Genomic DNA, 118,361 nt, shown 5'->3' on the forward strand with positions numbered 1-118,361 from the left:
ACAAACCTTTAAGCCCTTCAGTAGCTACACGTGAGATCTAAGTCCGAAGCAATCGTGGTTGAGCATATTGAGAGAAATGCAGTCCTAACATTCCTGGTGAGGTATGAGTGACTGAGTGAACCTAGTGTTTGGCCGAGAGGTGTGGGCGATCCTGACAAGCGGATATACTGACTGGGAGAGAAAAGGGGGGCGGCGGAAGTTCAAGGTTGTCTAAGGCCGGATTGCACCTGATCCCGAGGGGAGGGATGGTTGAAAATATAGCCCAATTACTGTGTTAATGTGTCTAAGTGTTTTAGTTTTCTTTTATGTGTTTGTCTTTGTTATGTGTTTTTCTTTGCGTTATAGTTAGAGTCTAGGGTAGGATAGAGTCGGTCAGGGGAGTAACCAGGCTAGAATTCGACTTACTTCTTTTTGTTTGTTCTTCACGCTTGAGGACAAACATGTGGTAAGTGTGAGCAGTTTGATAAGTCGTATTCTAGGCCTTGGTTACTGGTCAGTATGATGTGCATAATTGATTATATCTGCAAAACAGTTGCTCAAAGTGTGCAGGTTGAGTGTTCTAACCAGTAGACAAAGCTTCAGATACTTTAGGTGAAAAGGGCGTCAGAACGATTACGTACTGACCAGTATACATGCAAAAATGGCTCGAGATGGAGAAGAATGATAGCTGAGACTGATCAACCACAATTAAGGGCAACGAAGTCATCTCGCCACGAGGTTTTACCCTAAAATCAAGGGTAAGTCTCCCTATAAAAGGAAGCCACTTGGAGAGAGGGGGGGGACGCATTCATCATCATCACTCTTAGGTAGAATTCTCTCGGTAGTTCAGTCCTTCAGCCCAGTCCAGAGTCTCGTTCCTCGCCAGTTGCCCTGGTCACTTGAAGATCATCAGTTCACCGGAGTTCCATTCTCTCGTTCCAGCCAGTTTATTCCGTATTCGTAGCAGTTCCATCGCCCGGAGTGGCAAAACAATCTTTATTCGCTTTCTTAGTTAACATTTACTTGTTTTCTATCGTTCGATCTGCTGCATTTTCAGTACTTATCATCCTTTGAAGTGTTTTGTTGAGATCCAAACGTTTTATGCAATGAAGTTGTTTTTATGCATCTCTTTCTGTTCAAATCTGTTTCATTCTGCCTAGGTAGCTTAGATCTAGTTGTTGCAGTAATTTCTAAGTGTTGGAAGCATGATTTCATTTGGAGTTGTTCGATCTGTGATTAGTTAGTTCAGTGGTTTTTTTTAGATTTATTTTACAGAAGTGTCTTAGTGTGAAATCCGCATTTACGTTATTCTGCCACCTTGCATGTTGACCAGTAAGCATAATTGCAGTTTCAGTATTCGATCTTTTGATTCGAAGTTTTAATTATAGATATGTGTTCTTGAAGTTGTTAATCTGTGTTTTTATGGTGATGAATCCTGAGTTGTTGATTTGTGTTCAGACTCGTTGAAAAAGATAACATCCACATCCAAGTTTGGGACCACTTTTACCTTTTAGTTACTTGTGCTTTTGTCCTTTACTTTTTTCTACCTTTTCAGCTGGTACCCTACAGATCTGTCAGCCTAGTCACCTAACTACCTCTTTTCCTCTGATATTCTGTTTAACCTTTTATAGTAAACTAGTACTCTCCATATACTTCCTGAAAACCATGTTCCCCACTTTCCACGTACACATCCGCCTGTCCAACACCTTTCCCACCTCCTAGTCAGTAGAGTACCACCTTAAATTCCAGTCTAGATAAGTCTCAACCCAAAGCGTGGTAGCTAACCAAACCTTTCCAGAATATCACCGCAATCACTCCAACCGTCACCATCTCTGTGGGATTCGACCCCTACCTTCACTATACTACCCAGTAGAAGAGGGTTGAGGAATTATTGATACCAGGTTTTAGGCTTAGCAGGGGATTGTTTCATCCTGATCAGTAGGATACTTCCTTGCTTTAACGACACATGCGCTAACCTGCTCTTTCACAAACCCAAATGACCTATTTGTATGGGACAGATGGAGTAAATATTGTAACTGAAATCATAAATAAAATGGAACAAAACTTTGACCACTTCAACGGTAAGTTTCACTATTTTTCAACATAATTTGTTAGTGTTTGAAAAAGATGAAGAATTTAGGAGTTCCGTAGTTGCTGCATTACCATAAAAAACTAATCTTCACTGCTTATTAAGGGTAGTAACAGTGTGTGTTATTAAATTTACTATTACTGCTTCATTCATGCATGCGTTTCTATTTTAATTTTATTGCATTTTGAGTGAGTATAAAAAGTACTACTACTACATTACATATACACGTCGAGGTGTGATCAATTGCTAACTTTCTTAATTTGCTAACTCAGTTAACCCATCAACGCAGTATATTAAAAATATCAATACATAATTTTGTTGACATTTCAAATCAATATAATGTGTTGACATAATATATTGACATTTTAATGTCATCGTGCTGACATTTTTAATACAATGCGTTGATGAGTTAGTAACTTAAAAAGTTAGCATAACGCACCCCTACACATGTGTATGTGTATTAGGGGTGTGCATTCAGGTTTCGGTTCGGTTTTTCGCCCAAACCGAATCGAACCCGAAAAACCGAATTTAGGCTAAAACTGAATCCAAACTGAAAACTGAAAAATCAAAAACCGAACTTAAAAAATCAAATTAAACCGAAAAATCAAAATTATATAAAAAATCGAAAAACTTAAAACCGAAAAACCGAATAATATAAACCGAAGATCTGAAAAAAAAAATACAGAACAAAAAGTCAGAAAGTTTCAACAATTACAAACCATACATTAATAATATCCATAATTCATCAAGGCATTAACCAACAAATACAAATATGTAATTGAAGGTGTAATTAGAGTTTTACCTGGAGTCGGAGCTGTGGAGACGACGACGTGAAGCTGTGGAGGGGCGTCGGCGTGTTGCGACGGTGTGAAGCTGTGGAGGGGCTTCAGCGTGGTGCGTGAGACAAACCTTCTGAGCTCTCTCCCTGATGACGTGGAGGGGGTCGGGCCGGAGCTGGCCGATGGTGGGGCGACAGGCGACGGGCGACGGCTTGGTGGTGGATTGGTGGAGGGATTTAGGGTTAGAGAGTGGAGAGGAGACGGCGGACTGATTCACAGCGTGATGTAACAATTTAGGGATTAAGGGCTTTAATTTTGAGTACAATTAAATAATAGCATATATATATATAGAGTCGTGATCATATGATAACCCCTAAATATCGTAATAACCCTATAACCAAATCTGGACCACACATATTTCTAATCATGCGGTTGAGATTCAAACTTAGATTTACTTCATAAAAAAAAAGCGCGGGGGTAAAACTGTCATTTCTCTCATTTAATTTCTGAATTTTGCCAAATATCACGTAAAATGATAAAATGATAAAATGATAGGTTTATTGCATAGAATGATAGTTTTGAGATTCAAACTTAGATTTACTTCATAAAAAAAAGCGCGGGGGTAAAACTGTCATTTCCCTCATTTAATTTATGAATTTTGCCAAATATCACGTAAAATGATAAAATGATAAAATGATAGGTTTATTGCATAGAATGATAGTTTTGCCGGATAGAATGATACTCTGAGTTGATAAAATGATACTTTTGACTGACTGATAAAATGATAAAATGATAGGTTTATTGCATAGAATGATAGGTTTGACGGATAGAATGATACACTGGGTTGATAAAATGATACTTTTGACTGACTGATAAAATGATAAAATGATAGGTTTATTGCATAGAATGATAGTTTTGCCGGATATAATGATACTCTGAGTTGATAAAATGATACTTTTGACTGACTGATAAAATGATAAAATGATAAAATGATAGGTTTATTGCATAGAATGATAGTTTTGCCGGATAGAATGATACTCTGAGTTGATAAAATGATACTTTTAGCGTATAAATGTTAGGTTTACTGCATAAAATGATAGTTTTGCCGGATAGAATGATACTTTCAGCCGATAGAATGATAGTTTTGCCGGGTAGAATGATACTTTCAGCCGATAGAATGATAGGTATTTTTGGTGTATAAAATGACATTTTTGTTTAATAAAATGATACTTTTACCTGATAAAATGATAATCTAAGCGGATAAAGTAACCTTATAAAAATGATACTCTGAGTTGATAAAATGATACGTTTACTGCTTTGTAGGTTTGTATATTATGTATTGTGCCGATTATATTAGGTTTATTGCATAGAATGATAGTTTTGCCGGATAGAATGATACTCTGAGTTGATAAAATGATACTTTTGACTGACTGATAAAATGATAAAATGATATATGTTAGGTTTATTGCATAGAATGATAGTTTTGCCGGATAGAATGATACTCTGAGTTGATAAAATGATACTTTTGACTGGCTGATAAAATGATAAAATGAGCGAAATTCAGAAACTAAATGAGCGAAATTTGGATACGTAAATTTTATCATGAGCGAAATGACATATTTACCCCCGCATTTATAATATTGAATCTAGACCACGTGATTTTAAAAATGTGTGGTCCAGATTTAGTTATAGGGTTATTACGGAAATTGGGGTTATCATTATAATGCACCCCTATATATATATATATATGTATTGTACCATTAAAAAATATCAACAGATAACAAAATAGCAGCAACAGAAAATGTTTACACAATGTCAACACAATATCAACACAACATCAACCGTTGTGTTGACATTTCTGTTGCTACTATTTTGTCATCTGTTGACATTTTCTAACGATCCAGATCATAGTTTGAAGTTTGTACAATATTTAGAGTTTGCATTTGATCACGTTCCTATAGGGGTACGTTAAAATGACAACACCTCTTAAAGTGACACTATGACACCACGTAGCCTGCAATATTATAAACGCTACACTGCAATAGTATAAACGCTACACTGCAATCTATAGATTGCAGTCTAGCGTATTGTATATTGCAGACCGAGAAAATTTACCCTTGAGCGTTTTTTATGACTGCCACATGGCAGCTGATTATTCGTCCATGTGTATAAATGATTGGCTAGGATTGGTGGTATGGTGTCATTTTAAGAGATGTTGTCGTTTTAACACAAATCCGTTCATATACATATATATAAAATTAAATATAATTTAGTTTTTCGGTTATTCGGTTTTCGAATTTTTTGCTCACCCCTAATGTGTATATGTATGTTGAAAGGACCTAGGTGCGTAGGTGTCGTTCAAGCAAGGATATATCCTACTGATCAGGATGGAGATCCTAACTAACCTAGACCTTGGTTTCAAAGATTCCTCAACCCACTTCTACTGATCAGTATAGTGGTGGTAAGGGTCGAATCCCACAGAGATGGTGCGTTCTTAAACTACCGCGGTGACAATTGGAAGATTTGGTTAGCTACCACGCTTGGGTTGAGTTTCTACCTAGGCTGGAACTTAAAGGAGGTGTTCTACTGGTCAGACGGTAAGGAAAACATTTGGAATGTAACTGTGTACGTGGAATGGGGAGACAATTTTGTAACAGAAAATATTTGGAAGGTACGGGTTTCTATTTTGGGCTAAACAGAATATTCAGAGTGTAGTGGAAGTTTGATGACTAGGCTGACAGGGCTTAACTAAAAGTGAAGGACAAAAGCAAAAGCATCTCGAAAAGTAAGTGGTCCCCTCCAATTGAAATAGACATCATCTTCTTCAACAAACACTTCCAAAATTCAGATAACAATTCCAGATTCAACACGGAAAACTCAGATTGACAACTCACAAACACAGATCCAAAACTAAGAAATCAAACCTGAAATCAAACATTGAAACTGGACTTCTGCATACTGGTCAACATGAAAGAACGATTCAGAAATTAAAACTAAGCTTTGCATGCAACGATCTACTTTCCGATCAAACAGTACTTGTTTATCTATCCTAAAGAAATTAGTTACGTAAACGGAATTGAGAGATTCAGCACTTTAAACACCGAGAAACTTTAGATCTAAGCTAACTAGGCAAGGGAATTAAGAAACACCACAATAAACGAAACGGAAATCAACTTCATAGCATAAACACGTTCGGATCTTCAACAAAGTACTTCAAAAGCAGAAAATATCCAAAGGCAAACAAGATCCAACGTAAGAAAAGCGAGAAATTTAAAACTACGAAAGCAATGTAAAAGTGTTTTGCCACTCCGGGCGATGAGACTCTAAACTACGATCTTGCTGGCTGGAATGGACGATGACTGGAATTCTGGGAACATCTGAACGTCAAGTGATCATGGCTACGGCGAGGCAAGAAGCGGGACACGGCTGAAAGACTGAAACTACCGAGAAAACTTTCTACCTAAAGATGGTGGTGAATGAGTGAAATTGTCTATATGTATCTGTCTCTCTCCAATTTGGCTTCCTTTTATAGGGAGGCTACCCTTGATTTTAGGGTAAATCCTCGTTGCAATTTGACTTCTTTGCCCTTAATTGTGGGTAATCCGTCCCAGCTATCCGTCTTCTCCATCTCAAGCCGTTTTAGCACGAATACTGATCAGTATGAGATCATGCTGGCGCCTCCTTCACCTGAACATTCCGAAACTTCCCTACTGGCTAGAATGCTTAATCTGCACACTTTAAACAACTGTTTTGCAAATATAATCAATTAAGCACATCATACTGACCCGTAACCAAGGCCTAGAATACGACTTATCATATATGTATGCGTATGTTCTGTTAAGCATATGAAATGGGCACATTTGTATAAAGTGATTTTAGTGTGAAATATGATGCAAGGGGAGGATCCCTGCTGTGCCAATTAAACGGCAGCGTTTGGAGTCAATCACTACAGCCCTTTTCATTGTCAATTTATTTACAGTGCTTACTTTTTTTAATTACTCAATTTAATTACAATAGATGTTTAATTGCAGTCTTATTTCGTATTGTTCCAACTTCCAAATGGTTTGAAAAAAAAACCTGCTGTAAATCAATAGAATATATAAAAGGGGAGTTTTGGAGAAATTTACAAGATTGTCATTTAATTTATGGGAAGATCATTAATAACCAAAACGATGTCGTTTCTCAAAATGACCCATGGTTGATCAACCACAACCAGTCGAGAACAACGCCCGAAAATATACCGCCGATGAGAAACACAACCAACAGATTGCCCAACGCATTCTGCTCCGGTGCCTACATACAAAAATAGCTCATCCACATTACCCAAGACGGTCACGCTTGCTACCAAGTGTTCGACAAAAGCAATTTGTGAAACTCACCTTATACACCTTAGGCGCGACTAAGGCACATACCGTGAGATAGCCGTTTGTCAGCCCTAGAAACGACACCAGCATGATCATCCACCCTTGGTCTCCATACTTGGCCGTGAAGTAGAAGCACGGAATGAGTGCCAAACGAGACAAACACGCGACCATGAGACCCTTTCGCGACTTCAATCGGATGCAGTCAATGAGAGGAACATACCTTCCGACGAGATCCCAAAAGTTGTAGAGTGCCATGAGCACAACTGCATACCTACGAAGCACAAAGACAACTCAATTTCATGTTTATTTGCTAGAGAAAGAGTGATTACTATATACGCTAACTCACCAAGATCCTAGCCTGTGTTGGCCGGTGTTTTCGCATAAGAAACCGGGAAAAATTGATAATGTGATTGCATAGATCAACCAAAGGTCAAAGCCAAGATCACGATTCTCCCAAATCAATGCCTTGTTGCTTAACCTTTCACTATCCTAAAATACTAAAATGTAAGTAATGTTGTAAACTCAAATATGAAATGGACTTGTCATAATACAAATACTTACAACTTGATCATCTGTGGTATGGATCCCGGCATCAGCAAGATCTGATGCAACGGTTTTGGAGCCCTCCGAGGCTGCCTTCTTGCGGTAGTGCTTGACAATTGGTATTCTACCAAAGACGAATGCATATAGGAATACAGAACTGAACTCTAACAAGGTTGAAATGGACAGGAACAGAACTGGAAAAACACAGAAGAAAATGTCATTTTGTTAAAGTAAACCTTGCTATGTATTATAACATGAGTGAGTGAGAGTGACTCACTAACACCCTTGCGAAGGCCGTCATCAGTTTTGTCAAAAGCCCACTTTGTAATGAGCCTCAAGCCGGAAGTGAGGGCTCCGGATGCAGCCAAACCAGCAAAGAAGGACTGCAGGAAGGTAGGATCCATGAAGGATAAGTCTCCAACAATCCCTCCTTGGGTGAAAGCATCTGCTAGTCCAAAACCAGCAACGAGAAGACAGATACCGACGTAATTTGCAGCCCCTCCTTTCCCTGATGTTCCCACATCCAGCTGCAACAGAGTAGGGGATTAAAAAGGGTGCGCGGTTGTGAAAACAAACGAGATGTGATCGGTCAACTCACGAGTACAAGTGCGAGTGTGCATAAAGAGAAGAGGATGTATCCGAACAAGATTCGTCTCCTTGTATTGATCTTGGCTTCGTAGTAAGCTAGTAACATCATAGTTCCAAATGCAAAGGGTTGATACACTAGGGTAAGTACCCTTGATGGATGGTACTTCTGCAAAGCAAACAAACATAGGACTTCATTTTATCACATTATACAATGTTGTCGACTGCACATCAGTTTGATACTGTTCGCTTTGGGACATGCCTGCACAAAATTTGTTTGCAAGCCGACAGGCTCAACAAAACATAGCAAAAACTATAAAACGTATAAAACAGTTACCGGGAAGACTTGATAGTAATAATCGGAGATAGTTAGCATGCTATTCCACGCGACGAGATTGCCTAAGCCGAAAAACCAACATATGATAATGGCCTTAAGTCTCCCCTAAATTTAATCACATATAATTATGATCAAGACAAAAACAAGAATGTAACAACAACACAAACAATTGACAGAATTTAGGCAAACCTCAATCTTAGTGGGAACTGAGACATCGGTATGGTTAGTCATGATGGCTCCACTCTATAAGAACAGAGATAAATCATAAATACAATGTGCATGTAATTAAATTGAAGACTTTTATTGGGTTTTGTATCATATAAAACATGGGATACTTTTCACTAACAAGGTAGAAAAATTTCATTTAAAATAAGTAAAGCACAAGGGGAAGATGAAAGAGAGAAATCTCACGATTAATGAAGGCGTTTGATTTTGACTGTGTTAGCAAATAAATTGTAGCTTGATATATATATATATATATATATGGAGAGAGTTTGAGTCGAATTGAATCTTTTTAGATTTACAGTCAAAGTGAAGCTCAATCTGTTTTCAAATAAAGGATAAGAAAAAAAATCTACTGTATAAATCTTTTCGTTAAAAATCAGATCATGTGCACCGGAAAACAAGAATTGGACATGAAGGTTTTAAATAATCATAAAAGATATACATTATTGATTTCTTTCGCATTAATTTACAATTGTTTTAGGGTTTTATATAAGTCTATGTTTTAATAATAAATGATTCACAACTCCATTAAGTAAATCAGGAAACCGCCTTTCGTAACGTGTGAATGTTATTTTGATAATAGGTTAGTAAAATTCATTGGTATGTATCAATAATAAATAAATAAATAGATCATGTAAAGTTACTCATATTTAAAAATCCATTATTAGATAAAATAATAAATAGAATCACTGAAAAAACTGGTAAGGATATTTTTTAATATAATTAATGACGTGTTTCTAACTATATTATCAATGTTTCATAAAGTATTCTTAGGGCTCGTTTGGTTGCACTGACAGTGTTATATGAGATAGTCTCCTCACATTGATTTTACATGATAGTGTAGTAAGATATGTATCTCACTTTGATGTTTGGTTGTACCGACAGCAACCCCATGATAGCTTATATTATGTTTGGTTTGGACTGCAGAAACTGCTGATACAAAAATACATGGACAAATTTGTCCTTCTAAGATTATTGTAGTGACATTTTTATCCTTGCAAACCCTATTTCTAATTTTGGCACAGTAGAATCGCCCGCCTGCTGTCTATTGATTTCGCGCTTCTCTCCAACATTCCACTTTGCCGATTGCAGCTACTGTGTCGGGCAAGATTGACAGCCATCCGCCGTTTCGTCGTGACCTACTCAGGTACGTCTTGTGTTGTTCTCCTTCCCTCGGCCCTCCTTCCCGAAGGTTCATATAAAATATGGTTGTGCCTCTTTCGATTTCGTCGCAGAAACGCTGTTAAATGTTTCATATAAAATTAGGTTGTTCCTCTTTTTGGTATCGTGACACATTTGTGAAACATCGATTTAATTGTTGTCGACTTTCCTTCATTTTGGTGTGATAGTTTGTTCAACTAATGTATTGTATTGTGTTTGTTGGGGGTTTAAGCGGGCGTAATCGGGAAATTAGCTCATTGCATACTTGTTATACATAATCTATTTCACAATCTGCGTTAAGTTTGTTTGGATCTTCCTGATTTATTTATGATTCAAGTTCTTATTCACAATTAGCTCATCGCATAGTTGCTATACATAATACATAGATCGTTTTCTTCTGTATTCATTGCCGTATTCGTTTTCGTCCTAATTCATTCTTTGGTGCAATATTAGTCCCCCTTCAACGAGCCTTCCATTTGTGTAAAATGGCATCCCAACAGATGGGAGGTAGTGATGATGAAGGTATCCCCATACCAGAGGGTACGATTACATCACATGAGTGGCATATGTTTTTTGTTGTTGTGCTGACTATGAGTTGCAGGTAGCAATGAGTTGGGTAGGAACAAAACCATAAAATCGGACAGGTCGAGGCGCGTTTGATCCGTGCGCGAGGAGGAGATCCTCATGGCAACATTGAAGGAGTTGACAGCGAATGGATGGAGGTGCGATAATGGATATCGAGCTGGGTATTTAACTCGTATCAAAGAGGCGATCAAGCGTGAATTCCCAAATACTGATATCTGCCCTCACCCCCACATCTATTCGAAGATGACTACTTGGAAGCGAAACTATGGCTCCCTCAAGATGATGCTTAATCATAGTGGTATTGGCTTTAATTCGGATGGTCAGTACAAGATAGAATGTGACGATGAGCAATGGGCACAATTCGTTAAGGTTGGTGCTAGTTTAGTTTACATAATAATGCATCTCTGATTAGGTTGAAAATGTGTCCTGTTGATTGAATGTAATTGTTTGTCAAGAGGTAGTTGATAGATATGTTTATAATAGTTGTGACGATTACTTTGTGCAGAAAGACTCAAGTGCAAGGTACATGAGTAACAAGGATTGGCCTCAAGTAGAAGACTGGAAAGAGGAGTATTTGGTAATGATCGTGCTGAGGGTGTGAAGGTTGTAGATCTAGGAGATGCAGTTCAAAAAAATCTTTGGAAATAAAGTTGACATTCCCGATGAGGCTGGTATATCCCATCTCATGACCTTTGAGGAGATATTCCCCGACGAAGCCTTCCCCCCTGGTGTTCTCCCAGAGATGATAGACGAGAGCCAGTCCACTACTGAGGGAGCTGCGGCTGGGGCTGGTTCGAACTCAGGAGCTGGGGCTGGTTCAGGATCCGGTGCTGGGGTTGGGGCAGGTTCTGGGTCAGGGGCTGTTACTGGCGCTGGCTCGGGTTTAGGGGCTGTTGCTAGCTCAGGGTCAGGGGCACGTGCTGCTAATGTGGCAGCTCCAAAGGTGCGGAAGAAAGTTGTTGGAAAAAGGAAGACGGAGGATAAGATTGATGGAGTCATTTCACTGATGAGTCAGATCCACACTGACACAAATGACAGCTTGAAAGAAATTTCAACTAGGATTGGTTATGACTTTGATCTTAATACTAAGCGGACGCTTAAAATTAGAAGACACAAATGAAGGTGTCCTAAAAAAAGCAAAAAATTACGATAATTTAACTTTAACTTAGTTATTAATTATTGTGGTTTTATTTTAAAATTTTCTAGTAATGTACTATGTGATTGTGTTTCAATAATTTAGAGTAAAGGTCAATTTTGATCATAAACATATGACCAAAATACGAATTTGGTCCACAGTATTTACTTTTGAAAAACGGGTCTATACCAATTGAAAATGTCGCTGAAGTAGTCCTTTTTATGACGGTTCCATAAAAAAACTAACAGTCAACGCTAATTGCACATTGGCATAACCGTTAGTTTTTTGACGCCCCCGTCAAAAAAGAACTACTCCGACAAAGATTTCATTTGTTATGGACATATTTTTCAAAAAGTGAATGTTTTGGACCAAATTTGTAGTTTGGTGATATGTTTAGGATCGAAATTGACATTTACTCTTTTTATATGTAGCGGTTGTTGGTTAAAGATGCTAGCATTGTTGTTATTTATGTAGCGGTTGTTGGTTAAAGATGCTAGCATTGTTGTTATTGCACTAAATCATGTCATGATCAAGGTAAGGTAGATTTGTCCCTTTGAGGTGTTTAAGGCCGAGGTTTTATTGTATCTAAACTCCGGCCATTTTGAAATTAATTATAGTACTCCATATAATAAATAGTTGTCTTTAATTATACTAGGAGTATAACTTTTGGTAGACTAAGTTACTCAAATTAAACCTACAACTAAGTCAAATTTTTCATTCTGAAATATTGAAATGTTCCACAATAGTAAAGGTATTTCCCATTTAGAAAATATTACATGTTCCTTTTTTTTCTTTATTCTCTTTCCTTCCTACATTATTATATTTCCACTTAACACACTAAACATCTACTCCCTCTGTCACCCATTAATGTCATATTTTGCCATTTTCGTATATCCCCAATTAAGAGTTATATTTCACTTTTACCATAAATGATATGTAAACCTGATATTCTACGAAGTACTAACTTATTCCACTATAAAACTAATATATATATAAGTGAGACTAATATTCCAATAACTTATTTATCCACTTTTATTTACATTTCTTAAAACTCATTCTGAAACCTAAGAGGACACTTAATAGGGGACATAGGGAGTATTTCTTCATCTTTATGCATAAGAGAAATGCTTCTATTACCGCAGAACGAATGGAGTACATTTTTAGTCTCTAGACATTGCACTAATATTATCCGTTGTCACTATTCTTTATAAATATCACCAATGTTCCTGAACATTGATATAATATTGGTAGAATGACTTTTGCACTTTTTTTTATACTTTTTGGAGTAGGATGAAGTCCACTCCTCTGGCTTTGAAAAATGAGAATTTTTTGAAAAATTCTTTTTGCATTTTTCTCTTCTTTAACTGTCTCTCCATCTTTATGGCCATATGAACCATGTCCTCCAGCTCTATATGGTATTGAAGGTCCACGAAATTTGCGATTTCCTTATTCAGCTGATAAGACACGTTTTGTGCATTGATCTTAAAATCTCCTCTGTTATGGAGATAATGCACACAATTCCGTTAATGTGCATGAAAAGGGGTAAAAATCACGCAGGAGAGCCAAATTGCTTATGAAGAGTGAATGTCATATCACCAACGGATCGTAGCGCAGTGCAGAGCGAAGTTGTGGTTACCTTGACGTCACAGATTCAAAAATCGTAATCCGCTAGGAGAATTTTGGCCTTAATTTGCAAATTCGATTGAGCAGAATTAGTCGAATTCTGCCAAACATAGGTTCAATACACCTATGGTCAAACCAAAAAAAAAGAGTGAATGTCTTATTCCAAATTATTATAGTTTATGGATTCCTGAGATTCCATTTCTATGTAAACTTTGTAAATATGCAATTTAAATTAGTGTTGTTTATTCTCCTAAAATTCCCTTTTATATACTCTCTTCATCAATCTAATTGGAACTTTTATAATTCAATACAAGATTTGGTGTAGTATTTTTGTGAGTCTAAGTGTAGAAAAAATAATGTAAGAAATAGAAAAAATAGAGATAGTAATATTTCTATTTTACGAATATGTCATTTAGAATGAATCTCAAAAGAGAAAATGTGTCACTTAAAATGGAACACAAATAGTATGTATAGATTCAATAGTAGAAAGACAATAACTAAAATTCTGAAATGTTTTATACGTACTACATAAATTTAAAATATTCAAAATTAAATGATTTGTAACAACCACATAAATCAAACTTTATTTTTAAAAAATAGGTACTCCCTCCGTCCGCGAATAAGAGTCATGTTTTTCTATTTTAGTCTGTCAATGAATATGAGTCCCGGTTCACTTTTATCATATATATTAACTCATTTCACTCACATTTCATTTAAAACTAATAAATATAAGTGAGATCCATATTCCACTAACTTTTTTCCACTCACTTTTCTTAACATTTTTAAAACTCGTGCCCTCTAATAAATGGGACTCCTAATGGCGGACGGAGGGAGTATCAAAATTCGCCGCAGTAATATATTAGTATCAAATATATGTGAATTGGCATAAAATCTTGCATAATTCACAAGGATAATTACACCATACATACAAAATGTTTCACTACTGAATTTAATACTCCCTCCGTCTCATAATAGATGTTACACTTTCCTTTTTAGTTTGTTCCACAAAAGATGTCACATTTCCATTTTTAGAAAAAGTTCTCTCTCACATGTATATCAAAATTAAATTTTCTCTCTCCATTTAACACACAAAGCAAAACCTCCTAAAATCTCGTGTCGTCCCACAAGTATGACATCTTTTGTGGAACGGAGGGAGTACAATTTTTTTTAAAAATTAATATATATCATACAAAAAATTTGATTAGTATATCAAATTAGTACATTCCATCTAGAATCACTAACACCATTATTTTTTCTTATTTTTCATTCTATTCACTCCAAAAGCTACAAATATTACCTGAAAATTACATGCGAATTCGTTGCTTGATAAAATGCCTATATGACGAATTACGATACATGGGGTATTATTTAAAGAAATAGCATCATGTTTTTCAAGGCATATGAAAAGGATGCAAAATAAGAAAAAAAATGATATTAGTACTAGTAAAAAGGATGTAAAATAAGAAAACAAAATGGTATTAGTACTAGTAATTTTAGATGGAATGCACCAATTTGAAACATTAAACAAACTTTTTGTATGATACTACCGCGCTAACTTAAAATTTTTAGTATTAAATTGAAATATTAGTAAAATATTAGTGTTGTTCATGAGTTAAGTGTAGAAAATAAAGTAGGACAAAGAGAAAAAGTAGAAAAAGTGATGCTTTTTTAGAAATGTATTATTTAGGACGGGACATCTCAAAACATGATTAATTTAGAGCAGGACAGAGGGAGTATGTATATGTAATTACCCCTAATTCACAAGAATAAGTTAATTACTACTCTTTCTGTTTCACAAGAATATGCTATCTTTCCTTTTAAGCCTGTTCCACAAGAATATATATTTTCTAATTTTGGAAAAAAATTTCTAATCTCTACCGACAATACTTTAATTATTTTTACTTAGTATCTATCTCTTATTTTTTACCAATTTTTTATTAAAACACGGGTTGAACCAAAGAGTGTATATTCTTTGGGATGGAGGGAGTATTTAAATACTCCTATTTATGTATGTGTGATTTGAAAGTTGATATATCTACTCTTGAAAATTTAGGGCTGCGTCTGTGTCTCCCGCCCCGCCGCGCCGCGCCGCGCCGAAGAGTCACCAGTCGTCGGTCATGGCCAAGTGTAACAAAAGTAAGGAAAAATCACACTCAAATTCCTGTGTATAATCAAATGCGTTATCTTCATTTTGAATTGATTTGATGAATTCGGCCAACAGAGAGCAAGAGCAAGCGGGTACCGCTGAGGAAGAAGCACAAGATCATACGCAAGCTGAAGGAGCACCAGAAGAAGAAAGCCAAAGAGGCTAAGAAATTGGAAATCAACACAAAGCCCAAACTCGACAAGGATCCCGCCAACGAATTGCCTCTCAACGAGGAGGAGCTCAAGGCCCTCAGCGACCGCCGCCAGCGCACTCGTGAGGAGCTCGCCGCAAATAAAAAGGATAGAGTATGTGATATTCTTCTTCAATTATGTATTTTTGCTTAGCTCGAATGCCGATACAATTTTTGTTAGGGTTTATTTTAGCCCTATGGATATAGATTTCTCTGATTTATCGCTATCTTGTTGTTTAATTTGTATGTATTGTCTAATAATGTGATTGAATAGGCTCAGAAAAGAAAATTGGGGGTTTTGGATGATGAAGATATTGAAGGAGGAGATGAGAATCCTAGTGGTGTTACTAGGAAAGTAGGTATGTTGAACAACTTTTTGGTTTTACCTTGGTTTGAAATTTAGGGGATTTTTCTCTGTAAATTTTATGTTAACTTCTCCCCTTTTGAACAGATAATTCTGAGAAGGCTTTTTACAAGGAGTTAGTGAAAGTTATTGAGGCTTCTGATGTCATATTGGAGGTTCTTGATGCTCGTGATCCCCTTGGTACTCGCTCTGTTGACATGGAAAAGATGGTGTTGAGCGCGGGGCCTGATAAGCATCTAGTTCTCCTCCTAAATAAAATAGGTATGCGTCGTTCGTGAGTTCCAGTTTGTAATATGGTAGCTAGAATCATAATCCTTTTTTATATCACAACAGTTAGCAATTGGATTCAATTTTGTACATTATGTCACTTTTAAGTTGAGATTTTGATCCCTTTTAAGTTGAGATTTTGATCACTTTCTTAGTATCCATTCTGATCCCTTTTAAGTTGAGATTTTGGACTTGCATGGAGATTTTGTTTTCTTTTTAAAGGGAGTTTGTAGAAATAGTTTTCAATATGCAACTTGAACGGATGTGCGTCTATATGTTTCAGATCTTGTTCCGCGGGAGTCTGCAGAGAAGTGGCTCAAGTATCTTAGGGAGGAGTTGCCTGCAGTTGCTTTTAAATGCAGTACCCAAGAACAGAATTCAAATCTTGGTTGGAAATCAGCTCCAAAGGCTGGAAAGACGAAGAATCTTCTGCAAACAAGCGACTGTCTAGGGGCTGAAACTCTTATTAAATTGCTGAAAAACTACTCAAGAAGTCATGATGTATGTATTGTTTACTTATGTGATTATCAGCCTATTGTTTTGTACTGTGATATCATGTTAACCACTTTCTTCTGGTATAACTTGTTTGGATGCAGATAAAGAAATCTATTACTGTGGGGATCATAGGACTCCCTAATGTTGGTAAAAGTAGTATAATTAATAGCTTGAAAAGATCACATGTGGTCAATGTTGGAGCTACTCCGGGGTTGACAAGATCTATGCAAGAGGTTCATCTGGACAAAAATGTTAAGTTATTGGACTGCCCTGGTGTTGTGATGCTTAAATCAGCAGCAAATGATGCAACAGTTGCTCTTCGAAATTGCAAAAGAATTGAAAAATTGGATGACCCAGTAGGTCCTGGTAGGTCTACTTTGCTCTCTCTTGCTTAGTTACTTATTGTACGACATCGTTGTTTGGTCATGATTAGCTTTTAAATTAATATGCAGTTAAGGAAATCCTCAAGCTTTGTCCGGAGCAAGTATTGGTAACTCTTTACAAAGTGCCAAGTTTTGATTCTGTTGATGACTTCCTTCAGAAGGTTGCTATTGCAAGGGGAAAGTTCAAAAAGGGTGGTGTTGTAGATATTGATGTTACTGCCAGAATCGTTTTGCACGACTGGAATGAAGGTAAAAGCCCCTTATATTTAAAAATTGATTTGAAGACTTGTATTTCCATGGCTGCATATTCAGAGAAAGATGTAGAAGCTAAGCAACGGGCAGGGCGTGTGATTTAGAACACTGAAATGCATGCATGTTTGAATTCTAAGCTCTTTGTTATGCTCAAAAGAGAGCTTGACATCTTAAGTAGAAATGTTGAAGAGAAAGGAGTTATGCTAAATTTGGTTCTCAGCTCTGATTCCTGTGATATAGTGCGATAAAAATGAAAAACATGATTTCATCGGTGTGATTCTGCGAATCATATATGCAGAACATTTATTAATAATTTAGACGAAATTATATTCTTTCAACATAACCATGCTGCCAATTATTTTTTATCTTAATTTTCTTTACCTCTGCAGGTAAAATCCCATATTATACGATGCCTCCCAAAAGGAATGCAGATGAGCCTTCCGAAGCAAGGATAGTCAGTGAACTAGGGAAGGAGTTTAACATAGATGAAGTTTATGGCAGCGAATCAACGATTATAGGCAGTTTGAAATCTGTGAATGAGTTCATTCCTGTTGAAGTTGCTGCAACATGCCCTCTGAATTTCGATATGGTGATGCCTGAGGTTGGTTTTCTCTCAAGTTGGTTGTGATTTTTCATTTCTACAAAAAACATTCGTTTCGCTCACCATAATCTATGATGATACACAGGACAATCAAGGCAATGATGGTGGTGATCAGCGCATGGAATCTGGAGAAGATGCTACTAATGTATCTGTAGAGGAAAAAACAAAATCTGCAACTACGAGGCAGAATGAAAAGCTCTATGCTGAGGAAGGGATGCTAAATACAAAGATGAGAAAAGCTGATAAGAAAAGACGGAAAAAGGAAAACCAGACGAGTACAATGGAACACGATGTGTACGAGTTCAAGGTAGGCTACGTGAAGGAATCCTCCGCCATGGAAACTGGCGACGAGGACGAAAGTCACTTAAAGAAAAACAGATTCGAGCTACCTTGTGGGCTAGACTTGGGTGATGAATAGCTAAAAAGGGGACAAAATTTGAAGCACAATTTTGAAGACATTTTGTAAGAGAGTATTCATGTTTTAGTATTTTGTAGAAACATACGTTAATTTTTTATACATGCTTTAGTTGCAATGTCACCCACCCAAGAAAAATCGATCGAAGATTCGAAATGCTACGAAATTATAGCTGAAATTTTGATTTCATGATATATTAGCTCCTTCAAGAATAGGTTTCCTTCAAGTGCAAAAACCAATTCTAGTGAAAATATATGTTTACTATAAGTCAGCTACATGCCAAGTTATTTCGTATGTCTGAGACATGAACACATCTTGATGGTTAAAACATTTCTCGACGATTATTTCCGTAACACACTACCCACGACACACTTCAAAAGATGTTAGGTTTCTCACACTTATCTTTCTACCTCCAAGATACTTGTGAGTAGAGAAAGCTATCCTTTTCGGTAAACACATGACATGTGCTACCCGTATCAACAAACAATTAATTGATTGTTATTGTGATTCTCTGTCATACACCAATGTGACCACCTAGTGGTCGTCATTGTTGTTGATGACACGTTCAAACAATCTGCACAATATGTACATAATTTTATTGAGCACTAGCATACTGTTATATTGAAAAGACATGCATGCATCTCGATTACTTACTGTTATATTGAAAACACGTGCATCTCCATTACTACTGCCAGTGGTCTTGTTTGCCTTATGACACACGATAAACAAAACTCTTGAAAAACTAGATCTAAAAGTGTTAACTAACCGTAGTCCAAAACTTTGCAACTACTTATTACTTCGTTCCAACATTGGTGTTCACATTTCCTCCAACTAATATAATCATATCTTAGAAGAGTACAATAATTTGTTTTGCGATATTGGAAGTATGGAAAATTTTCTGATCCGTGTACATGTGGTATCCTAACTATTACGACCGAATAACATAAATAAAATCAAGTAGAATGAAAATTACAACAAAACAAATCGAACTAACTATATCTTGAGTCAAACTCTCTTTTCGCAAGAGAAATTTTGCCTCTGCCAGTGCTCTAAGATTGATGTCTTGTGGCCACAGATAAATAAATTTCCTCCTACCGTGTAGAAATACTTCAAATCTGCTAGGCACCGACAAACTTAATAGAGTTCCAAGAATTGAGCATACAAACTTTTATGCAAATGCAAAGATTGTTGTTGAGAAAGATTGTTGTTGACAAACTTTTGAATGCACTACGCGAGAAAGTTGTTGAGAAAATAATGCTTTGTAGTTGTGTGGTTTTATCCTAAACTCAAACCTATTTATAAGTTAAAGTTGGAACTTATAAAGATGAATTAACAATACCTCTGGATGAAAGGCTAAAAGCCCCGATGATAAGAAAGGGCAAAGAACTCTCTTTAATCACGACAAAATTTCCAACATCTTCTTTGTCAAGCTCATTTCTTTCATTTTAATATTTACATATCCGTATTTCAATTCTATTTTACAGTAAAAGTGATGTTAATATGGAGTATAATAACTTTTCGATTTCAGGTAGAAAAATGGTTTTAATTTCGATTAATAGTGAGTTTTTGAGATTAAGCAATAACTATATATTTTAGGGTTTTCCATTAATTCATATTGATATATAAGCCAATTTTTGAGTTTAAATTAACTAAGTGTAATTAGTCTACAATATTTTCCGATTTTTTTTTTAAATTTAGGATCTAATTAGTTTTAAATATTTTTCAGTTCCAAGCTTGTGATAGTTTAGTCAAATCAAAATTCAAACCAAATATAAAATTCAATACTAATATAATCTTAAATAAGACATAAAGTTAATACCACGAAATGTAATCAGTAATCCGTTGTAGTCTAGTTGGTTAGGATACTCGGCTCTCACCCGAGAGACCCGGGTTCAAGTCCCGGCAACGGAATTATATTTTTAATCAGTCCCTTTTCTTTTATAAACCTCTTCTATTTTCATATTAATTCAGGCAATATATTTTTCTAATCTCGTAAATGATCCTACATATCATGCATATACAATTTCCATCAATTAACATTGACAAAATAGGTTAATGTTACATTTCATACTAATTCGATATTTTATTATTCTGTCTTACTAATTTCCATCAATTAACATTGACAAAATAGGTTAATGTTACATTTCATACTAATTCGATATTTTATTATTCTGTCTTACTTATTTGATACCTAATTCAATACTCCTTTCGTCCCATTCTAAGTGAAGCATTTCTAATTCGGCACGAGATTTTATGTAGTATTGTTTTGTGTGTAAAGTGAAGATAATAAAATAATAAAGAGGGAAAAAGTAGAGAGAATGATGTTTCTATATTTAGAGCGTGACATCCCAAAAAAGAAAAATGTGTCACTTAGAGTGAGACCGGGGGACTATTTTATATTTGAGGGAACATCATTTTAGGTCCACGAACTTTGCCAAAGTATCATTTTAGGTCCACGAACTCTGAAAATATCATTTTAGGTCCGTGAACTTTGAGTTAGTATCATTTGAGGTACTTTTTACTATTTCCAAGTTTTTTTGGACGAAAATACCCTCAATACCTTAAAGTGTATATATTTTTAATAAATTTATCATATTCTCATATTTTTTATAAATATCTTTACAATATATTTTTGACAAATTTTCTAAATATAATTTGACCTTAAATATTATCACTTAATTTTGTGACATGCAAGTAAAATTTCTTCTTCAATTTTTTATATTAATTTTTTTAAATTGAATAAAAAACTTTTATTTAATAATAAAAAATTGAAGAAAGATCTTTTTATAAATATCTTTACAATATATTTTTGACAAATTTTCTAAATATAATTTTACCTTCAATATTATCATTTAATTTTGTGACATGCAAGAAAAGATCTTTATTCAATTTTTTATTATTAAAGAAAAGTTCTTTATTCAATTTTTAAAAAAATTAATATAAAAAATTGAAGAAGCAATTTTACTTGCACGTCAAAAAATTAAGTGATAATATTTAAGGTCAAATTATATTTAGAAAATTTGTCAAAAATATATTGTAAAGATATTTATAAAAAAATATGAGTATATGATAAATTTATTAAAAATATATACACTTTAAGGTATTGAGGGTATTTTCGTCCAAAAAAATTTGAAAATAGTAAAAAGTACCTCAAATGATACTAATTCAAAGTTCACAGACCTAAAATGATATTTTCAAAGTTCACGGACCTAAAATGATACTTTGGCAAAGTTCGTGGACCTAAAATGATGTTCCCTCTTTATATTTTTATTTATGATTTTCATAATATAAGTAGCTGTACATAATATTAATCTGTTATATTATATTTAATACACATATATATTAGATTTCTATTACTATCCATACGTCTCATAAGAATATAGACTTTTGTTGGGCACGAGTTTTAATGTATAATATGTAAAGTAAGAGAGATAGAAAGAAAAAAAAGTAAACAAAGAATTGTTAGTGGAGAATGAGTTCAACCTTAGTATAGAGAGTAACAGACAAATACATTTAAATTTCAAAATATGTTTTAAATTTTTTCAAAATATTAGTATTGTGTTTTATTTTAGTTATATAAATTTTAAAGAATCATGTTTGTTTAAGTATATATTTCAAAATTGTCATAATTTTACATTCTATAAATATAACTAATTTTCATCGTTATATATTAATACTATGTTACGCAAGACCGAAATCCGAACGTTTATGATAGGGTTGTAAGTTTCATATAAGATAAAATCACAATTCAATTAGCTCGGATTAACCCAAATAGAGTTGATCCGAAACCCGTTGTATCGGCCCGATTGATATAAGCGCCGTTTCACACACGTACCCTCTTAAATTCTTCATCATCCTCTGTTTTTCATTGCTTCGCATACACCTTCGAAACAAGAATTTGAAAGAAGAAAAAAGGGTTATTTTGTTGTTCCGTTCCGATGAAATCGCAAGCATTGCACAACTTGGATTCCGGTGATGATGAGCAAGCAGCGGAGGAGGAGGAGGAGAATGGGGAGGCGAAGAAGCCGTGGATGCTGCGGTCGGAAAGGCAAACAGGCCATGATGGCAACTCGAGTTCGAAAAGGAAGCTATGGATTTCGCTGTTGAGGGAAGAAATCGAGGAGGATCTCTACGCTTTCACAGCGGCCAAGCCTTCCCGCCGTCCCAAAAAGTGGCCTAACAATCTCAAGAAACAACTCGATGTATGTCTAATGTATGTATATATATGTATGTCTCTGATTTCTGATTTTGATAGTAGAATTTGATTTGTTGAATGTGTTTAAAACAGCGTGTATTTCCTGGATTGTCTTTGGTTGGAGTTTCACCCGACTCTTATCTATTGGTATGCCCTGCTTTTCCTTTGTTTCTTTTTGTGCATGTTTCTTCAACTTTTTCTGCGACTGCAACATGCTTTGTAACCCAACATCTTCTGCATGCACATGTCTTGGAAATATCTCCAATAGGAATTAGGGCATTGTGGTTGCACTCGTTGCGTCTTGACTATTAATGATGCATCCCTGTAAAGTGGATATTGGCACAAGGAACTTGCGTCTTCATTCGTGTTTGTTATTGCATCGATTATCGTGGATTTCGGCTGACAGTTTGACAATCTGATGTGCAGAGGAAGATCCGGTGTTGATACTTGATAAACAAGGATGACAGGGATGGTGAATTTATACTGTACATACTTAATTTCTAATCTTCAGTGGCTTATTTTGGGCCTTATCCAGAATTAAGGGTTTAAGAGTTCTTATGATGTCTAAGATTGAGACATTTTTGTTAGACCGTATTGGCACTCGGCTCTCATCTTAACGTGTTCGTAATATACGTTTGTATGCTTTCTCGCGCAAGTATCTTTTCCTCTACTTACTAGTCCTTGTTCAGTGATGATTTTTACAATTTGTTTCTTTGAGAGAATGAATATGCTTTATGATTGCAGCTGTTATGTCTGCAACTTTCTTGTCATGTTGAGACTCTTTAACATATATTTGTCAAAGAGAATGGCTTAGTGGTTGCTGTCTCCATGTTGTGAGAAACAATGGGAAATAGAGTTTTACTAATATAACAACTTGCATTACTCAGAGATGATGCAGCTTGTTTTGCTATGCTGTATTCTTCTTCGTTTTGGCTCGTGTAAAAAATCGTTTAGCTTACCTGCTCGAAATGTAGTAGTATGAATAGATTGAATTAACCAAAACCTTCTCAAGTTGACAGATTTGGAATTGCTAGAGCTTGTAAATAGTAATGCTAGAAGACTTGTATGCAGGATTCATATTGAAATTGGGGAAACCAAGTTGTGATTGTTGCTGCTTCAGTTTGCCATTTCTTGTCAAGTTGTGATTATTTTAAATATTTTTGGTACCAACTATGACCTCTCAACTACTTGCATTTTCATGAATTGTAAGTTGTGACTGGGTAGTAAAAATGAAAAAAATTAAACAAAGTTTAGGGGACATTAAGATTCACTCACTAATTGTGTTAATATTTTTATGTATTCACAAATTTGTAGTATTATTTGTCAATTCTAGGAATAAGAATTTCACTACTAAGAAATTGAAGTATTTCAATATGATTTGCTAATATGCAGTGGTGAAAACAATTTACTTGAGACAAATCCATCATTGTTAAAAATGGTAAACACTCGAATTAGAAACTCTGAATTTCTGATACAATCTGAAACCTTTCTCTTGCAAAATATATGATACATAAAACACCTCCAACTACCCCCAGATCAAGTCTTGGTTGCTGGTCTAACGAGCCCGAGGCCTGAACCGCTACCTAAATGTTTAAAGTCTTTAGCTTCAAGATGGTCTGCCAAACCAGTTCCACCCTTGGCAAGACTCACAAGATGCCTCTCTTTGCAAGGCTTGTCGCAGGCTAGACAGACCTTATTGACAGCGACAAACTTGTCAGCGCACTTCTTGCAGAAGACGTGCCCGCAAGAACTCAAGGCCACGAGCGCGAGTGTATTTGTCAGCGTGACCTTGCAACTAGGGAATATATATAAGTTTTGTAAAGTAGCGTCTTCTGTGAAAACTACGGGGAAGATTTTCGTGTCTGTTGACGGAGCGTGCACTTTATTAGGAGCTTCGGGCGTTGCAGAAGGTAGCCAAAAAGCCTTCATTGTACGGAGGGAGTGCTTCCTCTTGGTATGAGGTCGTCTTCACACTGTTGGTTTTTGTCTCGACTGTAGTTCTTATCGTTGAACTGTGGTATCGCCCCGTGGTTCTGCTGATCAAACGCATCGAGCTCTCTAGCTTTTTGCAGCATAAGCTTGTCTTCATCTTCTTTTTCCTGTTTCTGTTGAGCAGCATGGCCTGCTGACTTTCTGCACTTGAAAACAGATTTCTTAAACATCACAGTTTCCCCAAATAGGCTTTGAATTCCAATAACCTAACTTCACTAAGAATTCAACACAATGCTCAGAAAACAAACAAAATCACACTAATTCAATGTGAATCTAACAACATGAACACAAATTAACAACCTAACTTTACTAAGAATTCAACACAATGCTCAGAAAACAAACACTATCACACTAATTAAATGTGAATCCAACAGCATGAACACAAATCAACAACAGTTAGCATTTAAAACAAAAATGAAATCCATAAACATAGGAGATGAAGATCACCTGTGGATATCTTTCTTCTGGGCTAAAAGGCATTCCAAAATGCACTCTTTGCAGAAAATATGGCCTTTATAGCAGGAGAGGGGGGGGGGGGGGGGGGGGGTCAATAAAGGGCTTCAAGCAGAGTGAACAAGCGTCGAAGGGTTTGATGGAATCTCTTCCCAATCTCTCACTCTGCGTGCCATAACCAAGCTTCCGCTTCTCATCGTACGTGAAGAATGCTAAATCGTTGTTTTCTTTGAGTGTCTCTGAGGCATATCGACCGATTTAAGAAATTTCGAGATTTGATGAATGGGGTCAACTTTCAATTTGGGGAAATTGATGTCGGAAGAAACTCCCGAAGAATGAGCCTAAGAGCACCAGCAACAACGCATCAAGCGGGTGCCTCTTAGAGCATCCACAATATATATACAATAGTCCTAACATAGTCTTTCCACTGCCATATCATCAGCACTAAAATCCTCCTGCCACATCATCTGGACATGCAACTGGACATGCAATAGCTCTCACATAGCCTTCCCATAGCATATCCACATCACTAATAACAATTATATAATTTAATTTACAAACGTAGCAATATACAGAATTTAATTTACGAGACAAATACGGGAAAAATACATAATAATATTAAAATTTTAAAGCAGTACAAAAGTTTTTAAAAAGTACATTAATTTAAAAAAAGTACAAAAATTAAAAATAAAAAAAAATTACATAAAACATCACTCCTCGTCGCAGTCCTCGCCTCCGCCGTCGCCACCGCCGCCCCCAACGCCGCCGCTACTCCCGCCGATATCCCTCTGAAACCCCTCCAATTCTTCACGCAAGCTCTGGAGCAATACGCGAAGATAAGACTTCTCATCGGGGTCCGTAGCCGTCCGGAAGTTGGCTAAGGTCTTCACCATTTGAGCGCGCGTTTGTTGACGCGTGAAGAATTTGAGCTCGTCAATGGACCTGCCGATGCGGGATGCCGACTCGACCTCCTGGGAACTTGGGGTGCCCCCCACGCTTCCCGTTGCGCCTGCCTTTGGCCAACCGGGCTAGGTGGCGACCGAACGAACGAGGGGTTGGGAGATCCTGGGCCGTCTCGGGGAGGTCGTGGGAACCACCGCTGCTGCCGCTATACTCACCGGTATAGTTCAGCCTCTGCTTCTTCGGCCAGCCAGTCTCGACACCTGCCCGGAATTTCTCCGACTCGCTGAGCACAAGGTAGGAGGTCCAGTAGGAGAACTCGTAGTACTTATGCACGGGATCCGGGTGCGCTCTCTCGGCAATCCTCTTGCAGTCCTCCTCTGTTTGGCCACTGGTCCGCATGCGGAGGGCGTTGGCGTACAAACCCGAAAATCGAGAGAGGCCAGACCTCATTCGGTCCCAGCACTTCCGGCACTCATCCCCGGTGCGCGGTCTCCCTTCAGGGCAACATGCCATGTAGGCTGCGGCTATCTTGACCCACAAGTTGACGATCCTCTGGTTGTTCGAAACGAGAGGATCATCTCAGACACTCACCCACGCCTTGGCCAGCGCAACGTTCTCCGAGTCCGTCCACTTCCTCCTGACCCCGCTATCCTCAATAGGCTGCGACGACTCGCCGACCTTCTTGGCCTTGCCCTTCTTCGTAGGGGCGCCCCGACCCCACCCTACTCCACGGCTTGGAATGGGGGTTTCCGGAACCGCGTTCATATCAAAACCCAACTCCTCTAAGGAGAAGGTCTCAAACGGCGTGTACTGTGCATCCGTTGGGGTTGATGTGTGGGAAGAACCGGTGGAAAAATCAAAAGTCGGCCGATAGACGTTTTCCCCCACGGGCGTTCCCTGCGGCGGTGGCATCTCTGCTGCGGCAGTGGCATCATCTGCTGCGCCGGTGGCTGCATCCCGGGTGCCCACACCGGCATCATCTGCATAGGGGGTTGCATCGGCGGTACCCCCCGCCAAGCCGGCACACTTCCACCGGCACCCATCTGTGGCATCATCTGCTGCCACGGGTACATGTTGTAGTACCTGGGTATCTGAGGCCAACCACCTCCCACGAGAGTCGGAGACCCGGACGTCACTGGAGTACCGTCGTAGTTGTTCTCCATTTCTCGTTGTTTTTTTAGTACAGAAATTAAGATATAGAGAGTACTCGTTTATACAAGTGGTGCGAATGAGAATGACGTCAAAATCGCGTATATATAGTGTTTCGAAATTTTTTTAAAAAGAATTTAAATGTTTCCGCCGGTCTGTCGCCGATTCGGGGCCTACAATGGCGCCGTGAGAATCGGCGTCAGACCAAGAATCGGCGTAGGCAGTAGGCACGCTGATTTTGACGCCGATTTCGCTGACGCGAGCTGCAATGGTTCGGCGTCAGCGAAAAATCGGCGTGCCTACGCTGACGCCGCCATTGTGGATGCTCTTAACTCGTCCCTCCGATACGAGACGGACGCGGACGCGTTGCAGCGTCCCGTCTCATCACCATCCCGCCGAGACGCCCGTCCCACCGAGACGGATGGCGAGCCGTCTCGCCACGCTCCCACGCAACGTGACGCGCGCTAGCGCCACGCGTGACGCCCACTCGCCGGCCCACGAGTGGGTTTCGTCACGCTGACGCAATAAATCATTTTTTTAAATTCAAATTTAATATAAAAAATAAAAAATCAAACGGTAATATTACCATTTTTTGACCTTTTTTCTTTTTTTTAATATATTTTTTACTCTATAAATATTCATATTTCATCATCATTACCCACACAAACACACATCTATTCTTCCTAAATCACTCCATTTCCTCTCCAATTTTCATCTAACATCTCCAATTTTCATCACAAAATGTTCAGCGACGGAAACTCTGGCGGTGGCGGCTCCGGCGGGTTTGACATCAACGCGTTTGGCGATTGGGGACATGTACAATGTATTGGGTGGTTCGGGTTCCGGTTCGTTGATGCCGGGCACCCAAGGCTCGTCGACGCCGGCGGGGTACCAACCACCTCATTTTGATGTGGATGCATATGCTCGTCCCTCCGCCTTGCGGTATTCGCAGGGATTATCCCAAATTAGGGAGGATTATCCGGATGAACCCACTGAGGAAGAAGGACGAGGTGGTGGAAGCTCCAGGGCATTCGACCTCGTGGAGGAAGAGGCAGAGGCGGCCGAGGAGGAGGAGGATGTAGACTGACATCCGTACAGCCGCAAGGACACAATGGCTGTGTACAACGCCTGGATCAGCGTCTCGTACGATCCCATCGTCGGGAATCAACAAACCTGGAAGTACTTCTGGGAAAAGGTCACCGATGCCTATAACGAGATTAAGCTGAAGGGGTCCCGCCACCGCACATTGAAGATGCTCTGCGCTCACTTTGACCGAATCGACAGAGAGGTCAAAAAATTCTGCGGCATCTACAAGACTGAAACGACTCATTTCCAAAGCGTTGCCACGTGAGCCGACATTCTGAGATCGGCTTTGCGAGTCTATTTCGACGACACCGGCGAAGAATACAAACATGTTGATGTTTGGTAGGTCTTCAAAGACGAGGCAAGGTGGCCGGAGGTGTCCAGTCCAGCACGGGTTCGACCTTGAAGCGCACGAAACACACGGCGGGTGGCCAATACTCGTCTAGTGGGGTCGGTTCAGCAGCACCGCACAAGAGGTTGCCTCGCAGGAGGTTGAGGGCACGACAGACGATGCAGGGGGTCCTACTGTGGGCGCCGTCGGCCGCAAGGGACCAAAGCGGCGAAGACGGCTAGAGGGAGGAGGGACCGAGGTGAATCAAGTCAGACGGGCTCCCAAGGGCCGCCCTCCTCCTTAATGTCCATGCACTTCACCCATTTTTTTTCCTTTCTCATTGTTACTTTTTCTCCCATCTCTTACTTTTTCACTGTCCAATCTCCCGCTTTATCTATTTTTTCACCTCTCTCTCTTATTTTACTAATATGTCATTAAAAATTAGGACGCAATTGCTATCGCATATAGTGACCCTGATATATTTCAGTATATCATTTTACTCCTATTATATTATAGAGTGAACTGCATAAAATAACCCTGACCTTTTCAAAAGTTTCACTCCAGACCTCTGACTAAAAAAAATATCGCCACATGCCTCTGACCTAAACCATAATCACAAATGAGATATTTGTAGCCATTTTTCGGACTAAAAGGCCCTTATGCCTTGAAGGTCATTTCAGTCATTTTTACTATGCACATGGCTGCATTCTTGCAGACAAGCTCTGCACATGGCTGCGCTTTTGTCAAATCAAATTTGATCGTTTGAGTTGATTTAATTGTTTTCACAAATACCATAAAAAATACCATAAAAATTTGTTAAGACTGTATTTTGTCTTGTAATAAAAATTATAAAAAGACATTACATGTGCCGACCTTAATTATCTTTGTATCAAATCTGCGATATAGTATTAATTCGGTTTAGACCCAACTTATATAATTCCAATTAAAAACATACACTATATCATATCTTCAAATTAAAGAGTGCTATCATTGGAAACAACTCAATGCTTGATAATTATATAAGCAAATTTTAGCAAACAACACTCATACAATATTGAATAGTGGAGTACTAGAATTAATTAATCTAACTCACTGTAATATGTAATGTTCGCGAAGTTGTCAAATCAATTAATTGTTCATGACTAAAAAACAAACTGGAAGATTTATCTTTATAATGTTAAATTTCAAACATTTCCACTTAAAAAACACAAACCTTAGTACATTAATACCATTTGATAATGACTGGCTTTTTTAATTCTCACTATATACTTTTTCTATTTTATTAATTATTTTTTTTATTTTGTGCATAACTTTTACGTCTTATGTATTCTCCCATGCTAAAATATAAGTCGTGTACAACTTAAATAATTTGTAGATTCGACTTCAGAAAAAGTTTGAATTATTTGATAAAATTTGTTTTTATTTTAGGCTCTCGATTTTAAGTAGCAATGAAGCATATCTGTATGTAGTGCACATCCCTCCATTTAAAAATGCAACTTCAAAAACTACATTGGATGATTCTTATATGTATTGACCATATTTTCTAGGAGTATGTTGTTTTAATTATAAACTAAATGTATTTTAATTAATTAAAATACAGTGTTATAAATAAAAAAGAAGATGAGACACAGCCATAAAGTGAAATTTTTGAAATGTATTTGTTAAATCACAAATGAAGTCTGGTATACGTGGCACGTATGCTGACGCATAGTCATCATGATTGACGGCTGACGCACAGCCGTCAAATCGCGTCAGGTCGCAGGCCGCCATTGCAGAAGTCCGTGTGATATGCCCATAATGCCCTTTTAGGGCTGAAGGGTCTTTTAGTCCGAAAAAACCTGATTTGTGATTATGTTAAAGGTCAGAGGCTTGTGGCGATATTTATTTTAGTCAGAGGTCTGGAGTGAAACTTTTGAAAAGGTGAGGATTATTTTATGCAGTTCACTCTATATTATAAAATCTAGAGAATTGTCCTGGCTTGCTCAGAATGAGCGCCCAGTGAGCGTCGAGGAAAATTGATAAACGGGTCAGTGGAAATAAGATAATTTACATCTTATAGTTTTTGGTTGATAAAAAATATTTGAATTGGTATCAAGATTGGAAAACAAAAAATGTGAACGTATGAGAATGATTTTTTTAACTGCATCGACATCAATGACAGTACGCGAGCGCAAATAAGAAATTTGTTGTGGGTTTCATCTCGTGCTTGCAATTTCGAGATTTCTGCAAATTTAGGAGAAATAAGAAAGTGGAAATAAGAAATTTGATGTAGTTCTTTTACATCTCACACTCGTGATTCTAGAAGGAGCAAGAAATTAAAAATTGATTGTGTTGTGAAATTTTAATTTGGAGAATACATCAAGGAGACTGGAGATTGAATCGCTGGCTGGGTAAGCAAGAAATCCAAAGTTTGAAATGTCACGTGTTTAAAAATTTCAATTTAAGAAAAAATAAAGGAGAAGGAGAGAGAATAAGATCTGGGGGGAAAAAGATGTCGCTGACTGTTCTGAGTCGCCCAGTAGAACAATTCTCATAAAATCAAGTATACGAAGTGGAATTTATTCCACTAAGGTTGAGGTCTATCTAACCCCGCCCACAAACAGCGTTTTTGATTAAAAAATTATATGTAGTGGAATTTATTTCACTAATTTTTTCTAAGTCACTTTCTTTTATATTCTCTCTGTTTCATATCAGTTGAGTCATTTTGCTATTTTGATACGTTCCATAATAATAGAGTCATTTCTCTTTTTAGTAAAAATCAATATATTTCATCTTACTTACTTTACCTTCTCTTATTTTATTCTCTTTTCATCTTTACACCTTTTTAATTTATTACTTTATTTTTCATTTACTTAACTCACTTAATATAATTTTTTTAAAATTGCGTACAAAAAACAATCGTCTCCACTACTATGAAATGGAGGGAGTATTTCTTAAAACCCATACTCAGTCAAAATTGGATTTTAAATTGAGGGAGAGAGTAGTAGCTTCCATCACAAGTGAAAGTCATGCTCTTGTTGAACTACATTTGGATGATTTAGATCTAGAAGCTTATCCGTTAGAATAGAATTAAGATGTGTTTGTCAAGATGGTTGCATTTATTAAGCAATCCGCAACGATGTCACTTATCCATCTCTTAACTATTCATGGGTTCACTGTACTTTTCACTTCATCTCTTAGTTTCATCTCTTAACTAAGAGACAGAACATGCAACCTTTTATCTCTTATCCGTCTCTTAACCATCTCATCCCTTAACTATTCATTCAATTTCATTTTTTTTATTTCCAACAAATTCAATTAATAAAAACACACTTCATTAAATAAAATAAAAATTACAACTTAAAATCCTAGTAAAAAAATACATAATTAAATTCGTGACAAAATAAATAAAAAAAGACATAATTTAAAATACAATTTTCTAGAAATTATAAAAACTACTCCGCCGGCGAATCATCCCCCGGAGGTGGTGGAGGCGGAATACCAAGTTGTCCCGCCAGATACATAATGCCGGCATGATGGGCTTGAAACTGGGCAGGCGTCATGCGGGAAGTGTCCCCCATCGTGGTGGTTAAGTACATGAACATTAAGGAGGAGGGCGGCCCTTGGGAGCCCGCCTGGCTTGATTCGCCTCAGCCCCTCCTCCCTCTAGCCGCCTTGGTCCCTTGCGGACGACGGCGCCCACGGGAGGACCCTCCTGCATCGTCCGCCGTGCCCTCAACCTCCTGCGAGGCAACCTCTTGTGCGGCGTTGCCTGAACCGCCCCACTAGACGAGTATTGGCCACCCCCGTGTGCTTCATGCGCTTCGAGGTCGAGCCTGTGCTGGACTGGACACCGCCGGCCCACCTTGCCTCGTCTTTGACGACATCCCAAACATCGACATGTTTGAAATCTTTGCAGGTGTCGTCGAAATAGACTAGCAAAGCGGATCTCAGAATGTCGGCTCCCCGTGGCTCCGCTTTGGTAATGAGCCGCTTCAGTCTTGTAGATGCCGCAGAATTTTTTGACCTATCTGTCGACTCGGTCAAAGTGAGCGCGGAGCATCTTCAATGTGCAGCGGCGGGACCCCTTCCGAGTATGTTGATTCCCGACGATGGGATCGTACGAGACACTAATCCAGGCATTGTACACAGCTATCGTGTCCTTGCCGCTGTACTGATGCTGGCCTACATCCTTCTCCTCCGACGCTTCTTCCACGGAGTCGAATGCCCTGAAGCTTCCACCGCCTCGTCCTCCTTCCGGAGTGGGTTCATCCGGATAATCCTCCCTAATTTGGGATAATCCCTGCGAATACCTCGGGGCGGAGGGACGAGCGTATGCATCCACATCAAAATGGGGTGGTTGGTACCCCGCCGGCGTCGACAAGCATTGGGTGCCCGGCGTCGACGAACCGGAATCCGAACCACCCAATATATTGTACATGCCCCCCAGTCGCCAAACGCGTTGATGTCAAACCCACTGGAGCCGTTACCGCCAAAGTTCCGTCGCCGGACATTTTGTGATGAAAATTGGAGAGGAAATAAAGATGATTTGAGAAGAATAGATGTGTGTTTGTGTGTGTAATGAGGATGAAATATGAGTAATTATAGAGTAAAAAGTAAAAAAATAATAAAAAAAAGAAAGAAAAAACGGTCAAAAAATGGTAATATTACCGTTTTTAATTTTAATTTTATAATTTTATTAAATTCGATTTAAAAAAATAATTTATTGCGTCAGCGTAATGAAGCCCATTCGCGGGCCGGCGAGTGGGCGTCACACGTGGCGCCAGCGCGCGCCACATCATGCGGACGCGTGACGAGACGGCTCGCCATCCGTCTCGGTGGGACGGGCGTCTCGGCGGTTTGGTGACGAGACGGGACGCTACAAGGTATCTCGCTCCCGTCTCGTCTAGGAGGGACGAGATAAGAAACGCCCGCAGGATGCGTTACGGGTGCTCTTAGAGTGTCCACAATGGGACAGCCACGGCTGTCTATTGCAAAGACAGAGGCGCCGTGGCGGTGGAGGAAGCGCCACGTAGGTGGTGGTGAACAAGGCGGAGTGGCGGCTGCCGAGACCGCCGCAGTTGTGAGAAACGTTTTTTTATTAATTTATTTTGTAATGACTAGGCGGACAAGTTTTTTGTGGCTGTGCTGACTAGGCAGACAAATTTCTGTGGCTATGGCATGGTTGTTCCGCCTCTACTTTTGACACTCTTATGCTTCCATCTTAAGGGGCTATCAAAACTAAAAAATCAAAAAGTACTGATTGTTTAGGATTTACTTCTTCTCTACCTAAAGAATAAGCACTTTTGGTTCAGCATGAGTTTTAGAGCATCCTCATCCATTCTCTTGCCAAAGAGCATGGATGTGGGTCTAGACCCACATTTATTCATTTATGTTTAGTGTAAATTAGGCATGCACAAACCGAACCGAACCGGACCGCCGGTTAACCGGCGGTTCGGAACCGCCGGTTCACAAATCGGAACAGGTGCCGGCGGTTCAAGGTTCAGGTTCAGGTTCAAAACCAACCGCTAGTTTGCCGGTTTGAACCAGCTGTTCCACGGTTCCAACGGTAGGATTCCGGCTAAGGTGTAGGTTTTCAGGCTAGATGTGCAGAAAACCGGCAGTTTCTGACGAAAACCGCCGGTTTCTAACCTAAACCGCCGGTTTCCGACATTTCCGGACATTTTTCAGGTGGCAGCGTATATGTGGCAGTGTATAGGCCTGAAAACCGATCAGAAACCGCCGGTTCCGGCCGAAATTTGAAATATGAATTTTTTTATTTTTATTTTATTTTTATTTCTTCCAATTTTACTCTTATAAGTACCCCACTTCCCCTATCATTTTTACTCACTTCATTCTTGTGTTAACAAGGATTTCCTTCTCAATCTCAATTTCTCTATTGTCTATCCTCATTCTCTCTAATTACTCAAGTTGTTTACTACTATATTTGTTGTTGTGTTCGTAATTTACCATTTATTTAATATTCTATATTCCGTACTACTTTCATTTTGAATTATGTCTTCTTCTCGTGGTGGACCGGGTGTGGTGATCAGGGCAAAAGAATTGTCCGAGATCAAAGTAGTCGTCCCCAAAGATCAAAGCGGCCTAGTTGTCGAGAAGTTATGGAAGAGGTTTCCCGAGTGCCGGCTGAACGCATGCAAGTAAGTTCTAAAAAATAAAATTATTTTTACAATTCATAATTTCATAAGATTAAGTTTTTTTAATTTTTTTTGTGGTGGGAGGGGCGGTGGTAGTTCCCAACAACAAGATGACGAATACGACGTGTCTATATCGTCAAAAGAGTAGGTCGACAATGTTTGGAGAAAAAAGTTGAATTATCACGTTATTTACTAACCTTAGGAGACAAAGTGAACATTTGCTCTGATGTATGGACTGATTATTTTAATAGACATTCATACATGGGCATTACGGTTCACTTTGTGGACAATAGTTGGACTTTGAACAAGCGTTTGATTGGGTTTAGAGAATTTGAGACACCACACACTGCAACCGAAATTGCTTCTTTAATTATTCAAATTTTGAATGAATTTCAATTTTGCAATAAGATATTTTCTGTTGGTTTTGATAATGCAATTGTTAACACTGCAAGTATTAATGACTATATTGCGGCTTGTGCTCCGGTTATTGGTGGTAAGTATTTTCATCAAAGATGCATATGTCATATTTTGAATTTATGTGTACAAGATGCGCTTGAATTATGGCAAAAGCATGTTAGTCCTATTAGATCTGCAGTTAGATTAATCCATCAAAAGTCGTCTATTGGCAAAGCTTAGAAGTAGTATTGTCATCAAAAGAAGGTAAGATGTACGAATTTTACCATGGAAATGCTTAGAGAGGCCTTCAAATAGAATGAACCCTTAGAGAGGCCTTCAAATAGAATGAACCCTTAGAGAGGCCTTCAAATAGAATGAACCCTTCTCCTCTAGGTATAAAGAGACCATAACCAAACAGTCAACCAGTGTTGATCGAGATACAGGGTCGCTGCTGGGTCGCCTGGGTCGAGTGAGTCGCCTGGGTCGCCCTAAACACATGTTATCTCTGATTTTCTCAAATCTCTCACATGTTTTCTGTCTCTCTCAATCACAATTCTCTCTATATATATGCATGCACCACATCAAACTTTTCAAACCTACTTTCTACACTTTAGAATTCGGCCTCTTCACTCCTAAACAAATAAACAATTCAAAGATCTTTTGCTACCAACCTTCATATATTCCCTTGTTTTGATGTTTTCAGACAATGGTTTCAATTATTTATTGTGTTATGACTTATGAATTGTTTTGGTATTTTGATCATTTCTATTTTCCATTTTATCTCTATTCACATGAATTGCGTTTACATTTATATTATTTGATGTATTCTAAACATTAGAGCAGTATATTTACTTTATTTAATATTAAAAGGCAAAAAAAATAACCTAGCTTTGTGGGTCTCTCGACCCCGTCGACCCGCGACCCGAATTTTCACCTCATCAACCCGGTGCGCCCCGCGACCCTAACAACACTGCAGTCAACTAAACATGTTTTCCAACCAACATCGAGATTTTCCTTCGGTTCACACAAGCTCTCATTTTAGCTTGAAACACAACACAAATTACAAAAGAAAAAGGAAACAGAAGTCGAACACAAAACAAGGATCCGTGAACCAGAATAATCGGAACAAAAACAATATAATATAATATAATAAAAAATCGTCAAATACATTACTACAGAGTACAAGTCTATTAGTGATAGAGTCTTGAGATAATACAGCATTCATCAAGCTCAACAACAAACAACAGCGAATGAATTATGAAAACCCTAAGCTAATTGCTGCAGCTAGATTAACGGAATGTTACTCTAACCAAAACAAATCGATAGACCAAACTGACCTAACCCAGGAATCAATAACACACATTTACGTCCACAGACAAAATCAACACTCCCCAAAATCAAATAATCAACTCGACAATTCCAAGCAACCTCGAGATTTCCCTTCCGCTTACACAAACAAACACAGCTTTATATTGAGCGTGGGAAACCCAATCCCATTACAGCTAGAAACAAAGCACAAATTACCCAAAACAAAAACCGACCTTGGCGGAAAAACTAGGGTTGGGTTTGTCAATCACAAATGTTAACAGGACTATGTATAAAATAATTCTAGAGGTGAAACAATTGGGGTTTTTTCTGCTGAAAACAAGCGACACTAGAAAAAATCATCAAAACCTTAGTATCACAATGAATCCATAAATCTTGCAGAAAGCAAAGCTAATTGTAGAAAGAGTCGGAGAGATTACCACGGCTGACGGCGGGGAGAGGAGCTCTGGGAAATGTGATTCGGTTTCTGCAAGTGCCGCTGCCGCTTCTGTTAGGGAGAAACTAGGGTTGGTTAATGTATAGCTTAGTCTTATTGGGCCAGCCCAGTACCACCACGATTTGTTAATGTATAGCTCTATCTTATCGGGCCGGCCCAATTCCGATACAGGAAAGGAATAACATTATCGGTTTAAATGTGAAGATATTAATCCGTATATTACCAAATTTTCTGTTTTTCTATATTTATTGATTTATCAATTATTTGACATTTAATCGACCTTTCCTTTTTGCATGCCCAATACCATCTTGGCTGGGCTGCCATTGTGAAGTTTCGATAAGATAATTTGGATTATAAATGTTTAATAATATCTCACTGTCTATGTGAAATTCGTAATAAAGTAGAGTTCAAACTAAATGCCAAATCGAAAGATGGAAAAAGGATTGAATATTTTGACAACTTGGCATATGAATTAGAAGTTGTTGAACTTCCATTTCTCATGGGGCATGTGGATGAGGTTTTGAGTGATGCCAGTAGTTGGATTGGAGATATGTGTTTCCTTTTAGGTCATCTTCTGATATTTGTCTTCGTCTTTCTGTGTTTCTGTTAATTTTGGGTTCCTCTCTTACTACTAGTTATGTCAGTACATAATTCTATATGTTTATTTCCGTGTATAATTTCGATCGAATCAAAGCTAGAGTGAACTTCATGATATATTAATATTTACTCTTGTATAGTAGTACTGGAGTACTACATATTAAAAGTCACGGCAAGATAAGTTGCCGTATTATTTTTTTTTAAATACACAAACTTTTGACATTATCTATTTTTTTCAAAACTTTCTTTTAATCAAATTACATGAAATTTTAAACTGTTTAATTTTGCTTCAAGCAAACAATCCCGATGAAAATATTCGTGCCGCCGTACGTACTATATTTCACTAGTTAGTCAAAGTGAGAAAAAATTGTTGAATAAAATGGAAGGCTACGTACCTTCTTCCACGTTGACACCAATGTATTTTTCTTTGCAGGAGGTAGGAAATTTAAGAGCAATTCTGGTTAATATAATACTCCCTCCGCCCCAATAAATATGAAACGTTTGGTTTTTGGCACAAGATTTAATGTAGGGTTGTTTTGTGAGTTAATGAAGAGAGAGTAAAGTAAGAGAGAAGAAAAAGTAGAGATGATGTTGTTTCCATTTTAGGAAACGTTTCATTTTTAATGGGACAACCCAAAAAGGAAAACGTTTCATTTCTAGTGGGACGGAGGGAGTAGTAATAATACTAATATCAAACGTCCAAAATCGCACGAGGGTAAATGGGCCACGGAAAATATTAATAATTATGGAATTATGCGGTTTTTCAGTCTATGTATATTGGTTTGATTCATTTCAATGACAAAAATGATTTTATTATTTGGAAACAGAAATTGAAGTGTATTCTTATTCAGCAAAAAGTGTTTAAGGTTATTGATGGTTCTTTACCTGATGACACTGCTTAAGAAAAGCTTGATGAGATGAATGAGTTGGCTAGAGCTACTATTGTGCTTAATTTGTTTGATTCTGTGATTAGGAAAATTGATCATATTGAATCTGCTTCTGAAATGTGGAAACATCTTGATACCCTGTTCACTGAGACTTCTATGTCCTCCAGAATGTATTTGCTTGAAAAGTTGTTTAAATTTAAGCTTGATCTTGCAAAAGACATTGATGATAATGTGAATAGGTTTCAGAAGCTTGTGCAAGATATAAAAAGATCTGGTGATAAGACAATTGATGAATACACTAGTATTTCTCTAATGAATACTATACCTGATTCTTACAGTGATGTGAAAGCTGCCATTAAGTATGGTAGAGACACTGCTCCTCTGGATTTGATTATTAGTTCCCTAAAATCTAAAGAACTTGAATTAAGGGAAAGGGCTGCTGACAAAAATGCTTTTAACAAGGCCTTGAATGTCAGAGGTAGACCTAAGTCAAGAGGGGGGAATGAATCTAATGGTGGATCTGGTACCAGCCCTAAACCCTAAACAGATCAAGGTCTAATAGTAAGTGGAGCACTATAGGAAAAAGTGTACCAAACCTAAAAAGAATAAATCCCCTAATAATAACACTCAGCTTGAAAATCTTGTAAATGTGGCCAAATATGATGCTGACAATGAATCTGTGTATATGGTGCATGATTTGATGTATATAAATGTTTTTCCTATGTGCCCCTTTACTTCAAATGATTGGCTTTGTGATTCTGGATGTACTTATCATGTTAGTCCATTCAAGGAAGTGTTCATTGAAATAAGGCCTGTGACAAATACTTATGTGTCAGTGGCTGATGACAAGAAATGTGAAATTCTTGGAATTGGCACTGTGTGTTTAAAATTTGATAATGACTATGTGTTGGACCTGAAGGATGTGAGATATGTTCCAGATCTTTGCTATAATTTGATGTCTTGTACTACCCTTGAGAACTCTAGCATGGGGGTAAATGGGGGAAAGACTACATGAAAATCTGCAAAGGGTCAATGTGTTTGTTTAAGGCCAAAAGAAAATGTGGTTTGGATGTCTGTACTGTTGTGCCTCTTACATATGAAAAAGCATGTGCCAATGTTGTTAAAACTAATAAAACTATGTTGTAGCATAATAGACTTGGTCACATGAGGGAAAAGGGCCTGAATATTCTGAAAAAACATGTTATTTTATCTGATGCTGAAGTTCATGGTAATTTTCCTTTCTGTGACACTTGTGTGCTGACTAAACAGCATAGGGTTACTTTTCCTACTCCTGTACCTGCAAATATCATTAGACATGTTCTTGAATACTTGCATATGGATGTGTGGGGCCCTGCTTCTGTGTCATCTCACTTTGGTTCTGTGTATTTCTTGTTTATTATTGATGATTTTCAAGTAAAGTTAGGAGATTCCTTATGAGACATAAGTGTGAAGTATTTGAAAAACTTGCTGCTTGGAAAACTTTGATTGAAACACAGACATGTGAGAAAATTAAGGCTATAAGAACTGATAATGGCTTGGAATTTTGTAATAAACAAATTGATGATTTGTGTGTTAGTTTTGGAATTAGAAGATATAAAACTGTTCCTTACTCCCCACGGCAAAATGGGGTAACTGAAAGAATGAATAGGACCTTACTTGACAAAGTGAGATAAGAAATTTTGGGGTGAAGCTTTGTTGACTGCTGCTTACTTGGTGAATGGATCTCCCTCTGTGCCTTTGTTAGGACAATGTCCTGAACATGTTTTTATTAGAAAAACTTTGAATCTTTCTCATCTAAGAGTTTTTGGTTGTTCAGCTTTTGTGCATACTAAAACTGATAAACTTGAACCTAGATCTAGAAAGAGTGTTTTTCTAGGTTATCCTGAAGGTGTTAAAGGTTATAGAATCTGGTTGAGAGATGAATTCCCTTGCTTAAAAGTGACAAGTAACCCTGCTCCTGACCCTGTGGACAATGATCCTCTAATTGAGGTAGAGTCCACAAAACAACCCACTGATGTGGAGCATTATGTTGATGCTCCAAGTGAGGTGGAACAACTTTCTAGAATTCTCACCCAGTCTATATGCCTGATGATACACCTAGTGAAGGGAATCTATAGGTGAATGATGTTAATGATGTGCTTCCACCCAATGATAATGATAATCCTCATGATTTGCATGCTAGTCCTAGGAGACGTAATCCTCATGTTCTTGCCCAGAATGTGATTAATAGCCCCAGTGGTATTTAAAATGCTATTGATGGTTCCAATTTGCATGATTATGTGTTATCTAGGGACAGGCCTAGAAGGCTTAATATTCAGAAACCTTTCTAGGTATGATGGTTATGCTGGCTTGGTTGCTCTTATAAACTTGGCTTTCAATGTGTATGAATCTGATGGGGAAGAACCCCAGTCTTATAAGCAAGCTCTTAAGTCAAAATTCTGGAGTCAGTGGCATAAAGCCATGTTGGAGGAGATAAATTCTCTGAAAATTAATCTTACCTGGATCCTTGTTCCTTTACCCCCTGGTGCCTCTGTGGTTGATTGCAGGTGGCTCTATAAATTGAAAAATGAGGTGGAGGGTATTAGGTACAAGGCCATACTTGTGGCCAAGGGTTTTACTCAACAAGAAGGGGTAGATTATACTAAAATTTTTGCTCATGTTGTTAAATTTACTACTGTGCGGTTGATGCTTGCTTTATGTGCTCATTTTGACTGGGAATTGAAACAAATGGATGTTAAAACTGCTCTCTTGCATGGTGACCTTGATAAACCTATTTTCATGAGACAACCTGAAGGTTTTGTTGATCCAAAGTTTCCCAATCATGTGTGCTTGCTGAAAAAGGCCTTGTATGGTTTAAAACAGTCTCCTAGAGAGTGGAATATCAAGTTTAATACTTGTATGAATAAGTTGGGCTTTGTGAGAAGTACTTTTGATGCATGCTTATATGAGAAATTTTTTTGCTTATATGTGAAAAATCTTGATTCGGTGTCTGTCTTCTTACTGTTGTATGTTGATGACATGCTTATTATGGGTCCCTGTTTGAAAACCATAAAGGTTGTGCAAACTGCTTTAAGTGAAAATTTTGATATGAAGGATTTTGGTGATGCCCAGAAAATATTGGGAATAAATATTTTCAGGAACAGAAAAGAGTGTATTCTCGTCTTGACGATATGAGTCATTTGAAAAATAAGCGCATTCGCTCTGTAGCGGATCTTTTACAAGATCAATTCGGATTGTCTCTGGTTCGTTTAGAAAATGTGGTTCGAGGAACTATATGTGGAGCAATTCGGCATAAATTGATACCGACTCCTCAGAATTTGGTAACTTCAACTCCATTAACAACCACTTATGAATCCTTTTTTGGTTTACACCCCTTATCTCAAGTTTTAGATCGAACTAATCCATTGACACAAATAGTTCATGGGAGAAAGTTGAGTTATTTAGGTCCGCATCAGTAACCTTATGTGCACAAAATTCTGAAGAAATTTAACATGTTTGATGCTAAACTTGCCTCTGTGCCTTTAGCTGCTCATTTTATGTTGAGTAAAGATATGTGCCCTAAGTCTAAAACTGATATTGAAGCTATGAAGAAAGTTCCCTATGCAAATGCTATTGGGTCAGTGATGTATTTGATGGTGAGTACCAGGCCTGACATTGCTTATGCAGTGTCCTGCCTGAGTAGGTATATGGCAAATCCTGGTCCTGTTCATTGGGAAGCTTTGAAATGGCTTCTGAGATATCTTAAGCATACTACTGAGTATGAATTGTGCTATTCTAAATGTAATGAAGGTGTTTCACTAACTGGATTTGTTGATTCTAATTATGCTAATGACAGGGATAAAAGGAAGTCCACCACCTCCTATGTGTTTACAATTTGTAGGTTCTGCATTAGCTGGAAGTCTCAGTTGCAGCACATAGTGGCTCTGTCCACTACTGAGTCAGAATATATTGCCTTAACAGAGGCAATGAAAGAAATTGTGTGGTTAAAGGGGGTGCTTTCTGAATTGAAGTTTGTGAAGTTCTCTCCTACTGTGTTTTCTGATTCTCAATCTTCTATTAAGTTGTGTAAAAATAATGTATTCCGTGATAAAACAAAGCATATTGATGTAAGGTTTCATTACATTAGAGATATTGTAGAAAAATGTGAAGTTTTTCTTCAAAAGGTACATACTGACATAAATCCTGCTGACATGGGAACTGAGAGCTTACCATTTGAAAAACTTCTTTTCTACATAAAACATTTGCATTTTGATCTAAGATAGGTTGCATGTCCCGGGGAAAGACCTCAGTCACCTTATCAGCTGTGGTAAGGGTGTTAGGTGGCTAGAGGCATGAAGTCCTTCTAGACTAATGGGTGTCACCCCTCTGGTGTCTGAAGGCAACCTGGTGGCTTCCCTAATGCTGGTGAACTTTAGTTCTTTGGAGCTGAGGGGACTACCTTGTAGGCTGTGATGATTAAAGCCTTAGCCTATAGTTCATATTGGTTTCCCAGAATAAAGTCCAAGGTGGAGTATGTTGAATATGTGTAAGTGGACATTTATTTAGGCAATGTATTAATTCTGGCTCAATGCCCAATTGATTGGGCTTGGCCAAACTGCTGAGCCCTTTAGCCCGCGACTCTTCCTCTCCACCGTCAGATTGCTGCCATGTCTTACCTTCACTTGGATCTTGAACCTGCGCCGTTGGATGGAGGGTTGTGTTTGTTACGTGTAGAATGTATGACGGTTTGTGTTTCACTTTACACTTCTTTCTCTCTTTACTCACTCGATTCAGTGACTTCTCTCTCTTCTCTCTTTTTCTCCGATGACTTCTCCGGCGGGTTCTCTTTGGTCTTTCGCTGTGTTCTTGTGTGATTGGCTGGTGGTGTAGCTGGTGAAGGCAACTACTTCGGTTGCCGGTGTGTTCATGAGACCTAGGATTTTGGTGGGTGAGAGATCTGGTGCAAGAGTGTGTTCTGTGGTTCTAGATCCGGTGTAAAGGAGTTGTGTGGTGTTGATATCGACGGTGAGAGGTGAATCTCTGGTCGGATTCGACGGTGCTCCCTTGGATCTGGTTTTGGTTGAATTGATTTGAACTGTCGGCGGGTGGCTAAGCCACAACTTGTGATCTATTCAGTTTCTACTTGTTTCTTGTTCTTCTTATGGGTAATATCCTTAGATCCAGTAGGATCTTGCTTGTTATTACTAACTAGTGTGTTTAGTGTGCAGGCTTCGGTTTTTTTTTTTTAACAAAACACCATTGTGGTGGAGGGTTCGTGGGTCCCTCATCCCTTCATATCATAAAAGACCATTTACACGCTTTATGCCCAAAAGTGACATAGAGCCCACGTAGGGAGTAATTTGTTGTCCCCTCCGCACACATGTGAGTGACACCAAATTACTCACCTCAAAAATTACAGTAAGATCAGCCTATGTTCACCAAACTTCAACATCCTACTAGTGCCTTAGGAATTGGAAATTCGGCATGTTGAGTTGATCCATTCTTACCAACGCTTTGATCATCGCCGGGGCTATGTCACGGTCAAATTCCCGCTGGCCATTCTCGAGACTCCCTAGCTTCGCTGCATATTCCGCTGCTTTGTTTCCGACGTTATAGCAGTGGGAATACTTGGCAACAACCTCCTTCAATTTGTTTCGGATGAACGTCGTTTGGTGTCGTAGATGTGCCGGTCCGTGTTTGTTGAGTTGAATTAAGGAGATCACTTCTTTAGAGTCCGATTCAACCCACACTTTTCTACCCCTACCTGCAACCATCTCAAGACCGAGGGAAAGAGCTTGCAGCTCCGCATCAAGAGCCGACGCAGCTGTCACTTTCTGAAAAAAGCCTCGGACAATGTTGCTGCTAGCGTCTCGGAAAATTCCTCCCGCCCCTGCGCCTGACCGGTTCCACACTCCCTTGATATTGAGCTTTAACCAGCCAGTGTCCGGCGGAATCCATCTGACTGTTTTGATGAGCTTTCTTGGCCTCTCGATCCAAGTGGTTGTATCAAAATTCTCTAGATTGCTGCATCCTTCCCACTCCTTCCTTCCCAATTTACCTGCTTTGATCATGTTCTGCAAGTAAGTCTTGGTTCTTTGGAACACATTTTCTGCTGTCATCTTCACTCCTCGATGTATGTAGCTGTTACGTTCCGTCCAAATGAACCATAGAATGAGGCAGGGGATGACCGAGCTGACATGTAGCTTGTTCGATTGACATAGCCTACGGTGCCAAAATCTTATCCGAGCCTCGAAATCAATCACTCTTTCGTTCCATTTCGGTAAGTTAGGGAACCAAGTTAGTGTGCAGGCTTCGGTTAATCAAGGAGCTAGCTAGGGTTTCAACTGAGAGTTGTAATAGCTAGATTATATTACTTGTAAACGTGCTTGTAGTCTTAATTAAAATCAGCCGCGTGGTTGAGAGTTTGGCTGAGCTCTCTTGTAAGAAGAACAAAGAGGTCTCGGTAATTAGTGAATCCAGACTGGTCTGATCCCTACAAGATTAAAATGAAAATTGTGATTTTTTTTATTTATTTTTTGTTGATAGTTAGTAATATTATACTCCCTCCGTCCCGGGTTAGTCGCACATTTGCTTTTCGGCACGGAGATTAAGGAATGAGTGTATAGCAAAGTCAACAATTGCGGCTGTAGGTGATAATTTTTACTAAAAATGGAAAAAGTGCAAATAACTTGGGACGCCCAGAAAGGAAAATAGTGCTAGTAACAGGGACGGAAGGAGTATTTGTAGCTAATTAGATAGATTATTTTTGTATATTCGCCGTATGTAACATCAATTTCTTCAGTTAATAGTTGGTCTACTTAATTTATTTGAAAGCGAAGGTGTATTTGATTTAAAATCGCTTCGACAAAATTAATGGTTATAGTGCGTTGGTGAATTTGAAAACGATGTTTGGTTTGACTGAAATAGAAAATTGTTTTCAAAATTAATAATGATGGTTTTGTCGACGTAGGTAGAAATAGAGTAATTAAGTGAATGCAAGATTTTGATTAAATTTAATATCTATGATAAATATTATGCATACTATTTAATCATATTATAATAATTATATTGTAACGTTATGATGAATATACTGTAATGTTACGTAGAACTATTGGTTGAACTATTCGGATTGTTATGACTAGCTAAATAAATACTCCTCTACTTAAGTATCACCTTTATAATTAGAGGGTTGGATCATTATCTGATTAATCCAATATCGACTCAACCCAAGAAAGTCAAATTACTTACATTTTGATTCGTAAATATATCCCGTTCTTCTCCGTAGCATAGTGTTTTTCTACAATATCGAAATTTAACTTATATAATTTGCGTGACAAATGCCTTCCTTGGATTTGGAAGCCATTTCTCATACTCCCTCTCCGAAATCGAATACCAATCTACCATCACGATAAGGATCTTTGTTTCGGGTCCTCTTGTTGATAACTTCATTCAATTTAGTATACCATGAGACGCAACGTCACCTTGAATCTACATACAACAACTGCACATTCGAGGAGATTTTAGTAACTCTTCTAACCCTATACCTCAATAGTCATAGATCCCAAATTCACGAGGGATATAGTCTTTAGCTTTGTTCTCCGTTACGACAATGTCAACATTACTTTGTCTTATGCCTTCAACTGAAGCTATATGATGAATATATTTTAATGCAAAATTACATATTTAACTATGCATAATGTTATTACAGTTATATTGATTCTATTATATGATTATGTTGATAGTTTGGTAACACTATCCAGATTCACTTGTTTAACTTTGGTTATTGTTATTTAATTATTACACATGCAAATTTCTTCAGTAGAATATATGCAATTGAGATTTTATTAGACTTTTTATAAAATTATCTTTAATTTTATATATATTGTATGAAAAGTAATTTAAATTAATAGAGTTATGTAAGATATAATGTTTTAAGATATTTTAGAATATAGAAAGTAGATCCACAAAAACTTAGTGATTCGTGGACAAATTAAGTAATGAAACACTTCATAGCAAAATTGAATTGAAGTAAAAATGACATAATTATTCTAATCGATTTTATTTTATTGAAATCTGCTACAATATGCCTCTTATTTTAGTTGTGATATAATATTCATATCTAAAAGTTACTACTATTCAGTCTTAATTATAAAATAATTATGAGTTACAAAAGTTATCATATCACTCCTATGAAGAACTAATACGGAGTATCTAATGACAAAATGAATGATTTAGATTTAATCCACGCAAATTAATTTCAATTTTGCTATCAATTTTGTTTTATAATAAATGAATATGCACAGTCTCCCATTCTTATTTTCGGAATTAATCCGAAAAAGTGTTGTTAACTTAACCCCCTAATCTAGAGGAACTAATTCCGAATAGTAATTAAACCTTCATAATATTTCAAATAAAGAAAAAAGAAAAAAGAAAAAAAAGGAATACCACTGCACTAAGTAAACAAGTTGAACTATATAATATACAAATTGAAACTGGTCAATGTAGAAAAATCGTTGATTTCTCTGTCCCATGACTTCACTTGTCTTTCTTCTTTCTCTTACTTAGTGATGAATTTTGCCCTTTTTTCCATTTCCCCTTTTCTTTCTTTTTATCTGAAATACTCCCTCCGTCCCAGATTAAGAGTCACTTTTTACCATAAAAGTCCGTCCCAATTTAAGAGTCACATTTAGAATTTTTCATATTTGATCATACAATTTTACCCCATTCTTCATCAAAATTACATAAAAATGTCATTATCTACATTAAATAAATCAAAATATCTTTTAAATCCAAAAAATCAAAAGGGACTCACCTTCAACCAACTTACTTCATTTATTACACACTCTACCATCTCACAACATTTATTACACACTCCACCATCTCACTTCATCTATTACACACTTCAATTCTTTCTTAAAACCCGAGCCATAACAATAAGTGACTCATAATCCGAAACGGATGGAGTATTAATTATGAACCAAAATATTACAGTATTAATTATGAACCAAAATATTACAAATACACAACTACTACTACTACTAATTATCAACCAACAACAACACGCTACAAGCAATGCCCGATTTGCCAGCGCAGCACAAATATTGAAACAAAAACCACATAGCAAATAAGACAAGCCTTCCCAATATAAGCAACCGAAAAAAGATATGATAACCACATTTACAACGAAACATAAAATCAACGAAGATAAATAAGAATTAAACTAAAGCCCTAAATTGCCTAGTCAGCAGTTTTTGAGAATTCAAATATCTTACATTATCTGCTAAGAAATTTAATATTAGTGATGAGTGTTTAGCAAATTTATAAGGATGGTGCATAAGATGGAAGAATCGTTCATATATCTTACATTAAATGGCATGGCATGCTGTTTCAATTTGTTGGGGCTCTTCTGCATTCTACTACCCATTTAGTAATAACCTTTTTGCATTAAATAAAATTTATTTTGTGAAAGTCCAATGTGGGTACTAAGGACCAGTGGTACGTTTTTATTACGAGCTTGTCAAGATACATGAATCTCAAGAAAATTGACAAATTTTGTATTTCAGTGCACCTCTTCTAAAACCTACTAACCATTCAGGAAATTTTAGTAATACCCTATGTGCATTAAATGCTATATATCTTGTGAAAGTTCAATCAGGGTACTAAGGACCAGCGGTGTGTTGTCCGCATTGAGTATATAATTCGTGGTACGTCGTATTACAAGCTTGTCAAGATGCATGAATCTCAACAAAATTGATCAAATTAGTACTATTTCAGTACCTCTTCCGAAGGTGGTAAGGTGCACCCGAATACACGAACCATTTCTCTTGTTTATTTTGCTGGTGTTCAAGAATATATGTTTCTGACAATGAAGTATACAGTTGTTATATGAAAACTTATTGTGAAATATTACCATATGCACAATTTGCATATTTAGTCACTGAGTTATACTACTTAGCTTGGGTTTTGTCATTATAAATGACCAGTTCTGTTGCCAGGGAGCTGAGGTGCAACAAGTTTTATGGTCCCGTGACATTGTCTTATCAAATCGTATGATGATAATATATTAGTAATACCGCATAACATTTAATTCCACACCCTTGCTATGTAGTAATTGATATGTGGTATGAGGAAACATATGATGACGTTCGAATTAGTAGCATAATGTTCTGGCTTTAATGGTTGTGAGTCTGTGCTATACTTCCTCGACATTGAAATGAAACGATCAATCTAGGACAGGGTCGTCAGAATCAGGAACTGCTAGATCACTATCACCCATGAATTAGTTTGACATACAATCAGGAGGACCCATGGAATTGCTTCTAGAAATGGTAAGATAGTTTCTAGACTCTTTAGTTCAGGGGCATTTCATTGCTGCTGCATACTCTTGCTATTGGCTCCTTTTATTTATGTTGCCGAAGACTAATAATTGTAACAGGGCAATGAACGGGATTATGTTACAGAATGGTGCAGGAGCAATCCAATTTAAATTAACTAGGAATGAAAACTTTGGAACTTTTGCTTGCTTTAAGAGTGATGTTTAGATGTTAATAGACATGCTAATACATCTAACCTTGAACATGAAACTTGATACTGCAAGGAAATGGTACATTGATTGATATTTTCAGGCTTGTAAATATGATTTTGATGGTTTCTCTACTATTTTGAAAGAGTACCCTTTTCTGTGTTTCTTTGACATATCGCAGACTTGATTGGCGATGGAGCACAACGGTAGTCAGAAGGCGATCTCATTCAGAGGCATATCGAGAGTGAGCTCATGAAAGTAAATTCTATGTTGTTATTTTACTACAAATCTTTTGTCCATAGAATTCAGAATGTTAGCAGTCGAGACGACATGCATACTACAGAGCAACAGACAAAAGATTTGTTAAAACTAGGAAATTGTAAGCATTTGAAGCCATCCATGTCTCCTCTTCCAAGAATGGCTCAGTAACTTCGATGATCCTTCAAGAAGATCCATGACGTACATTCCCAACTCCTGTTCGGTGTACTTGATGTGCTTTTTGCCAATAGAACTGATGATCATACAGACAAAGTTGCGATACACTTGGATAACCGTCTTGGAAGAAACTATTGTCACATCTTCACGAAGTTGAGGATCTGGGACAACCCATCTTGTCTGGCTCTTGTACAGATCCTCAAAAGCAGCGTTGAACTCTTGGCATCTTGTCTTTAGAGTTGCCTTCCTGGTTATCCCATCATAACGAAGAAAGGTTAGTAAAGAGCTCCATGTCGCTCTTTGGTAGTACACTGCATGCTGCCGGAACATCACAATGTGTTTTCTGATCCAATCATCCCCGAAGTAGGGGCAGATTTTTGACTTCTTGATCTTCTCAACCATATAGTGGATATTGTTCATCAAAAAAATATGCTTCAGTGAAGAATCTCTGTATAAACTCGATTTCTTGTCTAAGGCTGCTTCTAAAATCGATGTGAGTGACAAGGCACAGGAGGGATTGGGATCCACCTGTGCTCCGCTCTTCATCTCCATGCTCTCGGCCGTGCTCTTCATCTTGAAGAAGCAAATGAAGCGTATCTTCGTATTCAGCGAAGCACAAGATGTAGTTGACGAGGTACTTTGTTAAGTGGTGATTGTTGGTTTCTGGTGATTACAAGAGATAACAAAACCGGGCGTAATACAACCCAAAAGAAAGAAAAGGAGAAACTGAACTAAATGAAATTACAACGTAAGAATTCGAAACAAAGAACCGTGAACTAAGTTTAGCCGAGTCGAGGAGGCCTCTTCCCGCAAGACGAGATACGCCCCGGTAGTGCTCTTCGGTTTGGCGTGTCGTCCCCAAAGGTAAAACGGCTACGTCTCTATTGATGCAGCACCGCAATCACTAGAGCTCCGGCGAACTGGATGGAGGAGAGAGCAGAGCTTCGACAGAAGGACAATGCAGAGAGAGGGAGAGAGCTTATGCAGAGAATGCTTGTATGTGTTGTGTCCTAATGCAGTGGTATGGCTAGCCTATTTATAGGCCAAGCCACCATGCAGGGTCAACCAGCCATTGAAGGCTCATCATGGCCAATTCGTAACCGACGTCGGTTACAGGCGTGTGGCAGGAGTGTGCCATCCGTGTGTGGAGCGTGTGGATTTCTCACGTGGCACCCGTGACTGTGCCTCGCTTGACGACGTGTCAAGCCACTTGGATTGCTGACTCGGCGGTGGTCCAAAAAGAATAGTTTGGGCCAAGCCCCAAGCCCAAAGACCACCCAAAGACCAATTGCCCAGATCCAAGTCCAAGCCCAAGATCAAGATCGAGATCGAGATCAGGATCGGGATCGGGATCGGGCTCGGGCCTGGGCCCGAGGCCCGCGGCCCGAGGCCCGCGCCCACGCCGACGAGCATGAGCACGAGCACGGGCTCAGGCTCGGGCGGGGCGGGCGGCGGCGGCAGCGCGCGCGTGTGCGCGCGTGTGGGCTTTTTCACCCATCTTGATCCACTATAATTATTAAGTAACATAAAGTCACTTAATTTAAACACATTAAAGATGTATTAATCTTCCAATGTGGGATAATTAACACTAGTTAATTATTCCCTAAGCACATGCTCCAAGCTTTAATTAAAAGCTAATTATGCCCAACTTTAATCCACTATTTCTCACTCACCGGAAATCGGATTTGAGAAAGTGAATATACTATATTTATCTACGTAAAATGTAGATCGACGCTATATCATTTAATTTCACAAAATTAAATGTCTCGTCACATTTATTCTTTGGTCAAAACCATTGACCGGGCATATTTAATCCATGATTTTTACAATTCCCCACATGAGTGGAAATAGCCAAATGCATATGCATGCAGACATAAGCTCAACCCTCGAGAGGTATATAAGCATAAGGATAGGTAGTTGTTGACTTTGAACCCTCCATAGTCGACACCATCGGATACACAGGCGGCTTAGTAGCGCGATGCTTTGAACTAATCCCCCACGGCGTGTACCGAGACAATGGTGTTAACGCTTAAACACCTCAACCTCATCCGTTCTCACGTTTTGTGTCCATTGCGGTCTTGGACACCACTTTGGATTCATAAGTACGTTTTATGAAGCGACCACACTTCGCACTTACATAGGTGATTCTTAGTCAAGTACCTTGCCATACTTGGTCTCTTTGAGAACTCCATCTCTTTGAGATCCTTAAGAATCATTAAAAGTCATAGACTTAGCCTTTACCACAAGGCAAGTTCTCCAACACTCTATTGCTCTTAGGGAATAGATATAGTTGAGTGTTTCTCTTGAACTCTCATAGCTTAGTTGTCCCTTTGAACCAAGTTCTTGGATCTCCAGTCATCATGGTTGGGTTACCACTATGATAATTCTTTAGTTTGTGGATTTCAAACCCATTCCCTCTAGCAACTTATTCATTTGATCACGGTTTAACCCTTTGGTTAGCGGATCCGCTAGATTATCTATTGACTTCACATAGTCAATTGTAATCACCCCTGTTGTGATCAAATGTCTCACGGTGTTATGTCGTCGACGTATATGTCGAGACTTACCGTTATAGAAGCCATTGTTTGCCCTTCCAATAGCTGCTTGGCTATCGCAGTGGATCAGCACTGGTGGCACTGGCTTAGACCAACATGGAATGTCTTCAAGGAAGTTCTTAAGCCACTCGGCTTCCTCACCAGCCTTATCCAAGGCAATGAACTCCGATTCCATTGTTGATCGGGCTATACAGGTCTGTTTTGTGGATTTCCACGATACAGCACCACCCCCAATAGTAAAGACGTATCCACTTGTCGAAAGTGAGTCTCTATTATCAGATATCCAATTGGCATCACAGTACCCTTCAAGTACCGGGGGGTATCTCGAGAAGAGTAGCCCATGATTTTGAGTATGTTTTAGATATCTCAAAACCCTCACAAGAGCTCTCCAATGCTCTTTGTTTGGATTGCTCGTGTAACGACTTAACTTGTTCACGGCACAAGCAATGTCAGGTCGAGTGCAATTAGTCAAGTACATAATGCACCCGATGACCCGTGCATACTCTTCTTGAGCAACGGGCTCGCCTTTGTTTTTGCTCAAGTGAACGTCGAGTTCAATTGGAGTTTTAACCGGCGCGCCATCATAGGCTTTGAATTTATTCAATATCTTCTCAACATAATGTGATTGTGTTAAGATGATTCCATCATTTGTTCTTAGAATCTTCATTCCAAGAATTACATCGGCTAGACCCATGTCTTTCATGTCAAAGTTTCTCTTTAACATGGCCTTTGTATCGTTAATTACTTGAGTGTTGCTACCCAAGATTAACATATCATCAACGTAGAGACACACTATAACATGACCGTTATTAGTGCTCTTGATGTAGACACATTTGTCACACTCGTTGATTTTAAACCCATTTGATAACATCACATTATCAAACTTCAAGTGCCATTGCAATGACGCTTGTTTCAATCCATAGAGGGATTTAACCAGTTTGCAGACCTTTTTCTCTTGTCCAGGTACTACAAACCCTTCAGGTTGTTCCATATAGATTTCATCTTCTAGTTCACCATTTAGAAACGCAGTCTTTACGTCCATTTGGTGAATCTCAAGATTGTGCAATGCAGCAATCGCGAGAAGCACGCGGATGGAAGTAATCCTCGTTACAGGTGAGTATGTATCGAAGAAGTCATGTCCTTCCTTTTGTTTAAAACCCTTTACTACTAGTCGGGCTTTATACTTATCCACTGTTCCATCGGCCTTAAATTTTCTTTTAAGTACCCATTTACAACCCAGAGGTTTCGCACCTTCAGGTAGATCAACCAACACCCACGTGTGGTTTAGCAAAATTGAATCAATTTCGCTTTGAACAGCTTCTTTCCAATGCAACCCGTCTGGGCCATCGAAAGCTACTTTTATAGATGTCGGTTCTTCATCTAGCATAAAAGCAATGTAGTCAGGACCAAATGTTTTTGGTGTTCTGACCCTATTACCACGTCTTAGTACTGTATCATTAGGATCGGGCCTTGCACGCTTGCGCGATTCAGGTTCCGCATCCGCTGATTTAGAACTAGTGGCTTCTTCTTCCACTGGTTTAGAACTAGTGGCTTCTTCAATTCTTGTCTCAGAATCGGTTACGACCTTTTCTTTGTCTTTGCAAGGAAATGTATTTTCGAGAAATACGGCATTCCTTGACTCAATTGTTGTCCCCACTGTTATAATCGATATTTCAGACTTATGAACAACAAATCGATATGCACTACTGTTAAGTGCATATCCAATGAAGATACCATCAACCGTTTTAGGTCCGATTGTAACTTCTTTGGGCGGAGGAACCATTACCTTTGCCAAACACCCCCACACTTTGAGGTATTTGTAGGATGGCTTCCTTCCCTTCCACAACTCATAAGAAGTAACATCTTTTCCTTTGAGAGGGATCTTATTCAAGATATAGTTGGCTGTCAAAACAGCTTCCCCCCACATGTTATGTGGTAATCCTGAAGTTAGAAGCAGTGCATTCATCATCTCTTTTAGAGTTCGATTTTTGCGTTCTGCAACACTATTAGATTGTGGTGAATATGGTGCAGTTGTTTGATGAATTATACCACTTGCGTTGCATAACTCCTCAAACGGGGCTACATATTCTCCTCCTCTATCGCTTCGAATCATTTTGATTTTACAACCAAGTTGATTCTCAACTTCGTTCTTATAATTTTTGAACGCCTCTATTGCTTCATCTTTACTTCTTAAAAGATAAATGTAGCAATATCTTGTGCAATCATCTATGAAAGTGATAAAGTACTTTTTACCACCTCTAGTTTGCACCATCTTTAAATCACATACATCCGTGTGAATTAATTCAAGGGGTTTTGTGCTTCTTTCAACCGAGTGAAACGGCAACTTAGTCATTTTTGCTTCAAGACAAATTTCACATTTATCTTGATTATCCACTTCATTAGCCTTTAGTAAATCTAAATTCACTAATCTTTTAATGGCTTTTGAATTTACATGTCCCAATCTACAATGCCACAAGTTTGAATGCTCAGTCAAGTAAGATGAAGTAGATGCATTATTATTATTGGCCAATGGCTTTGCAACACTGCGAGTTGCTACACTAAGCTTGAAAAGCCCGTCGGTTACATAGCCTTTTCCGAGGGATTTTCCAAACTTATACAAGACAAACCTATCAGACTCAAATACAAGTTTAAACCCCTTATTACCTAGTATTGATCCTGACACTAGGTTCTTGCGGATGTCCGGGACATGCAGCACATCCTTCAACGTGATAGTTAGGCCAGACGTCATCATGAGAATCACGTTGCCAACGCCGAGGACTTCGAACGATGCTTGATTCCCCATGTTGATTTTCCTCCCTTCGACAGCAGTGTAGGAGGCAAACTTGCTCCTGTCGGAGCAAACATGTGCAGTAGCACCGGTATCAATATACCAGCCACCATTGTTGTTGTTAACAAGGTTGACCTCTTCAGTGACCACAGCAATGAGGTCGTTTTCATCCCAGTATTTGAACTCCTTCTCAACGACGTGGGCAGCCGGCTTCTTCTTCTTGCTGCGGCAGTCCTTTGCAAAGTGGCCTGGTTTGCCACATTTGTAGCAGCCCCCTTCAAACTTCTTTGAAGGCTGCTTTCCCTTCCCCTTGTCATTTGGACGGTTTGGGCGAGGGCGTTTGTTGGAGGGTCCGCCCCGCTCCAACAGATTGGCCTTGGCTTCATTTGGGGTGAATCCCTTAGCCTTTTGATCACTTTTGCGCACGTCGGCCTCGATGCGCAACTTCACGATCAAGTCTTCAAGGGTCATCTGCTTTCGCTTGTGCTTGAGATAACTCTTGAAGTCCTTCCAACTTGGAGGGAGCTTGTCAATGATCGTGCACCTTAGGAATTTGTCGGGCAAGGTCATCCCTTCAGCCACTAATGAGTGGATGATCATTTGGAGCTCTTGGACTTGCTCCATGACGGGTCGAGAGTCGACCATTTTGTAGTCCATAAATTTGGAAGCTACAACTTGCTCCGTCCCTGCAGCATTATCTATGCTATACTTCTTTTCTAGGTTTTCCCACATTTGTTTAGATGTGGTTACATTGGAGTATACATTGTACAAACTATCATCTAAAGCACTTAGAATGAAATTTTTACAAAGGTAATCTCCTTTCCTCCAAGCTTCATAATCTGCCATGACTTCGAGCCTAGTCTCTTGGTCGCTTGGTGCGGGCGGCTCGTTCTCCGTGAGGAAGTTGGCGACGCCCAATGTTGTCAAGTAGAACAACATCTTCTGGTACCACCGCTTGAAGTCAGATCCTCCAAACTTTGGTGGCTTCTCGGCGGGTGGCATCATTCTTGGTGCCATAGGTGCCGCACTTGGTCCATTGAAGGAACCAATTCCGTTGCCCCCGAAGGAGCCAACAACTTGGTTGGGCATAGAGCCCCCCATGTTCGTGTTGGGCATAGTACCCCCCCACATTCGTGTTGGGCATAGTGCCCCCCACATTCGTGTTGATCCCGGAAGATCCAACACCAGTATTGAGCCCGAAGGCACCAACACTCGATCCATTAAAGGATCCGAAGGAACCACTATAAGTGGAACCAACCGAACCACCAAAGGTGGAACCAGTGGACGCCCCGAAGGGGTTGTCCCAAACCCAAGGGACGGTGGATGAGGCAGCTGGGAAGCCGGGGGTTGGCATCATCGAGGAAATCGATGAAGTGTTGACCGGTCCAGTGGTCGCCATGGTGGAGGGAATGGCGGAGGTGGTGGTGGCAGCAGCAGTGTTGGATTCCGTCGACATCTCCAGCAAAGGTTTAAGTTTCGAAAGTTTTTAGTTCAGTTTAAAAGGTCCAAATCCCTTCAAAGGCAAGTTATCTCGTCTTGCGATTGTTGGTTTCTGGTGATTACAAGAGATAACAAAACCGGGCGTAATACAACCCAAAAGAAAGAAAAGGAGAAACTGAACTAAATGAAATTACAACGTAAGAATTCGAAACAAAGAACCGTGAACTAAGTTTAGCCGAGTCGAGGAGGCCTCTTCCCGCAAGACGAGATACGCCCCGGTAGTGCTCTTCGGTTTGGCGTGTCGTCCCCAAAGGTAAAACGGCTACGTCTCTATTGATGCAGCACCGCAATCACTAGAGCTCCGGCGAACTGGATGGAGGAGAGAGCAGAGCTTCGACAGAAGGACAATGCAGAGAGAGGGAGAGAGCTTATGCAGAGAATGCTTGTATGTGTTGTGTCCTAATGCAGTGGTATGGCTAGCCTATTTATAGGCCAAGCCACCATGCAGGGTCAACCAGCCATTGAAGGCTCATCATGGCCAATTCGTAACCGACGTCGGTTACAGGCGTGTGGCAGGAGTGTGCCATCCGTGTGTGGAGCGTGTGGATTTCTCACGTGGCACCCGTGACTGTGCCTCGCTTGACGACGTGTCAAGCCACTTGGATTGCTGACTCGGCGGTGGTCCAAAAAGAATAGTTTGGGCCAAGCCCCAAGCCCAAAGACCAATTGCCAAGATCCAAGTCCAAGTCCAAGTCCAAGCCCGAGATCGAGATCGGGCTCGGGCGGGGCGGGCGGCGGCGGCGGCGGCGCGCGCGTGTGCGCGCGTGTGGGTTTTTTCATCCATCTTGATCCACTATAATTATCAAGTAACATAAAGTCACTTAATTTAAACACATTAAAGATGTATTAATCTTCCAATGTGGGATAATTAACACTAGTTAATTATTCCCTAAGCACATGCTCCAAGCTTTAATTAAAAGCTAATTATGCCCAACTTTAATCCACTATTTCTCACTCACCGGAAATCGGATTTGAGAAAGTGAATATACTACATTTATCTACGTAAAATGTAGATCGACGCTATATCATTTAATTTCACAAAATTAAATGTCTCGTCACATTTATTCTTTGGTCAAAACCATTGACCGGGCATATTTAATCCATGATTTTTACAGTGAATCCCTCCATTTTGGAAAGGGGTAGTGGAAGTGCATGTTGTAATGCGATTTCCGAGCTCCTCGAGAATGGTTCTAACCGATTCTCCTAGTTCCAACACAAGCTCGTGGAACTCGATCCTGATTAACGACTCCGCCTCTTGTGGGAACAGAGCATCCAAATCCGGCATGAGATCAGCTAAAACCTCGTACATATCGAGCAAGCAGAAGAGCCATTCGGGATTGTGGGGTCCAATCAAAACAGCATGGCCGAAATTCAAGAGACAGAAGAGAACTTGGTCGAACAGCCGTTTTGCACTGCTAAGATAGACGCCGATGATTCTCCTCATTGCTACGTGCCATTTCCTGATCCTCGAGTTCATGTGCTTCCACTCCATCTGCTGAGCTGCTCCACATAGAGGATCATCGAGTGCTCCACGAATACATCCTTCCAGAAGGCGGTGAAGGCCATACAGAACTCTTGACCATAGCCCGACGAAAACATTGTATCCACGATGGACTTAATTTGAGGGACCACATCCAGGTGGATCAGATCCATTGCACAATCCTCGGTCTCCGAACCCGTATGTCCCTTGAGAGACACGTCCTCGATCGAGTCGTCGTTTATTGGAAACCCTTCGATAAGAGGGAGCGAGGAGGCGTACTCGTGCTCGAAGCACTGTCTGTTCTGCACAAGTATGTGGATCAGCTCATTTTGGAGCCTGTCCATAGCCATATGCAGAGTAGTTTTTGCTTGATCAAGACGTCCGATTCAACGCCATACCCTCGAGAGACTCGGTCAATCCCTGCACCTCGAAGACTGCTTCCAGAAAAATAACAAGAATTGTGAATGAAAGATTCTATTTGATCTTTCAGTATTCACACATTAATATTAAAATCATACCAAAACTGAAGCGCGGGGAGTAATCGGAAAAACTGGAGCAGCTGGAGCTGGAGCTGGAGCGAAGGGCAAGTTGCCGGAACTTCTCCCTGTCGAGAACAGCGCCAACCAATTTCTCCCATAAATCATAAACCCTTGACATTTTGACTCAGATCTTTACTGAAATTTATCAAATGCGTGATTGATTAATAGTACTCCATTTCACAACATTTTGAAGGCTGAGGCCTTAGAGTCTCAGACTTTGACCATTGACTTAGTATTATTAAAGGTAACCGTTACGCATTTTGGAGACATTGGAAGTTTCTGTGCAAGTGTCTATTCCAGTGTAGGTTATTCATGTACAATCTCCTTTCATATTGTTTCATGTTTACAATGAAAGTGTATCAATCTATTCTAGGCAGTGTTGTTAGGGTCGCGGGGCGTTGGGGCGACCCGGGGCTATGAGGTCAAATCCGGGGCGCGGGGCGTTGGGGCGAGCGGGGCGAGAGACAATGGCGGATCCAGGAACAAAATATCGTGGGGTCGAACAAGATAGTAAATATTTATGTAAAATAATTATTTAAATTATTTAAATTATTTATTTTTATAAATATATTTTATAATATAAATAATTCATGCGAGTGTCGATATTCTTAAAACAACATACTCCACTTTCTTCGTCCCGTCATAAGCGAGACACTTCTTTTGGATATATAATTTAAGAAAAAGACGTTTATGGAGCTAAGTGAAGAAAGAATAAAATATGATCTTAGATAAAACAAATATGCAAATAAATAATAAAGTAAGAGACACAATTATGTTATACCACGTATTTTGACAAAAAAAATGACATACACATAGCATAATTTTTCTGTAACATGCCAAATCTTTAAAGATTTAAAAAATTGAATATGAATAATAAGGTTGAAAATTTAAATTATAAAACTAAGAGAGAAGAAATTAAGAAATAATTACTTTATATAAGTAGGTGGTTAATTTAGATAAGTTGATTTTGATATACTGTAAAAATACTACTATTTAACATTAATTGATATTTTAAGATGAGAATATATTTTTAATGGACTTCTAAGAATTAATTCAAATAAAGAAAAATATTTCAAAGCCCATTTTATAATTAGATAACATATTTAATATATTTAATCTTTTAAATTTAGTTAAATTTATTGATGCCGGTTTATTCGATTTCACGAGTGAATATAGGGATGAGAAAACAATAATGACATCTCCAATACCATTCCTCTTTCTCTTCGAAAACAAAAACCGCGGAAGGACTCTTCCCCTCCAACTCCTTCGTTCTCGACAATAGTCTACCCATTCGGCTGCCTCACTTCCTTCCTTTCTCTCTGATCAGTCTCCTCATCATCTCACACAGCGTGAGGACGTGAGGTGGGAGCGGAGACGTGAACGCCGTAGGGTCGGAGGCCGAAGAAAGTAGCTTTCCGGTGCACTCCGGGGCAGGTGGTGGGGTCGGCCGACCCCGCCCGACCCCACCTGGATCCGCCAGTGGCGAGAGACCCACGAATCGGGGCGTACCATTAGCCTATTTAAAGGAGACCCATTTGGGATAAGGGCATATTTTTGAGAATTTAAATACTCCATAATAGTAAGTATGATGAAAGAAAACTCACCAACATAAATAACAACTAAACTATAGTTTTCCAAATTTAAATATGTTTTATATATGATGCATTAGTAGACAAGAACTAGAGAATTTAAAAGTGAAAATTAAATAGCCAAATTACTATGTATATCGATGCCTAAGATTGAGGCATCGCAATACCTTATGCGAACTAGGCGCGGCAGTGGATCAAGAATTGGCCCGGGGGGTATGGTAATTTAGCGGCATTGAATTTTGCGTTAGTTAGTTTGAGGCCATTTGGGAGATACCCAAAAACAAATCCTTGTGAACTTAACCTAAAATGACCAATATCAAACTAATATGTTGTTGACAATTCTAACATTATAATTAGAGTTTTTTTTTGGGTTAGACAAATAAATATATAAGTTCAAAGAATGTGTCATGGAAGACTCAAATTACCACTCTAGCGCTTGAGAACCCTTAAGTATATCTAATATTAATACAGATGCCTGAACCTGGGCCAAAAAAACATGGATCTTAAGAGCATCCACAATGAGACTGGACTTCACATAGCCCTCACATAGCCTTCACACTGCCGTATCTTAAGAGCATCCACAAAACGGCTGTTGATTTTGTACAGAAATTAAGATAGAGAGAGTACCCGTTAAAACAAGTGGTGCGAATGAAAATGACGTGCAAATCGCGTATATATAGTGTTTCGAAAATTTTTAAAAAAAATTAAAATTTGCTCGCCGATCGCTCGCCGGTCCGGAGCCTGCAATGGCGGCGAGTGGACCGGCTAGCGAATCGGCCAGCGCTCGCCGATTTTTCGCCGAAATGGCGCTCGCCGGTTACAATGGTTCGGCGAGTGAACCGGCGAGCGCCGGAAATCGGCTAGCCGGTCCACTCGCCGTCGTTGGAGATGCTCTTACTCCCAGAAACTTTTACCGGATTTTATGGAGTTAATTCATGTTCTCTACAGATTCTCTATTTCAAGATTATTATAAAACGATAATGATAAATAAGAGCAAATTTTTTATTTTACTACTACTTCAATATAGAAAATTACTGCTACTAGTTTTTTTGTTTGGCGATTAATAATCACTTTATATTGTTTTTATGATCATAACACATAAATTATTGTTAATAAATTTATTTTTAATAAAATTAAATTGGTAATACAATTTATATTATATCAATCTTAAGTATTTTTGCTAATCAGATTTTAGGTTTCAATTGAGAAAATAAAATTATACTTCTATTATTACAAAAAAAAATATACTTCTATTGATGTTTTCATTTGATGAACTTTTATACATAAAAAGTTTTGTGGGATTACAAAATTTAAATAACTCAAAAAAACGAAAAAATTAGTTTGCAATGCATCACATTGAACTTTGACGCAATTCCTCCATCCACAATCCAACCTTCCAAAATAGTTTCACGTATGTTATTTCGAAACATAAACTTATTACTTTTTTGTTATTCCTTATTTAGAAATACATAATAGTTTATCAACATTATTCAAAGCTGTCTTCTTCTACATCATTTTTCCTACTTATAAGATGCAAAAAAGTCGATGGTGTCGGAGAGGGCATTGATGAAGTCATCCACATCCTCGTTTGTGTTGTAGAAATGAAGGCTAGCGCGAGCACTCGAGTTCACCCCAAGGTACCGGTGAAGAGGCTGAGCACAATGGTGACCTGATCTAATTGCTGGAGAAGGAAAACAAATAGTACAAGGTAGAAGAATGGAGATATGTATATATGCTGGAGAGTCGAAATACGACAGTTTAGAGTGTGTGTACTCTTAACGATGGTAATCGAGAGAGGCGGAATTCCTCTTGCTAGGCATTTGGGATGTAAAGGAGTAGGAGTAGAGAAAGTGTTTTGTATGTTTCGTATATACTGAATGAAGAATTACAGCCGTCATTATAAAGGGGGGATTTGCCACTATCTATGGAAACTATACCAATCTATTATAGGACATAATATTAATTACATGATTCCATAATTCTTGCTTCCATAATTCTAGCCTTTCAATTATTCTTGCAATCTTTTCCTTCCATGGATTTCTCCGTTAATGTAGTTTGACACTCCCCCTCAAGTTGAGCGACGGTATCTCCGATACTCAACTTGTCCAGAATTTTCTTGAAGAATTTCGGATGAACTGCTTTAGTTAGAATGTCTGCAAATTGTTCTTCTGATCGAACAAACGGGAACTCTATGATTCCTCCTTCGAGCTTCTCCTTGATGAAGTGACGATCGACTTCAACATGTTTGGTTCGGTCGTGTTGTACTGGATTTTCTGCGATACTGATCGCTGTTTTGTTGTCACAGAACAATTTGCTCTTCCGTGTCGGTGGAAAGCCAATATCTGTCAACAACCTTCTTAGCCACATGATTTCCATTAGCCCACTTTTAATTCCTCGAAACTCCGCCTCTGCACTCGAGAGAGCGACCACCTTTTGCTTCTTACTTCTCCAAGTGACTAAGTTTCCTCCTATAAAGGTGAAGTAACCCCCTGTGGATTTTCTATCGATTGGATTGCTTGCCCAGTCAGCATCAGTATATCCATCGATTTCCAGATCATTCCTCTTAGCTAGGAACACTCCATAGCCAATGGTTCCTTTTAGGTATCTCACAATCCTCAAGGCAGCATCCATGTGGTTGACCTGTGGTCGGTGCATGAATTGGCTGATAATGCCGACTGCATACGTGATGTCTGGTCTAGTATGTGAGAGATATATAAGTCTCCCTACTAGCCGTTGGTATCTTTCTCTGTCCGCAAGATCAGCTCCCTCTTCGATCTTCAATCCATGGTTGGGAATCATTGGAGTCTCTGCAGGCTTGCAATCCAACAGCCCAATTTCGGCGAGGAGATCCAAAACATACTTTTTCTGCCTTAGAAATATTCCGTGTCTGGACCTCAATACCTCAATTCCAAGAAAGTACTTCAGTGCTCCTAGATCTTTCATCTCAAACTCTTTGAACAGGTTTTCCCTTAAATTTTGGATTTCCTCAGTGTCGTCTCCGGTAATGATCATGTCATCTACATAGATGATCAGACATGTCATCTTGCCGTCCCTCCTTTTTGTGAATAGTGTGTGATCCGAATGGCTTTGTTTAAACCCGTGTTTAAACATTGCCTGGCAGAACCTCCCAAACCAGATTCTTGGAGATTGCTTTAATCCGTACAGTGTCTTCCTGAGACGGCATACTTGTCCGGCTCCAAATTCTGCTGAACATCCTGGGGGAACCTCCATATATACTTCTTTATCCTTCTCCAATTCACCATGTAGGAACGCATTTGTGACATCAAATTGGTGTAGCGGCCAATCTTTGCATGCTGCCACGGAAAGTAAGGCTCGAACAGTGTCTAGTTTTGCAACTGGTAAGAAGGTCTCCTCATAATCTACTTCATACACCTGTGTGTATCCCTTGGCCACGAGTCTCGCCTTATATCTCTCGATTGAACCATCTGCACGCCGTTTTATAGTGAATATCCATCGGTATCCGACCGGCTTCTTCCCTGTGGGCAGTGTACACTTCTCCCATGTCTCATTTTTTATTAGAGCATCTATTTCTTTCTTCATGGCTTCTCTCCAATGTTTGTGTTTTGAGGCCTCCTCGAATGACTGTGGTATCTCCTCTTCTTCATATAGGGCAGCTTCAAACGCACGGGCTATTTCAGAAAGCTGTCCTTGAGCAATGTTTGCTACTGCATATCTGGCCTTTCTCCCTTTCCAGTCCGGAGAGTATCTCCGTGGAGGTACTCCTCGTGTACATCTGGGCGGTAATTCATATGATTGCCCTGTGTCTCCGTCTCCACCACTGGTTTGGTTGTCATCTCCACCGTCCCTGTCATCATTAGTACTTTCTAACATAGTATCCGGATCAGGATTGTTTACCTCTGGATTCAAAGACGGGGTTGACTGTTGAGCAATGTCACCTAACTCCTCGTCCTGTTCAATGGGATTCGACTGCCCGGTGGTACCACTACTTTCCTCTGTTAGACCGACGTCTGTGACAGGACTTGACTTAGGCGCGTCCTCTCCCCCTGACTGGTTTCTCCCCTGGTTAGGTATAGGTGTAGGGAGCCAATTTAGTAGGTCACTAGCAGGACTATTATCCGGTTCAATCTCCCCCTGACTACTAGATTGGCTATAGAAATATTCTCCTTCCACAAAGTCACAATTCATAGTCGTGTGGATACGGCTTGTGGCCGGATCATAGCACCTATAACCTTTTTGATTTTTTCCATACCCTAAGAAAACACATTTGAGGGCACAAGGTGAAAACTTATTACGCTCATGTTTCGGAATATGGACAAAGACTGAGCAGCCGAAAACTCTAGGTTCAAGAGACAGTGAAGATGGTAATTCAAAATGTTTGGAGAACGTGTCTAAGGGAGTTTTGAATTGTAGGATTCCAGTGGGTAGGCGGTTCATAAGGTAGACAGCGGTGGCTACGGCTTCAGGCCAGAAGGTTTTGGGTATTTTTGACTCGATTAAGAGGGCTCTGGTAACCTCAAGGATGTATCTGTTTTTCCGTTCTGCCACCCCATTTTGTTCTGGAGTGTATGCACAAGAAGTTTGGTGGACTAAACCCTTTTTTCGGAAAAAGTCTCGCATTTTTTCATTCACAAATTCTCCCCCATTATCTGACCTAAGGATTTGGATGTTCTGATTGTATTGGGTTTGGATAAGTGTATAGAAATCTGTGAATTTTTCAAAAACTTCAGATTTGTTTTTCAAAAAATAGACCCAAGTCATACGAGAATAATCATCCACGAATAACACGAAATAACGAAATCCTTGACCCCCAGTAACTGGTGCAGGGCCCCACACATCAGAGTGAATCAACGCAAAAGGTTTTTTCATTCTAGTATTATTCAACTTAAACGAGTGTCTATGGCTTTTGGCCAACAAGCAAGTTTCACAATGAAAAGATTTCATAGAAGTAGCTAATTTAAGATAAAGTAGACGAAGATATCCTATAGATGGGTGTCCTAACCGACGATGCCAAAGCCAAGTCTGCCTGACTGTCAGTCCATGAGTCAGCATCGCAGTACTCTGTTGGGCTATCTCATCAACATAGTACAGTCCGCTTCGTTCAGTGCCACGCCCAACTATCGTCCCCGTCTTGATATCCTGCAACATACAAAATTCCGGTTGCATCAGCAATTTGCAGTTCAGTTCCATAGTCACATGACTAATGGATAAGATCTTATGTGATAAAGACGGAACATAAAGGCAGTTAGACAGGCTTAGAGTAGGAGAAATATTAATTGTTCCCGCCCCCCGGACTTGCGCTAGGTCTCCACTGGCGGTTTGGACATAGGTTTTTTTGGATTTGGAAATGGATAGGAAATCTGAGGCATCAAATGACATTGTGTCGGTGGCCCCGCAATCAAATATCCATTGGGCGTCTTTGGTATGCGACTGTGAGGTAGAAGAACATGCCAGGGATTCAAAAGAATTTTTACACGGAATAACTGGCTGAATTTCGGGCAGTTTTGGTAGTTTGGGGGCAATCTGCAAGGTTTTGGCTGTTTTGGGGTCATTGTGAGTTTTGGGTGAAATTCGTGGGGCATTGTGGGTTTTAGGAGAGTTCTGGGGTGGTTTTAGGGATTGGGTATGGTTGTGGGGTAGAGTGTGTAATATAGGGAAATTGGAGGGGTTAAATTTGGATTTTGGAAGGGTTGGTCAATTTAATCGAAGAACCCCCCTTCCCTTGTCGAAAAACCTAGCCGCCTCGCCCCTCCCCTTCTCGGAAGCCCTAGCGCCGTCGTCCCGTCCACCGGGGGGCGTCTCTGCCGTCGTCCGGTAGCCGCCGGCGTTGGGGGTCGGTTTTGTACCTTCTGACCAGGACTTGACCACTGATGCAGTCGCCACGGTCTGTGGTTCGTCGTTGCCTCCTCGGGGTCTGTCCTCTCCATTTGCGGCTGACGGAGGGAAGATGTTGCCCGCCGGTTGATCTCCGACATAGGTAGCTCTTTCCCCAACAGCCACGGATGCCCGGCCTCTGATTCCTCCTCGATTCGAACTCCGGTTGGCTCTTGCCTTCTTCATCTCCTCCCACCACTCCGGATACCCGTGTATCAAGAAACAGGTATCCTTCGTGTGTTTCTTTCCCCCACAATGTGTACAGACGAGCTTGCTCTTGTCTTCGTCCCTCCGATTTGCTTGAAATTTGGATGGTTGGTTGTGGTTCCGATTTCTGTCGATTATACTTAGACCGATTCCAATTCCGGACTCCTTGGTTTCGGTCTTGGATGAACGGATGTTGGCGTTGACTGCCTCACGCCGTATCATGCCGTAGGCTGTTCTTACCGATGGGAGTGGATCCGTGTTCAGGATTTCTCTCTTGATGGTGTCGTACCGATCGTCGAGTGCCCACAAAAATTGGTAGACTCTGTGCCTTTGGGTGATTTGATTATACCTTTCGATGTTTGATGGGGTGTCAAAAGGATTTGGATCGCGGCTGTCGATGGATAGCCACAGATCCTGAAATTTTTGCCATAACGCCTGTAACGTCATTCCTCCTTGCTTCATTCCGTATGCTTGTCGATGCAGGTTCGAGACTTGGAACGGATCTGCGCCACTTCCGTAGGTAGTGGCCAGTCCTTCCCAGAGATCTCTGGCCGTCTTGTACTGTGAGACTTCATTCACAAGGCTGGCCTCGATATTGTTTATGATCCAGTTAAAACACCAATGATCGCGTTGCTGCCATACCGGATAGATTGGATCGGTAATCGGTGGGGGGGTCGGAAACTCCAGCGATGTGAGACGTCAGACCCTTCCCCCCGATTGCCCGTTCCATCAGATTCACCCAGAGCGGGTAGTTGTCTCCGTCTAGCTTGGTTTTCAGGTTGATGTCCCCCAACGATTCTAGTTGTGGGGATGGCCGATTTGGTGGTTTGGAGTTGATTGCCATCATCTGTATAAGTTCCGCAAATTGTGCGGCTGACAGATTGATGGGGCTGTTATTGACGGTGGTTATGGTGTTGTTTGAGTCGGTTTCGGTCTGGTCAGTTTCTGACATCGTTTGTTGCTTGGTTTTTGCAGGTTTACAAAGGCCGGGAAAGGTATTTTCGGGACAATGATGATACTTTTCTGAGTCCTAAGCAAGACCAAACCTGCTCTGATACCATCTTAACGATGGTAATCGAGAGAGGCGGAATTCCTCTTGCTAGGCATTTGGGATGTAAAGGAGTAGGAGTAGAGAAAGTGTTTTGTATGTTTCGTATATACTGAATGAAGAATTACAGCCCTCATTATAAAGGGGGGATTTGCCACTATCTATGGAAACTATACCAATCTATTATAGGACATAATATTAATTACATGATTCCATAATTCTTGCTTCCATAATTCTAGCCTTTCAATTATTCTTGCAATCTTTTCCTTTCCATGGATTTCTCCGTTAATGTAGTTTGACATGTACCTGTTGGTCGAGAAAAGTTGCAATATCGGTTGGATGAACACCTTCCACATTGAAAGAGTATAATGCTGCTCTGGTCACGTTTCTTAGACACGGACGCTGGGTACTGAGCTCATTCGATCATACATAATTCGCTAGCAAAGCGAAACAAAAAACTTAGTGCTCATTGTTGATGGTGCTTGCACCTGGGTCTTAGTAGTCTTCTTGAAGATATGATCAACTTAAAATGAAAATATAATACTCGTCACGACGATAGCTTATATACTGAATAAGCATGCAAGTACGATATCAAGGAGTTACAGGCTTCATCTAATAGTGTTGATCTATCGACACATAAGACACTCACTTAGATGGAGGTTCAGCATAGGTTGAGTGATCCAAAAATCATTTCACCACCACCTGATAATATGTAAGAAGTTTAGAGAGAAATTCTAAAAATACTAATACAAGACTCACTGGAAAAGGAAAAGGAAAAGAGATAACTCACCTAAGAAAGGAGGCTGGAAGACAAGAGCTCACTTTTACCATATAAGAACCCAATGCCTGTAGGCCCACACATCTGAAGCATGATTAATTCTTCATTTCAAACACTGATTTATAAGACTTGAGAGCTAACACATATTGATATTGACTTAAATTCTAATGCAGATGGGAAGGTCGGAAAGGACTTCACCTTATGGGAAGAAGCAACCAGAACATCAGCATCAAGGCTCCTCACGTCAACCACCATATGAGGAACACTTTGACAAGCATCAACAAGCACCTTGGCTCCAACATCATGAGCCCACTTGATCAATTGGGAGAACAGAAGCTGTGGGAAAGGCGGAAGCCAGAAGAATTAGGAGAACTTGTCATGCATAAGAGCTGTTATTTAGGCTCTTGAACAGAAATAGTAGCATCTTGTCAGAGTAAACTTCATACTATAATTTTAAGTAATTACCAAGTGCAAACATCTACAAAATCGATCGGGCCTTGATTTCAGTATGACATGTCGACTCCAACGAAATAGAAGCAATCCTAGCTGACCAAAATTTTTAAAACAGGACCAGAAATCAAGGAGACCAAAATGTTGCTTTAGTAAGAATCCTACATTAGCAAGCAAACCAACAGCTATGCATTGATATTAGAGGTCTAATGTACAAGCACAAAAAATGACACTACAATTAGATCAAGAGAATTCTGGTCATAACACCAATTAAAGGTGGTTACATTCATGCATACAAGTTGATGAAGTCCAAAAAATTCCATGAACCGTGCAAAATCAAAGTTAGCAATTCACTAACCCAGCATATTGGAGACATGATGAACAACGACAAGTTTCGCCTGCTTTGAGATCATTTCTCTTAGCTTTTCTACATCTGGAACTTCATCCTCTCTTAAACTTACAAACTTCAATACTGCACCAGTCTTTTGAGCCACAAATTGCCAAGGAACAATAGCACTGTGATGTTCAGCAATGGTAAGTATAACCTGAAAAATGCGAATCATTACTTATTAGCTAGCGAGTTCTTTCTATTTTTGTTATAGGACACTAATGGAATTCCATTTTAATGAAGGAGTGTAGATTTATTCCGACTTCGGGAGTGACGCATAACGCTTATGCGTCTTTGATTAATGACGCACAACCATTATGCGTCGTTAAAAGACGCATATATGCGTCACTCCCTAATGACGCCTAACCACTCTTTAATGTCGCATAACCCTTATGTGCCATCTTCAAATATTAAGGGTTGCACCAAACTATTCTCTACACTTATGGAATTTATTTTAATGGGGGCCTCCCACACTCATTTACAAAATGCATGCCTATATCAACGCTAAACAATTATGGGTCCCCACTAACACAAATTGCATGTTTAGTTATCATTTATAAAATCTAATTACACAACATATATGGTTGGATAGAGATGTGATCAAATACAAACTCTATATATTGTATAAGGTGTTGTGTTGACATTGTATTGACAAGGTATTGACATCAAAATCTTGAACTTTTATACTATGTTGACATTGTGTTAATGTTGTGTTGACATTGTATTGAAAAGTTTGGGGTTTGTACAATAAATAGAGTTTGCATTTTATCACTATCCGAGTGTGATATATCTAGGGCTGGGTAAAAATATCGAAATACCGAAATACCGCACTTACCATATCGAAAAAATACCGAAAATATCGGATTTTCGGTATACCGTAATTTTCGGTAAGGTATCACACCTTACCGATTTATTTCGGTACGGTAACGGTATGAATTTTCATATACCGGGGTATACCGTAATTTTAGGTATATACCGAAAATTATATTTTCGGTATATACCGATATCAATATACGCCAAATTATATCAAGTAAATTCATACTTTTACCAAACAAATAAATATTTACATGTAGAAATCAAAGCTTGCCTCATTATAGTTGTCGGGTAATCATGTAAATATAAAATCAAATAAACTCAATTAGGAAAACTTGGTATCGTTGAATCAATTAGTTTCAAATAAATATAAGATTTTAGTTAAATTAGTTCCAAACAAATATCGTTGAACGTAATGTGATTGCGTGGAGTTTAATTGTTGCAGTTTTTTTATTGAATATGTTTGAGTTTGATTAAATTTCACGTTTTCTAAGTATTTTTGAAATTTTATTTTCATTTGTGTTTGTATTTAGAATTATTTACAAAATAATGATATTTTGGTATGTCGTATTGTAGTCCGATATACCGTAAAACTCTGGTATACCGTAAAAATACGGTATACTGAATTTAGATACGACATACTGAAAATAAGGTATGGTATCGATATTGAAATTTGTCATACCGAAAATTTTGGTAAAGTAAAGGTATGATTTTTTCTCATATCGAATTTTCGGTAAGGTATACGGTATGATGGTTTCGGTAAGGTATACCGTACCTACCCACCCCTAGATATATCTCCCATTCTATTAGAAATATCAAACGAGCCAATTTATTGAATTTCGGATCAGTCCTATTTTGATTGCAAGTTAATTGGGTTGATATTTTTTCGCATTGAAGTTGTCAATCTAAAACGTTCAAGTTTTATATTATCTTTTATGGCTAATCAGACTAGAATCCAACGATGAAAATTAATCTATATATGCATAATTCATTCTTAATAATTCAAGACGAGTAATTTTAAGTTTTTGAAATATAGTAGGAATGATAGATTTGTTAGGCACTAATGTGTCAAAATCGAAAAGACGCACAACCCTTATGCGTCTTTGGTTAATGACGCACAACCATTTTGCGTCGTTAAAAGACGCATAACCCTTATGCGTCACTCCCTAATGACGCATAACCCTTATGCGTCACTAAATAAAGACGCATGATGGTGGTTATGCGTCTCTCTATTAACGACGCATAATGGTTATGCGTCACTCCCTGAGTCAGAATACAACTAAAACCCTTCATTAAAATGGAATTCCATTAACATGCATTACCAAAAAAAAGAAATTTTCCATTAGCTAGCCCAACTCATAGCAAAGAAATACAAAGGTTTGGATTTAGCGAGAAAAAGAGAGTACAAGCAAAAAAGGAAAATGGTCTTATGCATTGCAATATTTCGACATATTTTCACAGTGATTCATGCTTTGCCTTATTCCATTATTCTCAATGGTTATATTCATTGCAAAAAGACCATGAGGAACAGTTTTAAAGGGTAAAACACGCAAGGATCAAGTGCTACACGCCCACACATATATGAAACTTGCAGCAGCACCTATAATGAGTTCAAATGACAGTGCAAGGCATTGAGATGAGAAATAACAACAAAATCTGGGTTTTTAACAATTGAAGCACTCAGTTCCTATCTATTATCACAACAATACAAGATAAAATTTATGTCCAGCAGCCATCTAAATCAACTCAAATTCACAATCATCTATGTGCTGAATTATGAAAAGGAAACGAACAGTCGTAGAAGGGAAAATTGTAAACCTCATCTCCCTCCTTGAGATTCGAGAGACCCCAACTATACGCCACCAAATTGATCGCCTTGTTAGAGTTAGTTAGTTAGTTAAAGGAGTTAGTTAGTTAGATGTAAGCCTATATAAGGCATACCTTGGTGTAGTTTGAAAACAATGTTAATTATGGAGCCTAAAATATCTCCTACCATGTTTAGGATTTGTTTCCTTGAAGTATATTTCCTTGTGATAGATTTATTCCTTAAAAGATATTTCCTTATGGAATATGTTTCCTAGTTTGACTAGAATTAGGGCTCTCTAGTTACTTATAAATAGAGGTGCTCCCTCATTGTTAAATCATCCTGAAATTATATAGTGAAATCACTGGCTTGGCATCGCCCCCAGAGGTAGATACACATTGTATCGAACTGGGTAAATAATTTCTTGTGTTCATTCTCTTTCATATTCGTGATTGCCTGTGTTTATTTCCCAACAACTGGTATCAAGAGCCTAGGGTTTAAGAGGCAGAAATCACAATGGGGATCGACGAGAAAATTGCTGTAGAGAAGTTCGATGGATCTGATTTCGGATTTTGGAAGATGCAGATTGAGGATTACCTGTACGGTAAAGATCTCTGGAAGCCTTTAAAAACCAAACCCGAAAAGATGGAACATGAGGAGTGGGAGCTGCTGGACAGAAAAGCGATGAGCGCGATTAGGCTATCGTTGTCCAAGGATGTGGCTTATCACACGACTGCAGCAAAGTCGACAAAGGAGATGATAAAGATCTTGGAGGACATGCATCAGAAACCATCAACGGCAAACAAGGTACATCTGATTAGACGATTGTTTAATTTTAGAATGCAAGAAGGAAAGCTGGTGCAACAACATCTCAACGAGTTCAACATGATTACTTCGCAACTGAACTCGATTAATATAAAATTCGATGATGAAATTTGTGCCCTGATTTTGCTATCGTCTTTGCCTGAGAGTTGGGCTGGCACAGTGACAGCAGTTATTGCTGCAGAGACAAAACTAACAGTTGACAGAGTAAGAGATCTGATGATTGGTGAGGAAGTTCACCGGAGAGAATCAGGATCTTCTACTTCGGGATCAGCACTGAATACAGAACAGAGAGGCAGATCGAAGGGAAAGCAAAATCATGGAAGATCAAATTCCAGAGGAAGGAGTCAATCCAAGAAGGATTTGGATAAAGTTAAATGCTGGAATTGTGATGAGTTTGGGCATTTTAGAAATCAATGTGAGGCACCGAAGAAGTATAAGAATAAGGATCAGAAGGACAAGAAGACAGCAAACGCTACCATGTCTGATGACGATGGCGAGGCGTTGGTCTTGAGCGTCAGTAGTCCGATGGAATCGTGGGTATTGGATTCTGGGGCGTCGTTTCACTCCTGCGGCAATGTGGAGATAATGGAAGACTACGTTTCTGGCGATTTTGGGAAGGTACATCTGGCTGATGACGAGCCCTTAGATATCGTGGGAAAGGGAAACGTGAAGGTAGTGACGTCCAATGGATCCGTAATAAAACTGAATGGAGTCAGACACATTCCTGGATTGCAGAGAAGTTTGATTTCGATTGGGCAGCTTGATGCAGAAGGGTACACCGTGACGTTTGGCTGCAACAATTGGAAGATTACCAAGGGAGCTATGATAGTAGCTCGAGGTAAGAATGAGGGTACGTTGTATACCACAACTAACTCCAAAGATTGCATTGATATTGCAAGTGAGGCAAATAATGCAGATTTGTGGCACTGTCGTCTTGGCCACATGAGCGAGAAAGGGATGAAGATAATGTGCTCAAGAGGTTTACTGCCTGGCTTGAAAACTGTTGAAGTTGGCCTGTGCGAGGATTGCGAGTTTGGGAAACAGAAAAGGGTGAGTTTCTCAAGAGGAGGCAGAAAATTGAAGACACAGAAGTTGGAGATGGTCCACACTGATCTATGGGGACCAGCACCTGTGAAGTCCCTAGGAGGCTCTGAATATTATATGACTTTCATCGACGACTCTACTCGAAAGCTATGGGTTTATTTTCTGAAGAGTAAATCCGATGCGTTTGACGCTTTCAGGAAATGGAAAGCCCTTGTTGAAACTGAAACCGGGATGAAGGTGAAGTGTCTAAGATCCGATAATGGAGAAGAAGCACAACCGGGTATGTATTTACTTATGGTGGTACTGCTATTTCATGGACTTCTAAGTTGCAGAAGACTGTTGCTTTGTCTACTACGGAGGCTGAATATGTAGCTGCGACAGAGGCAAGCAAGGAGATGGTGTGGTTGCAGAGTTTCTTAGATGAACTTGGGAAGGAGAACAAGAGTAGCATACTCTACAGTGATAGTCAGAGTGCTATTTTCTTGGCGAAGAATCCAGCGTTTCATTCTGTTAGAAAGGCCTAGAATATTTTGCAAGATCAACGAGGAGATCACGGAGTAAATGCGGAGATTACGTAGTATCTTTACCATGTAATTATAAAGATTTGATTGAGGGAATATCTTACCATGTATAGTGAGGATTCTAGTCTATATATGATGTGTAATACATTAGTGATATTCAAGCAATAAAATTATCGATTTCTACACATTCTAGGACAAAGCATGTGGAGTTGAAATATCATACATCCGACACCTAGTGGAGATGAAAATCCTGCAACTTGTGAAGATACTTGGAAGTGAGAATCCTGCAGACATGTTTACTAAGGTTGTGACCTTAGAGAAATTGAAGCTATGCATAGCTTCAATTGGCCTTGGAACTTGAAGAGAAGGTTAGGCGATGCTAAGCGGATGAAGGGATGAGATCACGAGGAAATGGTTGTTTAGGAGTTGTTCGTCTCCAAGTGGGAGATTGTTAATTATGGAGCCTAAAATATCTCCTACCATGTTTAGGATTTGTTTCCTTGAAGTATATTTCCTTGTGATAGATTTATTCCTTAAAAGATATTTCCTTATGGAATATGTTTCCTAGTTTGACTAGAATTAGGGTTCTCTAGTTACTTATAAATAGAGGTGCTCTCTCATTGTTAAATCATCCTGAAATTATATAGTGAAATCCCTGGCTTGGCATCGCCCCCAGACGTAGATACACATTGTATCGAACTGGGTAAACAATTTCTTGTGTTCATTCTCTTTCATATTCGTGATTGCCTGTGTTTATTTCCCAACAAACAACAATTCACAATGTAGTCAATACAGATTTTCGATTCGCTTCTTCTTCCCATGCAACAGAAATCGGCAGTTTTCCTCTATAAATATGTTCTTCATCTCCTTCTACGGAGTTCTATCATATCTTCATCCATCTCCTCACATTTTACCTCTGATTTTCACAATGGTCGGTTTGATAAAGGTTGACATCAGTAGCATTTCTCGTAAACACAATCACTCTACAATCAGACGCGTTTATAAAATTCGCCACCTTCTGCCTCGCCAGCTCATATTCATCCGTCGCCTTTGCACTACACAACAACACCAAAACAAACCAACTGAAACAATCCACACACCTTCGCCGATAAAAATTTCCCCCCCAAAAACTCACCTCAGATAGTGAATTCCGCGATGAACGTTCGAATTATACGATTCGTAATAATTCCACAGGGCGTTCAACACCGCCGCCGGCTTCTGCGACGTGGCGGCGTTATCTAAATACACCTGCAGCCTCTTTCTATTCACCTCCTGCGCAATAAAAAAATGTTCCCACTCAAAAATTGAAACAAGTGTTGATAAATTGAGGGTTCAGGAAGTGGAAGTAGTACCTGGTGAAGGATGGGGAAGTCGGGGCGGGTGAGGTGCGCGAGGGATACGGGTCGGTTGAGAGAGGTGAGGGAGCGGCGGAGGAGGAAGCGAAGGGAACGGTGCGGAGAGCGCGGTTATGGTTGGGGTGGATGGTGCGGAGGGAGGAGGGGAGTTTGATGACGACGGCCTCCATATATATCATCATCGCCGCCGCCGTCGAAAGTCCAAGTAGCGGTGGTAGCAGTTGGTCTAGCAGTTAGCACCACAAAACGATATATACTGCGTGATTTATTGACTGGATTTATGCGTAATTTATTTTTGTGTGACATATTGAAAATGTAAATAATCTATTTTATGGGATGAAATGAGTATAAATAAATTAAACAAATTTTATTCCTACCAATTTGGCTGAAGGGGACGTTTTGAAGGTAAATTCCAATTTGATTAATTGATTTCTCCAAGCCTCGAGTTATTTCTCGATGGATAACGGTTAAATAAGTGTACATAATATCTGATTTAATTAGATAATTAATTAATATATTTTAATTCTTTAATTAGTTAAATATTTATAATTAGTAAATTATTATTATTTGATATGATTAAATTATTATTATTCAATTATTTCATTATTTAATTTAAATAATTTCACAATTTATCATATCAACTCAATCTAATTTTGTTATTTATCTTATTAATCAAATATCTTATTAAAATTATCTTTGATATAATCTTAGTAACTAAATAATAATATAAAATTCAATATTAATATAGTCATGGATAATATTTACTTATCATATATTATATTTCATTATTACTTGTCCATCAAACTGAATAAATTTAAATCACTGGACTCGGGTGTTCAACACTTGTCTATTTGTTAATTGGATTTTTTTTTTCATTTTTTCAGAATATCAGTATATTACTCGTACATTGTCTGTTGATTATATGAGGCATGGATTTAACATTTTTATGGAATAAAACTGTAATTTTCACCAAAGAATTTGAGTTAATTAGCGATAAATAGCTTTGCTGGGCCTATATGATATTATGGGTATTCACCTAGATTATACATGACCCTTTTAGGGGCTTGTTCAATGAATTATTGGGCTAAATACCACTATACGACTACACCATTTTTACGTTTCATTTAGAAAACTAATTAAATAAAGAAAAAACAAACGATTTAGATCCTCGATAAATCAATCACATTGAGGGTGCTAGTACTATATAAATATCTCTTACTCTCAAAATTTTGAGTTTTCTCCATATTCCGTACCGATCACGTAAATTATTAACTATCAGTCACATCACGAAGGAGTTGAATTGTACTGTTTCGATGCATCCACATTTTTATCTCTCACACGAAATTGTATATAGGTATACTTATCATTAAAATTTTATATTAATATCGTATATACCTTCTCGATCGAACTATACTTTATTGAAAAAAGTGACAGACATCACACATTCGGTTCCACATAAATTTAGACAAGTGGTGTTATAATATTAATGACATTTAAATGTGTGGGTATATGGTCAATGAAGTACACATAAAACTGCATAATTAATGCATAATTGAGATTAATTAAGAGATGAAAGTGAGATGAGTTGGGAAGTCATGTTACACGTTAGGTGACTTACCAACTACCTTTACTTCACTTGCAAATCCTTCTTTCCCTTTCCTCTCCATCACAATACACGACCCAATTTCCTATCACGTCTCGTATTTCATTTCATCAGTACATACGCATACTAACATCGACATTCTCGGCCGGATGTTAAAAAATGAGACTCATACACGATAGACACTCATTTCCCTTCCCACCCACGTCAAACTAACCCTTCTTTCCCTTTCCTCTCCATCACAATACACGACCCAATTTCCTATCACGTCTCGTATTTCATTTCATCAGTACATACACATACTAACATCGGCCGGATGATAAAAAAACATGACTCGAACACGATAGAGACCCTTTTCCCTTCCCACCCAAGTCAAAATAATTACTACATCACTATCTTTTAAAGAGTAGACAAAATTGAACAACAACCTGTCTGCTTTAATAACAAGTAAAAAAAAGCATTTCAATAGTAATAATATTATGACAAAAATGAATGAATCTATAGACATTTCAGCCTGAGATTAGGCCGAGCCGCGCCAATCCACCACGGCTTCAACTCAACGTTGCACTCTTCCTCGACCGGGGCAGGCAAGTTGAGGTCAAGAAAACGCCGAACTTGTGGAGCTTGTGTCTCTTCGACACGAAGATGGCCAGTGGGATTGATCTTGGGCTGATCAGTGATCAAATGGGATCTTTTGTGACCACCCAATGCTTGGCCTGATGGGAAGATCTTGAAGCAAATTGGGCACTCATGATCTTTACTTTTTCTTGCAATCTTGAAGATTGTGAGGTGGATTTGTTGTTGTCGGAGCACAACAACCTTTGAACTTTTTGTGGCTTGCTCTGTGACCACCTAATGCTTGGTATGACGAGAAGGCCTTGTTGCAAATCATGCACCTAAACTTGTTATCCTCGGATTGATCATTCCGGTTGCTCTTGATTCTGTTATTGTTGTTGGAGTCAGAATTGGTGCAATCCATGGAGAGGAGTATCAAGGTGAAGGCAACCTCCTCCTGCTCGGAGGAGGAGGAGGAGAGATCAAGGGAGGACTCGTCCGAGTACCTTTGAGATCGCTTCTTCGTCTTCTTCTTCTTCGTGCATAATGATGGTTCGTCGCTGGAGGTGATCAAGTGAGACCTCATGTGGCCACCGAGGGACCGGCCGCAGGGGAACATTTTGCGGCAGAATTTGCACTTGTGGTTTGATTTGTGATCAACTTGTTCCATGTTCTAAATTGGCATGAAATTTGTGATGAGCAAGAAAAGATAAAGAAAGTGAGCTAGTGAGCAACTAAGCAACCTCTCTCTCTTGATATATGGTTTATTTGCTCTTACTAGAAGTAGAAGTAGCTATAGGGTAGTTGAGAGTTGAAGAATATATCAAATCTGAAATGATGGCGATCAATGAGCCACTACACCACTACTACTTCTACCATTAAACAAGACAACTTTTTTTTTAATGAGATTAATTGATACCTCTTTTCAACACTATTATTGGTTTTCTCTCTCTTATACACTACTATGTATTGCCAACATGAAAACTGAAATAAAATTAGATCACTTGAATTATCACATCTTTTCAATATTATCATTGGTTTTATCTCTCTTTGAGTAATTCTTGAAATTAATTTGTGTTATAATAAATTCATAATAGTAATATGAAAAAAGTATTCTTTTCTTTGTCTTGGGTTATAAAGAGAGGCTAATGAGAGATGGGAAATTCGAGTTTTTGTCTTTGGAAGTTATTCTGTTGGACTTTTTTTATGATGTAGTTTTGCACAATGTAGGTGGGCTTCAATTTTTAGTTGTCATTTGTCAACAAAGCTTGCCACTTCACTCATCTAATTTATTTGCCAAATCATTTTGGTTTGGATTTTAAGCATAGCTCCAACTCATTGTGAGTATCCCCGGAGGCAATGGTCCGAAGGGGGTCGGTGTGGAACGTGTATAGGGAAAGAGGGTTGGGCGCCACTCCAAGTTCCTTTCGACGACCATGCCTGCTCTCTGGATATGAACTGCATAGTATTTGATAGAAATCCATGGGTTCCAGGAGGAGTGGCTCATGAGATTTATATATTAGTTTCAGTTTTCTTTTAACACTGATGTGAGACGTTATATGTTATTTTTCTAGTTTCAATTGCCAAGTATTTTTTATTTTTTATTTTTTTTTCTCTTTTGAACGATTTTTAGTTGGCATTAATGTGTGTACGTGTGTAAGGGCAATGCTGTTACTATATTATATAATAATGAAAAATAAAGCAAAATGGGTGTTCATATCCAATTAATTCTCTTTTATGTAATTTTCGAACTACATTTATAGTTGGATTACCACGATTCGAGCTTGTTCCGATATAAGCGAACATGAGTCAGTTTCGATACTTTGATATTGTAAATTATAATAGCAATTTTACACCGACATTTGTATAATCGTTAGTTGATCCTATTAATCACTAGTATTGATTGTTAATATTGATGGGACTAGTGTGGATCAATAGTAATTAACTTTCATTGAAACTTCTATTATTCTATATATTATGGGGGTTGTATTATACAACATTTCTATTTTTCTAGTCAGAAATTTTAGAATTTGTACTGCTCAATTTTTAAGTCGTTTCTACCCTCAAATGAATTGTGAATAATCCGTTCTTCCCTTTGAAAAAAAGGGTACTTCCTGTTTTTTCGATGTTTAAAACAATCTTATCTTCTTCATATTAGTTGGCAAATTGGCAATAGTGTGATTAGCTGAATGAATTGCTCCGCCGTTGCTGCATTAATTGCCGGTCTTTACGGCCGGCTATATTTAATTACTATTATCTCATTGCAAAAATCGCTTAATTATAATACTATACTTGATTAAATATATTTTTCTCCTTTATGATATCCTCATCTTTACCCAACATTTTATTCCAAGATTTAGCTGTACTTTGTCTACATGCTGCCAATCTTTTGCTCCTTTTTTGTTATTGAATTAAGCTGGTTTTATGATGAAAATTATTGAGTGTGATTACTAGGAAATATCCCCAAATAAAATATTATTTCCCAAACATTTTTGGTTGATTTCTTTTGAGCAAGAAGCATGTGCATGCACATTGTGTGTGGTGTATATAATTTTTTCAACTATTTAGTTTATGGAATCTTGGTTTAGAAAGCAATTAATTAAAGATCAAATTTCAGTTTAGGGTCTTTATGATTTAATTTGATTTTTTTTAATAGAAGTTAAAGTATGTACACTTTTTAGAAGTGCAAAATAAACACCACATATGTGTTTTCAGAGTAGATGAGCAGTCCATTTTAGGATTAGTTTATGAAATAGACGAATGTTTTCTAACTAAACAAAAAATGTGTATATTTTCCTTTTCTTCTCAATTTTCAAGATATTGAAAATTTTTCAAGAAATTTAGCTAATTGTTGATTACGAATCTCAAGTGAATTAACTTCATGGAGACAACATATCAGAGGAGTGGGCTAGAAATAGTAGGAGCAATATATATAGTGTGACAAAAATTATTCTTTTTATTTTTTTAAGAGTGAGTCACAACCACAACATTAGGTTATCTACATCACAATCAAAATGTCTTGGGACAAAGTGAGAAAAAGGGAGATAATACCACATAGGGGCAAATCTGTCTTTTCAAAATATGACTTAATATTATTGACCTATAAACAGACATTTATTGGTATTAACCTTTTAACCTTGGATCTAACATTATAGTAGTAAAATGTTAGGATTTTGCCAATGGTTAGAATAATACTTTTTTAAATAATAAAGATAGTGCTAGTAAATTAATAATGAGCCATATTTTTTAATTATATGAACTAAAAATTACTAATATATCACTAGCAAAAAAGAAAATAAAAAACCCCAAACCATATATGTGCCCTCATTCATTGGGATGGTAAACTAAAGTTAATGGCTTCCTTTATTGGTGTGTTAGAGAACAACTACTCAGCTTTATATGCTTAACAAACACTCAAAATGGTCAATGTTAAAATAAAAAAGAAAAATTACTAAACTTTTTCCATTTATAAAAACAAGCAATCAGCACTATCATTTTCACTAAACTAACTCAATTGTTGCTTGCTTGCTTGCTTGCTTGCATATGTGTAATGTGTTATGTGTGTCATCTGATTGATGCAAGTTATTAAAAGTATTATTATAATTTAATAGTGACTTTTGTGGAGAATTTGACAATTTTATGTGAAGGTAGGCCAATCAAGATTGTTTAGATGTGGCATAATCTATATCCTAGCATATAAATTCGTAACGAAATTATTAATATTACTATTATATATGGATTTGAACAATAATGTGGCATTTTGTTTTTAATTATAAGAACTAACTATCACTCATTTGGTTTCATGGAGGAGTGGTGATCCACAATTTCATGATGATGGAAAAGGAACGTAGCAAATTTCCTATATTAAAGAAAAATTGAAATCTTAAAAAAGATTTTAAGGGCAGTGTGTTGAGTTGACTAAATATGTGGGAAATACATCTTTGTAATGGTGGGCACGAACATGAACATATATCTGTCCTTTTATTGGCAATTCATTTTCTACATCCATTTATATCATACCCCATGCAACTTATAAAAAAAATAAGTACTCTCACGTCCTATAAGAGTAGGAACTCTTTCATTTTTATTTCGTCTCATAAAAATATATATTTTCAAATTTTAAAAACTTTCTTCTTTCTAATAAGGTGGGACTCATTCCCAATAACAATACATTTTATTACTTTTTTTTTCTGCATCTCTCTTACTTTATCAATTTGCATTAAAATTCGTGTCCAACCAAAAATGCATACTCTTATCGGATGTGTGGAGTACTCCACTACCTTTATCCTTGGAACTACATGAGATATACTACTAGTTCTATATGATATTTCATCCGTCCACAAAATAAAGATTCATTTTGCAATTTTGGAATGTTCACTATTTAAACATCCATTATTTTATATTATTATTTTTATATGCGGACCTCGCATTCCATTAACTTTTTACTCACAATTCCATTATAAAATTAATACTAAAAATATGATTTAGGAGTAATATTTTACTTGACTCTTTCATGATAAAGTCAAACAATTTCTTAAAATCTTTTTCAAATTACAATAACTCTTTACATTATAAATGGTGGACCTGGACCCATAACTAATAGTCATAGTTTTCCATAAAAATGAAATCACCTTCCATTTTTAATATGTTTTCTCTCTAATGAGATTAACTTCATTTATCTTTAATGGAGTAATACTTTTATAACTATATCTTTCCTATTTTATTAATTAAATCACTACACCACTATAAAAACAGAACTATGTGAGCGGAAAAGGGAAAAGGATGCAATATGACTCATCTGCCCTTTATATACAACAATTTATTCGATGCATTTATAAAATGTTTACAGAATCAGGTACCCAAGTCCCATACATAAATTGCCAAGTGGCAAGGACAAAAACGCCATTTACATCTTGAAACCATTCCACTGCAAATGAACCCAATCAAACCACTATACATCTTGAAACATAGGAAAAAGGAGAGCCAGTTATGTCATAAATAATGAATGGTACATCAGCAAACCAGGCAACTGCAAGAATATAGAAGCCTAACAATATTTGCAGCAGAACTAGCAAGCATCTCATAGATCAACGCCCTCATCGAGGCCTTTGGAGTTTATCATCACATTCGAATCTATCAGTTTGTCGAACTTCCTTTTCCTCCGGCCCTCAAAATCTTCAAAGCCTTCCATCTGCACGTGGTATATAATGTGTTTAGAACATAGGTGATGCCAATATTATTATTATAATTATACCTGTTGAAAATCATCCATAGAAATGGGGTTGCCGTGGAGGGATATATTCTGCAGGCTTTTGCAATCTTTCAGCAAGTTTGGAGGTATCTGTGTGCGACAGACGCTATATTCATGAGTTCGGTTCTGACTGAAGAAACCCGAAGTGGACGAGTCCAAACAACATTTTAACCACAATGTAATAATGCCATTAGTGTGGCAGAAACAAAATGCAATTATAGGAGACAAATGCATAAAATTAATGTCAACGACACTAACTCTTCTTCATAATCGAACTGTAGAAGATAGGCTCTGTGATATATGAATGTGAGACAGGCAGGTGAGGGATGGGAAGTATCCCAAGAATCTTCATAACAGAAAGCATGAAAAATCATACTCCCTCCGTCCCATGTTACTTGAGGCGTTTCTTTTCGGCACGAGATTTAAGAAAGTTGTGTTTAATGAGTTAAATAAAGTAGAAGAGAGAATAAATTAAGAGAGAGGAGGGAGGGTAAAGTAAAAGAAATAATAAAGTAAGTGTGATTAGATGATTTTTTTTTTAGCCAAAAAGAGAAATGACTCAAATAACTTGGGATAACCCAAAATGGAATACGACTCAAGTAACTTGGGACGGAGGGAGTACAAAAGAAAACATTCCACTTGAGACTAGATGCATTGATGCTTATCTTTTTATCTACTGGAGAATATCCTTAAAGGACATGGAAAGGTTCACCAAGTGGCAATCATATATCAATAAGTACTATATTACTACAGAAATATACTAGTGAAGGGTAAATACAGATTTAAAACAGAAGACAATATAATCAATCTGATAAGGAAACATATCCACCTAAACCAAACAGTTTAAATTTTGTTTTCTTAGCTAGACTTCATAAGCTCAAAATTGAACACCATATTTTTCAACAGTAACCAGTACAGTTCATCTCCATTTCATGACTTTCTGAGGAATCACGAGTAATCCTAAAAAGTGCAATGAAGTTCCTATTTCAACTTCTTAAAAACATATGATACCAGCAAAGTGGAAACCCAAAACCTGAAGGTCAAACAAATGCTTAAATGTAGACTTGACAGAAAAGACTAAGACTTGCAACAGGAGCTGGTATGATCCCGGAAAGCGATAAATTAAGATTTCCTAGTATGAATTCCCAGTCTTCAATTATTATTTGCTTCAAGAAATTCAATCTAAAATGAATTCTCTCCCTACAACTTCCTAGTACTTTCATGGAATAGACAATTTTGTGCAGCATTATAGAGTTACAAACGTTAATTTGGATTTTACTTCATCTTTGATTATATGTGCAAGCTGCCAGCTTTCATGTGGATTTATAGTCTATAGAGGATGCCAATGCGAAATCCAAAGCATTCTTACACACAATATGGGAATATGTCCGAGGATGGCATGTAAACAACCAATTGAGGTAAGCAAATTATTTTTGAACGAATAGCCAGCATAAAATGAATATGAAGTCCAAGTTAAACCTGCTTCACTGTGTTATTATCCAAAGAGAGTGACTTTAGATGAACAAGATTGCAAACTGACAATGGGAGCTCTTCAATAGAATTTTCTGCAGCAAATATTAGAATCGCGTCAAAACAGAAAAGGCCAACAGCCACTTTCAATATGACAAACAATTTATGGTTGATTGTAAGTCAAAGCTAGTTAGCCTTATGGAATGGGATGAGAGTGTGATAGCATATGATTAAATGATTAGAGTAATGTTAATCATTATGCCAGGTTGAACAGTAATTTAATGGTTGGAATTTAGAAACATATTTTTGCCTTACATATGTTAGATTTTATTGGAATTTCATTGGCCCAATGATCCTTTAAAAAAGTTTTCTCAATAGATACACCTTTACCTATACTTACTGCATCGATTCACTAACACAAATTTCACTATGAAAGCTAGGTTATAGATATATTCAGTGACAATCAGTAAAATAATACCAACAAGATACAAATATATGAACAAGGGAGTAAAGAGAGAGCGAGAGTTTGTAATTATGCAAATGAGAGTTTAAAAGGAAAAATAACATAACAAGACTGATACGAATAATCTAGATAGAGATGAAGTACCATTAGCTTGAATTTCCTCCAAAGAAAAGCAACTACCAATGGATTCAGGAAGAAACTTTATTTTATTGTTTGACACATCTAACAGCATCAACTGCAAAGTCAAAAAGTTCACACAAATTGTTTGAATAAACTTATAGAATACATATCATATATTTGACACATGAAATAACATGTCTGCATTCCTTAGACTCTACGTAAACATTAAGGTACTTACATTCCTCAAGCTCCCAATAGTTTCAGGCAAGTTAAGTAACAAATTTCGGGATATTGATAGCTTCTCCAGTTTCACCAATTGACCAACTGAAAATCAAATCTTATTCAATCCTTTGCAATTTGGACAATGATGGAAGACTTTTAACTCAGTAACAAACTTTATTCAACTCCAGTTCTCTCATCTCTAGATGAAGAGACTTACATTCATCAGGCAATGTGGTGATCCGATTTCCATCCAGTGCCATAACTTTTAGATATTGAAGCTTCCCCAAGTTCATTGGTAGACACTCAATAACATTTTCTGTTAAAACCTGTAACAAAAGATTGCTCAATCAGACCCATGAAACCAAAATTAGAGATTCATATAATCATTAAACTAAATTATCAGAATAACTTCCATACCCTCTCTATGCAAACTATAACCACGTGGACCATATCAAATTCTTTCAAATAACAGCAAGCACATTCTAAAATAAAAGGAAGTAATAAATTCTCACCAGCCGCTGCAAGTTTATCAGTTTGTTTATCTCCGTTGGCACATCAACTGCCATAGCAACCGGATATATATTAGTCAACAAAAGCGACTACAATCGGATATATATTAGTCCATATAGAATGGCTGTATTGGCAGTTTTTAGTGACGTGACACGTGTTATAGACCTAGTAAGTGTAAAATGTGCATATAAGACAAGTTCTCGCTAACGGTTAGATGCTTTTATTATCCATTGGGGCTAATGAGAGGCATCAATCCAAGCTCAAGTAACTGAAAAACACTAATCTAAATAATCGCAATCCAATGTTGTCAAAGCAGTATAGCGGTTCATGGCGGTTCGCCCAAAAAATGCCACAGGGATATAGCGTATCGGTATGGCGGGATACAGCGGTCATTAATTAAATATATAAAATAATATTTATATATTCATATATAATTCAAAAAATTAGAAAACAATAAAAATATAACATTAAAAACTCTAAAAACATGTAATAAAGCATAAAATAGAAAACAATTATATAAAAGTCTAGCAATTAAAGTCTTTAGTTCAAGTGTTCAACAAAACATAAAACCATGATAAGCTCAATAGTCATCAATCATCAAGCTCAACATAGTCTTCTAGCTCATCATCATCACTATCATCGGCATCCATTTCATCTTCATCCTCCATTGCTTCATCCTCTTGATCTCCACTTACACTATCCTCAAATTCTTCCTCTTCCGATTCTTCATCTACAAGCGCAAGCCTTTTCCTTTTCCCTTTCCCTTTTCTAGGTATGATAGGTTCTTTTTTCTTAGAAACTCTAAGACAACTTGAACTAGATGTAGAAGATTCTTTCCTCTTCTTTGACCTAGTATATGTCCTAGGCTCTCCAACACCCGAAGCCTTATACACCATGTTCCAATCAAGTGTATCATCGTCATCATGAACCAAATGATTACCACCATCAATATCATCATCATCATCATCCAACTCCCCAACTAGCCACTCATTGCACTCATCAATATCATCGAGAATAATAGGATCAAATATCATCAAGTGGCTGGGCGGTGGCTGAGTCACTGAGTGGGATGATTGTGAATAGGAGGGGCTGTAGGGTGCAGATTGTGAATAGGAGGGGCTGTATGGCTGGGCGGTGGCTGAGTCACTGAGTGGGGCTGGAGGGTGCTGGCGGGTGCTGGCTAGGCTGCAACAGGCGGCGGCGGCGCACGACGGTGGGTGACAGATTGTGGAAGGACTGAAGGAGTAGAGATGAAAAGCGGCAGATTGGGGTTGTGGAATTAGGGTTTAGAATTATTGGGGTTAGAATTATTGGGGTGGGCTGATAGGGCCTATGCAAAATTAAATTTAAAAATAAAAAGCCCAATAAAAGTCAAAATTAGCACCAAAAAGTCAAAATTGGGCTAAAATACTGCTATTGCGGGATATGGTAGCGCTATGGCGCCACGACCGCCACGGGTATGGCGGCCGCCACAGAAAAATGCTACGTATCGGTGTGGCGATAGCGTTTTCATTAAAAACTGATATGCTATAGCGCAATATCCCCGCTATAGCCGCTATTTGACAACATTGTCGCAATCACATGCTCCAGATTTTGAGAGCAAACATTACCTAATTTGTTGTTCGTCAAATCAAGCGTGCGGACTGATCTTTCCAAATCAAGAACTTCATCTGGAAATGTCTATTATAAACAATCCAAAAAAGAGCAACCTAATCAGCATCAACAGAGATATCCATACATTTGTTGCATATCAATAAAGGTTTCAAGCAGCACAAACAAAATCCTCTAAATTCAACTGAACATTGTATTTGTTCCCTAATCCCTGCCACTTATATCCGAACAACACAACGAAACACCAAATTATCAACACACACAAACGCTCAAAATCTAGTAGTAATATCAAACCGAACATTTTTCTAACAAACAGCAAGAGCAATTCCAGCTACACACTTGAGTCTAAACAATCAAGCATCGTGTCTGAAACTGGTTAATTAAATTCCAGAACAAAATTCATTTTCAGAGCAATAATAAGTCTGCTCCCTGACGAAATTACTCAACATAATCCATCAGTATTGAAAAGAGAGAAGTTAATGCCTTCAATTTGGAGTCGCGCAAGGCAACGATTCCGGTGGAGCGCCAGCGAGCGGCGCGGCTGGCCTTGGAATCAGCGCTCTTGCTGGTGCAGCACCCCATTCAAAACTGAGCTGGATTTACCCCTCCTTCACCGATCAAAACACGAACAGATTTCCAGAGAATTTGAAATTTTTTCTCGGAGATGTATATGTGAGTGATGATCGATGACGAGAGGAGAGGGAAAATTGGGTAGACTTTGAACAAGAAAGCGCGTAAGATTCTTGTCTGCCTTTTGTCTTACTGCTGCGATTCCCAATTTATATTCATTTTCCTTTTTACTCTTTCGTCCTCAATTAAAGTCTTGAATTCTCATCGGAACCGTTCGTGATTAAAGTCTCGGTTCACATTTTTAATAAAATAATTAGTCGAGATTCCATTCGAGAAATTTCGTTATTTGAGATTAATTACGCTGACCTTTCGAAATAAGAGGTTAATTTCGCTGACCTTTTAAAATATGAGATCGAGATGTGGGTATTTTTCAGAATAAAGAATTTCTGATTTTTTATCCTTTTTCTATTCTTTTTTTTCTATTATTTACTTCCCATCATTTATAAATATACCTTTTCATATTTTTATCTAAATTCTAACAAAACAACATAATTACCTTTCATATTTTTTTACCTATATTCTAATAAATCAAAGAGAATCACGTTTCTTTTGAGAGACGCCAAACTCCCATCTCTTTACTCCAGACAACCAGACTTGCCTCCACCTATCTCCTCTACTGTGTCTCCACTCTTTACCCTTTGCTGCCTCATTTCCTTACTCCAGACCCATCTCCACCCTCCTCGATGGGCGCCTCCGCTGTTCGCTGCCTCCGTCTCCACCCTTCTCTTCCCGCCGTCTCTTCAATCCAAAATAATTGTGATTCTGTAAGAAACCTATAAATACATGTGTCCATAGTTTCTGTGTTCGGTGGTGTTGGAGTAGTAGTTGTAACTGTCTTTTCCCGTGGCATTGCTTCCTCCACGTGCAATGCACGAGACAATGACTCGACATACGAGAGCCTTCCACGGCATGCCAAAGCCATCCTGATTTCGTGCCTCAGACCCGCACAAAACTTTTCCGCCATCTTCTCGTCAGTATTTACCTGCTCCGGTGCGTATCAAGACATGTCGCATAGGGCACGGTCATATTCAGTCACGGTCATCCGCCCTTGCTTCAGATTGTAGAACTCGGCCTCCTTAGCCTTGCGGTAACTCCTCGGAATATATTTATCATATAGTTCCTCCTTGAAGTCTTCCCATGTCAGGGCGTCTAGTTGTTCCTGCGTCATCGTCCCCTGCTTAGTCTCCCACCAAAATTCGGCGGACCCGGTAAGTTGGTAGGTCACGCACGATAGGCGCTCCTGGTCGGTGCACCTTAGGAACTTGAAGATGGGTTCTATGGCCCGAATCCAGGTTTCAGCCTTGGCCGGATCTTCCATTGATCCATTCCATCGAATACGGGAGGACGTTCCTTCCGAAACTCCTTCTCAATGTTTCGTTCCGGCTGTGGTGGTGGTGGAGGTGGTGGTGGTGGTGGTGGTTGTCCTTCAGGCCCCACACTACTTTGGGTCTCGTTGCTTGCCTCGTTCTCGTGATGAACGGCTGCAAGTCGAGGAGGCATTCTGTTCAACACACACGTTAGTACAAAAGTGTGAATTTACCATCACCACACCACACCACACAACTTCTCCAAAAGCGATTTCACAAGTTTTCTATACGTAGCAAGGTAAAACGAGCACAACGGTAAAACAACGGGAATTTTGTTAACTTAAAAACAAAACAAGTACGTGTTCCCACAAGGTCTTTGCAACAAGTAAAACCAAAACTTCAAAAGAAAATATTACATAGTTCGTCAAAACAAAACATTCAAAAGCTAACAAAAACAGTAAAAAGAACACTACTCCTCGGGAGCTCTCTCAACGGTCGCCCCTCCCTCGCTTACTACTTCAATCTCCCTTTCAAGGGGCTCTTCATCTTCTTCGGGGGTCATCCTCTTCCTCCATGGGATCCTCCTCATCTTCAAGAGGTTCTTCTTCATCTTCAAGAGGATCTTCCTCATCTTCCTCATCGTTCTCTCTCACATAAGTAGCTACGTCGATATGCTTATCGACAACAAGGACTTCTGTCGCGGGAGGTGCAGAGGTGCGCATCCCAAGCCTCCTTCTCTTGGGAAAGTTTGGTTGCGGCGTCTCACTCTCGTACCGACCCCCACTGTAGGGGCTGTGACTCGATGAGGATGCCTCCTTCCTAGGTGGGGCATAGGGTGGCAGTCCATCACGAGCATCGACCAGGGCTTCCAAGAGAACCTTCACAAAACCATGCACGTCTCCTTGCACACTATAGTCAGGGAGCTTATGCCAAATGTATGGCCGCGAAGCCTCGTCGGCCCACCTATTCCAAGGCGCCGGTAATCCATCAATCAACCTCTTAATGTCTTCATAGTGCCTCACTCCACACCCATGAGCATCCCGCCATAGTTCCAAGTAGTCGGCAACATAAGACATCAAAGGGGCCCTCTCGTCCCTCTCAAACCCCCGATACAATTCCACTGCCCGTAGTCCATTCTTGACATACCTTCCCCTAAGCGGTGTGTGGATCATGATCGCCATCTACATGAAAGTATGTTCCCTTAGTAACGAGTCAAAGAAAAATAATAAAGCAAGGTAGAGAAGGATAAAACGCGTAGAGAACGTCATACGTGCTACCGTGTATACCTGTCGATTTCCATGAGGAAATGGGTCATAACAATTCTTTTCTTTTTAAGTTATCATCTAAGGATAGATGTTGCGTATTTTATACATGTAGTAATTTGCAATTTCATCGATCTTTCGATCTAGCGTTAGTCGCGCTTCACAAGGTTATCCTTGTCTCGTCATCTCATCATCCCTTGGAATTTGCGCCTTTCTGCGCCCCATTCATTCCATCAATACTTGTATCGTCTTCAAATGAAGAAATTCGTATGAACGACTAGACTACACCGAAGGCTTTTGATGTCTACTTCTCAAACATATCCCATTCGTTATCACTTCTAATATGCCTCATTTCAAACATTTACCTTCCTTCTTGTTGAGCACGGCGAGACGGAGTGTTGAGCCTTCAATGGATACTCTTTTAGTCTAGCGAAACGAGTCTAGACTAGATTGAATAAACGACTCTCGGTCTAGAGCGGAAGGAAAAATTGCTCTGATGCCATTCTGTCACGACCGCACTTCCTAAGGATAGGAAGCACGGGAAATCGTGACTAGTGGGGGAATCAAGAAGCGGGGAAGAAGGGGGTAGCAATCAAGGAAGTACAACATACCGATCAAAAGATGAAATTTCATTAGTCAAACAAAGTTTCAAATCCCGAAAATACATAACGTGAATTACAGAGTTCAACAATTTTAAAGAAATGTAAGAGTTCGTAAAACTTAGAGTAGCGGAAGCAATTTGAGAGTTTGGCTACTACTATGTATGATGACACAATAGTAACCGGAACAGTTATTGAATACAGTTCTTGAATAATCGCTCAACATCCTCTGCCTCCTGACCTCGCTCAACCTGCACATAGGGAAAACATATGCAGGGGCTGAGTACTTGATGCACCCAGTGAACTCATGCCCGAAATACATTGATCGTTTAAGATATGTCAAGCCATCATAGAGTGAATCTCGGGTTTTACTTTAAAAAGGCTTAGAAACACCAAAATCATTCCTTAAAATAGTGTCCACACAAACAAACATCATCCTCCATCATATACCATATCTGAACCATCATGTGAAACGAGACTGTGGCCACAATCTCGATCACTGGAGTGGCCGACCTAGGGGACGGCTCACGATCCCCATAAGTGCACTAGCCTAAGTAGGATTTAGACCCTAGTTAGACCCGAATCGTTAACCATCAAGTCTAGTAGAACCATATATTATAGTAGACAATCAGATAGGCAATTTCAAAATATAAAATACGGCATGACATACTTTTTGAAACCACCCATACTTCACCCTAACATATCAATTTAAAATAAAAAGATTAAGTAGTAAAGCCCACCTCAAAAGCATAGGATTTCCGTAAATATCTTCTCGTTCTGACTTTTAGCGTGCGTGCGAACCACCTTTTCGGAAAATACATAAAGTTTACATCAACTCTCGGTAACGAAGGTATTTAGAATGCATGCACTCTAATTAAAATCTTTTAATTCGTTTTCTCGGTTTCCGTGCATTTTCGATTATTCGGCGACCGCCCAAGGCGTCGCTTGCGATGCCGGTCGGCCGCTTACGCTCGTTCTTTCCTCCGTTGGCTCCTCATATTTTCCATGTCGTCGAAAATTAATTTCTAAAAAATTATTTAAGCGTATAATTAAATTATCGCAATTATTTATCGTTGAAAATATATATTATTTCATACCTAGGATAAAATTATTCATCCTTCAAAATATTCATGGACTAATTAAATAATTTCGTCACGGTTAATTATCGGCCCAAAGATTTATTTAAAAGCCCAAGATTCAATTATTTCTCCACCTCTTACTTCCAATTTAAATTAATAGCCCCAACTACAAATAAAAGAACCCATCTTACCAACCATCTCATTTTAATTAATAGGCCCACTAAAAAAAACAAGTAAAGACCCAAACTCTTTTTAAAACAAAAGCCCCATCTCATCTCTCTCTTTCTTTCTCTCTCTCCCTCTCTCTACTCTACTCCTCAATTCGACGGAGACAGAACATAGGCTCCAAAATTCCCCGTCGGTTTCCTCCAATTTGCCGGCTGCCCATCGTCGTCGTCACGATGCCGCTGCTGTCTCGCCAAGAAGTTGTGATGCCGCTGCTGCCTCGCCGCGACGTCGCTGCTGCTGCCACGGCGGAGGGAAGCTACTGTTGTGCGCCGCCGGAGGGGCTGCTGCTCGCCGACAGCCGTCGCTGGAGTCGCCGGGGAGCGTTGGGGTCGCCGCTGCCGCCGAGCCATCGGGACCGCCGCTGTCCGCCGCCTGCTGTCGATTCCGCCAGCCACCGCCGGCGACATCCCTTCCCCGACAACACTCTGAACCACCCCAATTCAACCCGCAAGGTGTAATTTTATTATCAAGTTATGTTCTTTGAGACTTTCGATTACATACGGCGATCGTTCGATTAAATTGATTGTTCAATTGCTTGAGTTGGTTATGGAAGAATTATGAAATGATGTAGGCAATATATACATGTACAACAATTCATGCTTTGTGGATAGAAGAGAGATTATACCTCAAAAAAAAGGTTGAGCTTGGTTGTGGAAGTACAAAGGATGGTAGAAATTCTTCCCCTTGCTCTCGGCTTCTCTCTCTCAGCTCCCCTCCCTCACTCTCTCTTTTTCTTTTTGCTTGAGAAGTTGAAATGGTATGATAGGAAGAAAGATGAATGATCATAGATTATATCATGGGTGACTCTTGGTTTTGTAGGATTAAATGTGGAAGGTAGAAGGTGAAGAAGTGGAAATTGGAGGGTCTCCACTTTGAAGGGGGGGCGTCGACTATGAGGGAAGGAAGGAGAAGAAGAAGGCCTTCTTGGGCTTGCTCCCATGTTTTTGGAAAGAAATTGGGCTCCAATTAAATTAAGTGGTGTTGGGCTCAATTTATTGTAGCCCAACTTGACAATATTATTATTTGGTTGAATTTTTAAATAATTAGGGTCCAAGCCGTTTTGTAGATAGACAATTGGACTCTAATTAAATTTGCAAAGCCCAATATAAATTCATACTTTATATTTTTGTATTTTCCTTCGATAATTAAAATTCACGGGTCTTTATTTAATTTTGTTAACTCGTTCTTCACAAACAAAAATTTAAAGAACGTTTAACGGCACAACTTATATTTGGTGTTGTTACAAATATAATTCCTTCAACCATTCTTCGATTTACGCACATCATCTTCCATAAAAATTTATTCATCTCCCGCATTTCATTCATCATGCTAAATATAGCAATATCGTCGTTATTCTTTCAACGAGACCTTTAACATGTCTCCCAAAGTTTCATAATTAAATAAAATAAGTACGTTCCTTTTCACATTAAACATATAAAAACATAATCTCTTGAGATCAAGAGGGGCTGGAAATTATGCCTCACGAGCTATTGCAACCGTATCTCAATCTGAGTTCAAGGTTGGGGATTCCTATTTATGATCGTCAACTTATGTTACCACTTCTTTATTGCATCTCTCATATCTTTTATTTTTCATTTAGGTTTTTGATTATTTAGAGGGGACTGTTGCTTGCAATCAAACAAGGGAAATTATCGATAACTTTGTTGCCGAGTGCCAAAAATTTGACCTTGCAAAGGCAGAGATTCTTAATATTGTGAATATAAGACCAAAAAATGAACCTGAGCTTTTCCCGGTAATCTCTATCATTTCTTGTTATTGAGTTCCTTATGTTTTGTTGTGTTGTTGAATTGTCATTCCTACATTGTTTTTCAAGAAAGAGCCATCCACATCATTATATTTCTCAATGTTGTATGTCCACTTATGTTGAGTTTTCCTATCCAAGTTATACTGAAAATTGGTTGATCAGCGTGACCCTCGGTTCAAATACTAGGTGAAGATGTTATTCTGAATAAGTTTAAGATGATTTGGTATCATGTCTGTTTGTTGTTGTTTAGGTTACACTGTTTTCAATACATACGTGATAAGGCCTATTTCATGCATTGGTTTATGGGAAAAATGTTTACTACTTGATCGGTTTACCGCGCAAAATGAGTGTTAATTGTGCCGAAATGCCGCTTGACCAAGGCAACAAGGCCAAACTGATCAAGCAAGTACAATCGGCGAAAAAGGCCAAAAATCGGGGGAGTTGAGCAAGGGGAGAACTCAAGCAGTTAGGCGGGGACCACTGGCTGCCAGAAGAAGGACATATGAGGAATGAGCTGGATGTGGCGCACCATTCTGTTATCAAGGACAACGTTCTAGAAGGGGACACGTGCTGGAATATGAGACGCAAGGACGAAGCTGAGTCACGAAGTTGTTACTAAAAAGCGTCGTCATTCTAGAAGAATAGCACGTAGCAATCAATGAGTCGTTCATTCTCTGCATGAGCGAATATTCCCTGTCAAGATCGTTATCCAGCTGGGAGTCGAAGACGAGCCTATAAATAGAGGACATGCCACCACAAGAAAGGGATCCGCTCTCTTATTTTCTGTCTAGTTTAGCTTAGTTATCTAGCTTAGTTTAGTTTAGCTCTCTAGTTTAGTTCAGTTCTCTAGCTTAGTCAAAATCTCTAGATAGCTTAGTTAGAAGGGCGACCGAAGGGAGCGTTGCAGAATACTTGTTTTCTGTTAGCGTAATCTTAAGTCTCCTGCCGAGACTCTTCTCGGTTTTTACAGCTTTCTTAGTTTTCGAAGTGTTAGTTTAGTTTAATTTCCAGTAGTTAGCTTAGTTTAAATTTCAAGCTCTGCTGAATTCTCCATGTCTTAGTTTAATTGAAGTGCCTTCGTTTTCATCCTCGCATTTACTATTTCATTTCGTCTGCAACTCACTTGATCAAGTAGTTAAATTTACCTTGTGCAAGTTAAATAGTTTAAATTCTGCGTAGAGTAAAATCAGTAGTTAAAACTCCCAAGTTAAAGCGTGGCAGCAGCCAAAACCCCCTGTTCACTACTCACACACTCGACACACCAACTTCTCTGTGGGATCGACCCCGAACTTGCCGCTTTACTGTTAAAGTTGTGCGAAATTGGGAGTTATAAATTACTTTGGCAAGGAGGAAAGAGCGAGAACTAGAGTGCACTGATTAAGTGGCAACGACATTTGCTAGCTGAATCAATTCGGTTATCATTCCATATAACTTGATCCGCATTCTATCCGTGTTTTTGACCCTTTCCAAGACCTTCCAAAATGGCGCCGTTGCCGGGGAAGCATGGTGTTACTTTACGTTTGTGCGTAGTGCGTAGGAGTAAATAGTTTTATTTCTTTCTTTTCTTATTTGTTTTTACTGCTGTTAATGAGAAGGTACCAACACGGTGGACACTGGAATCATCCCTTTCTATACAAAAACTCTAACGTTCAGTGGAGAGTCCAGGAAGCCGGCGTTGTTACCACTCGTTACAGAGCCGCATTAGAAGCAGCAGCAGCAGCAGCCGCTGATCAACTGACCAGCGAAGAAGAAGGATAGCAGAATACACAACCACCATCACCTAAACAAGAAGAAGCAGAAATGGCCCTCGTCGACGATTCTGGAATCGGCTCCCTGCACGCTCATGATGAGAGGGAGCCCACACATGCCATTGCCGCTACTCCCGGGATGCGGACCATTGCAATCAAATCAGGAGTACTGGCCGTTTTGTCCCACTTTTACGGTCTCTCAAAAGAATGTCCGTACGCTTTCCTGGAGGAGTTCTGCTGATACTGTGATAATCAGCCCGTTCCGACTGGATCCACGTCCGAAGATTACAGGCTCAAGGCCATTCCCTTCGTATTGAAGGGCGACGCAGGCGTTTTGCTATCAAGGCTGCCGGAAGGATCCATCAGAACATGGGCCGAATTCCGCATGATATTTCTTGATCGCTTCTTTCCAGTATCGAAAACAAGTGCCCTTAAGCGGGAGATCACGGAAGCCAGACAGGAGTACGACGAGCCCCTCGGCCAATACTGGGATAGATTCCAAGGGCTGCTTTATGCATGCCCTAATCTCAAACTAGGGGAGGGGGAGATCTACCCAATCTTTTATGGCGGACTTACGGTGGACAGCAAGAACGACCTTAACCTCGCAGCTCAAGGGGATTTCTCTAGCCAAGCCAAAAATATTCTGGAGAGGCTGATTGAGGCCAAACGGTCGTACGAAACATCTCGAGGGCAGTACAGGAGAGGAGCAGTGCATGCAGCAGAGGCGCGCAACGATGAAAAGCTAGATGCTCGTTTCGAGCAAATGGAGAAAAGGCTGCTGGAAGCAGTGGAGAAAGCCAGGCCACCTCCACCACCTGCACCGAAAGAACCACAGTTCGCGCTGCTGCCATCGCCGCCAGAAGAACATCATTATTACTACTGTGAATTCCCCCCTGAAATAGAGCAAGTAAATCCCGTAGGTTATTGGAATGCAAATGGCAACTGGATTCAGGGAAAGCAAAGAGACGCCCCCAGGAGGGGCCACCCCAACTTCAGATGGACTGATCAGAATCAAAGCCAACCACCCCCACCCTCGACACAGCAGGTGCAACCCTCCGACGGGCAGCCCAACTGGCCTGCTCGAATCCAGGAGAGACCAAACACTGGAGGGAACAGAATGCAGGGAGGTCAAGCAGGATGGTCAAGTGGACCTCAAGGAAATTGGTCAAGTGGAGGACAGCCTAACTGGTCAAGCCGACAACAGGAAGAAGATTGGGGATACCAACACCAGATCTCTCAGTATGGTAACAAAGGAAGGCAGCCAAGCACTCAAATGGTGAATTATGTTCCACCGTATCCAAGAGGAAACCAGCAAGGAAACCAACAGAACTACTTTCCCCAGAACCAGTCAGAGCAGTATGGACCTTACGGCTACTATCAGCAAGGCCATGGAGGAGGTCGTTTTAATCAAAGATACAACAAGCAGCCAAATGAAGGTCCCAGCGATGCGATGATCCCTCATCAGCCCCAAAATGCAATACGAGAAATTCAAGAAGTTCACAAAAAACAAAGGGCTGCACTCGATATGTTCACTAAGCAGCTATCTCAGGTTGCCATGTCACTAGGCGAGTTGAGGGGCAACGAAGGTCAATTTCCAGTTACTGTGCAGCAACCTGCTGGGAGAGAGAGTGTCAATACAGTCTCTCTAAAATAAAAAACAGTTTGGCAAACTTCATCCGCAAGTCCTCCAGTGTCCAGACTCACTCATAACAGAGGTATCGAGTCCAGCACCCTTGATCAAGTCGTACAGGCAGAAGAGTCTAACGCCCAAGAACGAGTTGCTAAGAAAGGGAGAATGGTCGAAACAGAAAAGATGGTCGAACTAAGTCAACCTAAAGATCTTCCACCAAAGAGAACTGACCCTGGGGTGTTTACACTTCCAATCTCCGTCAGAGATGTTCTGATGGGGCGCGCCATGTGTGACCTAGGGGCCTCCATCAACATCATGCCACATTCTATGTACAAAAAACTGGGAAAACCTACACTTGTTGAAACAAACCTGGAAATACAATTAGCAGATGTGTCTTGTATTTACCCTGAGGGAGTTCTGGAAAATGAAATCGTCAAGGTTAACAAATTTATGTACCTCACCGATTTTTTTGTCATAAAGATGACGGAGCCAGAGGCGGAAGAGTCTGTCGGAATTCTTTTGGGAAGACCATTCTTATCCACTGCCGGCACAGTCATCGATGTCCGCCATGGGAAAATAAACCTAGAGTTTAACGAAGAACGACTCACGATCGACATCCACAAAGTTGCGATGAAGCCTCAGGGCAGAGAGAGCATTCAATCGGCAGAAGCTGTCAGATCTCTGAAGCAAGAGGATCTGGAGAAGAAAATCCCCGTTGATTCCACTAATGACGAAGAACTTAAGAGAGAAGCAGCTTACTGGTTTGAAGCAACAATGACTGTGGAAATGGACGAACAAGCCATTGAAAGAGCAATTATGGAATTCTGCTAACCATCACGACCAGCCAGGTCAAAAGAGATTATTCAATCGGAGCAGATCGCAAAACCGCTTGACCAAGCTGCCTCATCAAGTATACAGCTGAGGAAGAATCCCTCACCTACAGAGCAATTATTGCCCTTATCTGGGTCACCAGTTACCATCAAGAGCCTGACCAGCCTGACGTATCACGAACACGTCAAACCAAATCTGCTTGGACAAAAATGGCAATCAAGGAAAAAACTGAGGCCTGGTGAAGAAGGAGTCAAGTGGAAAACAGCATACCTGATGGAGATAAATCCAAAACTGCACCTGCCTCCAGCAATTATAAAAAAGGGAATGATCGACCCCACTTTGAGAAGGGAAGATTTCATGATGGGCCAAGAGGAACTGCTCTTCCAGTGTCAACTCAAACTGATACCCAAGAAGTGAAATTCAAACTGGGCAGATCTTCGAAAAGCCACAGCAAAGCGCACACAGGTGGCAAAACTTCCGTACTCCACCAACCAGGAGGGAATCAGAGCCGTTTTGGGGCGCATTGGAGTTTATGGAGAATTCTTCAAAGATTTCGCAAAAGGACCCCAACTCCCGACGAAGTTTCCCCAGAAAGATGCGAAGTTTGAATTCTCTGATGCCTGCAAGGCCGCGTCTCCGCTTTTAAAAAACTAGCTGATGGGTTCCCTAATAATACGCGCCCCATTCTGGAATCACCCTTTTGAGGTGATATGCGAGGCTAGCAACTGTGCTGTGGGGGCGGTATTAACGCAGGAAATCCATGGGAGAAGATATGTGGTCCTCTACGCTTCAAAAACATTGAGTCGAGCACAAAAGAACTATGATGTGACCGAGAAAGAAATGCTATCAGTAGTCCTTGCACTTGGGAAGTTCAGACAGTACCTACTTGGTTCCAAAGTGAAAGTGTATACAAACCATGCGGCCATCAAAGACCTATCGGCTAAGGGAGGGTCAAACCCGCATTTGATCAGATGGTTACTCCTTCTACAGGAATTTGAGTGGGAAGCAGTTGATTGAAAAAAATGTGAGAACGGAAAGGCGGATCAACTAAGCCAAGTGCTGCAAGGAGATTCTGGGGAAGCCATTCCATTCGTTTTCCCTAAAGAACGCCTGTACCTGATCAACCCAATATCTGAAAGACAGTGGAGCTGCCAGGAAGAGAGAACTGATCAAACCAAACAAGGAAGCTGGGAATGGCATGCACGAAAAAAAAGTAATGTTCGCAGGAAGGACCAACTATTTGGTTGAAAACAGGTCACCTGTAAAGGACGGAATAGAGGCAATTGTGGTGGAAGATATTCCACCACACATGCCCAATGCTCTTTACCAAAAAAAGAATGGTTCCACATAAAGCTCAAGAATCCTAACAAGTTCACTGTAGCAGATTGTAAAACCAGGTTTCTATTTCGACAGTATACAAACAAGGTAGGAGTTGCAATTCAATCTGTATATATCTTATTCAATATAAACTTATTTGTGCATCAAATGTAAATAATATACTATACATCTATCTAAGAATACTTAGGTCATCTGCAACGCTGTCTGTTATCCGTCTCATCCCTTAATTATTCATGGACCTCACTGTGCTTTTCATCCATCTCTTAACTAAGAGACAGAACCTGCAACCCTACATTTCTTATCCGTCTCTTATCTCATCCCTTAACTATTCATTCAATTTCATTTTTTTATTTTTATTTCCAACAAATTCAATTAATAAAAACACACTTCATTAAATAAAATAAAATTACAACTTAAAATTCTTAAAAAATTAAAAAAAAAAACATAATTAAAAATCCTAAAAAATGTAAAAATACATAATTTAATTTCTTCAGCTCACTCTCTCTAAATTCAAAATCTCAAAGCGCAAAGAAGTAGAAGAAAAATCATGTGCGTCTACCGGTTGCCAAATTTTGCTCAAATGTGCTCCATTAGATCATCTTGGAGTTGGGCATGGGCGGTAGAATCACGTGTCCTTGCCCGAATAGACAACCAATCTTGCAAAGACGGATGCACTCCACTGCGAGGCGGACTACTTGTGGTGGAGCTTCCGGGGGTTTTTGGGTCGAACCAATTTCCCTCCTCGGGTCCTTCGTCGGCGACAATCATGTTGTGCAAGATTATGCACGTATACATGATGTCGACCATACTCTCCATGAACCACATACGAGCTGGGGCTTTGAAAATGTTGAAGCGCGCTTGGAGAACCCGAAACGCCATCTCCACATCCTTGCGAGCAGCCTCCTGCATCTGCGTAAAAAGAGACTGTTTGCGTTCACCGGCCTGTTGAATGTCTTCACGAAGGTTGGCCACTTCGGGTAGATGTCGTCGACAAGATAGTACTCCATTTTATACCGCTGGTTGTTAGCGATGAAGTTGATGGCCTACGCTTTACCATCCAAAACGTCGGCGAAGAGGTCGGATTGGTTGAGCACGTTGATGTCGTTGTTCGATCCGAGGACCCCGAAGTACGCATGTCAAATCCATAGCCGGTAGTCGGCAACGGCCTCGAGTATAACGGTGGGGTGGGTGCCTTTGTGGCCGCTCGTGTATGACCCCCTCCACGCCACAGGGCAATTCTTCCATTCCCAATGCATGCAATCGACGCTGCCAAGCATCCCGGGGAATTCGTGCAATTCTTCGTGAAGGTGGAGCAGAAACTGACAATCTGCCGTGCTTGGCTTCCGGAGAAATTTGTCGGTGAAGGCTGCCCGGACGTCTTTGCAGAATTGCATCAAGCACATTCTCCTAGTGCTTTCTCCAATGTGGAGGTATTCGTTGAACAAATCCACCATTTGTCCAGTCGCAAGCTGACGGATTGCTGCAGTACATTTCTGCAGCGTCGTGTGGCTGGGACGGCCGACAGCGTCGAACCCTTCTTGGAATAACTCTTCCCGAGCTGCCAATTTATTTCCGACGTGGAGAAATAGCGGTCGTCGTATGCGGAAACGGCGACGGAAGTAGGTATCTCCCATGCAGGGTTATCACAGAAGTAGTCGCGTACTAACCTCGCGGCGGCTTCCTCCCGATTACGATGGATGTAAGTTCGGGATCATCTTTGGAGCGGCCCGGATTCCTCCGCCTCCCTACGTCGATCTTCTTCAAGTGATTCTTCCATTATTCGACGCATTTGCTCAAATGGATCCATGAATGAATTAACTTTGGTAGAAGAATAAAAGAGATGATCTGAGATGAAAATTGGACTGGAAAGAGAGATGATTTGAGAAGAATAGATGTGAGATGCGTGTATGAAAGAGGAGTATTTATAGAATAAAAAAGAAAAAAAATTGAAAATTACCGCTGAATGATCATATGACCGTTTTTAATTATTTTTATTTTTTTTTATTAAATTCGAATTTTAAAAAAATTGATTTATTGCGTCAGCGTGACGCAGAAGCGCGCCACGTCGCGCGAGCGCATGGCGAGTCAGCTCGCACGACGTCTCGGCGGGCTGGGGACGAGACGGGACGCTGCAACGCGTGCCGCGGCCGTCTCGTCTCAGAGGGTGAGATAAGGGACACCCGCGAGACGCGTTGCGGGTGCCCTTACCTCAACTGCAGCTATGGTAAAACCAGACAACAGTAACGTAGAAATGATGCATAATGCGCATAAAAGAATCAATCCTTCGGCCTTTTACTCATGGTTTTTCGTTTGTTGACGTCCAGGTATCTCTTCCTTAACCGAATAGAATTTGGTGTAACCTGTATAGAAAATGCAAAAAAATTTCAAACAATAACATATTATGCAAAAAATAACAAGTTTATAATAACTATTCATGATTTTCTCAGATGAAGATGAAACACGTGTATGGAATCCGAGTTCATGAGATGAGCTCAATGAGATGGACATCAGGTGGGCTCATCCGATGAAACTTGTGTAAAAGAAGTGGACATACCTCAATGAGCTCATCAGATGCAACGTAACCTATTGCTTCCTCGAGAGACATCTGCACGAAAAAGTGCAGCTTGTTATTTCTCTTATAAGCTGTTTGAGTAACTTTCTACACTTGATTTGAAATTCAAGCATTTCTCATACTATGCATTTTCAAAGTTTGGTGGAATTTCCGCGAAAAGGGTAAACTGTCAACGGTTTGGCAGTGGTTAGTCCAAACTCCAAAGTGTTGTAAAAATGAGAAGGCAAGTAGAGATCAATTGCTTCAAAAGCAACACGGGGAAGGGGCGTTGCAGATATCGTTATCTGCATATTTGTTGGTAAACATATATATTAAGAAGTAGAAATAAAAAAAAACACTCCATTCCGGGTTTGACAAAAAGTATTCCACGTGGTTCTAAACTCATCAAAGCATAAGCCGTGATAGTCCCATATCCCATTGAAACCTGTTAAATCAAGTATAGTTGATTTGTTCAGGTGCTTAAACAGAGCAAGTTAAATACAGACATAACAATTCAAATTATCTCATAAGAATGTCATGTGCCTAATAATGTAAAACCAATTTGTTTTCCAATAAACAATATAGAGAAAAAAGTTGGCAGTAAAACTTAAAGAACCCAATTACAGTTACATTTGTCGGAAGCAAAATAAACATCAGGCTAAACGACATACCTTTTCTGACATTTCCGAGAGGACCTCTATATTTGTTGTGACAGAATAGAGCAATTGTATAATCGAGATAAACAGAAACGTAAAGAGACATAGAATTTACGTGGTTCACAAACGTTGCGTTGGCTACGTCCAGGGGCGGAAACGGAGAACAAATCCGTTCGTCTAGCGGCAAACTATACAGCTTCAAGGCATACTAACAATATTTCTCATATGCTACCAGATAATGCACAAGGAAAAAAATTAATGAAAGAAATATATACTCCCTCTGCCCCTCTACAAGCGATAGATTTCTTTTGGGCACAAAATTTAAGAAAATATTTATTAAGTGGCCAGACAATAAAGTAGGAAGACTAAATGAATTGCTTTTTGCTAAAAATGGAAATTGATCCTGTTGAATAAATTGGTGGACTTTCATTTGGGCTGGTCCTTTCCTTTGGCCCATATGATGCTGAATTTGGCTTGGCCCAAAACTAAGTCTCACACTCCAGATGCAGCCAGGTGTACTCTCACCTGGATCAAGGCTATCAGCCGTTGGATTGTGGTGTGTGCTTGTTATGTGAGAGGTGAGTCCATTCATTTCCTCATTTTCAGTCACTTTCACTCTCTCTCTCTCTTGAAACACTACGATGCTCTCTCTGTCTCTCTCTCTTTCTGTTTTCTTCTCCGACGGATCTCCGGCGGTTTCTTTGTGATTTCTCACGGTTGAAAGGGTCGTAGGCCTTGCTACAGTAGCAGAGAAGGCAACCACTTCGGCTGCTAATGTTGGTTGAGAACCAGGGTTTCTGTTTTGGAGGGTTTTTGGACGGTTTAGATCTGGGGTTTTGGGGTCGTTTAGAGCTGGAATCTGGAGTGTGAGGTTAATCACCGGTTGATTCTGTTGTGCTCCCTTGGATCTGTGTTCTTGAGAATAGGCTAGTGCTATCGGCGAGTGTCTGAGCCGAAGCATTGATTTCTTTGTGTTCTTTACTTGTATCTTGTGTTTCTTGTGTATAACTGTGTTAGATCCAAGAGGATCTATTCCTTGTGTTACTAACCTGTTTGTTAAGTGTACAGGTAGAAGAAGTTAGAGCTACAAGCGAGGACAATCTTAGTCTAGGTGTAATACCTAGATTGTAAATCTGTATTCAAGATTCATTGTAACATTGAATTGTAATATCAGTCGCATGGTTGGAGTTTGAGTGAGCTCCCTAATGAAGAACAAAGAGGTCTTGGTAAATTGTGAATTCGATCTATGTCTGATCCCTACAAATCCCTTGTAGCGGGACAATAAAAAATGAAATATCAATCACTTGTAATGGAGACAAAGAGAGTACAAATTTACTCTGGTCGAAAGTAAAGAAATCAAACACATATAAAGTATATGACAGAAAACTAAGTTTCCTTGTAAAACATAACTTGAAAATATAAACTCAATAAACATAATGTTAGAGATTAAATGATATCTTTAGTGGTGTTGTCTAGTTCCGGGTAGTTGGAAATCTTCGAACTTCCATCCTCGTCCGGTAGACAACCCTATCTACACAACAAGCCTGCAAAAAGGTTTAATCCAATGATCACTATGATTCACTATATGGTATTTAAACTTCACTATATGCTATGTTAACTTCACTATAAAGCACATTTACTTCACTGTCAACAATATTTACTTCACTAAAGAGCATATTTACTTCACTATAAACAATATTTAATTCCCTGCAAGACATGCAGAATATAGTTCGCTACATGCACAATATACATCACTATATGCTCAATACTTCACTGGAATGAAAAAACAGTACGCTATAAGGCATGGATCATATACTTAATACATCATACTTACTTCCCTGTAAACAATATTTACTTCTCTGATGATCATATTTACTTCATTGTAAGACATGCGCAATATAGTTCATTATATCCATAATATACATCACTATATGCTCAATATACTTCACTGAAATATCAATCATCAGTATAAAAATCATATTTACTTCAATATAAAGCATATTTACTTCACTATAAAGAGTACTTGAAACAGAAAACTCACTAATAGGAAAGTGATGGGTCCAGTGAACGGGGTGGATTTGTTCAAATTTAGCCACCTATCATGTCACGACCGCCTTTTAGGGTTAATAAATGCGGGCGATCGTGATTAAAGAACTTAATGAACAGACATAGAAAACTAGGGTTTCAATAACGGTTTGACCAAGAATTTAAGTTAAATAAATAAACGACCAAGGGTATTTATGTTTAATAAAGGAAAAGACTTAAAGGTTTGACATTATTCAAAAGATAACGAGTTTTCAACATCCAATTAAACAGTTTCAACGTTTAACGCAAGTTAGTATAGAAAACATCACAGCGGAAGCATCCAAGAGAAGAGTGAAGTCATGCGTGAGGACACAACGACACTCGGAGTTTCAAAACAACCATAGTATATTATAAATTCTGCTCAACAACACCAACCACTCGTCGCCGCTCAACCTGCACATAGGGAAAACACATGCAAGGCTGAGTACTATAAAATACAGGGCTTAGATCTGTCGTAGGTGTTTATTTAAGTTGCTTAGCGAAGAAGAAGGTCGTAGTCCGTTAGAATAGCAATTCCTGACACCTTTTCGTTGTTTACAACTTTTTAGTAGTGCGTTTATTTTGTCAGTGGTCCCGTGTTAATTTTTCCAGAAGCACATTTCCATCCTTAGTTTAGTTGATAAATTCAGCATGTTTCTTAATTTGAGTCTGTCTTGTTTAGTTGATCCGTTTAGCTTAGTGAGTTGATCAGTTTAGCATTTAGTCCAATTCTTAACCCACTGGAAAGCGTGGTTGCAGCCAAAAACCTCCCAATGTCTCAAACACAACTCAACCCGCCTCTATCCCTGAGGGATTCGACCCTTACTTTTTTTTTCTCAAACACCTTAGCGGTGGTGGGTTAGGCAGACCCCCGAGATTCGACACTTACTTCCCTTTACTAGATTATAGTATTGTGGGTTAAGGTCTTGAAAGCCCTAAGTCTCTCCGTTTGCATACCAACGACCAGATAGTAACCTGCTTGATCCATTGACTGTTTAGCTTGATCAAGTGCATGACCTCTATGTGCTTTCTTTAATCTGCATGCGAACTTGAGCACTTAGTTTAAAGGCAAGTTTTCAAATGGCGCCGTGCCGGGGATGGATGGTGTTATATGTGCATGTGTTTGAGATACTTTGTGTACATATTTTTTATATTTTTATTTTCTTTTTCACTTTATGCACCGGGCGCTGTAATAACACGACCAACTAGAGAGATACAGAGTCCAATTGGAGAATCAGAGAAGTAGCCAACCCGGTCGTCACTAGATCTGGACACAGGGGGACCATCGAATACAAGCTCTGAAGGAGAGGAGGATCAAAACCTGTTTGCTGAGCCGAAGGAGGAGACTGTTGTAGAGGAAAGACCAATCAGAATGACTGCACTAGTAGATGACGATCCTGAGATCGGTTCTCTCGACGCTCACTTTCCTGGTGAGCCAGCTCAGGCCATAGTGAGAAAGCGAATATAGAGGTGAAAAACAACATACTAGCCGTTATGCCTCACTATTATGGAAGGAAAATCGAGAGCCCATATGAATTCCTACAGTATTTTGCAAAAATCTGCGGAATTCAGAAACGTCTGGTTGGGTCAACTGGGGACGACTACAGACTAAGGGTAATCCCTTTCACTCTAAAAGGGGAAGCGGATAATTAGTTCATGAGGCTGCCTCCAAATTCCATCAGAACATGGGCTGATTTCAGATCCCAATTTTTGGATTACTTTTTCCATTCCACAAGGACCAATGCTCTGAAGAAGGAGATACAAGGACCTCATCAGGATAGCGATGAAACTCTGAGTCAGTACTAGAGTAGGTTTAAGGGGATGTTGGACGCATGCCCAAACAACCACATGGTGGAGGCACAAATTTTCAACAATTTTTATTAAGGGATGACACCCGAGAGCAAGGGTTTGATGAATTCCTCGAGTGGTGGTGACATCTCTAAGTTGAAGGTGAGTGAAGTGAAAAGGGTGCTTGATAGGCTGGTCAATGCCAAGAAGGCTTATGACTCTCCCCGGGCCCTGATAATGAGACGAGTAGTAGCAAATACAATGGTGGAAACTACTGAAGACATGATGGAAGCTCGAATGAACAGGTTGGAGAAGGCAATACTGACTGTCATGGAGAAAAACAACCTATCTGCTCATGCGGAGAAAGTGAAGACTGCATCGAGTCAGGAGGAGGTGTATCCTAGTTATGGACCACTAGGAGAACAAGAATTTCAAGCATAGGTGAATGCGTATTTTTGAATAAATGAAGATAAATAATTTCCAATAATAGTATTTTTAAAAAAGAAACTATCTCCTTGATCTTTCTGTGGTTCTAAATGTCATTTTGCCTCCAGATTCCCTACATTCGAATCTTCCCTTCCACTCCAGAATAATCAGCTACTGATTGCCACACACTAACTAAGTCAACTACAGCCCTTGACCAGCAACAACACACGTGATTCTTGAATTGAACGAACAAGATTATCTCATTTGTGCTACACCGGTTCACTGCGATACACACGATAGTTACCTGGAAATATTGTTAGTGCAAATGTTAATGTACTAAAAAAAGAAATCAGTTTTCATTTCAATTTCGCTCTCCCTACAGACTCTTCTGTCGTCGTTCTTCCCTCTCAAGAAAAAATCAACACGGATAAACTCAAAATTAGCCACTGTATGCGTCTCTAATCGTGATATTTTGTGCTGAATTTCCCCATCACTCGGTCGTTTTCGTGCTGCTGTTTTCGCTCCCTTTTGGAGGAAATGGAAATGATCGCTGTGGAGGAATCGAGTATTCTGATGGTTTGTTGTTATGCTATTGGAGGAGGAATGGTCGCCGGCAAACGAATAGCTAGACGGTTTGTTAAAACTTTTATAATACCTACGGTGCCTCGAAGTTGTAAATTCATGCCTTTCTAATCTCCGAGTTAGGGTTTCGTTATCTTTTTGTTTTTAGTGTGATTGGAGCTTAAGCTTGGATTATTGTCGAATAATCGTGGTGAATTTTGTTCTTCAACCGTATTGCTTTTGAAATTTGGGGGAAAATAATTTCTGGATTTTGCAAGTTGTGTCTCGATTGAAGTAGCGGTTTGGAGAAGTTGATTGAAATTCCTTCTGTTATTTGCAAATTTCTGTCTGGTATATGATGCTTCAATCGTGAATTTTCATTCTGGGCACAGTGTATGGCTGGAGTTTGAGTTGGGTGTTTTTTCTGTGCATTGTGGTGACAGTTAGAATTTATGTTTTGGCTAAATTAGCTTTAAGGAAGCATACTTTTCTAGATGATTTTTGATTGGGGGAAGATGGAGTTAGGTTTTCCTAAAACAAGCATTGGTAATTTGAAAGAGCAGTTGTTGAGGAAAACTCTTCGTAATGTTCGAGCACAGGGGCATCCATATGTCGAGCTTAGGGAAGAGGGGAAGAAGTTAATCTTTTTCTGTACTATGTGTCTTGCGCCTTGCTATGGAGAATCAAGCTTGTTTGATCACCTTAAGGGCCATTTTCACACTGAAAGACTAGCCACTGCACAGGTTACGCTGCTCAAACCAAATCCATGGCCATTCAGTGATGGTGTGTTTTTCTTCCATGATGATATGGAGGAGAAAAGTAAAGTTTTACCTGATGGCCAAAACAAGTTGCTAGATATACACAACGGTGTTGCTGACAGCCTTGCAATTGTTAAATATAGTGGAAATGTCGGAGCAGTTGCTAGCACAGTGAGTTCACTGGAGAGTGAGGATAATGCCGATTGTAATGAAAATTGGCGGTTGCTAGTTATTCCAGGTGTTCTGCAAAAAGATGAGGTTTCTGATTTGGTAGTGAGGCATATTGGAGATGGAAAAATTGGTGCCAGGTTTATTCAGAAGGATGGGGTCTCCAGGGAAATTCGCAGAATATGGTGTCAATGGCTAGGGAATGCGGATATCACCACTGAGGATGATGATGGGACTCCTGAGCATGACTTTGCTATTGTTACCTTTTCTTACAACTATAACTTGGGACGAAAGGGGTTACTCGATGGTTTCAGATATTTGCTTCCATCCAGTCCTCATTCAGAAGCCGAGGATAGTGGCTCTTCCAAAGGCAAGAGGACGAAGTCATTTTCTGATTCTGAGGATATAACTGGGGCCTTAAGAAATCAAGATGACTCTTCTGGGGAAGAGTCTCAATCTTCAAATAGTTTAAAGTCAAAAGTGCTGTTCTCTGGAAATGATGATCAGGTGGTGCATTCTCGCATTATTTCGAGCAAGACTATCAGGAAACAATTAAGAAACCAACACTGTATCGCCTCTGAGAGGACTTGTGATATATGTCAACAGAAGATGCTGCCTAACAAAGATGTTGCTGCTTTGTTAAATAGGAAGACTGGAAAGCTTGTATGCAGTAGCAGAAATCTTACTGGGGTTGGACATCATCTGAACTTCTCTTTTCCAATAATTAGCTTACTGGCATTACAGTGTCCTTTTCATTTTTCTAATATCTGACATTTCTCTTGTCTAATGTCTCCATTTGCTTACAGGCATTCCATCTATTTCACGTATCATGTCTCATTCACTGGATACTGCTCTTTGAGGTGGTTTTCACTAAGCAGTCAGATGAGCCCAAAGTAAAACCGAGATCCAGGAAAAGGGCTAAAGGAAAGAATGGGCAGAAGCTTGAGATGCACGACAAGCGAATTTGCTCAATATTCTGCTCTGAATGCCAGGGAACTGGAATAATAATTGATGGGGATGACCGCGAGAAACCAACTGTCCCGCTTTCTGAGGTTCTTTATTATCTAGAACTTGTTTTTTGTATCTGAACTTTCACCATTTATGTTACTTCTTCAAATTATTTGCATTCTTTTTGGCAAGATTCTTTTTCTTTTCTATTGCTAATTGTTTCTTATGTTTTTTTGATCCTAGATATTCCATTATAAGATCAAACTTTGTGATGCTCGCAAAGCTTGGATAAAAAGTCCTGAAATACTGGATAACTGCTCATTGGGCTTTTACTTCCCTCAGCAATCTGATGGAATATACGAGGTGAAGGTCTTGTGATATTACGATAAATGTCAATCCTAAGCCTACAAGATATGTTGGTTTTGGTTATTGCAATTTTAGGTGTCCACAAAACATGCCATTGACGCTAACAAATATAATTTGATTCCCTAAATGTCAGGAAACCGTAGCACCACTGAAATTGCTACGCTTCTATCGAGCTGATGAATAGATAGATTTCACTGAGCGTCTTCATCTACTGGCAATAAAGGCTTGGTTTAGTTGGCAGTTTTTAGTTAAACAACTTAGGGTCTTAAGTACGTTGCATTTGCTTACATCTGTTCTTCACTTCTTTGTAAATGCATTGCAATCTTTTGGGAAGATTTACCATGAAGTTATTACTAAGATCACTGTTTAATTGTTTGATGTGGTAGGTTTATGCAGAATTCTATTTTTCTATCTATATTACCAATGTTTTAACCTGTTACACCGACTACATATAAATTGTATAATTAAATATAGAGTAACATATTAAATATATCCGTTATTAAGAAAAAAAACTTGTCATTCTTTGCTGGTTCCACTTATTAAGAAAAAAAACTTGCCATTAGTCCTCCACTCTAATTAATCAAAAAGATTTCCCCTAAAATTATAGTACTCCCTCCGTCACCGGTGCAGTGCTTAGGACCTTTGTCCGAGCACTTGATCTTGCACATGAGCCAAAAACAGATGCAGCTTGTCCGACCACCTGATCTTGCACACTGAGCTAACCGCGCGTCCTCACGCCGGCTTCATCACCGTGCACCTACCAACCATGTGTCCGAAGTCCGGCCTTGCCGTTCCCTGCATTTGGCATCTGGGCCTCCGATCAATTATGTTTTGACCAATTTAGCTTACCCACTTGAATCATATTAATTAAACATTTAAAATGTGTTCGAATATGTGTGACTGACAGTGCTAATCTTCAACTTTCGTCTATTGAACCCTATACGGATGTCGCTGCTGCATCCACTGTAAGGTGAAGTCTCCATATACTACTCATTAAATGCATTGTGACTTTAAATTTAAATGACATCGTCATATTTGGACCAATTCATTTTATTTGGGACGAAAAGATACCGAACATAATGTATAGTAATAAATCATCATTTGGCATACGTTTGGAACCAAATTTGAACTATACCCGTAACTTACTACTCCGTTAATTGCCTGGAGATTGAAGGCAACATCAACATACATAGAGAGGTAAACAATTGCATCAAATAAACATACAGAATCAATCAGGTCTTTTATGTTTGGAGTTATCTTGAAGAACCAGATTCCATGTATCCAAGAGCACAGCACTAGAATTTGCTACAGAAGATGAGAGATTAGTCGACCACACAATCTTCTTTCGACCATCCAAGATCACGAGATTTCCATCAGATGATATCTGAAATGTTCCAGATAAATCATTGAGAGGCCTATTTCTATTAGCAACCCATACAACAGTCATCACCGGGAGATCGTACATGATACCGAGGTAACGGTGACTGGTATTTAGGGGGCTGAAAAAACTCAATTTGAATCTATTTGCATTGGAAACCAAAGCTTCAGTTTCCTTGAGAGATTCATTAGACTGAAATTACCAATATTTCATAATAGAGATGTACTGAATCTGGATTCATATATAACCCCTCCGTCCCACTAAATGTGAAACATTTGGTTTTAGGCACGAGATTTTATGTAGTTTTGTTTTGTGAAGTAAGTGAAGAGAGAATAAAGTAGAGAAGAAGATGTTTTCATTTTAGGAAATGAGTCACTTTCAATAGACCTAATGAAATATAATATTATACTTCTCATCTCATGTCTAGAAGCAAGACTCAACAACATATTCAAACCTAACAATCGACATTTCTGACTAATCCAATTCTGCTCCATCGGATCAATATATCCATAGAATGTAGTTTGATACATTTAAAATTGGAGGCAATTGAAACTACCCATTTCATTTTGTAAAAAGTAAAATTACATCTAAAGCTTCCAAATTAATGTAAATTCCATCTAAAATGATTACCAAAACTATTCAACAGTCTAAATTCAACACCAAAAAACAATAATATGAGACAAACATACAACATTGATCAGTTTGAACTTATTTCCATTGGAAGCCAGAGTTGGTATGAGATTCATTAGCCTTTATGGTTGAAGAAAATGTAAAGAAACTTACGTAATTATTTGGAGCACAAATATAAATATATACAATGAATTCTCCAGTTATGTTCGGCCTAAATAGACTCACTCATTTAACCATACTCGCCAATAATCAAATGCATTGTAAAAGCAGTACTTACCTCCAAACTTTAAACTTCTCGCATTCCCGATAAACGCCTGGTTTGCATCTTGCCGGTAATATTCGTGAATAGCAATCAAGTTGAGCATTACGACGATAAAAGACACAACGGCCATGATTAATCGGTGGTAGCTGGTTCTACTCATGACAATATCCTACCTTCAACATCTCTTAGATTTTATTTTTGGATAATCTATTTTCGCAAATTGAACCATTTAATTTAATTAAATGCACTTATTTCATTAAAAGAAGAAGCTAATAGTTTCTAGCAAACATACTACAGTATAATCTCACTCTCATAGCCATAATATACATGGAAAATAGGTCTCAAAACTACCTTCCTCCTAATATAGAAATAGTCACATCATTGCTAGAGGGCTCGCTCGCTTGAGAGCTCTGAATCCCAACAAACGCTGGTTGCTTCGGGTGAGGAAGCTCTACGATCTCACAGCTAAGCATCGACAGCACAGTCAACATGTTAGGCCTATCTGCTGCTATTTCTTGAACACACAAAAGTCCTACATTTGCATATCTCACTATATCATCTTCAATTGCACTATCATACAGTGCAGGATCCATCAAATTTGTAAGCTTTCCTTCATTCCACAATTTCCATGCCTGTTTGTTGATATACACAAGAAAAATTAGATTTTTACTATCTCTTGTGAAAAAAATATGGACACTATTATTGAACACTACTACTTACATAAGCTGTAAGGAATTGTTGATCTTCGTCACAAAAACTGGAATTCTTCTTTCCACTCACAATCTCCAGTAATAGGATGCCAAAGCTATAGACATCGGATTTCTCGGAGAATATTCCACGATGTGCATATTCCGGGGACATATATCCACTGCAACCATGAATACATGATATGAATATAATTAGCATTGCAACAAGAAATTTATTTTGCTTGAATGAGGCAATCAACATGTGCTGCTCACTATGTCCCAACAACTCTTGTTGTATTGGCTTGATCAGCTTTGCCACCAAATATTCTTGCCATACCAAAGTCGGAAATTTTAGGGTTCAACTCCTCATCCAACAAGATGTTGCTTGCCTTGAGATCTCTGTGGATAATCTTTAGCCTCGAATCTCTATGTAGGTAAAGCAGGCCTCGACAAATCCCCTCAACAATTGATTTGCGCTTTTGCCAGTTGAGAAACTCTCGTTTATGTGAACCTGAGAAAGATTATTTAAATCAACAGCAGCAGTGCAGCACATGAGCTTGCATAGAAGAAGTGACGATCCACTAACCAAAGAGAAAGGCATCCAAGCTTCCATTGGGCATATATTCGTAAACTAGCATCTTTTCTTCATGCTCAACACAGCAACCGATTAATCTGACAAGATTGCGATGCTGAAGCTTTGAGATCACCATGACCTCATTCATGAACTCTTCCACACCCTGGTTGGAGGATCTTGCTAGCCGTTTTACAGCAATTTCTTGTCCATCTGGCAGTTTCCCCTGCGAAATAAAGATCAAATCAAATTTTCATTAACATAACAAAGAAGAAGAAAAAGAAGAAGAAGAAGAAGAAGAAGCCTACTTTGTACACTGGACCAAAGCCACCCTCTCCGAGCATTTTGGTTCGATCAAAATTTTCTGTAGCATTTGAGAGCATCTCGAATCTAACAATAGGCAGTTCCCCGAGTTCACTTTCCTTTCTTTGGGAGAATAGCAATCCTTTCTTATTCTTCCTTGCTGCTTAATGTCAAAACAAGTGTCTAAGAAGTTGTGTACACTGATAAACACAAAGTTTATAAATTAATTACCTCTGTAATTCGACAAAAATTTTCGCACAAAGTATGTGCATACAGCAATTAGTATAGACCCCATAATCACCGTTGTTGCGATAATCGCTCTTCTGTCATGCTTCTTATCTGCAGAAGATCATTATCAGTCAAAAAAATGAACTGGTATAAAAATTTGTACTACAAGTTATTTCATATCAGATTCAGAGAGTAGAGAGCATCATATTAGTATATTACGTAGTTGTGAATAGGCCAGTCGAACGTACAAGTCTTCACCACCGGAAGCAAACTTGACAACATCAGTTAAGTTCTGAGACCAGTGCATACACCCAATTCCAGTAACATCTGCATAAGCTATACAAGAACAATCACCCAAGCATGCGCCTCTGCAGTCTTTATCAATGGGAAACAATATATAATGATCGGGCAAGCCTACTCCCTCCATCTTCAGAAACTCATCCTCTTTACCCAAAGAACTGTTTTGTTCACATTTTAAGGGAGTTTCTCTTGTGCATCCACTAGTCCAGTTTCCTGCCTCCCACTCATCTTCAGCTTTTGGCAAGAAGCCTCGGAAACAGGTACAAATTGGACTCTCCCGAGCATCACAACTTCCAAAAGATCCGCACTTGCCATAAATGTCACACTCGTTAGGTGCTGATGTTACATCCCAGGCTTTCTTCTCATAAGACCACTCCCTCCCCTTTACAACCCCCGAAGATGTCAAGACATAATATTGCAAAACAGACGAATTTGGAACGTTAAACATGTAATATGTAGTTCCTGGAGAATCATTGCCAACAGTAGTTCCATCATTATACAAAGCTCTCATTTCAGGCTGCCTAATGAATCTCTGACCATTCCACGGACCACTGTACCAGTAAGGAATATTACCATCCTTCAAAATATACGTCCCTGCAAGGTCCGGCATAATTTCCATGGCAAACCTTCCAGGTGCCGGATCATCCGGGCTTGTCCACGACGTCAGAACATTCTTCTCGTTCCTATTCACGTCTACAAAAAGGCGCATAGTTGGAAGAAAGGAATCCGAAGCATGTTGGAAGCTCTCCCAAACATATGCACCATTGGAGTTATCTTGAAGAACCAGATTCCCTGTATCCAAGAGCACAGCACTAGAATTTGCCACAGAAGAAGAAATATTAGTCGACCACACAATCTCCTTTCGACCATCCAAGATCACGAGATTGCCATCTGATGATATCTGAAATGTTGCAGAGGAATCGTTGAGAGGCTTGTTTCTATTAGCTACCCATACAACAGTCATCACCGGGAGATTGTACATGATACCGAGGTAACGTCGGCTGCTATTTGACGGGCTGAAAAAACTTAACTTGAATCTATTTCCATTGGAAATCAAAGCTTGAGAGTTGGCAAGGGATTGATTAGCATTTATGGTGTCAATGGCTGAAGAGAATGTAAAGAAACAAGTGAATATGAGTTGAAGCACATAATATCCAAATCTGATCCCCATGAATAACTTCTTTTCTTCTTTGCAAGGACTAGAATTATACCATAGCACTACAGATTTGAATATGATTCAGATATTTAGATGTGAAACGTTTGACTTATTTCATTGTTATTTTAGTTTTTGTTCAATGTACGTGTACTAATTGTGAATAACAGAAAGTTCGAGGAAAGTATTTTCTATTATTCGGATAATGAAAACCTTATACCACCAATAATTAAACAGCACCTAAAGATGAAGCCAAGAAACAAAGCATTAGGCCACACCGACAATTGACTTGGTAAAAAGGGGGGAAAATAGTAGATTTAAAAATTGATAAATATAAACAGATGCAATGAATTCTCCAATTATGTTTTGGGGTAAGAAAAGTCTTTCGATTGAACAAAAACTCAATTTTACTCACCAGTAATTAAATGCACTGTAAAATTAATGAATGAAAAATCAGTACTGTACTGACCTCCAAACTAAAAAATTGTCGCGTTTCTGGCTGGTTTTGCCTCTCCTCTCCTCTCCTCTCCAGTATTCACATCTCAAATGGTCGAAGGTTACGACGATAAAAGTGGGGCATCTGAAATGGCTCTGTGACACAACGGCCATACTTGAGGTGTCGGACTTTTCTCCTCACCACCGTGGACGATAAAAGAAGCAATCATAATTAATTTTATATAATTGTCCACTTTAGTTCTGACATTAGTTTTAAAAATTTAAATTAAAGTGGTTGAAAACGTTAGTGGAATATGAGTCTCTTTCTTATACTCCCTCCGTCCCGCACTACTCGCACCTTTCTTTTTGGGCACGGAGATTAAGGAATGAGTGATAGACAAAGTCAACAATTACGGTTGTAGGTATAAATTATTACTAAAATGGAAAGAGTGCAAATAACTTGGGACGCCCAGAAAGGAAATAAGTGCAAGTAGTGCGGGACGGAGGGAGTACTATAAAAGTGAGACTCATATTGCATTTACTTTTTCAACCACTGTACTTTATATTTATTAAAACTCGTGCCGGAATAGATAGATAAAAAAATAAGAGAGAAAGAGATGTTGAGTATGTCATAGTTGAGAGAGAGGGATGTTGAGTATGACAAATTAATAAATAATAAATAAAAAGAGAGAATAAAGTAAGAGAGTAAAGTAAAAAAGAGAAAAAATTGACTCCATCTGTCCCTATGTAGCTGAGTCGTATTCCTTTTTTTGTTGTCCCACTGTAGCTGAGTCGTTTCCTTTTTTAGCAAAAGAACAACTTTTCTTCTCTCTTATTTTGCTCTGTCTTACTTTATTCTCTCTTCATCTCTCTATTTTATTCATTTTCTACTTTATTATTCATTTAACTTTTCTTCTCTCTTGTTTTGCTCTGTCTTACTTTATTCTCTCTTCATCTCTCTATTTTATTCATTTTCTACTTTATTATTCATTTACTTAACTCACTTAACACATTTTTTCTTAAATCTCGTGCCGAAAAAAAATGCTCTACTACAAAGGGACGGAGGGAGTACCATATATGAAATGACTCAACTATAAGGGAACTTCTCTAAATAGAAAAATAACTCGACTATAAGGGAATGAGGGGAATAATAAAATGAATTAGTTAGTGGAACGTGGGTTCTATTTACCATTTATGGTAAAAGTAAAAGTGGACAATTAATAGGTAACGAATAAAAATGGCAAAGATGGACAATTAATAGGGAACGGAGGGAGTAATAAAATAATCTCATCTGTCCCAAAAGAATATGCACTTTGAATTTAACATGAATTTTAATGTGAAATTGATAAATTAAGAAAGAGGTTGAGGGAAAAAGTAATTAAAGTATGTGGAGAATGACTCTCACCTCACTAGAGAAAAAATATGTTTTCAAAATTAGAAAATGCATATTTTTGTGGGACGGACTAAAAAAAAGTGCATATCTTGTAAAACTGACAGAGTAATAATAATTAATTTTTAAAATCTAAGATACTCCCTCCGTCCTCTGTCCACATTCCTAAATGACACATGATATTAGTCAGGTGTAGTAGTTGAGTATGATAAAGTAGAGTAAAAAAAGTGATTGAATATTTTAATCAAAGATAGACGAGAGATGAATTTGTTTCTAAATATGAAAACTGAACATCTTGAATGTAACAAATTAAAAAGAAAAGGCAGACATATTGAGTTGGACGGGTACTTGTATATCAATATAGTTACACAATATTATTATCATCATATCAATGCATATGTGATAAAATAAAACTAATGTCTCAATCATACTCCCTCTATCCCCCAAAAATTGACAAACTTCTAAACGATACGGGTGGGTTTTAATATGTAATTTGTCGAGTAACAGAGGGATGAGAAAAAGAAAAAAAGTGAGGGTAAAAAGATAATGGAATGAGTGTTAGTAGATTATGGGGTCTATATAAATGATGTGTAGGATTAAGATTATTAATTGTTGAAAAACTTTCTATATTTAGACTTTGTCTAATTTTGGGGATGACCCAATATGGTAAAACTAGTACTCCCTCCGTCCTATAAGAATATGCACTATTTTCTTTTTAGTCCGTCCCACAAGAATATGCATTTTCAAATTTTGGAAATTGTTTTCTCTCTATGAGGTCGGACTCATTCCCCGCTAACAATACTTAAATGACTTTTTCTCTCTACCCCTCTTTTATTTATCAATTTTGCATTAAAACCCGTGTCAAACCCAAAGTGCATATTCTTTGGAAACGATGGATTCTAGTCATATTCCTTTGAATCATTATTCAGGAAATCATAATTATCAGCAATAACAATATTACTTCCATGAGAAATAAACGACAGCTAGGAGATATGAAGTTGCATATATGGAAATTAATATTTTTTTTTATCGAATTTGGATAAACAACGATATCGTTTTGAGCATTTAGACGATGTCACTAGTTAACATTGGGTGAGTTGAAATAGACATTTTGCTTTGCCATATAAGATACAATTTGAAGCAAATACACCATGATTGTCCCGAAAGTATACAATTAGATTTGCATGCAAAAAAATTGGAGTGCCAACCAAATAAACGCATTTTGTGAATATTAGGTGATAGGTTTGTGTGAGGCTATTGTTCTTCTTTGGATTCTACCTATTGTTCTTGTGTTCAACTGTCAACCAACACAAGGTATGTTCTTTTAATTTCTGAGCTTTGAACTTGAATTCTTTCATTGACTTTGTTGTTGATATGTTTTGGTAGTTTGATTCTAAGCTTTGAATTTGAATTCTTTCATTGAATGACTTTGTTGTTGATATGTTTTGGTAGTTTGGATTGGAGTTTGATGTGCAATGATATATTTGTATGTTTTGGATTTATTGGAATTAAATATTATTAGGTTTGCTTGAATAATTAATTTGTCAACGAAATTTGAATATCCCTTTGACTTGATTATTGATACACCTAGTACATTCTTAGTATTGTGAGACTATGCATGATGGGTAAATTGTCAAAATTTTG

At 38.9% G+C, this 118,361-nt stretch overlaps 11 protein-coding genes, 1 non-coding gene and 2 pseudogenes across 14 annotated transcripts; 7 read left to right on the forward strand and 7 right to left on the reverse strand.

The window, feature by feature from the left end:
* Window positions 1–7,029: 7,029 nt before the first annotated feature.
* On the reverse strand, window positions 7,030–9,131 carry LOC121785201 (equilibrative nucleotide transporter 3-like). Its single transcript, XM_042183584.1, has 9 exons — window positions 9,088–9,131; window positions 8,866–8,919; window positions 8,677–8,781; window positions 8,353–8,508; window positions 8,032–8,281; window positions 7,773–7,948; window positions 7,558–7,700; window positions 7,227–7,482; window positions 7,030–7,140 (listed from the first exon to the last, which is right to left on the reverse strand). The coding sequence occupies exons 2-9, from the start codon at window positions 8,905–8,907 to the stop codon at window positions 7,030–7,032; spliced, it is 1,239 nt and encodes a 412-aa protein (XP_042039518.1). The 5' UTR covers window positions 8,908–8,919; window positions 9,088–9,131.
* A 6,305-nt stretch (window positions 9,132–15,436) lies between these two features.
* On the forward strand, window positions 15,437–18,656 carry LOC121785199 (guanine nucleotide-binding protein-like NSN1). The gene is made up of 9 exons (XM_042183582.1): window positions 15,437–15,541; window positions 15,627–15,856; window positions 16,016–16,100; window positions 16,193–16,366; window positions 16,656–16,873; window positions 16,969–17,233; window positions 17,320–17,499; window positions 17,892–18,103; window positions 18,189–18,656. Exons 1-9 carry the CDS (start codon window positions 15,523–15,525, stop codon window positions 18,519–18,521), a joined length of 1,716 nt encoding a protein of 571 aa, XP_042039516.1. The 5' UTR covers window positions 15,437–15,522; the 3' UTR covers window positions 18,522–18,656.
* Window positions 18,657–20,356: 1,700 nt separating this feature from the next.
* Window positions 20,357–20,429, forward strand: TRNAE-CUC. The gene has a single exon. It is a non-coding gene; the product is annotated as a tRNA-Glu (tRNA).
* A 1,984-nt stretch (window positions 20,430–22,413) lies between these two features.
* Window positions 22,414–23,397, forward strand: LOC121785207. Its single transcript, XM_042183591.1, has 3 exons — window positions 22,414–22,720; window positions 22,807–22,860; window positions 23,140–23,397. The coding sequence occupies exons 1-3, from the start codon at window positions 22,457–22,459 to the stop codon at window positions 23,155–23,157; spliced, it is 336 nt and encodes a 111-aa protein (XP_042039525.1). The 5' UTR covers window positions 22,414–22,456; the 3' UTR covers window positions 23,158–23,397.
* Window positions 23,398–24,105: 708 nt separating this feature from the next.
* LOC121785203 lies at window positions 24,106–25,406 on the reverse strand (annotated as a pseudogene).
* Window positions 25,407–41,894: 16,488 nt separating this feature from the next.
* On the forward strand, window positions 41,895–42,665 carry LOC121784196 (secreted RxLR effector protein 161-like). The gene has a single exon (XM_042182365.1). It carries the CDS (start codon window positions 41,895–41,897, stop codon window positions 42,663–42,665), a length of 771 nt encoding a protein of 256 aa, XP_042038299.1.
* A 6,608-nt stretch (window positions 42,666–49,273) lies between these two features.
* On the reverse strand, window positions 49,274–57,626 carry LOC121784197 (exocyst complex component EXO70E2-like). Its single transcript, XM_042182366.1, has 2 exons — window positions 57,378–57,626; window positions 49,274–49,936 (listed from the first exon to the last, which is right to left on the reverse strand). Exons 1-2 carry the CDS (start codon window positions 57,624–57,626, stop codon window positions 49,274–49,276), a joined length of 912 nt encoding a protein of 303 aa, XP_042038300.1.
* Window positions 57,627–61,310: 3,684 nt separating this feature from the next.
* On the reverse strand, window positions 61,311–75,058 carry LOC121784198 (annotated as a pseudogene).
* Window positions 75,059–77,090: 2,032 nt separating this feature from the next.
* LOC121785206 (zinc finger protein ZAT4-like) lies at window positions 77,091–77,803 on the reverse strand. The gene has a single exon (XM_042183590.1). It carries the CDS (start codon window positions 77,699–77,701, stop codon window positions 77,234–77,236), a length of 468 nt encoding a protein of 155 aa, XP_042039524.1. The 5' UTR covers window positions 77,702–77,803; the 3' UTR covers window positions 77,091–77,233.
* A 4,027-nt stretch (window positions 77,804–81,830) lies between these two features.
* Window positions 81,831–87,446, reverse strand: LOC121785204 (plant intracellular Ras-group-related LRR protein 7-like). Of its 2 annotated transcripts, XM_042183586.1 has the most exons (9): window positions 87,162–87,446; window positions 86,678–86,747; window positions 85,070–85,116; window positions 84,775–84,883; window positions 84,574–84,659; window positions 84,360–84,450; window positions 83,762–83,847; window positions 82,286–82,372; window positions 81,831–82,222 (listed from the first exon to the last, which is right to left on the reverse strand). In XM_042183586.1, the coding sequence occupies exons 1-9, from the start codon at window positions 87,258–87,260 to the stop codon at window positions 82,112–82,114; spliced, it is 786 nt and encodes a 261-aa protein (XP_042039520.1). In that variant the 5' UTR covers window positions 87,261–87,446; the 3' UTR covers window positions 81,831–82,111. The 2 variants fall into 2 exon arrangements, with proteins under 2 accessions (XP_042039520.1, XP_042039522.1); XM_042183588.1 differs by lacking the exons at window positions 85,070–85,116; window positions 86,678–86,747.
* A 4,410-nt stretch (window positions 87,447–91,856) lies between these two features.
* On the forward strand, window positions 91,857–92,880 carry LOC121784510. The gene is made up of 3 exons (XM_042182660.1): window positions 91,857–92,235; window positions 92,355–92,451; window positions 92,603–92,880. Exons 1-3 carry the CDS (start codon window positions 91,957–91,959, stop codon window positions 92,626–92,628), a joined length of 402 nt encoding a protein of 133 aa, XP_042038594.1. The 5' UTR covers window positions 91,857–91,956; the 3' UTR covers window positions 92,629–92,880.
* A 3,179-nt stretch (window positions 92,881–96,059) lies between these two features.
* Window positions 96,060–98,174, forward strand: LOC121784199. The gene is made up of 4 exons (XM_042182367.1): window positions 96,060–96,341; window positions 96,501–96,935; window positions 97,047–97,687; window positions 97,775–98,174. The coding sequence occupies exons 1-4, from the start codon at window positions 96,060–96,062 to the stop codon at window positions 98,172–98,174; spliced, it is 1,758 nt and encodes a 585-aa protein (XP_042038301.1).
* Window positions 98,175–106,926: 8,752 nt separating this feature from the next.
* On the forward strand, window positions 106,927–109,759 carry LOC121785191. The gene is made up of 4 exons (XM_042183570.1): window positions 106,927–108,757; window positions 108,874–109,119; window positions 109,259–109,378; window positions 109,515–109,759. Exons 1-4 carry the CDS (start codon window positions 107,636–107,638, stop codon window positions 109,563–109,565), a joined length of 1,539 nt encoding a protein of 512 aa, XP_042039504.1. The 5' UTR covers window positions 106,927–107,635; the 3' UTR covers window positions 109,566–109,759.
* A 2,125-nt stretch (window positions 109,760–111,884) lies between these two features.
* Window positions 111,885–115,517, reverse strand: LOC121784888 (G-type lectin S-receptor-like serine/threonine-protein kinase At1g11330). Of its 2 annotated transcripts, XM_042183151.1 has the most exons (8): window positions 115,362–115,517; window positions 113,659–114,843; window positions 113,443–113,550; window positions 113,217–113,371; window positions 112,924–113,134; window positions 112,611–112,848; window positions 112,372–112,519; window positions 111,885–112,283 (listed from the first exon to the last, which is right to left on the reverse strand). In XM_042183151.1, the coding sequence occupies exons 2-8, from the start codon at window positions 114,719–114,721 to the stop codon at window positions 111,999–112,001; spliced, it is 2,208 nt and encodes a 735-aa protein (XP_042039085.1). In that variant the 5' UTR covers window positions 114,722–114,843; window positions 115,362–115,517; the 3' UTR covers window positions 111,885–111,998. The 2 variants fall into 2 exon arrangements, with proteins under 2 accessions (XP_042039085.1, XP_042039084.1); XM_042183150.1 differs by lacking the exon at window positions 115,362–115,517 and having other exon boundaries at window positions 113,659–114,970.
* Window positions 115,518–118,361: the final 2,844 nt, after the last annotated feature.

The sequence above is a fragment of the Salvia splendens genome, chromosome 21 (assembly GCF_004379255.2).
Source record: "Salvia splendens isolate huo1 chromosome 21, SspV2, whole genome shotgun sequence".
NCBI classification, from domain to species: domain Eukaryota; kingdom Viridiplantae; phylum Streptophyta; class Magnoliopsida; order Lamiales; family Lamiaceae; genus Salvia; species Salvia splendens.

Bases quoted from the DNA above. Each gene is read 5' to 3' on its own strand.
- LOC121784196 (XM_042182365.1), top strand. From the start codon at position 41,895: ATGTTTGATGCTAAACTTGCCTCTGTGCCTTTAGCTGCTCATTTTATG.
- LOC121785204 (XM_042183586.1), bottom strand. From the start codon at position 87,260: ATGGGGTGCTGCACCAGCAAGAGCGCTGATTCCAAGGCCAGCCGCGCC. The intron at 86,748-87,161 runs GCATTAACTTCT...TGTTTATAATAG, and splicing joins TGCGCGACTCCAAATTGAAG to ACATTTCCAGATGAAGTTCT. The intron at 83,848-84,359 runs GTACTTCATCTC...TATTTGCTGCAG, and splicing joins GGAGGAAATTCAAGCTAATG to AAAATTCTATTGAAGAGCTC.
- LOC121784199 (XM_042182367.1), top strand. From the start codon at position 96,060: ATGGAGAAAAGGCTGCTGGAAGCAGTGGAGAAAGCCAGGCCACCTCCA. The intron at 96,342-96,500 runs GTGCAACCCTCC...AGCCGACAACAG, and splicing joins CCCCACCCTCGACACAGCAG to GAAGAAGATTGGGGATACCA. The intron at 96,936-97,046 runs GTCTCTCTAAAA...CAAGTCGTACAG, and splicing joins GGAGAGAGAGTGTCAATACA to GCAGAAGAGTCTAACGCCCA.
- LOC121785199 (XM_042183582.1), top strand. The intron at 16,101-16,192 runs GTATGTTGAACA...CCTTTTGAACAG, and splicing joins TGGTGTTACTAGGAAAGTAG to ATAATTCTGAGAAGGCTTTT. The intron at 17,500-17,891 runs GTAAAAGCCCCT...TTACCTCTGCAG, and splicing joins TTTGCACGACTGGAATGAAG to GTAAAATCCCATATTATACG.
- LOC121784888 (XM_042183150.1), bottom strand. From the start codon at position 114,910: ATGGGGATCAGATTTGGATATTATGTGCTTCAACTCATATTCACTTGT. The intron at 113,372-113,442 runs GTAATTAATTTA...GACATTAAGCAG, and splicing joins ATTTTTGTCGAATTACAGAG to CAAGGAAGAATAAGAAAGGA. The intron at 112,520-112,610 runs GTGAGCAGCACA...TCATGGTTGCAG, and splicing joins ACAAGAGTTGTTGGGACATA to TGGATATATGTCCCCGGAAT.
- LOC121784510 (XM_042182660.1), top strand. From the start codon at position 91,957: ATGCCGCTGCTGTCTCGCCAAGAAGTTGTGATGCCGCTGCTGCCTCGC. The intron at 92,236-92,354 runs GTGTAATTTTAT...GAAATGATGTAG, and splicing joins ACCCCAATTCAACCCGCAAG to GCAATATATACATGTACAAC. The intron at 92,452-92,602 runs GTAGAAATTCTT...TTGGTTTTGTAG, and splicing joins TTGTGGAAGTACAAAGGATG to GATTAAATGTGGAAGGTAGA.
- LOC121785201 (XM_042183584.1), bottom strand. From the start codon at position 8,907: ATGACTAACCATACCGATGTCTCAGTTCCCACTAAGATTGAG. The intron at 7,949-8,031 runs GTGAGTCACTCT...GTGTTTTTCCAG, and splicing joins CGGCCTTCGCAAGGGTGTTA to TTCTGTTCCTGTCCATTTCA. The intron at 7,701-7,772 runs GTAAGTATTTGT...TTAGTATTTTAG, and splicing joins ATACCACAGATGATCAAGTT to GATAGTGAAAGGTTAAGCAA.
- LOC121785191 (XM_042183570.1), top strand. From the start codon at position 107,636: ATGATTTTTGATTGGGGGAAGATGGAGTTAGGTTTTCCTAAAACAAGC. The intron at 109,120-109,258 runs GTTCTTTATTAT...TTTTGATCCTAG, and splicing joins CAACTGTCCCGCTTTCTGAG to ATATTCCATTATAAGATCAA. The intron at 109,379-109,514 runs GTGAAGGTCTTG...CCTAAATGTCAG, and splicing joins AATCTGATGGAATATACGAG to GAAACCGTAGCACCACTGAA.
- LOC121785206 (XM_042183590.1), bottom strand. From the start codon at position 77,701: ATGGAACAAGTTGATCACAAATCAAACCACAAGTGCAAATTCTGCCGC.
- LOC121785207 (XM_042183591.1), top strand. From the start codon at position 22,457: ATGAAATCGCAAGCATTGCACAACTTGGATTCCGGTGATGATGAGCAA. The intron at 22,721-22,806 runs GTATGTCTAATG...TGTTTAAAACAG, and splicing joins ATCTCAAGAAACAACTCGAT to CGTGTATTTCCTGGATTGTC.
- LOC121784197 (XM_042182366.1), bottom strand. From the start codon at position 57,626: ATGAGGAGAATCATCGGCGTCTATCTTAGCAGTGCAAAACGGCTGTTC. The intron at 49,937-57,377 runs GTTAGAACCATT...CTGAATACGAAG, and splicing joins TGTTGGAACTAGGAGAATCG to ATACGCTTCATTTGCTTCTT.